This window comes from Pan troglodytes, chromosome 20, assembly GCF_028858775.2.
Source record: "Pan troglodytes isolate AG18354 chromosome 20, NHGRI_mPanTro3-v2.0_pri, whole genome shotgun sequence".
NCBI classification, from domain to species: domain Eukaryota; kingdom Metazoa; phylum Chordata; class Mammalia; order Primates; family Hominidae; genus Pan; species Pan troglodytes.
Window position 1 is genome coordinate 52507825 of NC_072418.2, and position 103176 is coordinate 52611000.

The 103176-nt window shown below is 54.3% G+C and overlaps 5 protein-coding genes across 15 annotated transcripts; 3 read left to right on the forward strand and 2 right to left on the reverse strand.

The window, feature by feature from the left end:
- Positions 1-720: 720 nt before the first annotated feature.
- NOSIP (nitric oxide synthase interacting protein) lies at positions 721-24959 on the reverse strand. 5 transcript variants are annotated; one of them, XM_063802099.1, is made up of 10 exons: positions 24860-24939; positions 21113-21231; positions 5647-5717; positions 4959-5064; positions 3919-4000; positions 2121-2280; positions 1906-2024; positions 1580-1767; positions 1348-1456; positions 721-832 (listed from the first exon to the last, which is right to left on the reverse strand). In XM_063802099.1, exons 3-10 carry the CDS (start codon positions 5714-5716, stop codon positions 761-763), a joined length of 906 nt encoding a protein of 301 aa, XP_063658169.1. In that variant the 5' UTR covers position 5717; positions 21113-21231; positions 24860-24939; the 3' UTR covers positions 721-760. The 5 variants fall into 5 exon arrangements, with proteins under 5 accessions (XP_063658169.1, XP_054528772.1, XP_016792042.1 ...); XM_054672797.1 differs by having other exon boundaries at positions 2112-2280; XM_016936553.3 differs by lacking the exon at positions 21113-21231 and having other exon boundaries at positions 24860-24959.
- A 17-nt stretch (positions 24960-24976) lies between these two features.
- On the forward strand, positions 24977-35358 carry PRRG2 (proline rich and Gla domain 2). The gene is made up of 8 exons (XM_003953565.6): positions 24977-25050; positions 25761-25826; positions 27560-27657; positions 27895-28070; positions 28266-28305; positions 32827-32962; positions 34245-34397; positions 34716-35358. The coding sequence occupies exons 3-8, from the start codon at positions 27573-27575 to the stop codon at positions 34732-34734; spliced, it is 609 nt and encodes a 202-aa protein (XP_003953614.2). The 5' UTR covers positions 24977-25050; positions 25761-25826; positions 27560-27572; the 3' UTR covers positions 34735-35358.
- A 163-nt stretch (positions 35359-35521) lies between these two features.
- Positions 35522-70493, forward strand: PRR12 (proline rich 12). 2 transcript variants are annotated; one of them, XM_016936548.4, is made up of 14 exons: positions 35522-36079; positions 37659-37771; positions 38782-38943; positions 39025-42341; positions 43600-44266; positions 45831-46255; positions 58615-58731; positions 58958-59091; positions 59878-60350; positions 64502-64627; positions 65494-65591; positions 68896-69042; positions 69157-69252; positions 69513-70493. In XM_016936548.4, the coding sequence occupies exons 1-14, from the start codon at positions 35994-35996 to the stop codon at positions 69657-69659; spliced, it is 6108 nt and encodes a 2035-aa protein (XP_016792037.1). In that variant the 5' UTR covers positions 35522-35993; the 3' UTR covers positions 69660-70493. The 2 variants fall into 2 exon arrangements, with proteins under 2 accessions (XP_016792037.1, XP_016792038.1); XM_016936549.4 differs by having other exon boundaries at positions 35835-36079; positions 43621-44266.
- Positions 70494-79327: 8834 nt separating this feature from the next.
- On the reverse strand, positions 79328-84174 carry RRAS (RAS related). The gene is made up of 6 exons (XM_524339.8): positions 83974-84174; positions 81075-81162; positions 80860-80962; positions 80655-80763; positions 79770-79888; positions 79328-79696 (listed from the first exon to the last, which is right to left on the reverse strand). The coding sequence occupies exons 1-6, from the start codon at positions 84124-84126 to the stop codon at positions 79612-79614; spliced, it is 657 nt and encodes a 218-aa protein (XP_524339.2). The 5' UTR covers positions 84127-84174; the 3' UTR covers positions 79328-79611.
- Positions 84175-84526: 352 nt separating this feature from the next.
- SCAF1 (SR-related CTD associated factor 1) lies at positions 84527-102660 on the forward strand. Of its 6 annotated transcripts, none has more exons than XM_063802079.1 (11): positions 84527-84551; positions 89043-89156; positions 89376-89433; positions 90079-90224; positions 90548-90648; positions 90737-90852; positions 94894-97713; positions 98366-98448; positions 98669-98887; positions 101779-101907; positions 102226-102660. In XM_063802079.1, exons 1-11 carry the CDS (start codon positions 84549-84551, stop codon positions 102415-102417), a joined length of 3981 nt encoding a protein of 1326 aa, XP_063658149.1. In that variant the 5' UTR covers positions 84527-84548; the 3' UTR covers positions 102418-102660. The 6 variants fall into 6 exon arrangements, with proteins under 6 accessions (XP_063658149.1, XP_054528764.1, XP_024207335.2 ...); XM_054672789.2 differs by having other exon boundaries at positions 90130-90224; XM_024351567.3 differs by lacking the exon at positions 84527-84551 and adding an exon at positions 86140-86268 and having other exon boundaries at positions 90130-90224.
- The last annotated feature ends 516 nt before the right edge of the window (positions 102661-103176 follow it).

The following is a 103176-nucleotide window of genomic DNA, read 5'->3' on the forward strand; positions in this document are numbered from 1 at the left end:
GATGCTCCTGACCGCCTTTCCTAGTCCGGGTGCTGCGCACTTTTTCACAGAACTGCACTTCCTTTGTGGGTCTAATCACACTGCAGCCCGGAAGACACGTTCCTGGGCATTTCCTGTTCTTCAAACCTGGCAAAAATCCGGGAACCCTAACAAAGAACTCGAGGAATTTCTATGTAGCTCATTAAAGTGGCGCACTCACACGGTCTTGGCTTAGACTTGGACTTCCGGCCACTCAACCAATTTTAATGCTGTGCATTTGCGTTCTATTCAGGTTTTTTTCTTCTTTGAGATGGAGTCTCGCTCTGTTGCCCAGGCTGAAGTGCAATGGTGCGATCTTGGCTCACTGCAACCTCCGCCTCCTGGGTTCAAGCGATTCTCCTGCCTCAGCCTCTGGAGTAGCTGGGATTACAGGTGCGCACCACCATGCCCGGCTAATTTTTATATTTTTAGTACAGACAAGGTTTCACCATGTTGGCCAGGCTGGTCTCGAACTCCTGACCTCAAGTGATACGCTAGCCTCGGCCTCCGAAAGTGCTGGGATTACAGGCGTGAGCCACCGTGCCTGGCCAGATTTTGTTCTTAATGTGAGACCACATTCAATATGCTTAGCCCGCTCTTTCAAACTCCAGCGTGCACTGTAGGAGCGCTGTTTGCACGGCCCGGCATCCTCGCCTGCCCTGTCCCCGGGGCGCCCACGCCGCGAATGAAAGCGCCACGTCGTTGCGCACCCAAGCCGGTTTATTTGGTCTCCCGCACACACTCAGGCCTGCATCACCGGCCGTGATTTCTCCGCTTGCAGCTTCACTCCGGAGCCCGCGAAGCCGGTACCGCCCTGGGGGAGGTAGGGAGAAGGACGAGGTGGAGGCCGGCCCGGGGGTGACCAGTGGGGCTCCAGGTGGTAGTGGGGATTCCTAAGCGGGTCAAGGTGAAGCGGGTTGCTGGCTAAGGAGTAGGAGTTGGGGAGGGGGCGAGGCGACCGCAGTGGGTACGGATGGACAGGGCGCAGGGCGCAGAGAAGAGGGTAGAGAGTGGCAGGGGAGGAGCCTTGGGAGGGAGCGTGTGGAGGGGGTGGAGCCGTGGAGGGCTGGAGGCAGGGAAGGGGCGGGGCCTTAAAAATAGGGCAGGGGCAGGGCCTTGAAAAGGAAGGAGGAGGCGGGGCCTAGGAGAGCAGGGGGAAAGGGCGGGGCCTTGCAGGAGAAAGCGGGGGTGGGGGGGGCGGCCTTACAGAGCAGAGAAGAAGGCGGGGCCTTGGAGAGTTGGGGGAAGGGGAGGAGACGAAGCCTTGGAGGGGGTGGAGAGGGGCGGGGCCTTGGAGTGCTGGGGGAAGGGGAGGGGTGGGACTCTTACCCGCTGCAGCACGATGATGTCGCGGTCTGTGAGTTTGTCTCCAGTCACAGGGTCCACCATGTCCTTCCGAATCAGCTTCTCCACGCATTCGAGGGTGACCACAGCCCCACTACGGTGAGGCCGAAGGCGGGAGACTCTGATCAGAGGCCTTCCTGGGGACCTACTGGCCCCAAAGCCGGACCGCTCCGCAGGTTCCCGGGTGGTCCCTTCCCTCCCCTCCCAGGTGACTCACGAGGGCCGCAGCACAGCGCAGGGGGTGGCGTTGCTCAGGCTGTCGCGGGTCACGGCGCACACGTAGCGCTCGCTGCGCGTGATGAGCCCCACGCGGTCCACGGAGCTGTCTAGCGGTGTGAAGTGCACGGGCGTCAGGTCCGACATGCGCAGGGGCTTCCCTGACATGGGGCAGGTCACCGTGCGGGACTGCAAGGGGCAGAGAGAGGCGGGCTCAGTAGGCAGGGCTGGCGCAGGTGGAGAGCGCGTGGTCCCTGTGCGTGAGGAGGACGGTGGGGAACCCTGGCGCCCTGGCACCGTGCGTACCGGGGCGCTGTGGGGGCTCACCGGCTTCTCCAGCTTGGTGGCCTTGGCTTCGGGCGTCAGCGACGGGATCCAGAAGCTGGGCAGCACTTTGTCCTTGTCCTTAGTTGGAGGACCCACACTGGGCCCAGGTTGGACATCATCTGTGGGGGAAGGAAGGGACTCAGATGCCGCCCCCTGGGCCCGCCCAGCCCGCGGCGCCCCGCCCGCCAACCCACAACAAGCCCAACCTGAGTCACCTGGGCTGGTGCCGGAGAGGGCCTTGGCTGTGAAAGGGTTGAGGGGCCGGCTCACGATAGCCGACTCCTTCTCCAGGAAGCCCCGCACATGGTCCTGCGAGGCCGCCCGCTGAAGCTCCTTCTGCTCCTCGCGCCGGGTGCCCCGCTGCTTCTCGTAGGCCTGCGTCGGGGAAAGTGGGCTGAGCATCTGCCCGTGGGGCTGGGGGTATCTTCCTCCCATTTCACAGGTAGGTAAACTGCGGCCCACAAAGGGGACCCTCTGATGGAGGCACTATGTGGCAGAGGGTGGTAACTGCCACCCTGGGTGGGTGTGAACCTTACTGCGTTGTATAGCCAGAGTGCCAGGGCTCAAAGCCCATCTCTGTCACTCTGTGGCCTAAGTGAGCACGATGACCTCTCCTGGCCTCAGTTTCTTCATCTGTAAAACAGGCTAACAATGGTTACCCACCTCAGTGGCTCACTGAAGGGTTACATAAGGTGAGTGTTTACAGCATGGAGAGCCTCACCTGGCACTCAGCTAAGCATTTCATTAATGTCACCTGCTGGCCAATTAAGTTTTCTATACAGTGCATGCCCCAGCCCGTGTTTGGGACAGGGGACGTAGACTTCAGATCTAAGGGAATGCTGAGGAGCCCATGTCTATGGACGGACAGTGAGTGAGGACGGGAGAAGTGAAGCCACGACCTGAGCTCAGCCCTGCCTGGCGCACAGCAGTTGCCCGGGCGGTGCTGCAGTTCCAGACCACCCTGGGCCACCCAGCTGAGTGAGGAGGTAACAGTGACAGTGATGGATGCTCATGAGGGCCTCCGACATGACCACCAGGCTGTGTGGAGGACATGGGCACAGGGGGAGCCACATGCTTGGGACAAAAAGCCCAATAAGCATGTGACCTGTAGTGTTTCCTGAGCGCCAGCAACCAGGCAGGGGAAGAGGGAGACAGACCCACTGTGCCTCAAACAGGGCCCCTCCTACCCATCAAATGGCTTTGTCCATGGAAGGCCAGGCCGGGTTCCCAGTAACACGCCTTGAGAATGCTCATCTGCGTGTACCTCCCAGGTGCCCTGCTGTGTCCTCTGATTTGGCCGTCAGCCCGTTTTACAGACGATGAAACTGAGGCCCAGAAAAAATGAGGTGATGTCAATTCACGTAGCACATCTTTTTTTTTTTTTTTTTTTTGAAACAGAATCTCGCTCGGTTACCCAGGCTGAAGTGCAGCGGTGCCATCTCAGCTCACTGCGACCTCTACCTCATGGGTTCAAGCGATTCTCCTGCCTCAGCTTCCTGAGTAGCTGGGATTACAGGCGCCCGCCATGCCCAGCTCAATTTATTTTTTTATTTTTAGTACAGACAGGGTTTCACCATGTTGGCCAGGCTGGCCTCTAACTGTTGACCTCAAGTGATCCGCCTGCCTCGGCCTCCCAAAGTCCTGGGATTACAGGTGTGAGCCACCACCCCCGACCCATTTAGCACATCTTTACTAAGGACCTAAGCCACAGGGTGGGAAAACTCGAAGTCCATAAGGGAAAGTGGGCATGTGTCAGACAGCCACATGTACAGCTACAACTATGCTAAGTGCTAAGAGAAGAGGTGACTGGGGCAGATCCTGGGGACTGGCAGGAGCTCAGAGGAGGCAGCATCTGGGCTGAAATCGGTGAGAAGGATTTGGCCGGAAGCAGGGGAGGGGAATGGTGTACCAGGCAGAGGGAACTGAGATCGGAGGGCTCTGAGTGGCTCTGCCTGTGAGCTCAGACTCAAAAGCTCCTGCCTCCGTGTGCCGCCTTCTCCCCATCCCCATCACCTTCATCTGCCGGGCAATCTCCTTCTTCTGGTGCAGAATGTACTCCAGGATGGCCTCACGCTCATACAGGTAGCCATCTGGGCTGCAAAGACAGGGTTCAATGAGAAAGAAAGAAAGTGATCCTCCCGCCTCGGCCTCCCGAAGTGCTGGGATTACAGGCAGAAGTCATCATGATCAGTCCCAAGTTCAATTATTTGCTAGAATTCACAGAACTCAGCAAAGCTGTTATACTCATGGTGATAGTTTACTGCAGTGAAAGGATGCAGATTAAAATCAGCAAAGGAAAAAGGCACATGGGGTAGAATCTAGTAGAGACTAGATTTGAGCTTCCAGCTCTCCTCTCCCAATAGAGCTGCAGGGAAAGTGCTTCATTCTCTCAGCAACAATGTGTGCCACATATTGTTGCAGCCACGAGTTCGAGACCAGCCTGGGCAACAAAGTGAGATCCCCTCTCTACAAAAAACAAACAAACAAAAACGCCAGGTGTGGTAGTGCACACCCGTGGTTCCAGCTACTCGTGGGGGCTGAGGCAGGAGGATCACCTGAGCCTGGGAGATCAGTGAGCCAAGATGTCCCCATTGCACTCCAGCCTGGGCAACAAAGCGAAGACTCTGTCTCAAAAAAAAAAAGAAACCTGAAGGTGGCCTTGGGGGCCCTGATCATTAATTACTGTCTTCTACAAAATATACCACTAATTGAGCACGTATTTAGTGCCTGGACTCAGCACCTGTTAAGCCTTTGCCCTACCATCAGAGGTAGGTCATGGGAAGTGTCCAAAGGTGAGCTGCTCCGATGGCCTCGGCAATGCTCTGAGAGCCCTACACCCCATTAGAAGTATGTTCTTTTCCATATGTTCCACACTGTGAAACAGATGCTAGGATCATGCCCACGTCCCAGGTGAGAATACAGAGGCTCTGAGGATAAACTGCTCATCCAGGGTTCCCTGGCTGTGCAGGTGGCCAGACCCACACACACAGCCTCCTCCTGGCGGTTCCCTTGCTCTCCCCACCCAGACCTACCCATCCCTGTTCCCAGCTCACGTGACAACAGGATCGTGGCAAGGCTGCAGGGAGAGACAACAGCAGTCGAAGTCCTTCACGGCATCCCGGCTCAGTCGAATGTTCTGGGTCCCGTAGCCCGAGGCCGCTGGGGACAGAGATGGGCAGAGTGATGGAGGGGCGGAGCAACAGGAGACATGTCTGTCTCCAAAGCCCCAGAGAGAGGCACAGAGACAACGCGGTGGTGGGGGTGGGGGACTCAGAGAGAAACAGGCAGTCGGGAGCCGCTGCCTGTGTGCTGGGGCCACGGGCTGAACCCACAGGGAGTTGTCAACCCTGGAGGGTGAGAGGCAGACAGGCCTGGTCACTGAGTGGCAGCTTGGTGGAGGGGTTGACGGCTGACTCCCCTCCACCCTTCTGACTGTGACCAAGCTCAAGTGCCTGTCCCTCTTTGGGCCTCAGTTTCTTCCTCTGGAACATGGGGTAACAAGAGCGCCCTCCCGGACACTCTGTTGGGAGGAGTGAGTTCATGCGCAGAAGGCAGAGAACACAGTGCCGGGCCACATGGGGTCATGGGATCACCCAGCTGTTGTTTACATGGTCATGGCCATCAGTGTATATCGGGGGCGGGAGAGAGACAGGGACAGAGGAAGCAAAACCTGGGGCACGAGGGGAGAGGGTGACTCCAAGACACAGCCATGTCCCGCCTCGTCCCACCCCAGCCCTGCACCTGTGTCCTTCTTCTTCTCGTGGTAGGTGTAGACGGCCCCTGCGGTGCAGTTCTTGCCATGCCGCGTCATCCTAGGGAGGAAGGGACAGTGGCAGGACTGTGGTTACTGGAGGCAGGCAGCACAGGGAAGACCTCTGCAGCCCTCAGAGCTGATCTGCCCCCCTTGATGGGAAAGCGGAGGCGGAGAAGGGGGGTGAGGTGGAAGAGAGGGAGGGCATGTGGTCGCCAGGCCTCCTCCAGGAAGTCCTCCTTCCAGACTCACCTAGACTCATACGAAAATAGCACCTTTAACAACAAAACTCTTTGTTTGGAGGTAAGAGGGTGAGAGACCAGAGTTCAAATTCTAGCCACTACTTCAGATTAGCTAGGGTGGTGGCTGTGCCATTTAATGGAGGGGGAAAAAAAACACACCAAGGGGGCCACTATTGTTGATGAATCCACTCCACCTTCCCTTCCCCTCTCATATCTGTAAGCTCTGACTGAGGCCAAGGCGTGGACCAGCCCAGTGATTGGCTCAAGGCTGGGCACTTAGCTAAGGCTTGACACTTAGCTAAGGCTTGACCCAATCGCTGCCTGCCAGTCCACTAGCGACTGGATCTAGCAGCTGTGATTATGTCTCAGATCGACCGATCAGAGGGCAGGTCAGAGTAGGGCTCTGTGTCTAGGGGAAGAGCTACCTCCACTCCCACTGCAGGTAAAGGAGGAAGAGAAGACCCCAGAACCCTGGAGCTCAATTCAAAAAGCAAAGCTTTTTTTATTCTGTAAGTTTTCAAACACATACAAAACCAGAATAGTATAAGGAACCCCCATGATGTACCCATGTCCTGCAGTCCAGCAGCTGTCAACATTTTGCCACCTTACTTTGATACCTTTGATCATTCCCCATACTTAAGGGCAACCCCCACCCTTTTAAATGACTTTATTGAGACACAATTCACATACCATAAAATTAACCCTTTTAAAGTGGTTTCAGACCAGGTGTAGTGGCTCACGCCTGTAATCTCAGCACTTTGGGAGGCTGAGTCAGGTGGATCACTTGAGTTCAGGAGTTCCAGATCAGCCTGGCCAACATGGTGAAACCCCGTCTCTACTAAAAATACAAAAATTAGCTGGTCGTGGTGGCACACGCCAGTAATCCCAACTACTCAGGAGGCTGAGGCACTGAGAATCACTTGAGCCCAGGAGGCAGGGGTTGCAGTGAGCCGACATCGTGCCACTGCACTCCAACCTAGACAGAGCAAGGCTCTGTCACAATTAAAAAAAAAAAAAAAAGACATTGCCTAAGCCAAGATAATGCACATTTATTCCTATGTTTTCTTCTAGGGGTTTGATCATTTTAACTTTTACTTTTTGAGTTAATTTTTGTGTATGGTGTGAGGAAGGGAGCCCCCTACTTTTTTGGAGTTCATTTGTAAAAGGAGAAGCCCTGAACCCACAGAGGCTGGGCAGCTTTCACCAAGACTGCTTGGCCAGTAAACAGCCTGCACGCCTGTTTGTTTGTTTGTTTTTTGAGACGGAGTTTCACTCTTGTTGCCCAGACTGGAATGCAATGGCATGATCTTGGCTCACTGAAACCTCTGCCTCCCAAGTTAAAGCGATTCTCCTGCCTCAGCCTCCCAAATAGCAGGGATTACAGGTGCCTGCCACCACACCTGGCTAATTTTTTTGTATTTTTAGTAGAGACGGGGTTTCACCGTGTTGGCCAGGCTGGTCTTGAGCTCCTGACCTCAGGTGATCCACCTGCCTCAGCCTCCCAAAGTGCTGGGATTACAGGCGTGAGTCACTGTGCCTGGCCCCTGCAGGCTTTTTTATCCCTTAAAATGATTTAGAGCCAGGCTCAGGGCTCACACCTGTAATCCCAAAACTTTGGGAGGCTGAAGCAAGAGGACTGCTTGAGCCCAGGAGATGGAGATGAGCCTAGGCAACACAGCAAGATCCATCTCTATTAAATTTAAAAACAAAGAAGTTGATGGCCAGGTGCAGTGGCTGATGCCTGTAATCCCAGCACTTTGGGAAGCCGAGGCGGGGGCGGATCACGAAATCAAGAGATCGAGACCATCCTGGCCAACATGGTGAAACCCTGTCTCTACTAAAAATACAAAAATTAGCTGGGTGTGATGGCACATGCCTGTAGTCCCAGCTACTCGGGAGGCTGAAACAGGAGACTCATTGAACCTGGGAGGTGCAGGTTGCAGGGAGTGGAGATTGCACCACTACACTCCAGCCTGGTGACAGACAGAGACTCTGTGAAAAGAAGAAGAAGAGAAGAGAGAAGATCTAGTAACATTATATACTAGTCTCACTCATCTCTAAGTTGCCACCTAAAAATTCTCCCAAGCTTAAACAGTTGCAAAGGATACAATTTCCAGCAATGTAAATGTGTAGCTGATGGAATCTAAATACTGTAATAATTTGAGACCATTTGAAAAATGCAAGAAAAAGCTGTTTCAACAGCAGAAAATTATACATGTCCTGTTTTTCTCTTTGAACTTGTATTTCCATTCCACTTCCCTCTCTGCCACCCATTTTTAATCTAACATCGTTTTTTCTTTTTGTTTTTTTTTTTTTTGAGACAGGGACTCACTCTGTTGTCCAGGCTGGAGTGCAGTGGTACAATCACAGCTCACTGCAGCCTTGACCTCCTGGGCTCAAGTGATTCTCCTGCCTCAGCCTCCCGAGTAGCTGGGACTACAGGCACGTGCCACCACGCCCAGCTAATTTTTATATTTTTAGTAGAGATGGGGTTTTGCCATGTTGCCCAGGTTGGCCTTGAACTCCTGGACTCAAGTGAACTCCTGGCCTCCCAAAGTGCTGGGATTACAGGTGTGAGCCACTGTGCCCAGCCTGAAAATACTTGCTTTAGTGATCACCCTGTTATATGTCTCTGCAAGAAATAAAAAATATGGATAGGAAATCCTTTTAAACATTTCCCATTGTTCCTAGGCTATAAGAGTCCAATACTCTTCTAGATCAGTGGTTCTCAAAGTGTGGGTCCTAGGACCCTGTGGTCCCCCAACACATTTCTAGACAGTCTGCAAGGTCAAAACTGTTGTCTTAATAATACTAAGATATTATTTGCCTTTCTGATTCTCATTCTCTCACAGGTACACCAGAGGCTCCATGAGGTGTGACACTGCAACACTAAATTAGTAGTAATTTGTTACAACAATGATAGGAAACTAATATAGTCACCAGGGAAACGCACATTAAAACTTCACTGAAGGCCGAGCACAGTGGCTTACACCTGTAATCCCAGCACTTTGGAGGCTGAAGCGGGCAGATCACTTGAGGTCAGGAGTTTGAGTCCAGCCTGGCCAACATGGCAAAACCCCATCTGTACTAAAAATACAAAAAGTTAGCTGGTCGTGGTGGTGTGCGCCTGTAATCCCAGCTACTGGGGAGGCTGAGGCATGAGAATCGCTTGAACCTGGGAGGCGGAGGTTGCAGTGAGCCGAGATCACGCCACGGCACTCTAGCCTGGGGGACAGAGCGAGACTCCATCTCAAAAAAAAAAAAAAAAAACAAAATAAAACTTCATTGAGATACCTCCCCACACGCACCACAAGGGTTGCAATTAGACAGAGGGGTGCAGGCGAGGACATGGAGCTACTAGAACCCTCGTGCACTGCTCAGGGGAGTGCAGACCAGCACAACCACTTTGGAAAGCAACTGTCAGTATCTACTGAAGCCAGGCATATGCCAGTCCTATGAGCCAGCAATTCGTCTCCCACGTATACACCTAACAGAAGGGTATACCTGTTTACAAGACACATACACTGCCCTATTCACAATGGCTCATAAACTGGAAACTACCCCATGCCTGTCAGCACAGAGTAGATAAAGAAACTGGGCCATAGTCACATAATGGAAACACCCAGCAATGAGACACAACAGCCTACTGTCATACCCATAGTATAGCTGAATCTCACAGACACCACGCAGGCGAGACACCAGACACGCAAAAGAAAACTTACTGTATGATCCCATTCATGTGACGTTCAAAAACTCACAAAGTAATTACTACACCAGAAGTTATGTGTGGGTGGGTGTGGTGGCTCACACCTGTAATATGAACACTTGGGGAGGCCAAGGCAGGAGGATTGTTTGAGCCCAGGAGTTTGAGACCAACCTGAGCAACATAGCAAAACCTTGTCACTACAAAACATAGAAAAATTAGCTGGGCATGGTGGTGCATGCCTGTAGTCGCAGCTACTTGGGAGTCTGAGATGGATCACCTGAGCCCAGGGAGGTCAAGGCTGCAGTGAGCCATGACTGGGCCATTGCACTCCAGCCTGGGAGTCAGAGTGAGACCCTGTCTCAAAAAAAAAAAGTCAGGTGCCTTTGGGAGGCAGAAGGTGGGGGTGACTAGGAGGGGCACAGGTAGCATCTGGGAGGCTGGGAATGTTGTTTCTTGATCTGGGTGCTGGTTACATGGGTGTGTTTGCTCTGAAACTCGCTGGGTTAGACAGTTATGCTTTCTGTACTTCTCTGTACATGTTATAAAAAGAAATTGGCTGGGTGCCGTGGTGCACGCTTGTAATCTCAGCACTTCGGGAGGCTGAAGCTGGAAGATCACTTTAGCTCAGGAGTTTGAGACTAGTCTGGGCAACATATTGAGACCCCCATCTCTACAGAAAAAAAAATATATATATATAAATTTGCTGGGTGTGGTGGCACACGCCTGTAATCCCAGCTACTCAGGAGGCTGAAGCAGGAGGACTGCTTGAGCCTGGGAGGTGAAGGCTGCAGTGAGCCAAGATGGAGCCACTGCTCTCCAGCCTGGGCAATAGAGTGAGAACCTGTCTCAAAAAAAAAAAAAAAGAAAGAAAGACAGAAAGAAAGAAATTAATGGCGGGGGAACCCCCACTCCATCTTGGACATCATTCCCCATCAGCCCACCAGGCACGTCCTTGGTCTTTATGTGGCTACAGATTCATCCCTGAATGAACACAACTCTTGGATTTGACACCTGTGGACAGACATCCTTGTCCACTATGACAAAGCAGTTTGGTACCCAATGTCTAGCACGTGTCCAAGGATGTTTTTCAGATAAATTCTTTCTTTCTTTCTTTTCTTCTTCTTTTTTTTTTTTTTTTTTGAGACACTCTCGCTCTGTCGTCCAGGCTGGAGTGCAGTGGTGCAATCTCTGCTCAGTGCAACCTCTGCCACCCGGGTTCACGCCATTCTCCTGCCTCAGCCTCCCAAGTAGCTGGGACTACAGGCGCTCGCCACCACGCCTGGCTAATTTTTTGTATTTTTTAGTGAAAACGGGGTTTCACCGTGTTAGCCAGGATGGTCTCGATCTCCTGACCTCGTGATCCGCCCACCTCGGCTTCCCAAAGTGCTGGGATTACAGGCGTGAGCCACTGCGCCTGGCCTTTTCTTTAAGACAGGGTCTCACTCTGTCATCTAGGCTGAATACAGTGGTACAATCATAGCTCGCTGCAGCCTCAAACTCCTGGGCTCAAGTGATCCTCCCACCATAGCTTCCCAAGTAGCTGGGAATACAGGCATGCACCACCATGCCCAGCTAATTTTTTATCCAGACGGGGTCTTGCTATGTTGTCCAGGTTGGTCTTGAACTCCTGGGCTCAAGTGGTCCTCCTGCTTTGGCCTCCCAAAGTGCTAGGATGAAGGGTACGAGCCACTGCACCCAACCCTGCTTTTAAGATAAATTTTAAAAGTGGAATAACTGGTTCAAAGGGTGTGTGCATTTAAAATGTGGTTAGAGGCTGGGCTGAGTGCAGCAATGTTTACAACTAATTGATCACAACCAGTTACAGATTTCTTTGTTCCTTTCCACTTCCACTCCTTCACTTGACCAGCCTTAAAAATATAAATACATATACATACACATACATATATATATATATATATATATATATACTTTTTTTTTTTTTTGAGACAGAGTCTCGCTGTCGCCCAGGCTGGAGTGCAGCGGCATTATCTTGGCTCACTGCAACCTCTGCCTCCCAGGTTCAAGCAAATTCTCCTGCCTCAGCCTCCTGAGTAGCTGGGATTACAGGCGCGTACCACCATGCCCAGCTAATTGTTGTATTTTTAGTAGAGATGGGGTTTCGCCATGTTGGCCAGGCTGGTCTTGAACTCCTGACCTCAGGTGGTCCACCTGCCTCGGCCTCCCAAAGTGCTGGGATTATAGGCATGAGCCACCGTGCCCAGCCAAAAAACTTTTTTTTTTTTTGAGACGGAGTCTTTCTCTGTTGCCCAGGCTGGAGTGCAGTGGCGCGATCTCGGCTCACTGCAAGCTCCACCTCCTGGGTTCACGCCATTCTCCTGCCTCAGCCTCCCGAGTAGCTGGGACTACAGGCACCCGCCACCACACCGTATAATTTTTTGTATTTTTAGTGGAAACGGGGTTTCACCGTGTTAGCCAGGATGGTCTCGATCTCCTGACCTCATGATCCGCCCGCCTCGGCCTCCCAAAGTGCTGGGATTACAGGCGTGAGCCACCGTGCCCGGCCCCAAAAATTTTTTTGTTAGAATTTACTAGTTGCTCTCCATACAGACTGCACAGGTCTATATACCTCCAACAACATGAGAGAGCCACTCCTCACAACTTTGCCCCAGGGCTTCCTGGGACTGGCTCTGAGCTGTGCCTGGGTCAGCAAGGAACCTCCTGCACTGTGCTGTGGAAAATGTGCCATCAGTGAGAGACTGGGAGAAGATACTTGTAATGCCTACAATCAACAAGGGACTAATATCATTTTCATTTTTATTTTATTTATTTTGAGACAGAATCTTGCTCTGTTGCCCAGGTTGGAGTGTAGTAGCATGATCTCGGCTCACTGCAACCTCTCTGCCTCCTGGGTTCAAGCGATTCTCCTGCCTCAGCCTCCCCAGCAGCTGAGATGATAGGTGTCTGCCACCAGGCCCGGCTAATTTTTTTGCATTTTTTTTTAGTAGAGACAGGGTTCACCACGTTGGCCAGGCTGATCTCGAACTCCTGACCTCAGGTAATCTGGCCACCTTGGCTTCCCAAAGTGCTGGGATTACAGGCATGAGCCACCACACCCAACCAACAAGGGACTAATATGTAGAATAGTCAGTTCTACTATAAGGTATGCATTCATAGAAATCACAGCAATATGCAAAATCCTGCAGTCAAAAACCACAAGGCTTACAGAGAAAACAGGATTGTGTCACAATCCTCGTAAACTTTGTCGGTGATGCTTAAAGAAAAAGATAAGAACAGAATACAAAAGGAGAGAACAGTTTCACACGGGCTAGGTGGTTAAGACATACCAACATACTCCAAAAATATGGCAGTTGACCTTTACAAAGACTTGAAGTTTGTTGTGGCAATGGGTGTGGGGTGGAGGGAGCGCCTTGTGAATTACTGTGATGTGGTGGAAAGAGGGTTATTTGAGATCTGATGGAAAGTCCTAGTACCAGATGTGGATGGGTGTGGCTCCTAACACCCGGGGAACTGCGGTGGTGGTATTTGTTTGAAGTGCCGTGTATGTGTGCTTTGTGTATTCCTACACACACACTTATAGCAGAGTGCAGTTTCCTGGATTCACCTTGGATGCACATAAGCAAATGTGAAATTGGTGTTATGCTCAAATTGTTCCCTGATATATCAACTGCATTGGAATAAATTCACATTTTCAAAATAAGCATTATAGCAGAACTGATGGTACATGAAACTCCAGCAAATCAAGAAGAAAATAACAGCCACTCCAATAGAAAGATGAGTAAAAGAGGCTGGGTGCCGTGACTCATGCCTGTAATCCCAACACTTTGGGAAGCCAAGGCAGGAAGATTGCTTAACGCCAGGAGTTCAAGACCAGCCTGGGCAATATAGCTAGACCCCATCTCTAAAAAAAAAAAAAAAAATTGTTTTTTTTTTTTTTTGAGACAGAGTCTTGCTCTGTCACCAGGCTGGAGTGCAGTGGCGCAATCTCGGCTCACTGCAACCTCCGCCTCCCAGGTTCAAGCAATTCTCCTGCCTCAGCCTCCTGAGTAGCTGGGACTACAGGCGTGCGCCACCACGCCTGGCTAATTTTTGTATTTTTAGCAGAGATGGGCTTTCACCACATTGGTCACGATGGTCTCGAACTCCTGACCTCGTGATCTGCCCGCCTCGGCCTTCCAAAGTGCTGGGATTACAGGTGTGAGCCACCGTGCCTGGCCTACAATGATACATTTTAAAGAACATTTGGCCGGGCACGGTGGCTCACACCTGTAATCCCAGCACTTTAGGAGGCCGAGGTGGGCGGATCACTTGAGGTCAGGAGTTTGAGACCAGCCTGGCCAACATGGTGAAACCCCGTCTCTACTAAAAATACAAAAATTAGCCGGGCGTGGTGGCAGGCGCCTGTAATCTCAGCTACTCAGGAGGCTGAGGCAAGAGAATTGCTTGAACCCGGGAGGTGGAGGTTGCAGTGAGCCAAGATCATGCCATCGCACTCCAGCCTGGGGGACAAGAGTGAGACTTCGTCTCAAAAAACAAAAACAACAACAACAACAAAAAAGAACACCTGCAGGCGGGGCGAGGTGGCTCATGCCTGAGGTGAGCAGATCACCTGAGGTCAGGAGTTCAAGACCAGCCTGGTCAACATGGTAAAACCCTGTCTCTACCAAAAATACAAAAATTAGCCGGTCGTGGTGGGCACCTGTAATCCCAGCTACTTGGGAGGCTGAGGCACAAGAATCGCTTGAACCCAGGAGGCGGAGGTTGCAGTAAGCCGAGACTGTGCCAATGCACTCCAGCCTGGGTGACAGACACTCGTCTCAAAAAATAAAGAAAGAAAGAATAAAATATAAAGAACGCTTGCAGACAAAAGGCTCCACATGACACATATTAGTTGCATTCAGGAAAGATTGTCTCCTGCTCTCAAGTAGCCTGCAAGCAGGATCCAGAAGTTGGGGTTGGGAGCACAACCAAGGGTCCCACCGATGTAAAAAGCAACTTCATCTCTATCGCCCCCTTCTGGTTGCTTTGAAAAACTTGCCTTTCCCATTCAAAACTTGAAACACAAACCTCTGGGAGCTATGGAGCTCTCTCTCCCCCTACTGGCGTCTTCTCAGAAGCCACTCTTTGGGTTTTAGGTATATTTACACAGAATCAAAGCAAAGACCTTTACAGTTGGATGCGATCTGACAAATGTATACACCCTTGTGACCATGACCCTATGGAGATACAGAACCTTCCTATCACGCTAAATACCCCCTCACGCCCCTTCCCGATCAATGTGCCCCCTGAGGCAGCCAGGGCTGCTTGCAGAAGGGCGACCTTGATCAAACACCCCAACTTGACCCAGGGTCCCCTCCACACGCCAGGCTCCTCCTCCGACTTCCCCCTGACCCCCAAGCTTCTCAGTGAATGTCCAACACCTGTTGCCTCCCCTCACTCACCTGCCATCCGCTCCCCAGCCCCCACAACTGCCACTCATGAAGGTCACGGTGACCTTTTCATGGACACATTCCCCACTCTATTCTTAGTTGTCAACTCCCTTGACCCTCTGCAGTATTTGGCTCTGGGCACCTCGGCTTTCCCAGAGATGGGCTTGCTTGCTGTTTTCTGGCCAAGAACTGAGGTTTCTACATAGATGCGGACATTTTCCCTCCAAAAATAGGAGGAACACCTATAGAGGGAGCATTTAAACTTTTTTTAATTTAATTTTTTTTTTTTGAGATGGAGTCTTGCTCTGTTGCCCAGGCTGGAGTGCAGTGGTGTGATCTCGGCTCACTGCAACCTCCACCTCCTGGGTTCAAGCAATTCTCCTGCCTCAGACTCCCAAGTAGCTGAGATAACAGGCGCCCACGCCCAGCTAATTTTTTTTTTTTTTTTTGTATTTTTTAGTAGAGACAGGGTTTCACCATGTTGGCCAGGCTAGTTCTGAACTCCTGATCTCAAGTGATCCACCCACCTCAGCCTCCCAAAGTGCTAGGATTACGGGCGTGAACCACTGCGCCCGGCAAACTCTTTGATTTTTAAAACTCAGTGATTTTTAAGATCCTGAGACCAGAAAGCACGAGCGCCTCCAACCAAGGGTTGAAGAATAGCCAGTTTCAGGATTTACAAACTCTGAAAGCTGAGCTCTCCTGCCCCACACTATATTGTCTCTTTGGTAGGTCCAATTTCAAACTACAAAGCAGACTGCTGCCATCTGCTGTCACCAGCATTTCAGAGAGGAAACAGGCAAAGAGCAGGAGCGACCGATGTCAGCATAATCCCTACCTCACAGCACAGGAAACAGGCTCACAGCATGTCCCAGCTGGGAAATGGCAGAGCTGGGACTCAGACCCAGGCAGCCAGGCTCTGGAGCCATTCCTTTTAACTAGGTGACAACTGTCAGTTTTCCTAGGAAAGTCACAATCTCAGAAAAAAGGCCAATCAGGCTGGCCACGGTGGCTTAAACCTGTAATGCCAGCACTCTGGGAGGCTGAGACGGGCGGATCACAAGGTCAAGATGTTGAGACCATCCAGGCCGACATGGTGAAACCCCATCTCTACTAAAAATACAAAAATTAGCTGGGTGTGTTGGTGCGCGCCTGTAGTCCCAGCTGCTCGGGAGGCTGAGGCAGGAGAATCGCTTGAACCCAGGAGGTGGAGGTTGCAGTGAGCCCAGATCGCACCACTGCACTTCAGCCTGGCGACAGAGTGAGACTCTGTCTCAAAAAAAAAAAAAAAAAAAAAAAGCCAATCCGTTCCTTTATTTGTAGCCTTTGAAATCCAGAATGTATTTTAACTCTTTCAGCACATCTCAGTAATTTCAGTAATTCAGATGCTAAATTTTCTTTTTTTTTTTCTTTTTTTTTTGAGATGGAGTTTCACTTTTATCACCTAGGGTGGAGTGCAGTGGTGTGATCTCGGCTCACTGCAACCTTCACCTCCCCGATTCAAGTGATTCTCCTGCCTCAGCCTTCTGGGTAGCTGGGATTATAGGCACCCGCCACCATGCCTGGCTAATTTTTTGTATTTTTAGTAGAGATGGGGTTTCGCCATGTTGGGCAGGCTGGTCTCAAACTCCTGACCTCAGGTGATCCACCTGCCTCAGCCTCCCAAAGTGCTAGGATTACAAGCGTGAGTCACTGCACCCAGCCTTTTTTTTTTTTTTTTTTTTGAGACAGAGTCTCGCTCTGTTGCCCAGTCTGGAGTGCAAAATAGTGCAATCTTGGCTCACTGCAACCTCCACCTCCAGGGCTCAAGCCATTCTCCTGCCTCAGCCTCCCAAGTAGCTGGAATTCCAGGCGTGTGCCACCATGCCCAGCTCATTTTTGTATTTTTATATTTGTATTTTTAGCACAGATGGGGTTTCACCACATTGGCCCGGCCATCAGATGCTAAATTTTCATTGGAGATACTTTAAAATATATATATATATGGCTGGGAGCAGTGGCTCACACCTGTAATCCCAGCACTTTGGGAGCCCAAGGCGGGCAGATCACCTGAGGTCAGGAGTTCAAGACCAGCCTGGCCAATGTGGCGAAACCCTGTCTCTACTAAAAATGCAAAAATTGGCTGGGTGTGGTGGCAGGTGCCTGTAGTCCCAGCTACTCGGGAGCCTGAGGCAGGAGAATCGCTTGAACCTGGGGGCAGAGGTTGCAGTGAGCCAAGATAGGGCCACTGCACTCCAGCCTGGCCAACAGATCAAGACTGTGTCTCAAAAAAAAAAAAAAAAAAAAAAAAAAAAAAAAAGCCCGGCTCTGAAGCAGACCCTGGCTCTAAGCATTTTACTGAATATCGTAACACCTCAAACGGTTGAATATCACAACACTCCACTGAATATCACAGCACCTCAAATAGTTGCTATAAATGAAGAGAGGCACAGAGGCGGTGCCCTAGGTTATGCAGCTAGTGAGTCCTACAGCTGAGTTTGATCCAAGCACCTGTGGCTTTGACCATCCACTGTGCCAGCTGGCTGCAGGCGGCCTCAGGCACTGTGCTGAACTCTGGGAGTGGATCAGACAGCTAGTGTGTGTCTTGTCCTCCCCTGAAATCCTGTCTCCTTTCTCCTCCAGAGCACTGCCAAGGTTTGCCTCCTCCGAGAAGCCTGCCTCTCCGGGATCAGTTAGGTTCTCCTTGCACTTGACCGTGCCCTGAGCTACCTCCGTTACAGCCCGTCCCTCGGTATTTCGGCTCCAGAGTAGGGGCCCTGGTTGGTGGGGCCTGGGTTGAACTTCAGTCTGGGTCCCAGCATTGCCTGGCACCTGGGAGGTCTCAGAGATGTCATGATAGAATCAATGAACCACCTCCAATCCTAGGGCCAGGGGAGGTGGGTTAGCAATGAACTAACCATGCAGCCATGACATCATGCCATTAATACACTAATAATTCATTAGTAACACGTGAATCACAGAAGCACTGGAAGAACAGAAGTAATCATCACATCCTTCAACCCCTTAAGAATCAGACCTTGTGGGAAGCACTTTCCACATGTGAACACATTCGGTCCTCATGACAACCTCCCCACGTTCTGCCCATTTATTTTATTTTATTTTATTTTATTTTATTTTATTTTATTTTATTTTATGTATGTATGTATGTATGTATGTATGTATGTATTTTGGAGACAGTCTCACTGTCACCAGGACTGAAGTTTTTTTTTTTTTTTTTTTTTTTGGAGACGGAGTCTCACTCTGTCACCCGGACTGGAGTGCAGTGGCACGATCTTGACTCACTGCAACCTCCACCTCCCAGGTTCAAGTGATTCTCCTGCCTCAGCCTCCCAAGTAGCTGGGATTACAAGCACACACCACCATGCCTAGATACTTTTTTTGTATTTTTAGTAGAGACGGGGTTTCACCATGTTGGCCAGGCTGGGTCTTGAACTCCTGACCTCAGGTGATCTACCACCTCGGCCTCCCAAAGTGCTGGGATTACAGGCATGAGCTGCCGCGCCCAGCCTTGCTCATTTAATAGGTAGGAAAATTGAAGCTTGGAGAAATTGGCCTCTTCCTCAGTCTATTCCTTGACAAACCAGCCTCAGGGGGGCTTTTCAGAATGGAAGTTTGATTAAGTCACTCTCTTCAACTGCTTCTTGGACATGACTCAAGACAAAAACCAAACTATTCAGACTAAGTGTAAGAGAAATGGGAGAATAGGAAAACTGCCATTTTGCAACCTCTGGTGAAATAGTTGACTCAGGCAATGATTGTTGATGGATGGCATTAAAGGAGAGGCTGATGGGGCCTGGATAGTCACAGGATGCTAATTCTTGCTACTGGAAAATACACAGTTGTAGCTTTACAATGTGGTTTTCGATGGCTGCCACCTGTCTCAGTCTGCTCCAGCTGCCATAACAAAACACCACTCTGGGTGGCTTAAACAACAGACCTATTTTCTCCAGTTCCTGAGGCTGGAAGTCTAAGTTCAGGCTACCAGCATTGTGGGGTTCTGGTGACACCCTCTTCCTGGTTTGCAGATGGCTATCTTCAGTGGCAGAGAGAAAGCTCTCTGGTGTCTCCTTCTGTTTTTTGGGAGGAGTCTCACTTTGTCACCTAGGTTGGAGTGCAGCGGCGGATCTCACCTCCCAGGCCCAAGTGATTCTCCTGCTTCAGCCTCCTAAGTAGCTGGGATTACAGGCGTCCACCACCATGCCTGGCTAATTTTTTTTTTTTTTTTTGAGACGGAGTTTCGCTCTGTCACCCAGGCTGGAGTGCAGTGGCGTGATCTCGGCTCACTGCAAGCTCTGCCTCCCGGGTTCATGCCATTCTCCTGCCTCAGCCTCCTGAGTAGCTGGGACTACAGGCGCCCGCCACCACGCCAAGCTAATTTTTTTGTATTTTTAGTAGAGAGGGGGTTTCACCATGTTAGCCAGGATGGTCTCTATCTCCTGACTTCGTGATCTGCCCACCTCGGCCTCCCAAAGTGCTGGGATTACAGGCGTGAGCCACTGCGCCCGGCCTCATTTTTGTATTTTTAGTAGAGACAGAGTTTCACCATGTTGGCCAGGCTGGTCTTGAACTCCTGATCTCACGTGATCCACCTGCCTTGGCCTCCCACAGTGCTGGGATTATAGGCATAAGCAACCATGCGCAGCCTCCTCCTATTATAAGGACACCAATCCATCAGATTGGGGCCCCACTCTTTCACCTTAATTATCTCCACAAAGGCCCTACCTCCAAATATAATCACCTTGGGGAATTAGGGCTTCAAAATACGAATCTGGGGGGGACATTCAGTCTATAATGCTGCCTGAGCCTGAATGAATTTCACTACCCCTGAAAGTGGGGCACCCAGGCTGTATGCAACATGAAGCAACCAGCTCTGAAGTAATCACCTGACAGCTGAATGGAAATTTAATCAAATATTTACATTCAATTTCCTGATTCTAGGAAGTCAGAGGATATAGCAGGGAATAACAAAAAAGGGCCAGAGAGTAAATGTTTTGAACTTTGCAGGCCAAACAGCCCCTGTAAGTACTCCACTCAGCCCCTGTATCATAAAAGCAGCCACAGACACACAAACGGGCATGGCTGTGTTCCAATAAAACTTTATTTTTAGACTCTGACATGGAATCACATATAATTGTCATAGGTCACCAAATTCATTCTTTTGGTTTTTTCCAGTTATGTAAAAACGTTAAAAACCAGGCCAGGTGCAGTGGCTCACACCTGTAATCCCAGCACTTTGGGAGGCCGAGGTGGGCGGATCATGAGGTCAGGAGATTGAGACCATCCTGACTAACACGGTGAAACCCCGTCTCTACTAATAATACAAAAACAAAATTAGCCGGGCGTGGTGGCGGGCGCCTGTAGTCCCAGCTACTCCGGAAGCTGAGGCAGGAGAATGGCATGAACCCGGGAGGTGGAGCTTGCAGTGAGCGGAGATCACGCCACTGCACTCCAGCCTGAGCGACAGCGAGACTCCATCTTATAAAAAAAAATGTTAAAAACCATTTTTAGTTTGCAGGCTGAACAAAAACAGGTAGCAGTTACAAAAGTCAGATATCTCCTGGCTGTTGTGGCTCGTACCTGGATAGGGCGCTTTGGGAGGCCAAGGCAGGAGGATCACTTGAACTCACGAGTTCAAGACCAGCCTGAGCAACATGCCAAAACCCTGTCTCTACCAAAAAAAAGCAGCAGCAGCATGGTTTTTGAGACCAGACTTGAACTTGCTATGGGCAACATAGCAAGACTCCATCTCCACAAAACAAAATTTAAAAAATTAGCCGGGCATAGTGGCATGCGCCTGTGGTCCCAGCTACTTGGGAGGCTGAGGCAGGAGGATCACTTGATCCCAGGAGGTTGAGGCTGCAGTGAGTTATGATCGTGCCACTGCACCACTGCACTCCAGACTGAGTGACAGAGTGAGACCTTGTCTCTGGGAAAAAAAAAAAAATGCCGGGTGAGGTGGCTCACACCTGTAATCCCAGCACTTTGGGAGGCCAAGGTGGGCGGATCACCTGAGGTTGGGAATTTGAGACCAGCCTGACCAACATGGAGAAACCCCATCTCTACTAAAAATACAAAATTAGCTGGGCGTGGTGGTCCATACCTGTAATCCCAGCTACTCGGGAGGCTGAAACGGGACAATCACTTGAACCCGGGAGGCGAAGGTCGTGATGAGCCAAGATCGCACCATTGCACTCCAGCCTAGGCAACAAGAGTGAAACTCTGTCTCAAAAAAAAAAAAAAAAAAAAAAATCAGGATATCTGATAAGGGAATTGCAGTGAGAATATATTAAAAACTTACAACTCAATAATGAAAGGACACCTAACACAATTTGAAAATGGGTAAAGGATTGGAATAGACAGTTCTTCAAAGATCTACAAATGGCCAATAAGCATGTTAAAAGACACCAGTTCACACCCCCTAGAATGACTATAATCAAAAAGATAAATAATAAGTGCTGGTGTGGATATGGAGAAACTGGAACCCTTATACATTGGTGGTAGAAATGTAAAATGGTACAGCCATTCTGGAAAAGTCACAGTTTCTCAAAAGGTTAAATAGTCACCTTTTGACCCAGCAATTCCACTGCCAATAGAAATAAAAACATACATCCACGCAGGCCGGGCGCGGTGGCTCATGCCTGTAATCCCAGCACTTTGGGAGGCCAAAGCGGGCGGATCATGAGGTCAAGAAATTGAGACCATCCTGGCCAACATGGCGAAACCCCATCTCTACTAAAAATACAAAAATTAGCTAGGCGTGGTAGCGCATGCCTGTAGCCCCAGCTAGTCGGGAGGCTGAGGCAGGAGAGTCGCTCAAACCTGGGAGCCGAGATCACGCCACTGCACTCCAGCCTGGGTGACAGAGCAAGACTCTGTCTCAAAAAAACAAAAAAAAAGAAAAGAAGTATATCTTGGGTAAAGGAATATTATCCAGCCATAAAAAGAATAAAGTAGCTGGCTGGGCGCCGATGGCTCACACCTGTAATCCCAGTACTTTGGGAGGCCAAGGCAGGAGGATCACTTGAGCCCAGGAGGTTGAGGCTGCAGTGAGCCATGATCGAACCACTGCACTCCAGCCTGGGTAACAGAGCAAGGCCGTGTCTCGGGAAAAAAAAAAAAAAAAGAAGTATTGATACATGCCACAACATAGGTGAACCTTGAAAACATGCTAAATGAAAGAAGGAAGGCAGTCACAATAATATTTTATGGTTTCATTTGTGCAAAATACCCAGATTAGGCAAATCCATAGATATAGCAGAGTAGTGGCTGCCAAAGACTGGGGTGGGGAGGATTGGGAGGAAATAGGGAATGACTGCTAATGAGTACCAGGGTTTCTTTTTGGGTGATGAAAATATTCTTAAAATGATAGTGTTGATGGTTGCACAACTCTGTCAACGTACTAAACACCACTGAATTGTATATTTTCAATGGGTGAACTATATGTTAGGTAAATTATATCCCACTAATGCTTTTTTTTTTTTTGAGAGGGAGTTATGCTCTTTTGCCCAGGCTGGAGTGAAGTGGCATGATCTCAGCTCACTGCAACCTCTGTCCCTAGGGTTCAAGCAATTCTCCTGCCTCAGCCTCCTGAGTAGCTGGGATTATAGGTGCCAGCCACCATGACCAGCCAATTTTTGTATTTTTAGTAGAGATGAGGTTTTACGATGTTGGCCAGGCTGGTTTCAAACTCCTGACCTCAGATGATCCACCTGCCTTCACCTCCCAAAGTGCTAGGATTACAGGCATGAGCCACTGTGCCTGCCCAATGGGGATTTTTAAAACAGGTAGCAGGATTTGAGTTTGGTCTGTAGAACATAATTAGCTGATCCCTGACATGAGGAAACAAGTAAAATGAGGCCGGGCTCAATGGCTCACACCTGTAATCTTAGCACAGCACTTTGGGAGGCCAAGGCAGGAGGATCGCTTAAGCCCGGAAGTTTGAGACCAGCCTGGGCAACATAGCGACACCTTGTCTCTATCTATTTTTTCTTTTTTTTTTTTTTGAGACAGAGTCTCACTCTGTCGCCCAGGCTAGAGTGCAGTGGCGTGATCTCGGCTCACTGCAAGCTCTGCCTCCCGGGTTCACGCAATTCTCCTGCCTCAGCCTCCTGAGTAGCTGGGACTACAGGTGCCTGCCATCATGCCCGGCTAAGGGGTTTCACCGTGTTAGCCAGGATGGTCTTGATCTCCTGATCTCATGATCCGCCCGCCTTGGCCTCCCAAAGTGCTGGGATTACAGGTGTGAGCCACTGTGTCTGGCCTATTTTTAAATACTTAAAAAAAAAGAAAGAAAACAGAAGCAGGTAAAATGAGACCACAAAAAAGCAAACGGGACAAATTCAGATGGTGGGATGATCAACTGAACTAGAATTAGTTTCTTCAATGAATCGATTACACCAAGAAACAACCAAAGTGGAGTGGAAGGGGGAACAGTTCTAAATTAAGAGAGATGTAAAAGACGATAGCAATTACTTAACTATATCCTGATTCCAACAAACCCACAGTTACACTGGACTTGACTCTGCACCATGTAATGGATAGTAGTCTAGCATTACGGTTGTTCTTTTAAAGTGTGATGATGGTATTGTGGTCATATCAGCAATGTTTCTGGTTTTTACACACGCACCCTGTTAGATAAAATTTATAGAAGGTCATTGGTTTGGATTGAGCTCCTGCACTAGGTTCAACAGACCAAACCAAAATGGAGACACTCATGCTAAAGTTCCATGCTTCCAAGCCAAAACTAAGTTGATATCTGATCTTCTGAGATATCAGGAGAGAGATAATAGCCAAATCCCCAAACAACCCAGTTTTAGCCCACCTGATAAAGGAAGTCCCCTCTACTTTAACCTTTAACTTAGAAATTTAATCAAGTTAATCAATTTAATCAACTAGCTTTTTGTTTTCCGTTTCTGATTTTCTCAGCCCTTTGTCTCTGAAAACAACCTCTGCTCAGCTCATTGGAACACTCACGCTATTTTCCATAATTAGATGTTGATTGTAGATTCACGAATAAATGCCAATTAAGATCTTCTCACTAAATGTGTTGCAATTTTGTCTTTTGACAATCCTTAAGTGTCATGATGCCTACGATTTGTTTTAATCTCTTTAAGTTTAAAAAAATACAGCAAGTATGGCAAAAATAATCATTGGTGATTTGGGTGACAGGAATTCCTGTATTCTTCTCTCACTTTTATATAAGTTTGAACATTTTCATAAGAAAACATTAACATCAAACTGCCTCAAGGACCGTTCAAGCCCCAAGTTCACAGAATTAGCAGCACAATCAGAATGGGAATCCATGACTGCCTGACCCCGAAGCTCCACACAAGAAAACGTGAATCCCTGCACCAACCCCGAGAGGGAAGGGGCTGTCAAAAAGGTGAAGAGAAGGTGGCGATGGATGACTGCACAATCTAGTATCGCCCGCCGTCCCACCATAGTCTGAGAAACTGAGGCCAGGAAAGGAGTTCTCTTTCCTCAACTCCCACTCCTCAGACCCCCAGCAATCCCAGTCCACTCCTTCCCTTGGGACCACCAGCAAATAGCCATCATCTACAGCAGAACTGTAACTCTCAGGAGAACTGGCCGATGCTAGCTACCACTTGACTGAGTTTATAGTGAGAGAGAGAGACAAAGAGAGAGAGAACTGCCCGATGGACGGTTGGCCACCTCCAGCAGAGTGTAGTTCAGCTTCAAACTTGGGGCGCCCGGACAGCTGTATTAATAATGATTGACAGGGAATCGGGAATCCAAAATCTTGCCCCAGTCTCCCTCAAGACCCCAGGCCTCTAGCCCGCAGGAAAGCGATCCCAGCAACACTCTTCCTGCACCGCCTCGAACTCACCTCACTAACGACTCCCAGTCCCTCGGTCGCTTCTTCAACTGTGCCCCGATACCGGAAAGGAGCACTATTTTCCCCCTCCGCTCCGCCCACTTCCGCCCAGCAGAAGGCACCGGAAGTAGAGCTGCCCCTAGTTGCGGAAGTGCCTCGCCTGGCTTGCTCAAGTCCTCTCTTCTCTTTCTCTCTCCGGAAACGTGAGTAGCTAATCGAAAGTTCCGGATACTGAAACTGGTGGGAATATGGGGAACGCTTACTATGTACTAGGCATTTCCCAGGGAGATCGTTTTTTCCTGCATGGTTCCCAGGTTTTGAGTCTCTCCAAGCCCAAATTTAAGGACTAGTCACTTCCCCTAGAGATCGGGAAGCCCACTTTCCCAAATATATCATCCACTTTTCTTGCTGCATCTTTAAACAATTGAGAAGAGACAACTACGCTCCCATTTTACAGACAGAGCCATTGGGAAATTGAAAATCAAAGCCGTTCAAGTCGCTCTCAGGAAACAGGGATTTACTGCGGCACTGCCCAGCTGTCCCAGGGACTAAGGCATATCGTTCCCGCTAGTTTCTAGATACCTAGAGACCTAGGCATTAATTTTTCTAGCTCGGACAGACGAACTCCCAGGGGAGAGCCAGAGCGGGTAGGGGTCGGGAGGGAGGAGGAGGGTCGAATCTAATCCCCCAAGTACCCCATGGTATTCGACACCTTGGCTTCCTCATGGAGCTCTGGCCTTTAAGTCCTTTATCCCAAGGTCCCTTTAAATACTTTGTCCCTTACCTGAGTCCCGCCCAGGGCAGGTAATGGCAAGTTCCGCCCACCTGCCAGAAACCGGGATCAGGCCTGGTTACCGGGAGTGGGGCGCCCCTCCTCCTTATCCCCTCCCCTCTTCCCTGTCCCCCTTCACAGCTGGCTGTAGCTGGCCAAGGAGTTCTCGATTAAAGAGGAAGGGGCAGTGCTCACATTTCTGGGCAGGTAAGTGAATGTCCCTGGAGGAAGAGCCTGGCTTGGGGACCCAGGCATCCTGGCTCCCCGCCCCTCCGAGACCCAGAAGTTTGGGGCTCCTAGGCCCAGGAGTCCAGGGCCCCTGCCCACTTAGGTCCCTAGACTCAATAACATAACTAATCCCCTGCCTCTGCCTCTCTCGTAATCTTTGTTGTCTGTGGGTGGATGTGACAATGAGCACAGAAAGAGGCACAAGTGGAAATTACCAGGAAGGGAAGACTCCAGATCACCAGTGGACATGTTTATAAGCATCTGTGTCAGGTGCTGTAGACACAGTGGGGAAAGAAAGATAAGCTGCCTGCTCCTTGCTTTCTTCTCTGGCGGACACTGCCTTCACTGAAATCCTGGCTCTCACACTTGCACACTGTGTGACCTTCGGCAAGCTATATTACCTCTCTGTGCCTCAGTTTCCTGTTCTCTATACTGGGGATAATAATAGGACTCCTGGTCGGGCGCAGTGGCTCACACCTGTAATCCCAGCACTTTGGGAGGCCGAGGCAGGTGGATCACTTGAGGTCAGGAGTTTGAGACCAGCCTGGCCAACATGGTGAACCCCCATCTCTACTAAAAATACAAAAAATTAGCCAGGCGTGGTGGTGCGCACCTGTAATCTCAACTACCTGGGAGGCTGAGTCAGGAGAATCGCTTGAACCCAGGAGGCAGAGGTCACAGTGAGCTGAGATAGCGCCACTGCACTCCAGCCTGGGTGACAGAGCGAGACTCTGTCTAAAAAACAAAACAAAACAAAACAAAAAAAAAACTCCTGTGAAAAGTTTTGTTTTGTTTTGTTTTTGACATGGAATCTCGCTCTGTCACCCAGGCTGGAGTGCAGTGGCACAGTCTCGGCTCACTGCAACCTCTGCCTCCCCTTTCAAGTGATTATTCTGGCTCAGCCTCCCAAGTAGTTGGGATTACAGGCGCCCACAACCACGCTTGGCTAATTTTTGTATGACTCCTGTGAAAAGTAAAATGAGTTGAGGCCGGGCACAGTGGCTCACGCCTGTAATCCCAGCACTAGCACTTTGGGAGGCTGAGGCAGGCAGATCACTTGAGGTCAGGAGTTCAAGACCAGCCTGGCCAACATGGTGAAACCCCATCTCTACTAAAAATATGAAAATTCACTTTGGGAGGCTGAGGCGGGCGGATCACGAGGTCAGGAGATCGAGACCATCCTGACTAACACAGTGAAACCCCATCTCTACTAAAAATACAAAAAAATTAGCCGGGCATGGTGGCCGGCACCTGTAGTCCCAGCTACTCGGGAGGCTGAGGCAGGAGAATGGCATGAACCTGGGGGGTGGAGTGTGCAGTGAGCGGAGATCGCACCACTGCACTCTAGCCTGGGTGACAGAGCGAGACTCTGTCTCAAAAAAAAAAGATTAGCGGGTGTGGTGGCGCATGCCTGTAATCCCAGCTACTTGGTAGGCTGAGGCACGAGAATCGCTTGAACCCAGGACACAGAGGTTGCAGTTAGCTGAGACTGTGCCACTGCACTCCAGCCTGGCTGACAGAGCGAGACTCCATGTCAAAAAAAAAAAAAAGTAAAATGAGTTTATATAGGTAAACAGTATCTGGCACAGAATACAGGCTGTGTAAGTGGCTGCTATTATTGCCATTCGTGGACCACAGAGGCCAGTCAGAGAGGCACTGCCTCATTACCCAGGGACTAAGGCCCTTGTCAGCTGTAACAAACCTGGTTCTAGGCGTCTGGAAAATATGAGGGGCCACCCCTCTCTGCTGCTGCTATACATGGCATTAACCACCTGCCTGGATACTTCACCCAGTGGGGAGACAGACCAAGGTGAGTGTTTGGGGGAAGTGGTATCCAGACACTTGGCGTTGGCCTCCCCCTGACTCAGGAATGTCTCTAGTCCCTCCTCTTCCAGGAGTCCAGGACCCAGCCCCTTCCTCCTTCAGACCCAGGAGTCTGGATTCCCAGCCCCTGCTCCTTCCTCCAGGACCCCACTGCTTTCCATCCCCCTATGACTCCAGCCCTAGGGACCCTCCATTTTTCTGTCCCTCATGTCTTTGGGTCCAGAAGTCTTCCTGGGTCCCCCAGAGGCCCAGAGCTTCCTGAGTAGCCATACCCGGATTCCAAGAGCCAACCACTGGGACCTGGAGCTGCTCACACCAGGGAACCTGGAACGGGAGTGTCTGGAAGAGAGGTGTTCCTGGGAAGAGGCCAGGGAGTATTTTGAGGACAACACTCTCACGGTGAGGGCCTCGAGACCCTGGAGTTTCGGGCCCTCTCTCTTCTCTATACCTGTGGGGAGGTTGCAGGGGTAGGTTCTGGCCTTCAGCTCCCTCCTCCTTGGTGTCTCAGAAATCAGGATGGGCTAGTTTGGGGGTGTGAACCTCCCAGCTGAATTCCTGCTTTTTCCCCTTCTTTTCCACTCCTTCCCCCTCAAGGAGCGTTTTTGGGAGAGCTACATCTACAATGGCAAAGGAGGTGAGTGAGGGGCTGAAGCCATCTTGTTCTGTGCAGCTAAGGTAGTCCCTTCCCAGGGAGGCCAAACCAACGTCCTCCACCCCAAATTAGGTACAAGAATCGTCTGCCCCCCAATTCTGTGCTCTCTGAAGCTGGCTGCTAAAGGAGTTCCCTCCCTTAAGACCCCAGCTTGCCTGAGGAGCCCCCCACACCTTATTTTATTTTTAAATATTTATTTTTGCTGTTTTTTTTTTTTTTTTGAGACAGAGTCTCGCTCTGTTGCCCAGGCCGGAGTGCAATGGTGCGATCTCGGCTCACTGCAAGCTCCGCCTCCCGGGTTCACGCCATTCTCCTGCCTCAGCCTCCCGAGTAGCTGGGACTACAGGCACCCACCACCACACCCGGCTAATTTTTTGTATTTTTAGTAGAGACGGGGTTTCACCGTGTTAGCCAGGATGGTGTTGATCTCCTGGCATCGTGATCTGCCCGCCTCGGCCTCCCAAAGTGCTGGGATTACAGGCGTGAGCCACCGCGCCAGGCCTTTAATTATTTATTTTTGAGACAGGGTCTCGCTGTGTCACCCAGGCTGGAGTGCTGTGGTACAATCTTGGCTCACTGCAGCCTCAACCTCCCGGGCTCAAGCGATCTTCCCACCTCAGCCTCCTGAGTAATTGGGACTCCAGGCACACACTACCATGGTAATTTTTGTAGTTTTTGTACAGACGGGGTCTCACTATGTGGCCCAGGCTGGTCTTGAATGCCTGGCCTCAAGCAATCCTTCTGCTTCACTGTCCCAGACTGCTGAGATTATAGGTGCCAGGCCCCACCACATCTTACTGGACGCAGGTCCTGTGTCCCTAGGAAGGGAAAAGTGTCAGTGGAGGGAAAGGTTAGAGCTGTGGGGCCCGTCAGGCCTTAGGCTCAGAGGGGCAGGCCCACCTGAACCCTTCCCTGGTGTCCAGAGTAAGTGAAAAGACGAGCCCCTCCGGCAGCTTGATTGCTGGGGACACAGCCCTCTAGCAACACGACCAAGGGAGGAAGCCTGCCCATCCTCACCTGCCCATTTTGCCCCCAAGAACCCCTTCTCTGAGGGGTTGCCATCTTGTTCCCATCTTGTTGCCAGCCTTGTTGCTAAGGGGGGCTGCTCCTTAGCAACGGGGCCTGGCCAGGCCAGACCAGACGAAGAAGCCTGAAGCAGTACCTGGCTGATTTCCCCTCCCCCACAGCCCCATCCCAGCAGCTGCCTGGTTGCTAAGGAGGCCTTCTCCCTAGCAACCACACCTAGCCAGGCTCCAGGACCCAAGGCCTTCTGCCCACTGGAGGACCACCCTCCGGGCCTCCGATGCCCCACCCCCTTGTGGCCCGGTTGCTAGGGGTAGCTGCACCTTAGCAACAGGCCCTAGGTCTGGGCTGGAGTCTCACATTGGAGCCTGGTTGCTAGGGGAGATAACTCTTTCCTGACAGGCCTAGCGAGGCGTAGTGGCTCCTTGAATCTACCTGAAGGTGCCCAAATCAGGAGGACCTGCCTTCTGAAGCTGCACTTGCGCCTTTTGCTAAAGGGGCTCAAAAGTCTGGGGGTTTACTGTGGTCAGATGTGGTGGCTATGCCTGTAATCTCAGCACTTTGGGAGGCCAAGGCAGGCGGATCACCTGAGGTTCAGGAGTTCGAGATCAGCCTGGCCAACATGGTGAAACCCCATCTCTACTAAAAATACAAAAATTAGCCAGGTGTGGTGATGTGTGCCTGTAATTCCAGCTACTCAGGAGGCTGAGGCACAAGAATCGCTGCAGCTGGGAGGCAGAGGTTGCTGTGAGCAGAGATTGCACCATTGCACTCCAGCCTGGGAGATGTCTCAAAAACAAACAAATGGCTGGGCGCGGTGGCTCACACCTGTAATCCAAGCACTTTGGGAGGCCGAGGCGAGCAGATCACCTGAGTTCAGGAGTTTGAGACCAGTCTGGTCAACATGGTGAAACCCCATCTCTACTAAAGATACAGAAATTAGCTGGGCATGGTGGCACGTGGCTGTAATCCCAGCTATTGGGGAGGCTGAGGCAGGAGAATCGTTTGAACCCAGGAGCTGGAGGTTGCAGTGAGCCAAGATCACACCACTGCTCTCCAGCCTGGGCAACAGAGTGTCTCCAAAAAAAAAAAACAAAAAAAAACAAGGAAATGGGGTCATTGTGTCACCCAAGCTGGAGTGCAGTGGCACGATCACGACTCACTGCAGCCTCGACCTCCTAGGCTCAAGCGATCCTCCCACCTAAGCCTCCTGAGTAGCTGGGATTACAGGCATGCACCACCACGCCCAGATACTTAAAATTTTTTTTGTAGAGATGGGGGTCTCACTGTGCTGTGTTGTCTACGCTGCTCTCGACCTCCTAGGCTCCAGTGATCCTCCTGCCTTGGCCTTCAAAGTGCTGGAATTACAAGTGTGAGCCACCAAGCCCGGCCATTTTTTTTTTTTTTTAGAGACAGGGTCCAGTCACCCAGGCTGGAGTATAGTGGAGTGATCCTGGCTCACTGTAGCCTTGACCTCCTTGGGTCAAGTGACTCTTCTTCCTCAGCCTCCCAAGTAGCTGGGACTACAGGTACCTGTAGCACCACACCCAGCTATTAAAAACATTTTTTTCCAGCTGGGTGAGGTGGCTCATGCCTGTAATCCCAGCACTTTGGGAGGCCAAGGCGGGTGGATCACGAGGTCAAGAGATCGAGACCATCCTGGCCAACATAGTGAAACCCCGTCTCTACTAAAAATATAAAAATTAGCTGGATGTGGTGGTGCACACCTGTAGTCCCAGCTACTTGGGAGGCTGAGGCAGGAGAATTGCTTGAACCTGGGAGGCGGAGGTTGCAGTGAGCCGAGATTGTGCCACTGCACGCCAGCCTGGTGACAGAGCAAGACTCCGTCTCAAAACAAAACAAAAAACCAACATTTTTTCCCCAGGCTCAGTGGTGGCTCATGCCTGTAATCCCAGAACTTTGGGAGGTAGAGATTGGTGGATTGCTTGAGCCTAGGAGTTTGAGGCCAACCTGGGCAAAAAATACAAAAAATTACAAAAACACAAAAATTAGCCAGGCATGGTGGCACACACCTGTGGTCCCAGCTACTCAGGAGGCAGAGGTGGGAGGATCGCCTGAACCCTGGAGACCAAGTGTCAGTAAGCCGCGATTATGCTACTGCACTCCATACAGAGTCAGACCCTGTCTCAAAAAAAAAAAATTTCTTTTTTTTTTTGGTAGAGCCTCCCTATGTTGCCCAGGCTGGGCTCAAGTGATCTTCCTGCCTTAGCCTCCCAAAGTTCTGAAATTACAGGTGTGAGCCACTGTGCCTAGCTACAATGAATAATTTTAAAAACGTATTCCAAGTAGTACATGTGACATCCTTTTTTTTTTTTTTTTTTGAGGGGGACAGAGTCTCTCTCTGTCATCCAGCCTGGAGGGCAGTGAGTGGCACAATCTCCCTGGCTCAAGCGATCCTCCTGCCTCATCTTTCCGAGTAGCTGGGACTACAGGCAAGAACCACCAAGCCTGGTTAATTTTTTTTTTTTTTTTTTTTTTTTGAGACAGAGTTTCGCTCTTGTTGCCCAGGCTGGAGTGCAATAGCGCAATCTCGGCTCACTAAAACATCCGCCTCCTGGGTTCAAGTCATTCGCCTGCCTCAGCCTCCCAAGTAGCTGGAAATATAGGCATGCGCCACCATGCCTGGCTAATTTTGTATTTTTAGTAGAGACAGGGTTTCTCCATGTTGGCCAGGCTGGTCTCGAACTCCTGACCTCAGGTGACCCACCCACCTCGGCCTCCCAAAGTGCTGGGATTACAGGCGTGAGCCACCACGCCTGGCTAATTTTGTAATTTTTGTAGAGATGGGGTTTCACCACATTGGCCGGGCTGGTCTCAAACTCCTGACCTCAAGTGATCTGCCTGCCTCAGCCTCCCAATGTTCTGGGATTATAGGCATGAGCTACCACACCTGGCCAGGACATAGTTTTGTTTTTTTGGTTTTTTTTTTTTTTTTAATTTTGAGATGAAGTCTCACTCTTGTTGCCCTGGCTGGAGAGCAATGGCTCAATCTCGGCTCACTAAAACATCCACCTCCTGAGTTCAAGCGATTCTCCTGTGTCAGCCTCCCAGATAACTGGGATTACAGGCATATACCACCATGCCTGGCTAATTTTTTTGTATTTTTAGTAGAGACAGGGTTTCACCATGTTGGCCAGGCTGGTCTTGAGCTCCTGACCTCAAACGATCCACCTGCCTCGGCCTCCCAAGTGCTGGGATTACACGCATGAGCCACTGCATCCAGCCTAATCTCATTAGGTTTTTACAGTGGGGTAGGGGTTATGGTTCCCATTTTACAGAACTGGCAGTGGAGGGTCAGAGAAAGGAATGAGGTGAATTTCCTGAGGTCACAGGGCTAGGAAGGGACCCCAGCTCTGCCTGCTTCCGGGTCCATTCTCTTCCCTCAGTGGGAAGGAATTTTGATGTTGGGGTGGGTGGCAGTCCCCGAGACAGTGTCTCCCCTTCCCTACTTTCCTGCAGGGCGTGGACGAGTGGATGTGGCCGGCCTGGCTGTGGGGCTGACATGTGGCATCCTGCTCATTGTCCTGGCCGGCCTGGGAGCCTTTTGGTATCTGCGCTGGCGACGGCACCGAGGCCAGCAGCCCTGTCCCCAAGAGTAAGGGGGCTTCAGCGAGGAGGGGGTGGTGGTGGAGAGCAGGGGAGGGAGGAAGCATTGACCTAAAGGGATGTGCTAAGGATTGGGGGCAGGCGGGCACTGATGAAAGACCTAAGGACACAGTCATTTGGAGAGTGAGTCTGTGAGCTGGCTTGTGTCTGGTTTTGGCGACTGTCGCTCTGTCTGGATCCTCAGTACCTGGCCCGCAGTAGGAGCTCTGACCACTTTTGCTGCCAGCCTGTCTTTGCGGTACTGAGATTACCAGTATCCGTGGGATTACCACTCTGGATATTGTATCTGGTGAGGCTGCGACGGTGCAGCCTGTGGTGTCTTGGTGTCTGTGGTATGTCAGTTTCAGTGGTGACAGGTGCAGCACCTGAGTGGGTGTGGGAAATTGGTGAGGAGTGCGTCTGTGTTGTGTTCCTGTCTATATGGATGGGCTGAGTTCTGTCTGTCTGGTGTGTGTTGGCCTGCCTCTCTGCAGGGCTGTCTTATTTTTTTTTTATTTTTTATTTTTTTGAGATGGAGTTTCACTCTCATTGCCCAGGCTGGAGTGCAATGGCATGATCTTGGCTCACTGCAACCTCTGCCTCCCGGGTTCAAGTGATTCTCCTGCCTCAGCCTCCAGTGTAGCTGGGATTATAGGCGCACTCCACCACGCCCAGCTAATTTTGTATTTTTAGTAGAGATGGGTTTCTCTATGTTGGTCAGGCTGGTTTTGAACTCCTGACCTCAGGTGATCTGCCCGCCTTGGCCTCCCAAAGTGCTGGGATTACAGGTGTGAGCCACCACGCCTGGCCCTTTTTTTTTTTTTTTTTTTAAAAAAAAAAAAAAAAGACAAAGTCTCACTCTGTTGCCCAGGCTGGAGTGCAGTGGCCGGTTCACAGTTCACTGCAGCCTCAATTTCCTGGGCTCAAGAAATCCTCCCACCTCAGCCTCCTGAGGAACTAGAGCTACAGGTGTGCGCCATGCACCCGGCAGGGCTGTCTTTTTCTCTATTGCTCTGCCTGTATCTGGTGCACATGAGTGTGTCTGAATAAGAGTGTGTCTCTGTGGTTGCTGATTTCTGTGTCTGCCTGTCTGTGTGCAGCTGCCTGTCATTTGAGGCGCTTTTCTGTGTGTAAGGCTAGGCTGAAGGTGACCCTCCTTTTCTGAAGTCCACCTCCCTTCCAGCTCTGTCCCAGTGTCACCCTGAGTCTCCGTCTCCTAGATCCCCTCTCTTCCTCCCTAGTCTAGGTATCCTGTAAGTTGCCTCTGCTAACTGTACCTTTGCTGTCCCCAGGGCCGGGCTCATTAGCCCTCTGAGTCCTTTGAACCCTCTGGGCCCACCGACGCCCCTGCTTCCACCCCCACCCCCACCCCCAGGCCTCCCCACCTATGAGCAGGCGCTGGCAGCCTCTGGGGTACACGACGCACCTCCACCCCCCTACACCAGGTATGGGGCGTGGCTTCTGCCCGGGGGCGGGGCGCAGAGGGGTGGGCACGTTGGAGGAGGAACCTGGGCTCAGGGGCGGGACTTGGAATTTGGGCCTTCTTACCTAGGGCGGGGCTTGGAGTGCGGGGGCGGGGCCCCATGCAATGGTCTAGGGGCGGGGCCCAGCGTTGTATGTGTGGAGCCGTATAGGAGGGTGGGGCCTGTGCCCAGAGGGTCCTGGATTGGCTGAGACGCCAAGGGCGGTCGGAGTGGTCCTGGTTGAGGGGGGGAGAAAAACAGCCAGATCTTTGACTCCCTAGTGTGCCTTTCCTCTTGCAGCCTCAGGAGGCCTCACTGAAGAGCTGCTTTCGAGACCCGGCTCTCCGAACCGTGCCCCTGATTCATACCGGATTCCGGAAGCCCCTAGGCCTCATAGACGCCGAAGCTGGACTTGGAGTGGGGAATGGTGGGAGTACGGGTCATCCGGCCCGAGGCCTGCCCTGGCACACGCGTTTCCGCCGCGTATGGATATACACATGTTTTCGGCAACGTGTTCCCGTGTCCTGGCCCCTCACGGGCCCCCACACTCTCCTGACCGTGAGGGCACTGGCCAGTTCCGCCCCCGTGGTAGGCAGACGCGCGGGGAAATTCGGACCCAGGAGCCCAGCCCCGGCTGTGCCATCTTGTGTATGGGCAGATATGACCTGACAGCCCCCTCCAGTGCCACAGGGTACGCACACACAGAGCCCTGCCTGTGCACACGCGTGTCTTCGTGCACTCCCCGTGCGGTACAGGGGCACTTCGTAACCCAGGGAAAGGGCGGGGGGCATATTTGCAAGCGTGCTCGGTGCGGGCAGGCTCGCATTGCACCCAGGGAGCTGGAGTTGAGCTGTTCCCCTAAATAAAAACCCTTCGGAAAGGAGACCAAAAAAAGCAGAAATAATGCAAAAAATAATAATGAAATGAACTGCGATCCCGGGCGCATCGGAACTGGTTTTCTGTGCAAACGCGCCCTACACCCCCAGGCCCTGCTCGCGCTCAGTCTCTCTCTCACTCTCTTTTTTTTTTTTTTTTGCATTTGCACGGGATTGTGGGAGGAAGCGGAGCGCAGCCAGACACCCCGCCGCCCGCCCCCCCTTCCCCTCCCCCCTCCCCCAGCCGCCTTGTGCAAAGATGGCTGCACCGTGAGCGCAGAGGAGGAGGAGGCGGCGGCGGCGGCGGCGAGAGAGCGAGCACCCAGCGCCTGCACCCACCCCGGGGCCGCCCGGGACGCCCCCTCCCGAGCGCGCGCCCCCCCTTTTCTCTCGCAAGCGCCGGGGCAAAGGCGGAGACAGCGGGGTCCCTCCTCCCCCCTTTCCCTCCTCTAGGGGGAACCCCCCTTCCCCCTTCCTTGGCTCAGCGACTGCACCCCCTCCCTTGCCCGCCCCTCCGCCCCTGCCCCCTCCCTCCCCCGCCCGGGGCCTTCCCGGGCCTTCGGCGGCTGCAAAGAAAAAAAGAGAGAGAAAAGGGGGGAAAAAAAAGCAGCAGCGGAGGGAGCGGCGGCGGAGGAGAGCGCGCGCGCGCCCCCTCCCTCCCTCCCTCCCTCCCCCTCCCCCCAATTTCCACCGCGGCCAATTCATGGACAGGAACTACCCCAGCGCCGGCTTCGGGGACCCGCTCGGCGCCGGGGCGGGATGGAGTTACGAGAGGTCAGCGAAAGCTAGGTAAGGAGCTGAGGGTGGCCTAGAGAAGGGGGCCAAGGGGTGGGAGCCCAGCCGGGCCGGGCCGGGCCGGGCCCGCCCGGCGACGCGTGCATCGCAAACTCCCCTCCGGCTTGCAAGGGAGCGGCCTTCCTCGGTTTGTAACAACGCCGCCGCCCCAGTTTGCAAATTGCAAACTCCGCCAAAGCCAGCTCCGGCATGCAAAGGGAGAATTGCAGCGGGAAAATGGGGGTGCAAAACAATTTCGGACGGGAAGGCCTTGGGAAGGTGGGAGGGACTGGCGAAGCAAGGCCTGGACTTCCCCCCATCCTTGGATTCCCGGCTTGGTGACCCCTCCCCCCGCGCCCCAGGCACTGCTCTTGCAAAGGTGGGAAGAAGAGAAGAATTAGAACGCAGATCTGGGGGGCGCGAACCCCCTCTCAGGTCCTATTGTTCCGGGACTGTGCGAGGCCGCGCCACTAGGCGCCCCCCCAAGAATTCCGCGCGCAGAGTGGGCACGGGGCCCCGCCCCCTTCCTAAGCTGGGGTTCTGTGTGTGTAAGGGAGGGGGTCAGGCGTCTGGGACACGCCCCCTTTAATGCCCCCACCCCCAAAGGCAGAGAATCCTAGTTGATCGCAAGGAGTGGAGCGTTTGCCCTCTTGAGTCTGGCCACGGACTGGGGCCGTTGCATGGGAAGAGTCGGATGTTTCCCGGGTGTGTGTTTGTGTGTCTGAGCGTGGGCCCTGTGCGTGCGTGGCTGACAGCGTGTTCACCTGTGAATCTGCCCCTTTCCTGTTGCTTATTGGTGTGGCGCCCTCACACTTCACCTATCCCCAGCACCTCCCCCCCAACACACCTGGATTTCCCAGCAGGGCATAACCCCAAGTGTGTCAGGATTTTCCGTGTGGGATTCCTCCGTCTGTATCTTTTCTTCCCCACGGGTGAGTTGGATACCCGTTTGCGCACACACCTGGCATTGCACGGGCCCATGCATTTGAACCTCAACCCCCGGGGATGGTCGGTGTTCTTGTTCACACTTGTACCTGGTACTTTCCCCAGGTCTTATTCCCTCTTCTCTCCACCCCCCAAACCGTTGCCGCTTGGGAACCGATCTTCCTCCTGCTCCCAACTTGTTCTGCACCACCCCATGAAGTTCAGGGCCTATGTGTTCCCGTGTGTCTACGGAAGAGGAGGCGTCCATGTGGACCTCTGGCGTTGGCCCCATAGCCTGTGTCGCCGGAACGGGGGCTGGGGGGGTTGGTGGGGTCGACGGGGGAGGGCTCTCATTTGCAAATCAAGACGCTTGCTCTGCCTTGGACCCTCTTCTGTGTGTTAGTCTCGTCTCTGAGCATGCCTGTTTGTAAACGTGAGACTATCCGGGCTCTCTTTATTCGGGCTCTGGAGTGGGGGCCATTTCTGTGGCTCTTTAGTTGGGCACCCCGATTCCCTTGTGTTCTCCCCTTTAGGGCCTACGGTTCCTTAGCTTAACACCCCCCACCCCAGTCAGCTGGAAGGGTCCCCCCAACTCCCCGGGGGGTTTCCTGAGCTTCCTTCTCAGAAGGCAGCTTGGAAGAACCCCCTGACGTCTCCCCTTTCCCCGCAGCTTGGTTTATGGCAGCTCCAGGACCTCGCACCCCGAGACGGACATCTTACACCGCCAGGCCTACGCGGCCCCCCACCCACTGCAAAGCTATGCCACCAACCACCACCCGGCAGGTACGGCCCCCATCCCGCCCCGCTTTGGGCTGGCCCTCCCCCTCCCCCCGAGGCAGCTGATTGGCTGTTGAAAGTTCCGCCCCTCCTAATTGGCCGTGGCCCGTGCCGTGGCCCGCCCCGTGCTGTGTCTCCTCTGATTGGTTGCCTTTGAGGCTGCTGGTCCCTGCTTCATTTCTCGCCGGATTCGTCCGCCCCTGCCTCGCCCCTCCCCTTTCGCTCCAATTGGCCCTGTTACCATCAGCCCCCAAATCCCACCTTCTCTTCCAGGCTTTTCCGCCTCTCCCCAACCCACCCCAATTCTTTCCCTCTGGGTTTGCCCTATTCTTTTGGCTCTTTGGAACTCTGAATTCTTTCTTCCTGATTCCCTTTCTTCCTGATTGGCTCTAATTCTCTGGCCCGCCCTGTTTTATCTTATTTTGCCCCATTGCCTTATTCTACCCCCCTTGCCTTTGCCTCCAAGGTTTCTGATTGGTTCCCTCTTCCTAGGGGTACTGGTAATGACATGATGCTGTCCAGTTTGACCCTTGACCCTCCTGATTGGCTCCTTCCCTTTTTCCCTCCCCATCTTTTTTTCTGAACCCTCCCACTTAGCTCAATCCTTTCTGACACGTTCTCTGGTCTTAGACTTCATTGTCCCATCCTTTCCTCTTCCTTGCTGGAAATATCCAAATTTGGTCTCCCTCCCAGCCTTACTGAGGACTCTGTTCTTTTGCCCCTGGCCCTTTCGCTTCTAGATTTTTCTACGCTTTTGTCTACCATTTCCTACCTGGGCCCCCTGTCCTTATGACTGGATTGCCCCTTGTCTTGCTTTACTGTCTCACCTTTCCCCCTTCCCTCCCCTCATTCGTGTCTCATTAGCTTGGTTCTATCCATCTTGTTTTTGAATTTGCCCTTTTCTCTCCCATCCCCTCCTTTTCCTGATCCAACTTGCTTTTGGCCTCTTCCCTTTCTCTCTTGACTGTATCCTACCCACCCCCACCTGGCTGACTATAACCCCTGTCCCCGGCCAGGCCTCTCTGGACTCTTTGACACTGGCCTCCACCACACGGGCTCAGCAGGGCCCGACGCCTCCGTCATGAACCTCATCTCGGCCCTGGAATCCCGGGGCCCCCAGCCTGGCCCCTCCGCCTCCTCTCTCCTCTCCCAGTTCCGCAGTCCTTCCTGGCAAACAGGTAAGCCCAGCCCCGGCCCTGCAGGGCCAGGGTGGGACTGGCTTGCTGTCCTCTCTGACCCGCGGTCTTCCTCATCTCCAGCCATGCACACGCCAGGCCCCACGGAGCTCTTCATCTCGGGTGCGCTGCCGGGTTCCAGTACCTTTCCGTCCTCATCTGCCCTGTCGGCTTACCAACACCCGGCTTCCTTCGGCAGCCGCCCCTTCCCAGTGCCCTCGTCCCTCAGCCTCCAGGACCCCCCATTCAGCCCTCCAGCTAACGGGCTCCTGTCCCCTCATGACGTGCTGCACCTGAAGCCCTCGCAGGCACCCACGGTGCCCTCTTCACTGGGCTTCGAGCGCCTGGCAGGGGGCGGTGTCTTGGGGCCAGCTGGTCTCGGTCCAGCCCAGACCCCCCCTTACCGCCCTGGCCCCCCAGACCCACCACCACCTCCTCGCCACCTCCCAACTCAGTTCAACCTGCTGGCTTCCTCTTCCGCTGCTGCCGCTGCTGCCGAGCAGTCCTCCCCACAGCTCTATAACTTCTCGGGTGCTGCCCCGGGCCCACCGCCGCCTGAGCGGGCCCTGCCACGCCAGGACACGGTCATCAAGCACTACCAGCGGCCAGCCAGTGCCCAGCCCCCACCACCCCCGCCACCAGCCCATGCGCTCCAGCACTATCTGAGCTGTGGAGGCAGCTACCCCTCCATGGGCCACCGGGCCAACCTGGCCTGCAGCCCCCTGGGTGGTGGGGAGCCCTCCCCGGGTGCTGGGGAGCCTAGCAAGGCTGGTCCCAGCGGAGCCACGGCGGGGGCATCTGGCCGGGCCACGGGCCCTGAGGCAGCAGGGGGCGGTGGGGCTGGGGGTGGTGGTGGAGGTTACCGCCCCATCATTCAGTCGCCTGGGTACAAGACGGGCAAAGGTGGTTATGGAGCAGCTGCCGGGGGTGCCACCAGGCCCCCCCCACCCCGTTCGACCGCCACCCCCAAATGTCAGAGCCTGGGTGGGCCAGCAGCCGCCTATGCCACTGGGAAGGCCTCTGGGGCTGGAGGGGCAGGGGGCCAGGCTTATTCCCCCGGTCAGCCTCAAGGGCTTCTGGGACCCCAGGCCTACGGGCAAGGGTTTGGAGGGGGGCAGGCACAGGACTTGAGCAAAGCCCCCAGCTACTCAGGGGGCCCCCCACAGCCCCCCAGCGGCCCCCCTCCTCCTGGCCTGGCCACATGTCAGAGCTACTCCCCGGACCAGCTGCAGGGGCAGCTGTATGGGGTGCAGGGCGAGCCATACCCAGGGCCAGCCGCCCACTCCCAGGGGCTGCCCACAGCCAGCCCCTCGCTCAGCTACAGTACCGGCCATTCCCCAGCGCTCTCGGGCCATGGGGGTGGCTGGGGACCCAGCTCCCTGGGAGGCGGCGGTGAGGCCAGCCCATCTCACATCATTCGTCCGCTCCAGTCACCGCCTGCCACCGGCCGCCCACCTGGAGTTGGCTCTCCAGGAGCCCCTGGCAAATACCTGAGCTCAGTCTTGGCCTCAGCGCCTTTCCTGGCACCTCCGGGAGCTGGCAGCTATGCAGCCGGAGCAGGTGGCTACAAGGGCAAGGGGGATGGCTCAGAGCTGCTGGCGGGCCCAGGTGGGCCTCCTGCGGAGCGCACAGAGGATGAGGAGTTCCTTATCCAGCACCTCTTGCAGGCGCCCAGCCCTCCTCGGACCTCAGGGGCGGACGGCTTGGTGGGCGAGGACGGGGCAGCAGATGCCTCTAAGGGACTTGGGGGGAGTGGCGGGGCCGGGGGACCGCCGGGTACACCCTACGAGTTGGCCAAGGAAGACCCCCAGAGGTACCACCTGCAGAGTGTCATCCGCACCAGTGCCAGCCTGGATGAGGGTGCCACTGCGGCACTGGAGCTGGGCCTGGGGAGGCTGAAGGAGAAGAAGAAAGGGCCAGAGCGGGGTGGCGAGACCCCCGAGGGGCTGGCCACCTCTGTTGTCCACTACGGGGCAGGCGCCAAGGAGCTGGGGGCCTTCTTGCAAAAGAGCCCTCCGCCCCCACCTCCCACGGCCCAGTCTACCCAGCCCACTCCCCATGGCCTCCTTCTGGAGGCCGGGGGCCCTGACCTCCCACTGGTGCTGCCTCCGCCTCCCCCCCAGCTGCTCCCCTCGGTCCTCAGCCATGCCCCCAGTCCCTCTCCCAGCGCCTCCAAAGTCGGCGTCCACCTCCTTGAGCCAGCCACCCGCGATGGGGCACCCCAGCCACCTCCACCGCCACCCCCGCCTCCACCACCCATGCCCCTGCAGCTCGAGGCCCACCTCCGCAGCCATGGCCTGGAGCCCGCGGCCCCCAGCCCCCGCCTGCGACCCGAGGAGAGCCTGGATCCGCCAGGCGCCATGCAGGAATTGCTCGGGGCTCTGGAGCCGCTGCCCCCGGCGCCTGGGGACACCGGCGTAGGCCCGCCAAACTCGGAGGGCAAGGATCCCGCAGGCGCCTACCGCAGCCCCAGCCCGCAAGGCACCAAGGCGCCGCGTTTCGTGCCGCTCACCTCCATCTGCTTCCCTGACTCCTTGCTCCAAGACGAGGAGCGCAGCTTCTTCCCCACCATGGAGGAGATGTTCGGTGGAGGGGCCGCGGACGACTACGGCAAGGCCGGGCCACCTGAGGACGAGGGGGACCCCAAGGCTGGCGCTGGGCCACCCCCCGGCCCCCCTGCTTATGATCCCTATGGGCCCTACTGTCCTGGCCGGGCGTCGGGAGCCGGGCCCGAGACACCGGGCCTGGGCCTGGACCCGAACAAACCGCCTGAACTGCCCTCCACGGTCAACGCCGAGCCGCTGGGCCTGATCCAGAGTGGCCCCCACCAGGCGGCGCCACCACCCCCGCCTCCGCCACCGCCGCCTCCCGCGCCGGCCTCCGAACCCAAGGGTGGCCTCACCTCGCCCATCTTCTGCTCTACCAAGCCAAAGAAGCTGCTCAAGACATCCTCCTTCCACCTGCTGCGGCGCCGCGACCCACCCTTCCAGACCCCCAAGAAGCTGTACGCCCAGGAGTACGAGTTCGAGGCGGACGAGGACAAGGCCGATGTTCCCGCCGACATCCGCCTCAACCCCCGGCGCTTGCCTGACCTGGTCTCCAGCTGCCGCTCCCGTCCGGCCCTCTCGCCACTGGGGGACATCGACTTCTGCCCACCCAACCCAGGACCCGATGGCCCCCGGCGCCGTGGCCGCAAGCCCACGAAGGCGAAACGTGATGGGCCACCCCGGCCACGGGGGAGGCCCCGGATCCGCCCGCTGGAGGTCCCGACCACTGCGGGGCCCGCCTCGGCCTCCACGCCCACCGATGGCGCCAAGAAACCCCGGGGCCGGGGCCGAGGCCGGGGTCGAAAGGCTGAGGAGGCAGGGGGCACCCGGTTGGAGCCCCTGAAGCCACTTAAGGTGAGGGGGATGGGGTCTTGTAGGGGATAGGGGAGGAGGAGCTGTGTCCGATGTTTGAGTCTTTTTTTTTTTTTTTTTTTGAGACAGAGTCTCTCTCTGTCGTCCAGGCTGGAGTGCAGTGGCACAATCTCGGCTCACTGCAAGCTCCGCCTCCCGGGTTCACGCCATTCTCCTGCCTCAGCCTCCCGAGTAGCTGGGACTGCAGTTGCCCGCCACCACGCCCGGCTAGTTTTTTGTATTTTTAGTAGAGACGGGGTTTCACCGTATTAGTCAGGATGGTCTCGATCTCCTGGCCTCGTGATCCACCCGCCTCGGCCTCCCAAAGTGCTGGGATTACAGACCTGAGCCACCGCGCCCGGCCTCCCGATGTTTTGAGTCTTAAAGGACGGGTTTATGGCCGCACCTTGGCATTTTTGGGGCAGGGGGATAATAAGGTTTACATTCCTAAAATCTGTGAGGAAGTTAGCGTGAGGAATTTCAGGGTCCCACTGACAGAAAGACCTAAGAATTGAAATTCTGAATCTAGGCTGGGCAGTGTGGTTCATGCCTGTAATCCCAGCGCTTTGGGAGACTGAGGCGGGAGGATCTCTTGAACCCAGATGTTCGAGACCAGCCTGGTCAGCGTAGTGAGACCCTGGTCTCTATTAAAAACACAAAAATTTAGCCAGGTGTGGCTGCGTGTACCTATAGTCCCAGCTACTCAAGAGGCTGAGGTGGGAGGATCTCTTGAGCCCAGGAGTTCAAGGCTGCAGTGAGCTATGATTGCATCACTGTGGCCTGGGCCACAGAGTGAGACCCTGTCTCAAGAGATAAAGGAAATTCTGGGTTTAGGGAGAGAGGCAGGAGGTTGGAGCTTACGTTGGTTTGAAACTCCTGACCTCAAGTGATCTGCCTGCCTCAGCCTCCCAAGGTGCTGGGATTACAGGCGCGAGCCACCTCACCCGGTCTGCTTGCTTTTAGTTTCTGTATCCCAAAGGATAGGCATTCAGGGATCCTACATTCCTGGGTCTCATGGGAAGCGGGTCTAGGGACCTGAACTGGGCTGTAAGTGAAGAGCTCAGTGAGTCCAAGTTCCTGGTCTTCTGAGGGAGGAACTCCAGTCTTGTCCTCCTAGAATCTAAGACAAGGGGTCTGCAGGTTTGAATTCTATAAATTCACAGGCTGAGCACCTGTAAATTTGGATTTTTGGGGGCTGAGGGAGGATGGGACTGGGGGCCCAGGCTACTGGGCCCTCACGGCCCGCCACTCCCATGTCTAGATCAAGCTGTCTGTGCCCAAGGCTGGCGAGGGTCTGGGAACCTCATCGGGTGATGCCGTATCAGGCAGTGACCACAACAGCCTGGACTCGAGCCTGACTCGGGAGAAGATCGAGGCCAAGATCAAGGAGGTGGAGGAGAAGCAGCCGGAGATGAAGTCGGGTTTCATGGCCTCCTTCTTGGACTTCCTCAAGTCAGGCAAGCGCCACCCACCACTCTACCAGGCGGGCCTGACGCCTCCGCTCAGCCCTCCCAAGAGTGTGCCACCCTCTGTGCCAGCCCGAGGCCTGCAGCCCCAGCCCCCTGCCACCCCTGCTGTGCCACATCCCCCACCTTCCGGAGCCTTTGGGCTTGGGGGCGCCCTGGAGGCTGCAGAGAGTGAGGGTCTGGGGCTCGGCTGCCCTTCACCCTGCAAGCGGCTGGATGAGGAGCTGAAGCGGAACCTCGAGACACTGCCCTCCTTCTCCTCGGACGAGGAAGACTCTGTCGCCAAGAACCGAGACCTGCAGGAGAGCATCTCCTCCGCCATCTCTGCCCTCGATGACCCACCCCTTGCTGGGCCAAAAGACACTTCCACCCCAGATGGGCCGCCCTTGGCCCCCGCGGCTGCAGTTCCAGGGCCACCCCCTCTTCCGGGGCTCCCCAGTGCCAACAGCAATGGCACTCCCGGTGAGCTCTGGGCAGGTGGTCTGGGAGTAGAGCTTAAAGGTTATTATGATCACTAGATAACAGTTGTGCAGGTTACGCACTGTTTAAGAGACACCATTCACATACATGGTGTAAGCTTGCGTGTTTATGAAGGGACTTTCCTGATTACACAAGCATTTTGAGGAAGGTCTGTCTTTTTCTAATTCACCCAGAGGTGCTAAGTGGACTAGGAGGGGCCCCAAGTCAGACACTGGAGAATGCAGGGAGACAGGGCAGGTGATAAGTTACAGGGACAGGACAGGGGCTACTCAGGTTCTGAATGGTGGGAGGTGTGGGGACTGAGGAGGGCTCTGAGTCAGCTGTGTGTGAAGGTACAGAAAGATGTCTGGGGGCAGAGAAAGACTTGGGGAGGGTGATGGTCTTGGGGGTGGGCGGTGGAAGGGAAGGCTAGGGGCATAGGAAGGGTTTAGGTTGTGCTCTGGTTTTGGACACAGTTTAAGGAGTGTAATGGCAGAAACAGAGGCATTGGGAAATGAGAGGTGGGAGCTTACAGGAGGGCATAGAGGGGAGTGTTAAAAAAAAAAAAAAAGCCATGACAGGCCGGGCATGGTGGACCACACCTGTAATCCTAGCACACTTTGGGAGGCTGAGACAGGAGGATCGCTTGAGCCCAGGAGGTTGAGGCTGCAGTGAGCCATGATTGAGCCACTGTACTCCAGCCTGGGTGACAGAGCAAGACCCTGTCTTAAACAAAAAACCCCAAAAACAAAACAAAAAGACCCTATAACGTTCTTTTTTTTTTTTTTCTTGAGACAGAGTCTCTCTCTCACCCAGGCTGGAGTGTGGAGTGCAGTGGTGCGATCTTGGCGCACCGCAGCCTCTGCCTTCCGCTCACTGCAACCTCTGCCTTCCAGGTTCAAGTGATTCTTCTGCCTCAGCCTGCCGAGTAGCTGGGACTACAGGCGCGCACCACCATGCCCAGCTAATTTTTGTATTTTTAGTAGAGACGGGGTTTCACCATGTTGGCCAGACTGGTCTCGAACTCCTGACCTCAAGTGATCCGCCCACCTCAGCCTCCCAAAGTGCTGGGATTACAGGCATGAGCCACCATGCCTGCCCTCTGTGAGGTTCTTAAAAAGCCTGAAGAAGGGAGCTGGCAGACAGGGGAGAGGTTAGCAGTCTGCATACTGGTGAGCAGGCCAAGGAAAGGACAAAGATGGTCCTGGAGGGAGGAGGATGAGGCCTTGGAGGAAGAGGAGGTGAGGAAGTAGAGTTAGGGAGGTGATGATTTAGGAGTTGGGAGGGTCATTCAGGAAGAGGAGTTAAGAACCAGACAAGGGCTTTAAGACCACAAAGAGACATTCCAGGACTGAGAAGGGGATTAGGGATAGGAGACAGGTCTCCTTTGCAGCCGCAGGAGCCAGAGTAGGTCTCTGGAGAGACTCTGATAGGGTAGAAGGGACACTGGGAGCTGAGTGGTAGTTACAGAGGGGCTTTTGGTATAGAAAGCAGTGTTTAAAGGACAAGAGGAAGGGTGCCAGGAATGATGAATAACATCCAGGCCTGATGTCCCTGTCTCCCCCAGAGCCCCCGCTGCTGGAGGAGAAACCCCCACCCACTCCACCTCCTGCCCCGACTCCTCAGCCTCAGCCTCAGCCTCCGCCACCCCCTCCGCCGCCACAGCCAGCCCTGCCCTCACCACCCCCGCTGGTGGCCCCCACGCCCAGCTCACCGCCGCTGCCGCCGCCACCTCCACCAGCCATGCCCTCGCCTCCACCACCACCCCCACCAGCCGCTGCCCCACTGGCTGCTCCTCCTGAGGAGCCCGCCGCCCCGTCCCCCGAAGACCCCGAGCTGCCGGACACCCGGCCCCTGCATCTGGCCAAAAAGCAGGAGACGGCGGCAGTGTGTGGGGAGACGGACGAGGAGGCCGGCGAGAGTGGCGGAGAGGGCATCTTCCGGGAACGGGACGAGTTCGTCATCCGTGCTGAGGACATCCCTTCCCTCAAGGTGAGTCCCAGCCTTCTCCAGAAACTGGGCCTGATGGGTTTGGTCACCTGTTTGTTGAGTGCCTGCTGGATGACAGGCTTGTGCTGAGACCTGCAGATCCAGTCGTGGCCGGGCCGCCCTGGAATTTGCAGTCCTTTGGGGCTGATAGAGGTGTCGAGGACCTGCGGGCCTCGGAGGTGTTATTTGCGTTTGTGTCTGTACATGCGTTACCTGTGTATAAGGTAAAGCGATTGTTAACGCGTATGTGTCTATACGTGCATTACCTGTGTATAAGGTAAAGCGATTGTTAACGCGTATGTGTCTATACGTGCGTTACCTGTGTATAAGGTGAACCGCTTGTTAATGTTTATGCAGATACCCTGCTGTGGGTGGTAGAGGACCAGTACTGTACAAGCAGATGAGGCTCTGGCCCTAGGGAGCTTCTAGTTTAATGGAACGAGCCAGAGAGGCGGGCTGCTTTGCCATTTATGGCACAATGGTGGAAATGTGTCATTGACATAGACTACCTGCAGATACACACTTATGTAACCCGTAAATATAATCATGAATTGGGCCGGACGCGGCAGCTTACACCTGTAATCTCAGCACTTTGGGAGTTTGAGACCAGCCTAGGCAACATAATGAAACCTTTTCTCTCAAACAAACAAAAAAAGTGAATCATTTAGGAATGGTTATTGTGTGTCAGGCCATATCTTTTTTTTTTTTTTGAGATGGAGTTTCGCTCTTGTCCAGGCTGGAGTGCGATGGCTCAATCTCGGCTCACTGCAGCCTCTGCCTCCCAGGTTCAAGCGATTCTCTTGACTTGGCCTCCCAACTATCTGGGACTACAGGCACACGCCACCACACCCGGCTGATTTTTGTGTTTTTAGTAGAAATGGGGTTTCACTGTGTTGGCCAGGCTGGTCTCGAACTCCTGACCTCAGGTGACCCACCTGCCTTGGCCTCCCAAAGTGCTGGGATTACAGGTGTGAGCCACTGTGCCTGGCTGGCCATAGCTTCAATATTTACCTTAAATACTTAAATACGTAAATGCAGACCAACAGCCTGTTCACTGCTTCCAGTTTGTCTACCGCAGGAGCTTGAAAACTATGGCCCCTAGGCCAAATCCAGCCCACTGCTTGTTTTTGCAAATAAAGTTTTATTGGCACACAACCATGCCCATTCATTTACATGTTGTCTATGGCTGTTTTTCCCATATGGCAGAGAGCTGGGTAGTTAGCTGGCCCTCAATGGCAAAACATATCTCTGGCTCATCATGAATAAAGTTTGCTGGCCTCTACTGTACTGGGTTCACTGGACAAATAGAGTTGGATCAGAGGATTAATGTGCAAGGCACTTGACAGGGGTAGGTGTTACCAGGTGCCCATGGAGTGCTCTGCACAGGGCATGCGGCCGAGCAGGTGCTCAGGAGGTCAGCCCATTCTCACCCTGATGGTGGCATGGACGCCAAGGCCATTCTCCATGTCAATCATTGTCATTGATTGTACTGATTATGATACAGGATTATTGTTTGGCCCTTCGTGTACAGTGTGACATTTAATCTTGGCGGGGCATGGCGGTTCATGCCTGCAATCCCAGCACTTCAGGAGGCCAAGGCAGGTGGATCACTTGAAGTCAGGAGTTTGAGACCAGCCTGGCCAACATGGCGAAACCCCGTCTTTACTAAAAATACAAAAAATTAGCTGGGTGTGGTAGGGCGCACCTGTGATCCCATCTACTTGGGAGGCTGAGGAAGGAGGATCACTTGAACTCTGGGGTGGAGGGGGGAGGTTGCAGTGAGCTGAGATTGTGCCACTGCACTCCAACCTGGGCACCAGAGCAAGACTCCATCTCGAAAAAATAATAATAATAATAATTTAGTCCTGGATGTTGTTTTAATTTAATCTTCGATGTGACATGGAGAAATTATGGGAAGAATTAATTATTAATTATAAGGATAATAACTATCATTACACTTTTTTCTTTTCTTTTCTTTTCTTTTTTTGAGACGGAGTCGCCCAGGCTGGAGTGCAGTGACGCAATCTCGGCTTACTGCAACCTCTGCTGCCCGGGTTCAAGCGATTCTCCTGCCTCAGCCTCCTGAGTAGCTGGGATTACCAGCAAGTGCCACCACACCTGGCTAATTTTTGTATTTTTAGTAGAGAAGGGGTTTCAGCATCTTGGCCAGGCTGCTCTTGAACTCCTTACCTTGTGATCCACCCATCTCAGCCTCCCAAAGTGCTGGGATTACAGGCATGAACCACCGCGCCCGGCCTTACACTTTCTTCTTAAGTGTGTTTTTTGAGGCAAACTCAAATGTATTTTTTCCTGTGTTATTTCAATCTATTTCATTGTGGGAAAAGTAAATAATAGAGCAGGCCGGGAGTGGTGGCTCACACCTGTGATCCCAGAACTTTGAGAGACTGAGGTGAGAGGCTCACTTGAGGCCAGGAGTTTGAGACCAGCTAGGCAAATAGCAAGACCTCACATCTACCAAAAACAAGGGAGCGAGACTGTCTCAAAAAAAAAAAAAAGGATATTGACATCGTAGGCCAGGTGCGGTAGCTCACACCTGTAATTGCAGCACTTTGGGAGGCCAAGACGGGCAGATCACCTGAGGTCAAGAGTTCGAGACCAGCCTGGCCAACATGATGAAACCCCATCTCTACTAAAAATACAATTAGCCGGGCATGGTGGCAGGCGCCTGTAGTCCCAGCTACTCAGGAGGTTGAGGCAGGAGAATTGCTTGAACCTGGGAGGCGGAAGTTGCAGAGAGCCAACATCACGCCACTGCACTCCAGCCTGGGCTAAAAGAACAAAACTCTGTCTCAAAAAAATAAAGAAAAAAAGAATACTGACATTGTTAAATGACCGTCACCACCATCCAAGTTTTATCTTTTTATATAAAATAAACTTGATTATAGAGACTACTAGTAGCGTTTTACGGGGATGGAAACTGAGGCTCACACAGGTTAAAAAGTCCTTCTGACTGGGGATTTCTATGCCCGTTTTTTCTGAGACAGGGTCTCCCTTGTTGTCCAGGCTGGAATGCAGTGACGTGATCTCAGCTCACTGCAACTTCTACCTCCCTGGTTCAAGCAATTCTCATAACTCAGCCTCTCGAGTAGCTGGGACTACAGAGGATCCCACCATGGTTGGCTAAATTTTGTATTTTTAGTAGAGATGGGGTTTCACCATGTTGGCCAGGCTGGTCTCAAACTCCTGACCTCGGGTGATCCACCCGCCTCGGCCTCCCAAAGTGCTGGGATTACAGGAATGAGCCACTGTGCCTGGCCTATTCTCATTTCATAGAGAAAGAAACCAAGGCACAGAGAGATAAAGTAGCCTTCCCAGGCTTTTGTAGCTTGGGATCCACACCCAGTCCTGCTGGCCCTAGGAATCCGTATTCTTTTTTTGTTTGTTTGAGATAGTGTTTCGCTCTTGTTGCCCAGGCTGGAGTACAATGGTGCGATCTCGGCTCACCGCAACCTCCACCTCCCGGGTTCAAACGATTCTCCTGCCTCAGCCTCCCAAGTAGCAGGGATTACAGGCATGTGCCACCATGCCTGGCTAATTTTGTATTTTTAGTAGAGATGGGATTTCTCCATGTTAGCCAGGCTGCTCTCGAACTCCTGACCTCAGGTGATGTGCCTGCCTCAGCCTCCCAAAGTGCTGGGATTATAGGCATGAGCCACTGCGCCCGGCCAGGAACCCATATTCTTATCCCCGACTCAGCCATGCACCATGTACGTTCTAGTCAAACGCAGCTGAGCCAGCATTGGGTCAAATGAACAGGGCCCTGGGGCAGGGACCTTGACCACCCCCATTTTACAGATGGGGAAGTTCACGTTCAGAGAAAGGGAGTCAGTCGGCTGGCCAGTGCCAACCTGGGATTGGAGCCAGGGCCACCTGACACCACCTCCCAGCTGGCACGGGGCAGGGGAGGGGGCCAGGCGAGGACTCAGATGCTTAAAATACAACTTGAGTGTGCATTATAATGGGGGCAAAGCCCCACGCCTTTGCCAAATGTACAGACCTTGGGGACTCATTTGTGGGCCTAGAGATGGGGCAGGCTGCTGGCATAGTTAAGAGCCCAGCTTTGGTTTAACCTGACTGACTCAAATCTCTGCCACTTATTATTATTTTTTTGTGTGTGTTTTTGAGACAGGGCCTCACTCTATCACCCAGGCTGGTGTACAGTGGCATGATCATGGCTCACTGAGGCCTCAAACTCCTGGGCTCAAGCGATCCTCCCACCTCAGCCTCCCAAGTAACTAGGACTACAAGCATACAACACCATGCCTGGCAAATTTTTTTATTCCTTAAGTAGAGACTGGGGTCTCACTCTGTTGTCCTGGCTGGTCTTGAACTCTTGGGCTCAAGCAATCCTCCCGTCTCAGCCTCCCAAAGTGCTGAGATTGCCGGTGTGAGCCACTGTGTCTGGACTTTTTTTTTTCTTTTTTTTTTTTTTTTGAGACGGAGTCTCAGTCTGTCTCCCAGGGTGGAGTGCAGTGGCGCAATCTTGGCTCACTGCAACCCTCGCCTCCCAGATTCAAGCGATTCTTCTGCCTCAGCCTCCTGAGTAGCTGGGATTACAGGCGCGTGCCACCACGTCAGGCTAATTTTTGTATTTTTAGGGGTTTCACTGTGTTGGTCAGGCTGGTCTCGAACTCCTGACCTCGTGATTTGCGCCGCCCCCCCCCCGCCCCCCAACCTTGGCCTCCCAAAGTGCTGGGATTACAGGCATGAGCCACTGTGCCCAGCCCATTTTTTTCTTTTATACCATCTCTTTTTTTTTTTTTTTTTTTTTTTTTTTGAGATGGAGTTTCGCTTTGTCTCCCAGGCTGGAGTGCAGTGGCACAATCTCAGCTCACTGCAACCTCCACCTCCTGGGTTCAAGTGATTCTCCTGCCTCACCCTCCTGAGTAGCTGGGATTACAGGCACCTGCCACCATGCCTGGCTAATTTTTGTATTTTTAGTAGAGATGGGGTTTCACCATGTTGGTCAGGCTGGTAGAAACCACTCTTAAAGCCCCTACAAAAACAAGCCATAGACCATTGTTTATTCCAGAAAAACAGCAATCCAATATAAATATCACCTGAGCCATATATGTGATTTTAAATGTTTTCATTCCTGGTTTATAAAGATAAAAAAGATAGGTGAAATTAGCCATAAGTGGCCAAAGTGCTGTAATCTCAGCACTTTGGGAGGACGAGGCGGGATTGTTTGAGCCCAGGAGTTGCAGACCAGGCTGGGCAACATTGTGAGCCCCCGCCTTTAAGAAAAAAAAAAGAAAGAAAGAAATTAGCCATAGGAATGCATTTTATTTAACCTAACATATTGAAAGTATTATTTCGGCTACATGCGGTGGCTCACACCTGTAATCCCAGCAGTTTGGGATGTTGAGGTGGGAGGATCACTTGAGCCCGGAGGTCGAGGCTGCAGTGAGCTATGATTGCACCACTGCACTCCAGCCTGGGCAACAGAGTGAGCCTCTGTCATGTGCGTGTGCACACACACACACACACACACACAGAGTTTCAGCTTGTAATTAATAAAAACTATTAATGATGTTTTTGCCAGGCGTGGTGGATCATGCCTGTAATCTCAGCACTTTGGGAGTCCAAGGTGGGTGGATTGCTTGAGGTCAGGAGTTCAAGACCAGCTTGGGCAACATGGCAAAACCCCCCCCCCCACAAAAAAATAAGAAAAATTAGCCAGATATAGTGGCATGTGCTTGTTGTCCCAGCTACTTGAGAGGCTCAGGTGGGAGAATCGCTTCAGCCTGGGAAGTGGAGGTTGCAGTGAGCCGAGATCGTACCACTGCACTCCAATCTGGGTGACAGAGCGAGACCCTGTCTCAAAAAGAAAAAAAAAAAAGAAAAGCTGTTGGCCAAGCGTGGTGGCTCACGCCTGTAATCGCAGCACTTTGGGAGGCTAAAGCAGGTGAGTCACCTGAGGTCCGGAGTTCAAGACCAGCCTGGTCAACATAGTGAAACACCATCTCTACTAGAAATATAAAAATTAGCCAGGCGTGGTGGTGGGCACCTGTAATCCCAACTACTCAGGAGGCTGAGACAGGAGAATCGCTTGAACCTTGGAGGCGGAGGTTGCAGTGAGCCGAAATGACGCCATTGCACTCAAGCCTGGGCAACAAGCGTGAAACTGAGGCTCAAAAAAAGTAAAAGAAAAACTGTTAATGATGTTTTAATATTATTAAATGGGGTATTACTAAAATGAAAAGTTAAGAGGTTTTACATTCTTTTTTGCATACCAAGACTTCAAAATCCTGTGAATACTTTGTACTCGTTGAACACATCCATTGGACCAGCCACATTTGAAGTGCTCTAGCCGACATGTCACCCTAGTCATGGTGGCTCAAACCTGCAATCCCAGCACTTCGGGAGGCTGAGGCCGGCAGATCACTTGAGCCCAGGAGTTTGAGACCAGCCTGGGCAACATAGTGAGACCCTGTCTCTACACAAAATTCTTTTTTTTTTTAATTTTTTATTTTTTGAGATGGAGTCTCGCTCTGTCACCAGGCTGGAGTGCAATGGCGCGATCTCTGCTCACTGCACCTCCACCTCCCGGGTTCAAGTGATTCTTCTCCTTAGCCTCCCGAGTAGCTGGGACTCCTGCCTCAGCCTCCCGAGTAGCGCAGGACTACAGGCAAGTGCCACCACACCCAGCTAATTTCTGTATTTTTAGTAGAGACGGGGTTTCACCATGTTGGCCAGGGTGGTCTTGATCTCTTGACCTCGTGATCCGCCCGACTTAGCCTCCCAAAGTACTGGGATTACAGGCGTGAGTCACAGCGCCCGGCCTCTACACAAAATTCAAAAAAACTTAACCAGACATGGTGGTGCCCACCTGTAGTCCCGGCTACTGGAGAGGCTGACGTGGGAGAATCACCTGAGCCCAGGAAGTTGATGTTGTAGTGAGCCATGATTACACCACTGCACTCCAGCCTGGGTGACAGTGAATGTGACCCTGTCTCAAAAAAAAACAAACAAAAAAATCAATCTCAAAAGCTCAAGAACCACTTGTGGGAACGACCTGCTGAATTGACAGGGCCAGGCTAGCCCATTCTCCTTCCCCCGTCTGTAAACTGGGACTGTTGTTGGGGTTGTCATAAGGGCTGGGCAGCGTGTATACTCCAAGCATGTAAGAGTTCACTGGGTGGAGACTGGGCACAGTGGCTCCTGCCTGGAATCCCAGCACTTTGGGAGGCTGAGGTGGGTGAATCGCTTGCGCTCAGGAGTTCAACACCAGCCTGGTCAACATGGCGAAATCCTGTCTGTACTAAAAATACAAAAAATTAGCCAGGTGTGGTGGCACATGCCTATATTCCCAGCTACCCTAGAGGCTGATCACCGGAGTTTGAGAGGTCAAGGCTGCAGTGAGCCAAGATTGCTCGATTGCACTCCCACCTGGGCAACCGGAGTGAGACCCTGTCTCAAAAAAGAAAAAGTTGGCTGGGCATGGTGGTTCGCATCTGTAATCCCAGCACTTTCGGAGGTCAAGGTGGGTGGATCACTTGAAGTCAGGAGGTTAAGATCAGCCTGGACAACATGGTGCAATCCCGTCTCTACTAAGAATACAAAAATTAGCCGGACATGGTGGCGAGTCCCTGTAATCCCAGCTACTCAGGAGGCTGAGGTAGGAGAATCACTTGAATTCAGGAGGCGGAGGTTTCAGTGAGCCGAGATCGTGCTGTTGCACTCCAGCCTGGGCCACAGAGTGAGACTGTCTCAAAAAAAAAAAAAAAATTTGCTGGATGGAGAAGAGTATGGTGTTGGGGTTGTCCAGGCAGAGGAAACAGCTGTGCAAAGGCCCTGTGGTGAGGGAAAGCACGCTGTGTTTGAGGTGTACAGGGATGCAAGGTGTTGAATGGCTGGACAGTGAATGCTGAGGCTGGGCTGGTGGGCTGGGCCCAGCCATGTTGGACTTGGGTGCAGGGGTGAGTTCCATGGGTGCTGATGAAGACATTAGGCTCTGTGCCGTTTAGAGCCCCTGGCCAGTAGGGAAGTGACTGGGGAGTTGTTCAAGCCTGGATAGTACTCTGTCCACAGCCTCTGTCCTGGGACGGACTCCCCTGTCAATGGGACCCTGCAGTTTTCTTTTTCTTCCTTTTTTTTTTTTGAGACGAAGTCTCGCTCTTGTCCCCCAGACTGGAGTGCGATGGCGCGATCTCGGCTCACTGCAACTTCTGCCTCCCAGGTTCGAGCGATTCTCCTGCCTCAGCCTCCTGAGTAGCTGGGATTACAGGCGCCTGCCACCACACCTGGCTAATTTTTGTATTTTTAGTAGAGACAAGGTTTCACCATGTTGGCCAGGCTGGTCTCGAACTCCCGACCTCAGGTGATCCGCCTTCCTCGGCCTCCCAAAGTGCTGGGATTACAGATGCGAGCCACCCCGCACCCAGCCTGGGACCCTGCAGTTTTCTCATTAATATCGAGTCTGAGTGTCTGTAGCTCAGTGGCTTACATCCGCACTGCTTACACCACATGTCTTAGCTCGTCGCAGTTCAGTTTCTCAGAAGAAAATCTGATTGGTTCTGCTCAGCCTATAGGGCCAAGATGAGGTCAGTGGCTGAGTGCAGTGGCCCACGCCTGTAATCCCAACACATTGAGGCCTGAAGTGGGAGGTTTGCACGAACCTGGGAGTTGGGCATGCCATGGTAAAACCCTGTTCCTATTTTTTTTTTTTTTTTTGAGATGGAGTCTCGCTCTGTTGCCCAAGCTGGAGTGCTGTGGCGCTATCTTAGCTCACTATAAGCTCCGCCTCTGGGTTCACGCCATTCTCCTGCCTCAGCCTCTCAAGTAGCTAGGACCACAGGCGCCCGCCACCACGTCCGTCTAATTTTTTGTGTATTTTTAGTAGAGACGGGGTTTCACCATGTTAGCCAGGATGATCTCGATCTGCTGACCTCGTGATCCACCCGCCTTGGCCTCCCAAAGTGCTGGGATTACAGATGTGAGCCACTGCGCCCGGCCTTTTTTTTGTTTTGTTTTTTGAGACGGAGTTTCACTCTGTCGCCCAGGCTGGAGTGCAGTGGCACAATCTTGGCTCGCTGCAACCTCTGCCTCCCAGGTTCAAGTGATTGTCCCCTCAGCCTCCCGAGTAGCTGGGACTACAGGCATGCACCATCATGCCCGGCTAATTTTTGTATTTTTGTAGAGACGGGGTTTCACCATGTTGGCCAAGCTGGTCTTGAACTACTGACCTCAGGTGATCCATCTGCCTCGGCCTTCCAAAGCGTTGGGATTACAGGCATGAGCCACTGCGCCTGGCCATGAAACCCCATTGCCACAAAAAATACAAAAATTATCCAGGAGTGGTGGCGCATACCTGTAGTCCCAGCTACTTGGTGGGTAGGTGGCTGAGGCAGGAGGATCACTTGAGCCTAGGAGGCCATAGGTAAGCTATGGTCATGGTTGTGCCACTGCACTCCAGCCTGGGTAACGGACTGAGAGGGTCTCACAAAAACAAAGAACAAAACAAAAAAGGCCAGGCACAGTGGCTCACGCCTGTAATCTCAGCACTTTGGGAGGCCGAGGCAGGTGGATCACCTGAGGTCAGCGGTTTGAGACCAGCCTTGCCAACCTGGTAAAACCCTGCCTCTACTAAAACTACAAAAGATTAGCTGGCCCTAGTGGCAGGTGCCTGTAATCCCAGCTACTTGGGAGGTTGAGGCAGGACAATCGCTTGAACCCAGGAGGCAGAGATTTCAGTGAGCTGAAATCACGTCACTGTACTCCACCCTAGGCGAAACTCTATCTAAAAAAAAAAAAAAAAAAAACAGGCCGGGCACAGTGGCTCACCCCTGTAATCCCAGCACTTTGGGAGGCCGAGGCGGGCGGATCATGAGGTCAAGAGATCGAGACCATCCTGGCCAACATGGTGAAACCCCGTCTCCACTAAAAATACAAAAATTAGCTGAGCGTGGTGGTGTGTGCCTCTAGTCCCAGCTATTCGGGAGGCTGAGGCAGGAAATCACTTGAACTCAGGAGATGGAGGTTGCAGTGAGCCGAGATTGCGCCACTGCACTCCAGCCTGGCGACAGAGCAAGACTGTGTCTCAAAAAAAAAAGCTTGCTAGTGAGCTCCCCAGGTCAAGTCTCCAATCAGCTGTGGGTATGGAACCATTGAGTAGGAGGCTGTGGGCCAGGCCACTTTTCTAGTAATCGGCAGTTGGCATGGTCAGTGATATGAGTGACATGATGAGAGGCAGGATGGGTGGGGCTTGGGGATTGACTGGCCCTGTTTGGGGAACGGGCAAGGCTGAAGTCAGGGTGAGGCCTGATGACTGGGTGTGGGGTGGGGATGCTGGGAGGAAAAGTGGTTTGAGGGAAGGTACCAAGCCCAGTGAGAATGTGCTAGCCAGAGGGTCTGATCCTAGCTACAGTGTCAACAGCTTCCTGAGAGGTCGCCGACACCGGGAGTGGGAGGGAGCAGAGGTAGGGGTGGTCTCCCTGGGCTGACAAGATGCTCCAATGGCTTCCTCAAGCTGCTGCTTTTTCTTTTTGAGACAGGGTCTTGCTCTGTTGCCCAGGCCAGAGTGCAGTGCTGTGATCTCAGCTCACTGCAACCTCCACCTCCCGGGTTCAAGTGATTCTCCTTCCTTAGCCTCCCAAGTAGCTGGGAGTACAGGCACGCACTACCACACCTGGCTAATTTTTGTATTTTAGTAGAGGTGGGGTTTCACCATGTAGGCTGGGCTGGTCTCAAACTCCCGACCTCAAGTGATCCCACCTCGGCCTCCCAAAATGTTGGGATTACAGGTGTGAGCCACTGCACTCAGCCTGGCCCCCCTTTTAAAGACATGTTCCTTCCAGGGACTCTTTTTGGCATCCGTCACCTATTCCAGGAAGCATTCTTGGATTCAGTTTAAATTTGAGGCCAAGCGCGGTGGCTCATGCCTATAATCCCAGCACTTTGGGAGGCCGAGGCAGGTGGATCACCTGAGGTCAGGAGTTCAAGACCAGCCCGGCCAACATGGCAAAAACCCCTTCTCTACTAAAAATACAAAAATTAGCCTGGTATCGTAGGTGCCTATAATCCCAGCTACTAAGGAGGCTGAGGCAGGAGAGTCATTTGAACCCAGGAGGTGCAGGTTGCAGTGAGCCGAGATTGCGCCCCTGCACTCTAGCCTGGGTAACTGAGGCTCCATCTCAAAAAAAAAAAAAAAAAAAAAAAATCTGAGGCCCCTCCTCTAGGCTTCTGTAGTGTCCAGGGAATTGGCATTAGGACATTTATGACTTGTACTATTATTTCTTGTGTCCATATTTGGCGCCTCTGCTGCCCTTTTAGTCCTCAAGGTCACATGCTCAGTGTGACTCACGTCCATCAGTTGCCATCGCCCAGCTGGGGCACACACAAACTGCAGGGTGGTGGTGGTTGGTGTTCAGGTGTTTGTGGGGCAGGGGGAGCAGAGATAGGGAGCCTTCCTGTTGCTCTGTCTTCCCTGCTGTGGACATGCTGGTGAAATGGTCTCAGGTAACCTCACCTGCCTGTTCTTGGCACAGGCCACAAACTCACCCTGTTTTGTTTATTTGCTTGTCTGTCTCATTACCTCTGTTATTACCTGAGAAGGCTTTTTCAGTGTCTTAGACTCCTCAGGTTGCTATACCAGAATACCATAGACTGGGTGGCTTATAAGCAACAGAGATTTGGCTGGGCTTGGTGGATCACGCCTCTAATCCTAGCACTTTGGGAGGCCGAGGCGGGTGGATCACCTGAGGTCGGGAGTTCAAGACCAGCCCGACCAACATGGAGAAACCCCGTCTCTACTAAAAATACAAAATTAGTCGGGTGTGGTGGCGCATGCCTGTAATTCCAGTGTCTCAGGAGGCTGAGGCAGAAGAATCGGCTTGAACCCGGGAGGCGGAGGTCGCGGTGAGCTGAGATTGCGCCACTGCACTCTAACCTGGGCAACAAGAGCAAAACTCCGTCTCAAAAAAAGAAAAAGTAAAAAGAGAATTATGTGGGGGGACAGTCAGACCACAACAGGACGTCTTGCTCACAACCATACTCTCCTGTCCAGCACAGTAAATAGCAGGCGGTGTTCAAAGATTGTCATTACTCTGAGTCACACAGGAAGTTTTGGGCTTTCACCCCGTAAAGCAATAGTGACTCAAACTCTACAGCCTGAGAACGAGCAGCCCAATCCAGGGTACTGGGTGGGCAGGAGGCGACAGGGTCAAGTTCAAGCTGTACACAGAGCTGAACACATCATGGGGGTAGAAGATATTTGTTGTTGACGTGTCTGCCTTTTCTCTAAGGGGATGGTGAGGGAAGCCAGTGGGCCAGGGCGTAGGGGCAGTAGGTCTAGGAATGAGGGCTGACCCTGCTGGCCTCACCACACCCCTCCTCCTCAGCTGGCATTGCAGACGGGGCGTGAACCCCCACCCATCTGGCGAGTCCAGAAGGCCCTTCTGCAGAAATTCACTCCGGAGATCAAGGATGGCCAGAGGCAGTTTTGTGCCACCAGTAATGTAAGCCTGCAAAGGGGACCAAGGACTTGGGGGCCCCGGGGCGTGGTATCTAGGAGCTGGGGTTCCCCTTAGTGTGGCTGTGACTCACTCCACAGTGTATCTGGAAGGGGGCCCCCTGCTGCCAGCAGGCTCCAAGCAGCTGCCATGGTGGTCCAGGGCACGGGGGTTTTGGCCATCTGGCTGGGCAGTGTGAAGAATTTCCTCATGTGCCTCTTTCTCCCCATAGTATTTGGGGTATTTTGGGGATGCAAAAAATCGGTACCAGCGCCTCTATGTAAAGTTCCTGGAAAATGTCAATAAGAAGGACTACGTGAGGGTCTGTGCTCGGAAACCCTGGCATCGGCCCCCAGTGCCAGTCAGGTACCAACCATGGGGGACACAGGGGCAGGTAGTATGTAGCGCCGACAGGCATGGGGATGCGGCATGCAAGAGAGAAGGCTGGAGAGTGGGGGGTGGGGACAGAGAGAGGAGACAGAGCCCAGAGAGAGAGGGGGACAGAGACCCAGAGAGAAATAGGGACAGAGACCCAGAGAAGGGGGGATAGAGACCCAGAGACAGGAGGGGAACAGAGACCCAGAGGTGGGGGAACAGAGACCCAGAGACGGGAGAACAGAGAACCAGACGCATGAGGGAGACGGAGACTCAGAAGGAGACAGAGACCCAGAGAAAAAGAGGGACAGAGATGGGGGAGGACAAAGATCCAGAGAAAGGGAGACAGAGACCCAGAGACGGGAGGGGACAGAGACTCACAGAAGGCTACAGAGACCTGGGGTGGACAGAGACCCAGAAAGAGGGGGATAGAGACCCAGAGAGGGAGGGGAATAGAGACCCAGAGAGGGAGGGGGTCAGAGACCCAGAGAGGGAGGGGGTCAGAGACCCAGAGAGGGAGGGGGTCAGAGACCCAGAGAGGGAGGGGAACAGAGACCCAGAGAGGGAGGGGGTCAGAGACCCAGAGAGGGAGGGGGGTCAGAGTCCCAGAGAGGGAGGGGATCAGAGTCCCAGAGAGGGAGGGGAACAGAGACCAGAGAGAGGAGGGGACAGTATGAGAGAAGCTATTCCTGTGCCTAGGGCACTGAGCAGGGGCCCTGAGGAGAATTTGGATTCTTGGGGGCTGCTGACTACAGTCCCTTCTCTGTTCCCTTCTAGACGCTCTGGGCAGGCCAAGAACCCCGCATCTGCTGGGGGTAGCTCTGCACCTCCCCCTAAGGCCCCAGCACCACCTCCCAAGCCTGAGACCCCTGAAAAGACGACATCTGAGAAGCCCCCAGAGCAGACTCCTGAGACGGCCATGCCTGAGCCCCCTGCCCCTGAGAAGCCCTCCCTCCTGCGGCCTGTTGAGAAGGAAAAGGAGAAGGAGAAGGTGACGCGTGGAGAGCGGCCATTGCGGGGTGAGCGGGCCACCAGCGGACGGCAGACACGGCCAGAGCGGAGTCTCGCCACGGGACAACCTGCCACATCTCGGCTGCCCAAAGCCCGGCCTACCAAGGTGAAGGCTGAACCGCCCCCTAAGAAGAGGAAGAAATGGCTGAAGGAGGCAGGCAGCAATGCTGCAGCAGGCGGGGGCCCACCAGGCAGCTCCTCGGACTCGGAGTCCTCCCCTGGAGCCCCCAGCGAGGACGGTGAGGCCCTAGGCAGCCTCAGGGCTGCAGGGGTGGGTGGGAAAGGGACACAGGTGAGGGCTGTCCAGAGGGCTCCAGGTAGCCTCGGCAGGACAGTAAGAACCAGTATGTTACAGATAATGGCAGTAGCTCACAGTCACGGGGCATCTCACTACACGACAGGCTGCCTTCTAAGAAGCTGATGGATGTTAACTTGTGTAATTTTCACCCATCCTAGTAGGTAGATACTGTTATCCTTATCTACAGATGAGGAAGCTGAGGCTCCAAGAGAGGGCAGCACAGTCTGTGTTGGGTGCCCAGCAGAGTTGCAACTGAGCCCAGGGTCCCTCGAACTCTGTTCTTCAGTGTTGTGTTCTGCCTCATAATAGGCAAGATTTGAGGGCTGAGGAAGATGTGGGACTAGGCGGCTGTCCTGGAGGCTCTGTGATGGTGGGGTTTCCTGTGAGGCCCTGGGTGACCCTGAGAAAGAGGCATAACCTCTTGTGCCTTAGTGACCTCACCTGTAAAATGGGTTCATAATAGACAAAGCTCATAGGAGAGTGCCAATCTTTAGTAGACACTACCTGTCTACTCCATGTCTGCCCAGCACACTGCCACATCCTCAGTGCTTATGATGATGTCTGGTTAGGCCGGGCACAGTGGCTCGCGCCTGTAATCCCAACACTTTGGGAGGCCAAGGTGGGCGGATCAGCTGAGGTCATGAGTTCAAGACCAGCCTGACCAACATGGTGAAATCCCGGCTTTACTAAAAAATACAAAAATTAGCCCAGCATGGTGGCGCGTGCCTGTAATCCCAGCTACTCAACGAGGCTGAGGCAGGAGAATCACTTGAACCCGGGAGGCAGAGGTTACAGTGAGCTGAGATCAGGCCACTGCACTCCAGCCTAGATGACAGAACAAGACTCCGTCTCAAAAAAAAAAAGTCTGGTTAGTGATGACAATAACAACAACAAAAATAAATATATATTCACATATGTACAGTAAGGGTAACAGCTGATTTTTGTTGAGTGCTTACTATGTACCAGAAATCATTTTAAACATTTGCACACAGGCTTACTTGACCTTTACCTAATAAACCCCGTGAGATAGCTTGGTAGAATTATCCTCATTTTAAAGATGGGGGCTGGGTGTGGTGGCTCGCACCTGTAATCCCTCCACTTTGGGAGGCTGAGGTGGTAGACTCACTTGAGCTCAAGAGTTCGAGATGAGCCTGGGCAACATAGTGAGACCCCGTCTCTACAAACAAATTTTAAAAAATTAACTGGGCTTGGTGGCGAATGCCTGTAGTCCCAGCTACTCAGGAGGCTGAGGCAGAAGGATCACTTGAGCCCATGAGTTCAAGGCTATGGTGAGGTATGATTACACCACTGCTTTCCAGCCAGGGTGACAGAATTAGACCCTGTCTCTAAGGATAACTTCTTAAATAAATAAAAGATGAAGAAACTGAGGCACCAAGAGGTGATGATACCTGGTCAGGGCCACACAGTACAGGGGTAGCTGTTTTAACAGAGATTAGAATTAGCGAGTCAAATGAGGAAGGCGGAATTCTCTTTCCATCAAAGCCCTGATATAGCAGGGAGATGTATAGAAAATAAAAGCGGCCGGGCACAGTGGCTGATGCCTGTAATCCCAGCACTTTGAGAGGCCGAGGCGGGCAAATCACCTTAGGTCAGGAGCTCGAGACCAGCCTGGTCAACATGGAGAAACCCCGTCTCTACTAAAAATAAAAAAATTAGCCGGGTGTGGTGGTGCATGCCTATAATCACAGCGACTCGGGAGGCGGAGCCAGGAGAATCACTTGAACCTGGGAGGCAGAGGTTGCAGTGAGCTGAGATTGCGCCGTTGCATTCCAGCCTGGGCAACAGAGGGAAACTCCGTCTCAATAAATGAATGAACAAACGAATGAATGAATGGCTCTTTTTCAGGGTTGTCCAGGGTCCCAGTTTCCTTCTCTCTTGTTGACCAGCTGTTCGCCTTGTTGCTGGGGTCATGACCCCTTTCAGTGAGCCCAAGCCCTGTTTCTGCCCCTGGCCACCCCACAGACCTTCCCCAACACCCCCAAATCCCATCAAGCTCCGTGTCCTGGCTTCCCCATCTTAGGGACCGGACTCTGGTTACACAGTCACCTGACCAGACTTCCCAGGAGCCATCCTCACCTCTTTTCCTTTTCTTTTTCTTTTCTTTTCTTTTCTTTCCTTTTTTTTTTTTTTTTTTTGAGACAGAGCCTCACTCTGTCACCCAGGTTGAAGTGCAAAGTGGTGTAATTTCAGTTCACTGAAACCTCCACCTCCTGGGTTCAAGTGATCCTCCTTCTTCAGCCTCCCAAGTAGCTGGGACTAGATGTGTGCCACCATGCCCGGCTAATTTGTGTATTTTTAGTAGAGATGAGGTTTCACCATGTTGGCCCAGGATGGTCTCGAACTCCTGACCTCAGGCGATCCACTCGCCTCAATCTCACAAAGTGCTGGGATCACAGGCATGAGCCACTGCACCCGGCCTTCCTCTTTTCTTTTTCTACCTGTCGCCCCCACAGCTGGGCAGCTCCCAGCCCTGTCCGCCCCCATCCCCTCCACCCTTTCCCAGGCCTGCCCAGCTCAGCCTCGTCCTCTGCTTCCATCCCTGCCCCACCTCCATTCGTTCCTACCTGGTCCATCAGCCTGGACTTCAGCCTCACTCCTCCAGTCTGTCCCCTGCTTGGCTTAGAAGAGATCTTTCTATGCTTACACTCACCCTTTCCCTGCTCTCAGCTCTCTCATGGCTCCCTAGTACCCACCAGAAAAAGCCCTTGCCCTTTCTGCCTGGTGTTGGAGGCCCAGTGTGGTCTGGCCTGCACTGACCTGTGCAATGCCAGCTCCCATCTCGTCCCTCAGCCTTGCCCCTTTATGATCTGACCTCCCTGGATACCCTCTTCTGGAAACCAACAATGCTGCTGCTTTAGACTTACGTGAAGCCACAATTAAGTGCTCTGAGCTATCACTCAAGGCTCAGCCTTTGTTTGATCTTGAACAAGGGTGAGTCTGATGCCTCCTGTGAGTTTTTTTTTTTTTTTTTTTTTTTGAGACAGTCTTGCTCTCGTTGCCCAGGCTTGTTGCCAGTGCAGTTGTGCGATCTCAGCTCACCGCAACCTCTGCCTCCTGGGTTCAAGCAATTCTCCTGCCTCAGCCTCCCGAGTCGCTGTGATTACAGGCATGCACCACCACACCCGGCTAATTTTGTATTTTTAGTAGAGACAGGGTTTCTCCATGTTGGTCAGGCTGGTCTCGAACTCCCGACCTCAGGTGATCCACTTGCCTTGGCCTCCCAAAGTGCTGGGATTACAGGTGTGAGCCACCATGCCCAGCCCTTTTTTTTTTTTTTTTTTTTGAGACGGAGTTTCGCTCTTGTTGTCCAGGCTGGGGTACAATTGTGCGATCTTGGCTCACCGCAACCTCCGCCTCCCAGGTTCAAGGGATTCTCCTGCCTCAGCCTCCCGAGTGGCTGGGATTACAGGCATGCACCACCATGCCCGGCTAATTTTGTATTTCTTAGTAGAGATGGGGTTTCTCCATGTTGGTCAGGCTGGTCTCCAATTCCCGACCTCAGGTGATCTGCCTGCCTCGGCCTCTCAAAGTGCTGGGATTGCAGGCCACAGCACTTTATGGGCTACAATGCCTGGCTTTTTTTTTTTTTTTTTGGAGACGAGTTTCACTCTGTCACCCAGGCTGTGCAATGGCACAATCTTGGCTCACTGCAACCTCCGCCTCCTGGGTTCAAGCCGTCCTCCTACCTCAGCCTTCCGAGTAGCTGGGATTACAGGCGTGTGCCACCACACCTGGCTAATTTTTGTATTTTTAGTAGAGACAGGGTTTTGCCACGTTGGCCAGGCTGGTATCAAACTCCTGACCTTAGGTGATCTGCCTCGGCCTCCCAAAGTGCTGGGATGACAGCCGTGAGCCACTGTGCCTGGCCTTCTCTGAGCTTCTTGCAGTCCCTGTGATTCTGCCACAAGAGCACATGGCACTGGCGCTTGCCTGTCAATCTTCCCTAGCGGACTTGGACCTCCCAAAAGCAGGGATTTCTCTTCCGGTCCCCAGTGTTGAGAACAGTGTCTGCCACACAGGTGGTCTCAGAGGAAGTTGGGATAACGAGCCTGTGTCCTGTCTTTTCTGCAGAGCGGGCAGTACCTGGGCGTCTGCTCAAAACCAGGGCGATGCGGGAGATGTACCGGAGCTACGTGGAGATGTTGGTGAGCACAGCACTTGACCCAGACATGATCCAGGCCCTGGAGGACACGCATGGTGAGCTGAGGCCTGGGGAGGAGGGGTGGGGGCTGACTCGGTCTGAGGGAGCAGGTGCTGAGGGCTTGGACCTGATGTGAGAGAGGAGAGGTTTGGGGTCTGGACTCCTGAGTCTGAGGGAAGAGGAGCTGAGGTCTGGACCTGGGTCTGAGAGAGGAGGGGCTGGGGCCTGGAGTCCTGGGTCTGAGGGAGGAGGTCCCTGGGTCCTAGGGAGAAGAGGCTGGGGGCCTGGACTCCTGGGTCTGAGGGAGGAAGGGCTGGGGGCCTGGACTCCTGGGTCTGAGGGAGGAGGGACTGGGGGCCTGGACTCCTGGGTTTGAGGGAGGAGGCGCTGGGGGCCTAGACTCCTGGTTCTGAGGGAGGAGGGGCTGGACCTGGACTCCCGGGTCTGAGGAAGGAGGGACTGGACTCCCGGGTCTGAGGGAGGAGGGGGCTAGGGGTCTGGACTCCTGGGTCTGAGGAAGGAGGGACTGGGGCCTGGACTCCTGGGTCTGAGGGAGGAGGGACTGGGGCCTGGACTCCTGGGTCTGAGGGAGGAGGGGCTGGGGGTCAAGGGGCTAGGGGTCTGGACTCCTGGGTCTGAGGGAGGAGGGGCTGGGGCCTGGACTCCTGGGTCTGAGGGAGGAGGGGCTGGGGGTCTGGACTCCTGGGTCTGAGGGAGGAGCGGCTGGGGGTCTGGACTCCTGGGTCTGAGGGAGGAGGGAGCTGGGGCCTGGACTCCTGGGTCCGAAGGAGGAGGGGGCTGGGGCCTGTACTTTTGTCTCTGAGTGGGAAGGGGATTTGGGGACCCAGACTCCATGACCCCACCTTGGCCCCAGTGCTTTGTGAGGCTGTGGCCTTCCTGATACCATGTCCTTGTCCATCAGACGAGCTGTACCTGCCCCCCATGCGGAAGATAGACGGCCTGCTGAATGAGCACAAGAAGAAAGTCCTGAAGCGGCTGTCGCTAAGCCCAGCCCTGCAGGTGCCTGGGGGTCTGGGCAGGGGGTGTCTGGGGCCCAGGGTCCACATGGAGAAGACATGTACGTGTCGGCCGCTGTTGGCGGGGGTGATCCTGGAAGGAGATCGTCCTTCTGGGCTCAGATGGGAGAAGAGTTGAGGGCAGGACTGTCAGGAGATCTCTGGGTTCTCAACAGCCATGAAGCCCATGTGGGGAGGAGCTGTGGGCCTTGGGGCAGCAGAGGGGTGGTTGTGAAAGGCTGGGCTGTTGTTGCGGAGAACAAGTGTGGAGCCAAACATAGACTAGGCCTGCACCCAAAGCGGGCACTGGACCGATGGCTTCTTTGTGAGTCCAATGCAGGCTATTAGGATCCCAGGCTTCAGTGTTAAGTCATCTGTATGATTTCCCTTCTGGGATATTCTGGGATGGAATATCAGGGCTCTGAAATCCAGTGTTAAACTGGCTCTGAGGATTCTGGTTGGGATGTTAGTGTGGCACTGAGAATTCCGGGATAGAATGTTAGGGTAACTGAGACTTCTGGAATCGAATGTTATTCTGGCTTTGAGAATTCTGGAAGACTTGCAGTGATTCTGAGAATTCTGGGATGGATTCTAGGCTGGTACTAAGAATTCTGGGATAGGCTATTAGGCTGGTGCTGAGATGGCTGGTGGGAAGTTAGTCTTAGAAAATACGCAGGAAGGCCGGGCACAGTGGCTCACGCCTGTGATCCTAGCACTTTGGGAAGCCAAGGCCGGTAGATGGCCTGAGGTCAAGAGTTCGAGACCACCCTGGCTCTCTCAAAATAAAAAAAAGTGAAACCCCGTCTCTACTCAAAATAAAAAATTAGCTGGGCGTGGTGGTGGGCACCTGTAGTCTTAGCTTCCCTGGAGGCTGAGGCAGGAGAATCAGTTGAACCCAGGAGGTGGAGCTTGCAGTGAGCCAAGATGGTACCACTGCACTCCAGCCTGGGCGACAGAGCAAGACTGTCTCCAAAAAAGAAAAAAAAGAAAACAGGCCGGGCGCGGTGGCTCACGCCTGTAATCCCAGCAGTTTGGGAGGCCAAGACGGATGGATCACGAGGTCAGGAGATCGAGACCATCCTGACTAACACAGTGAAACCCCGTCTCTACTGAAAATACAAAAAAATTAGCTGGGTGTGGTGGCGGGCGCCTGTAGTCCCAGCTACTCAGGAGGCTGAGGCAGGAGAAAGGCGTGAACCCGGGAGGCGGAGCTTGCAGTGAGCCGAGATCGTGCCACTGCACTCCAGCCTGGGCGACAGAGCGAGACTCTGTCTCAAAAAAAAAAAAAAACACACACACACATATATATATATATAGAGAGAGAGAGAGAGAGAGAGATATTAATATGACTCAGAGAATTTTGAGTGAGATAGTAGTTTTCTCAGAATGATGGGTGGGACGTTGGGATGACCGAGAATTCTGGAATGGATTCTTAGACTGGTGTGGAGAAATCTAAGCTGGAATGTTATGCGACTCTGAAAATTCGTGGGTAGAGTGCTGGGTGGGTTGGAAAATTCTGGGTAGCATTAGGTTATAAAAACTCTGGAGGATATGAATCTAGTCTACAAATTCTGAGATGGATTGTTAGGCTGGCACTGAGGATTGTGGGTGAGATGTTACACTAGGGTAGATAATCCCAGTGTAGGATATTAGAGTAGGTCTGAGAAGTATGTGTTATTAGTCGGGAGTTAGAATTCTGGGGTAGATGGCTGGGCGCGGAGGCTCATGTTGGTAATCCCAGCACTCTGGGAGGCTAAGGGAGGTGGATCACGAGGTCAGGAGATCAACAACAACCCATCCTGGCTAACATGGTGAAACCCCGTTTCTACTAAAAATACACAAAAAATTAGCCGGGTGTGGTGGTGGGTACCTGTAGTCCCAGCTACTCGCGAGGCTGAGGCAGAATAATGGTGTGAACCTGGGAGGCGGAGCTTGCAGTGAGCCAAGGTCGCGCCACTGCACTCCAGCCTGGGCGACAGAGCGAGACTTTGTCTTAAAAAAAAAAAAAAAAAAAAAGAATTCTGGGGTAGATGGGATGGTTAGGATAGGGCTGAGAATTCTGGGATAGATGGTTAGGATGGAGCCAAGAATTCTGGGATAGATGGTTAGGATGGGGCCGAGAATTCTGGGGTAGGTGGTTAGGATGGGGCTGGGAATTCTGGGGTGGGTGGTTAGGATGGGGCCAGGAATTCTGGGGTAGGTGGTTAGGATGGGGCTGGGAATTCTGGGGTGGGTGGTTAGGATGGGGCCGGGAATTCTGGGGTAGGTGGTTAGGATGGGGCTGGGAATTCTGGGGTGGGTGGTTAGGATGGGGCCAGGAATTCTGGGGTAGGTGGTTAGGATGAGACCGAGAATTCTGGGGTAGGTGGTTAGGATGGGACTGAGAATTCTGGGGTAGGTGGTTAGGATGGGGCCAAGAATTCTGGGGCAGGTGGTTAGGATGGGGCCGAGAATTCTGGGGTAGGTGGTTAGGATGGGACCGAGAATTCTGGGGGTAGGTGGTTACGATGGGGCTGAGAATTCTGGGATAGGATAGGTGATTAGGATGAGACTGAGAATTCTGGGGTAGGTGGTTAGGATGGGGCCGAGCATTCAGGGATAGGTGGTTAGGATGGTGCTGAGAATTCTGGGATAGATAGTTAGGATGGGGCTGAGAATTCTGGGGTAGGTAGTTAGGATGGTGCTGAGAATTCTGGGATAGGTGGTTAGGATGGGACTGAGAATTCTGGGATAGATAGGATGGGGCTGAGAATTCTGGGGTAGGTGGTTAGGATGGGGCTGGGAATTCTGGGGTAGGTGGTTAGGATGGTGCTGAGAATTCTGGGATAGGTGGTTAGAATGGGGCTGAGAATTCTGGGATACATAGTTAGGATGGGGCTGAGAATTCTGGGGTAGGTGGTTAGGATGGTGCTGAAAATTCTGGGGTAGGTGGTTAGGATGGGGCTGGGAATTCTGGGGTAGGTGGTTAGGATGGGGCTGAGAATTCTGGGATAGATGGTTAGGATGGGGCTGGGAATTCTGGGATAGATGGTTAGGATGGGGCTGGGAATTCTGGGGTAGATGGTTAGGATGGGGCTGGGAATTCTGGGGTAGAATTTTGGGTGACATTGAGAATCTGAGCCAGGCCAGAAGGCACAGTGGAAGCATCACTGGTCAGGCCCAGCCTCCTCTGTCCTTTGAGGAGACTCTAGTTGTCTCTCCTGATCTGCAGCCTGGGGGAAACTGAGGCACGGATCTGAGACCTGGCTGTTGGGTTTGGGGTTTATGGATCCAGGGCGGCATCCAGCTGACCCATTGGCTTCCCACAGGATGCTCTGCACACGTTCCCACAGCTGCAAGTGGAGCAGAGTGGGGAGGGCTCTCCGGAAGAGGGGGCTGTGCGGCTGCGGCCCGCCGGGGAACCCTACAACCGCAAGACGCTCAGCAAGCTCAAGAGGAGTGTGGTCAGAGCCCAGGTGGGCACTGGGGCTGGGGCTGGGAGTGGGGAGTGCCGGCGGTATGTGGGAAGGGAGGAGAGGGGCTGCCAAGTGCCGGGCTGGAGGGGCTGAGGTATCTCCACTCCTACCCAGGAGTTCAAGGTTGAGCTGGAAAAGTCGGGATACTATACACTCTACCATTCGCTCCACCACTATAAATACCACACCTTCCTGCGCTGCCGGGACCAGGTGAGCCCCACCCACAGCACCCATCGCCCTGGGATTCCAACCTTTCTGACTTCCTCTTGGGATCCGAGGGTCCAAGCCCAGCCCCGTCCTGCCTCAGACCCAAGAGTTCAGGTCCTTCTGTCTTGGACTTAAGAATGCAGCCCCCAGCCCTGGTCTCCCTGGGACACTGACATCTGACACCCCAGGCCCCATGCCCCAGCCCCTTCCCTCCCCAGAGGCCGGTGTGCCACCTTCCCCAGTGCCATGTTTGACCCCTGCAGACCCTGGCCATCGAGGGCGGCGCCGAGGACCTGGGCCAGGAGGAGGTGGTCCAGCAGTGCATGCGGAACCAGCCATGGCTGGAACAGCTCTTTGACTCCTTCAGTGACCTGCTGGCCCAAGCACAGGCCCACAGCCGCTGCGGGTGACCCCGCCCCAGCTTGTGAGGGGGGCGCCTCCTCCATGAACCGAGAATTGGGACAGAACCGTGTCCTCAGGAGCTAACACCTGGGCTCCGTCGCCGGGGAAAGGGGGTCATGGGTCAGGGTGTGTCTGTGCTGCCCCCTCCAGGGCAGGGTTCAAAGTCCGACTCCCCCCCTCTCCCAAGCCCCCTCCACTCCCTCCCCATTCCTCCCACTGTTCGGTGTACAGAGAAATTATTTATATATATGTATAAATGTCTATTTAGTAACGGTTTCCCTCTCCCCTTGCCCCGACCCCCCCTCCACAGCCACAGCCCCCTCCCCCTCCACCTTGTACATAATGTATAGGAAAAGTCTATGTATGGCTGGGGGGGGGGTGGGGTGGCTTCAGAGAGCTGGGGGACCCCTTCCCCCCAAGTCCCCCCTGCAGGCCAAGATCTTTGCTAAAGGCCATTCCCTCCCCAGGGCATTTGGCGTCGGGTGGGAGGGGAAAACGCATCTTGTTAATTATTTTTAATCTTATTTATTGTACATACCTGGGGCAGGGGCTTGGGGAGGTGGAGGGGGGAGAAGGGTCCCCTCTCTCTGCCCCTCCCACTCCTTTTCTACAGCGATTTGTCTGTGTCTGGCCCCCACCCGCTGCCCACCCCCCATTGTTGTCTGGATGTGGTTCTATTTTTTATCGGTCTCCTTTCCCCTCCTCCCTGTTCTCGCCCCCGCCCCACCCCCTGCTCCCACCACCCTTTGTCTCTTGCTCTTTCTTGGGCTTCTGTACAACTCAACTTGTATACACTGTGTACACACAACCAGCCAAACGAAAACCCAACGGCAAACACTTTACCGGCAGGCTGGAGTGCCTCTGTCCTGCGGCGCTGGGGTGGGTGGCGGTGGTGGCAGGGGCAGAGGTTCTGGAACGGGACTTTCCCAGAGCCCTGGGCAGTGGGGGGCCTGAGGCTGGCATATGTTCTGTGTCCCCGCACAGCAGAGTATCCCACCCTGAAATTTAATGACTTCAGACAACAAATATTTATCACTGGGGGGTTTCTTTTGTTTTTTAGCTAAAGACAGGGTCTCGCTCTGCCACCTAGGCTGGAGTGCAGTGGCATGATCATAGCTCACTGCAGCCTCCAACTCCCTGGCTCAAGCGATCCTCCTGCCTCAGCCTCCCAAAGTGACGGGATTACAGGCAAGTGCCACTGTGCCTGGCCCTGTGTTCTTTATGTTACCCAGGCTGGCCTTGAACTTCTGGGCTTAAAAGATCCTCCTGCCCCAGTCTCAAGTAGTTGGCATTACTGGTGCATGCCACTACACCCAGCTCAAATCCTGTAGTGTTTTGTTTTGGTTTTTTTTTTTTGAGACAGAGTCTCGCTCTGTCACCCAGCCTGGAGTGCAGTGGTTCGATCTTGGCTCATGCAACCTCAGCTTCCCCGGTTCAAGCGATTCTCCTGCCTCAGCCTCCCAAGTAGCTGGGATTACAGGGGCCTACCACTACATCCAGCAAATTTTTGTATTTTTAGTAGAAACCAGGTTTCACCATGTCGGCCAGGCTGGTCTCGAACTCCTGACCTCAAGTGATCCGCCAGCCTCAGCCTTCCAAAGAGATTACAGGTGTGAGCCACTGCGCCCGGCCTCAAGTCCTGTATTCTTGAATCCAAGTGAGTGGTCCATGGTACAGCACTCTTGGAGTTCCCCAAGCGCTTGTATAAATGTAGAATCGGCACAGGCAGCAGACGAGGAGAGGGCAGGTTGAATAGGGCTGTTTCCCCTCCTCCCACCCTTAAAGGAAAAGATGTAGAATCTCAGGCTGTTGCTCTGGTCTACTTGATCAGAACCCACTTTTTAGTAAAATGCCGAGAGGATTCTCAAGCACATTCAAGTCTGAAGAACCGTGTTCTAGAACAAGAATGTTAAAAATGTGCAGGTTGGCTGGGCACGGTGGCTCACGGCTATAATCCCAGCACTGTGGGAGGCCGGGGTGGGGGGGATCACTTGAGGTCAGGAGTTCGAGACCGGCCTGACCAACATGGTGAAACCCCGTCTCTACTAAAAATACAAAAATCAGCCAGGCGTGGTGGCGTGCGTCTATAATCCCAGCTACATGGGAGGCTGAGGCTGAGGCAGGAGAATCGCTTGAATCCGGGGGGCGGAGGTTGCAGTGAGTTGAGATCGTGCCATTGTACCACTCCAGCCTGGCTGACAGAGCGAGACTCCATCTCAAAAAATAAAAAATGTGGAGGTCAACTGGCAATATTTTAGAACCCAGTCTGTGAAGCAGTGAACAGGCTGTTGTCATTCTAGAGCCTGGATGGATGGACCACTGGTGTTCCAGAACCCTGGCTTAGTCCGTGGGTAGGGACCCAGTGTGAGATTTGAGGGTGGAACATCAGCATTCCAGATGCCCTTTTAGGTGAGATTCAGGGAGAACCCTCATCGTTCTAGAACCTTGAGTATTGTTCCAGGGGTGTCCAAGGAGAGAATACAGTCATGGGTTCTTAGTTTCTGTTGTACCAGTAAAGCCCCTTCCTCATCCCTCTTTTTTGTTTATTACTAGAGACAGAAACTAAAAACCATGGCTTCAGGCTGCTAAAAGCCTAAAACAAAACAGAACAACAACAAAATAAGGTGGGTTGGACAAATCTGGACTCTAGACCATCACGTTACAGATTTTTTTTTTTTTTTTGGACGGAATCTCGATCTGTTGCCCAGGCTGGAGTGCAGTGGCGCAATCTCGGCTCACTGCAAGCTCCACGTCCTGGGTTCCTGCCATTCTCCTGCCTCAGCCTCCCAAGTAGCTGGGACTACAGGTGCCCACCACCACGCCCGACTAATTTTTTTTTTTTGTATTTTTAGTAGAGACAGGGTTTCACTGTGTTAGCCAGGATGGTCTCGATCTCCTGACCTCGTGATCCGCCTGCCTCGGCCTCCCAAAGTGCTGGGATTACAGGCAAGAGCCATCGTGCCTGGCCACATGTTACAGATTTTAGATCCTGGTTTCAGACTAGAGGATGGATAGTAGCATTTGAGAACCATAATGGGTGAGTCAACAATATACCATGAAGCCAGGCGTGGTGGCTCACGGTTGTAATCCCAGCACTTTGGGAGGTGGAGATGAGCGGATCACCTGAGGTCAGGAGTTTGAGACCAGCGAGACCAGCCTGGCCAGCATGGTAAAAACCCTCTTCTTTTTTTTTTTTTGAGACGGAGTCTCCCTCTGTTTCCCAGGCTGGAGTGCAGTGGCACTATCTTGACTCACTGCAACCTCCGCCTCCCAAGTTCAAGCGATTGTCCTGCCTCTGCCTTGTGAGTAGCTGGGATAACAGGTGCATGCCACCACTCCCGGCTAATTTTTGTATTTTTAGTAGAGACAGGGTTTCACCATGTTGATCAGGCTGGTCTCGAACTCCTGACCTCATGATCTGCCCTTCTTGGCCTCCCAAAGTGCTTGGATTACAGGCATGAGCCACTGTGCCCAGCCAACCCTATCTCTCTTAAAATTACAGAAATTAGCCAGGCATAGTGGCTTGTGCCTGCTACTCAGGAGGCTGAGGCAGGAGACTCGCTTGAACCCAGGAGGCTGAGGTTGCAGTGAGCCCAGATCGCGCCACTGCACTCCAGCCTGGGCAACAGAGTGAGACTCCATCTCAAAAAATTTAAAAAAGGATCATGAACTTTCTAGAATCATTGAGTTAAGAGGGCTGAGTACAAACCATTATTGTGCTTGAACTGTGGCCTATAGCATGTGGGGGTGCAGCCTTTGATGGAAAGCCATACACTCAAGGTCCTGGACTAGGCTGTCAAACTGAGGCCAAATGCCAGGTGACAGTGGCTCATGCCTATAATCCCAGCACTCTGGGAGGCCAAGGCAGGAGGATTGCTTGAGTCCAGCCTGGGCAACATGGCGAGATCCTCATGTCTCCAAAAAAAAAAAGCTAAAATTGAGGCCAAAGGATTGGCATTGTCCCAGGTCAGAGTTCCAGGATGGAAAACGGGTGGAGTATTCTTTTTCTTTTTTCTTTTTGAGACAGAGTCTCGCTTTGTTACCCAAGCTTGGGTGCAGTGGCACGATCTTGGCTCACTGCAACCTCCGCCTCCTGGGTTCAAGCCATTCTTCTGCCTCAAGCTTCCTGAGTAACTGGGACTACAGGCACGTGCCACCAGGTCCAATTAATTTTTGTGTTTTTAGTAGAGACGGGGTTTCACCATGTTGGCCAGGATGGTCTCTAACTCCTGATCTCAGGTACTCCACCCGCCCTGGCCTCCCAAAGTGCTGGGATTGATTAGAGGTATGAGCCACCACGCTCGGCCGGGAGTGGAGTGTTGTGAGCGTGGACAGTGAGGTCAGGAATCATCCCTTTAGGGACAGAATCACCTTGTGTTTGGCCTTTGGCATCCAGCTGCCCAGATTAGAATCCCAGCTGCAGCACTAACCAGGCAGATTGGGTAACAGACCCCATCTTCACCTTTGCCATCCATTAAATGGGCTTTTGTCAAAATGAAGGAAGACAACCGGTTTGGAGCACCTGGCCTGCAGCTCCTGTGACCTGTAGCAGGAGATCTAGAGAAGCTTAACAGAGGTCCACAACATGACAGAAAACAAAGAGACACAGAGAAAGATAAAGATGGGGACATTGGCCGGGCGTGGTGGCTCACACCTGTAATCCCAGCACTTTGGGAGGCCAACGTGGGTGGATCACCTGAGGTCAGGATTTCGAGACCAGCCTGGCCAGCATGGTGAAACCCTGCCTCTACTAAAAATACAAAAATTTGTCGGGTATGGCCGGGCACAGTGGCTCATGCCTGTAATCCCAGCAAATTGGGAGGCCAAGGTGGGACAATCACCTGAGGTCGGAAGTTCAAGACCAGCCTGACCAACATGGAGAAACCCCGTCTCTACTGAAAATACAAAATCAGCCGGGGTGGTGGCACATGCCTGTAATCCCAGCTACTCAGGAGGCTGAGGCAGGAGAATCGCTTGAACCCGGGAAGCGGAGGTTGCGGTGAGCCAAGATCGCGCCATTGCACTGCAGCCTGGGCAACAAGAGTGAAATACTGTCTAAAAAAAAAAAATTTAGTCGGGCATGCTTGCCGGTGCCTGTCATCCCAGCTACTTGGGAGGCTGAGGCAGAATAATTGCTTGAGTCTGGGAGATGGAAGTTGCAGTGAGCCAAGATCATGCCACTGCACTCCAGCCTGAGCGGCAGAGTGAGACTCCGTCTTGGAAAAAAAAAAAAAAAAAGATGGGGACATCAAAACCTGGAAAGCTTTAGAATCGTTGCTAGGGCCTGCCAGAGCTCAGGGGAGGGGAGGAACCGAATACATAATTTCTGGCACTAACAGTACCTAGGGAGATGCCAGCCTTTTTGCCGTTGTGTGTTGATCTTTGGGACACTAGTGGCTGTAAACCTTCCAAAAATGGTCTGCCAGTTGTCTTGAGCATTTGGGGGCAAGCGGTAACTTTAATCACCTTCTCAAAGTGCATCTTGGTCCTACTAGAAGCAGGGTGCCCCAGCCAAGAAGTTGGCCCCATCGGGCAGTGCAGGAAAGCCTCTGATCCTCTGCAGGGGGCATGTGGATGGTGAGATCTGGGAAGAGAGATGTTGGCACAGGACTCCTTCCTGTTGGGGGCTCAGTACCCGCAGCTGGGGCTTAGGTGGAAGTGTCAGAGCTTGTTTGGAAACTGATCAAAACATTGCCCACCCTCTTGCCCCACCACTCCCCATCCAGCAGGGGTGGACCCCTGGTGTGCAGAGTTCCTAGCAGGGAAGAGAGCCAACATGTGACACAGTACATCCGAGCTGTACTTTTTCCCAGGGCAGAAGGTTGAGAACAGGCCAAAGATTCTGTGATAATAGAACCCGGAAAGGGATATTTAGCTAATCAGTTTTTTTTTTTTTTTTTTTTTTTGAGACAGAGTGTCGCTCTTGTTGCCCAGGCTGGAGTGCAACGGCACGATCTCAGCTCACTGCAACCTCCGCCTCCCGGGTTCAAGCGATTCTCCTGCCTCACCCTCCCAAGTAGCTGGGATTACAGGCGCCCGCCACCACACCCAGCTAATTTTTGTAGTTTTAGTAGAGAGGGGGGTTTCACCATGTTGGCCAGGCTGCTCTCGAATTCCTGACCTTAGGTGATTCGCCCGCCTTGCCCTACCAAAGTGCTGGGATTACAGGCGTGAGCCACTGTGCCCAGCCTGCTAATCCGTGTTCTAATCCGGGATACAGAGGGACATTCATGGTTCTGGGGCAGAATGGAGACATGTCAGCCACAGTCATTGATGGTGAGCACTTAGTATGCGCCGGGCTCATTCCTCCTCTGCAATCGTCTCCTTTAGTCTCGTGCTCACCCTGTGAAGTAGCTTTGTACTTGCCCCCATTTTACAGATGAGACTGAGGTGGCAGAGCTGGATTTGAATTCAGGCAGCCCGGTCATGCAAAGGCCATGCTCCACCCTAGGACTAGGAAGCAGGTTCCAGGGTGGGTGCGAGTAGAGCATTCAGGGATCAGGGGCCTGGGTATAGGGAGCAGATGTTTGACTGCTGATAGGTGTCAGGTGGAGCCTCAAGTTCAGGGCATGGGGACATCTCGGTTGAGGTGTTTTGTTTTGTTTTTGTTTTTTTTGAGATGGACTCTCGCTCTGTCGTCCAGGCTAGAGTGCAGTGGCGCAGTCTCGGCTCACTGCAACTCCACCTCCTGGGTTCACACCATTCTCCTGCCTCAGTCTCCTAAGTAGCTGGGACTACAGGCGCCTGCCACCAGGCCCAGCTAATTTTTTGTATTTTTAGTAGAGACGGGGTTTCACTGTGTTAGCCAGGATGGTCTCGATCTCCTGACCTTGTGATCCACCCGCCTCAGCCTCCCAAAGTGCTGGGATTACAAGCATGAGCCACCGCGCCCGGCCGGTTGAGGTTTTTAGCCTGGTGTGGTGGGTAGATTTGGGGCTTTAAAGATGGCCGGTCACACAGGCTTGGGAGGTGGGTGGACAGTGGTCTCCAGTTGGCTTCAGCCTTCCAGGGTAGCAAACAGTGGGCAGGACTGCTCCTCCCCCCACCAGAGCTTAGGTTGGATGTGGGAGAGTCCTAAGTGTCCCCAGGCTGGGCATGGTGGATCATGCCTGTAATCCCAGAGCTTTGGGAGGCCGAGGCAGGAGGATTGCTTAAAGGGAGGAGTTCAAGACCAGCCTGGGCCACATAGCGAGACCCCATCTCTACAACAAAATGAAAAATTAGCCAAGTGTGCACTCGTAGTCCCAGCTACTTGGGAGGCTGAGGCAGGAGGATTGCTTGAGCCCAGGAGGTTGAGGCTACAGAGTTGTGATCACGCGACTGCACTCCAGCCTGGGCAACACAGTGACACCCTGTCTCAAATAAATAAATAAAATGTAAAAAACGAAGTGTTCCTAGGACACAGATGGGCTTTGGGTATCCAGACTGAAGTGTGTCATCCATTTACCCACTGTGGCCTTAAGACACCCAACACTTCTGCTTCTCCCAGGACAGAATAGGGGGTTGGATGGGGGATGTCCACACTGACCCCAAATTGGATTAAGTGTTTAGATTCAGATGTCAGTGCTACTGGGAACTTTCTGAAAATGAGGACTTGCCAGACAGCTGCTTGGACACCATTCCACCCACCTGTCCCTTCTCGATATACATTGAAGGTGAGAGTGGGACAGGCAGGGTTTGTAGCAGTTGCTCCCTGTCTCTATTTTTGTAGACAGAGTCTAGCTCTTGCCCAGGCTGGTCTCAAACTCCTGGCCTCAAGTGATCCACCCATTTCGGTCTCCCAAAGTACTGGGCTTACAAGCGTGAGCTACCACACCCAGCTGAGTTGCTGCCTGTCTCCAATGTCCTAGAATGTTCTATTGGAATGTTCTAGAAAGCATTATCCAATAGCCCACTCAGCAATGATAGGAATGTTGTCTATTTGCCCTATCTATTAAGATAGCCACTAGAGGCTGGGTGCGGTGGCTCACGCCTGTAATCCCAGCCCTTTGGGAGGCCGAGGTGGGCAGATCACTTGAGGCCAGGAGTTCCAGACCAGTCTGGCCAACGTGGCGAAACCCCGTCTCTACCAAAAATACAAAAATTAGCCGGGCATGGTGGCATGCGCCTGTAGTCCCAGGTACTCAGGAGGTTGAGGCAGGAGAATCACTTAAGCCCAGGAAACAGAGGTTGCAGCAACTGGAGATCCTGCCACTGCACTCCAGCCTGGGTGACAGAGCGAGACTCTTGTCTAAAAAAAAAAAAAGTAGCCACATGTGACAACTGAGGTCTTGAAATGTTGATTTGACTGAGGAACTAAGTTTTATTAAAATATTTTTTATTTTGTTGTTGTTGTTGTATTTGAGACGGAGTCTCGCTCTGTTGCACAGGCTAGAGTGCAATGGCACAATCTCGGCTCACTGCAACCTCCGCCTCCCGAGTTCAAGCTATTCTCATGTCTCAGCCTCCTGAGAAGCTGGGATTACAGGCGCCCACCAATGCGCCCGGCTAATTTTTGTATTTTTAATAGAGACAGGGTTTCACCATGTTGGTCAGGTTGGTCTTGAACTCCCGACCTCAGGTGATCCATCCGCGTGGGCCTCCCAAAGTGCTGGGATTACAGGTGTGAGCCACCGCGCCTGGCCTTTATTTTAATTTTTTTATTATTTATTTATTTATTTTTTGAGACAGTCTTGCTGTCGCCCAGGCTGGAGTACAGTGGCATCACCTTGGCTCACTGCAATTTCTGTCTCCCAGGCTCAAGCGATCCTCCTACCTCAGCCTCCTGAGTAGCTGGGACTACAGGCATGTGCCACCACACCCAGCTAATTTTTGTATTTTGGGTAGAGATGGGGGCGGGGCGGGGGTCTCACTTTATTGCCCAGGCTGGTCTCAAACTCCTGAGATTAAGCGATCTGCCCACCTCAGCCTCCCAAAATGCTGGGATTACAGGCATAACCCACTGCATCCAGCCAAATTTTATTTAATTTTAATTTAAATAGCCACATGTAGCTTCTGCCTACCATATTGAAGAGCGCATTCTATAACTTTCTAGGAAAAAAAAATTCCTTCATCAGATGTTCAAAGTTTATCCCAAGAAAATACCCATAAGGTCAAGAGATTGAGACCATCCTGGCTAACATGGTAAAACCCCGCCTCTACTAAAAATACAAAAAAAAATTAGCTGGGGGCGTGGTGGCATGCGCCTGTAGTCCCAGCTACTTGGGAGGCTGAGGCAAGAGAATGGCATGAACCCAAGAGGCGGAGGTTGCAGTGAGCTGAGATCACACCACTGCACTCTAGCCTGGCTACAGAGTGAGACTCCATCTCAGAAAAAAAAACACACACACACAAAAACAGAAAAGGGTAGAATCGCCCTGTTGAAGGGAAAGTGGGGGGTCTAGGCACTTGGTTGTGCTTTATAAACTTCTTCTGCTCCTCCCCAAGCAATAGGTTCTAGATGCGAGGGTTCTAGGTGGAGGGAGGCCTTAGAACATGTGTGCCCTGAATTCGTTCACCTTCCCTGAGTTCATTCCCCCACACTTTTTTTTAAGAGATGGGGGTCTCGCTATGCTGCCCAGGCTGGTCAAAAACTCCTGGACTCAAGTGATCCTCCCGCATTGGCCTCCCAAAATGCTGCGATTACAGGAGTGAGCCACAGTGCCCGACCCTCATTACCTTTTTAGAAAGCACCTCCTGACGTTGGCAGTGACATTTATTTTTCTGGGGGAGGGGAGTTATATACAGCAGTGACCCGGAGCCCCTCACCCCCACCAGGCTTAGGTGGGGACAGGAGGCATTGGCAGAAGGCACACAGTGGCAGTAGCCCAGAAGAGGCCAGGAAGTAAGGGTGGGTATGTGATGTGTCCTGGGAGACCCAGATGAGGAAACTGAGGCTCAGTGAGGGCCTCAGGTCACACAGCAAGGTGCGAAGGAAGCTAGTCCCGAGAGCTTGTGGTGGTTGCTTCTCTCTTGCCTGGGCTACAGGAGGACGCAGGGGCAGCCCCCGCCCTTCTTCCTGGGGGCACTGGGAGGGCTCGGTGGGAGCTCTTGTTCCTGGTATTTCCTGTGGGAAAACGCCAGTGAGTTTGGAGTGGAAGGGCTGGGGACAAGGACGACAGGAAGGGGACTTGGCTCACCGGACGGCCCGCACCAGCTGCTCAAAAGCCTCGTCCACGTTGAGACGCAGTTTGGCCGAGGCCTCAAAGTAGGCCACGTGGTGGGAGGCGCCGAAGGCAGAGGCTTCTGATCGGGGGACCTGGGGGTACGGGGGACACGGGGGAGTCAGGTCCCTGCACTCAGGGTGACCGCAGCCAGAGAGACAGACAGGCAGGCTGGATACTCTAGGAGAGGTGACCCACTGTGAGAACTCAAAGAGGAAGAGCTCCTGAGAGATTATGGAGGGAGATGCCGCAGGGGCTTGGTGTCTTCTAAGTAAGGGATGGCAGGCTTCGTGGGCACTTGCCCTGCTATGCCTTAGATAACCAGGAGTGGGCAGGCAGGGAAGTCAGGGTGTTCCCGGCAGAGGCCGGCGGAACCCCAAAGCCTGGAAATCCCCAAAGCCTTCGCCAGATGGATGAGTTCTGTGTGGAAATCATTGTTGTGGGGGAAGTGATGGGAGCAGGGAAAGGAGGGGCCCAACTGTGCGGGGCATCTGGCACCTGGGGAGGAACTGGGGAGCCATGGAGGGGGCCGGCCATGAGCAGGGGAGGTGCTGGGGCTGGTGGGAGGTTGGCTGGAAGGGAGGAACGCGAGGAAGGGGCAAAGAGAGCTGGCAGACGGGGGGTGAATGTCCTTTGTTCCGTCCAGCAGCCTCTCCTGAGGACACTTGCATGCTAGGCCCTCTGCTCGGTGATGCCGGGGACCCTGAAGGTCCAGTTTGGGGGTAACCCATCTAGGTGAGCTGTGTGACAGTGGCAGTCGCAGCACTGCAGGAACAGAGGAGGATGCTGATGGGGGACAGGTGTGCTGGAAGGAGCCTCCCAGACTGAGATGGGGTCCCCAGAAAGAGGGGTGTCCCGAACCTGGCGCTGTGACTCCAGATCTGCCTTGTTCCCGACCAACACAACGGGGAAGTCGTCGCGGTCCTTGACCCGCAGAATCTGCGTGAAGAGCTTGCCCACCTCGTTGAAACTGCGAGTGAAGCCAGAGGCATGAGGTCCAGCCAGCTGCAGAGCCCAGGTCCTCCCCACACCCACCCACTGCTCCGCCACCAGCAACCCCTGTCACCTCTGCCGGTCGTTAATGGCGAACACCAGCAGGAAGCCGTGGCCAGCACGCATGTACTGCTCTCTCATGGCCCCGAACTCTTCCTGGCCCGCGGTGTCCAGGACTGCAGAGACAGAGGGGCCATCGTGGGGACCAGGCTCCCCCCAGTCACCCCCAAGAGCCCTCAGCCCCCACTGACACCACCCCCATCCATCATCCATCCTTGCCGCCCTCACTGTCCAGCCGGGCTGGGATGCCATCCACACTGCAGATCTTCGTGTAGGAGTCCTCAATAGTGGGGTCGTAGTCAGACACGAAGTAGGACTGGCGGGGTGGGGAGAGGATAGTTACTGCAGTGCCCCGGCAGACAGGACAAAGCCCTGCCCTTGGGATGCCTCTCTCAGTCTCTGTCCCTCTCTCTCTAAATGTCTGTCCCTGTTGCTGGGTCTCTGCCCCCTTTTCTCTGGGTCTCTGTCCCCTCTGTCTCTCTGAATCTTTTTTTTTTTTTTTTTTGAGACGGAGTTTCGCTCTTGTTGCACAGGCTGGAGTGCAATGGCGAGATCTCGGCTCACTGCAACCTCCGCCTCCTGGGTTCAAGAGATTCTCCTGCCTCAGCCTCCCAAGTAGCTGGGATTACAGGCATGCGCCACCACACCTGGCTAATTTTGTATTTTTAGTAGAGATGTGTTGGTCAGGCTGTGTTGGTCAGGCTGGTCTCGAACTCCTGACCTCAGGTGATCCGCCCGCCTGGGTCTCCCAAAGTGCTGGGATTACAGGTGTGAGCCACTGCGCCCTGCCCTGTCCTTCTCTCTCTCTCCAGATGTCTGTCCTTGTTGCTGGGTCTCTGCCCCCTTTTCTCTGGGTCTCTGTCCCCTCTGTCTCTCTGAGTCTCTATTACTCTCTCTCTCTGGGTCTCTGTCCCCTTCTCTTTGGGTAGCTGCTCCCCTGCCCCCCTTTCCCTGCCCCCCACCCCTCCTACCAGTCTTCTTCTCTCTGAGTCACTCCTGGTCCTCTCTTTCTGGTATAAGGTACATGTCCCACATCGTGATTACATCCTAGCTGTGTGACACTGAACAAATCACTTCCCCTCTCTGAGCCTCAGTTTCCTCATTTGAAAAAGGAGGCTAAGAACAGCACTACACTCCATCCAGCACTGGCAAGATTCGGAGCAAATCCCCATTGAATATTGAATGTATCAGTTATCGGAGGCGTTGTTGTCCAGACTGCCTGTTTATATCTCTCCCTCCTCTTCTGCTTCCTCCCTCTCTTCCTCCTCCCCCGTCTCCTCCTCCCCCGTCTCCTCCTCCTGCTCAGGCGGCCTCCAGCGTCTCCTCCCAGGGGAAGGTCCCGGTTCCAATCCGGCTGCGGAGAGGCTGCCCCACCCTCGGGCCCCGGCCCCTCCCTTCCTGCCTGGGTCCTGCCCGCTGCCAGCCAGGCCTTTGGCCAGCTCTGGGACTGCCTCTGGGTGCAAGGGGCCCAGGGCTGGGGCCTTTCTCTACACAAGCAGGGCTCCCTCCCAGGCCCTTGAAGGGGTCTCTTGGTGGGGGTGAGGGGGGTGTCCTGGGGCCCCGGGGCCTCTGGCGGTAGCATGTCAGGCCAAGACACTTTTCTAGGATTTCTTTGAAGCTGGGAGGACCTCCCTCAGGAATGGGGAGGACGTTTCCCGGGCTGGGGTGGAATTTCAGGAAAGGGGGTGATGTGGAGGCTAGGGGTCTGAAGGCTGCATCTGTCGGTTAGAGGGGTGCTTGGTGAGGGGCTTGTCCTGGAGGGAGGCTGTAAGGACCAAGCCCTGGGAGGGATTGTGGTTCTGGGGCTAGTTAGGGGCGTGACCTCAGAGCACAGCGTGAGAAGCTCAGGGCTGAGAACTGGGAGCCAGCCCGGAGGTGGCTCAGGGGTTTTGGGAGGTTATAGTATATACAGTCTTAGAAACATTGAGTTCATTTATGGGGTCAGAGAAACTCCCAAGGAGTAGATCTTTCTGGGGGTGCCAAGAATCTGGGGGCTTCTTCCATGGAGATGATTTGAGAGCTATTCAGGGTTTCTGAGAGGGGCTCAGGGAGTTGCAGTGGAGAAAGCGTGGGATGCAGGAGGGGCTGGTTTTCCTTGGGGGTGGGGTGGGAGAGTGGAGGTTTGGGCCTCCGGGAATGGGGGATTGTCAGGACTTGGGGTCTTGGAGATTTCTGGAATGGCCAAGGGGCAGGATCTCTTTTTAAATCTCGGGTGGGAGAGCAGGACTCTCTTAGGACTGGGTAGTCCCAGAAGAGTCTCAGGGCCAGGGTCTGGGTAGAATTTCTAGATTCTGGGGGCGGTCATGGAAGGGGCTAAGAATCAAACGTGGGGCCGGGCACAGTGGCTCATGCCTGTAATCCCAGCGCTTTGGGAGTCCAAGGCAGGCCGATCACGAGGTCAGGAGTTCAAGACCAGTCCAATATGGTGAAACCCCGTCTCTACTAAAAAATACAAAAATTAGCCAGGCATGGTGGCACTCGCCTGTAGTCTCAGCTACTCGGGAGGCTGAGGCAGGAGAATTGCTTGAATCCAGGAGGCAGAGGTTGCAGTGAGCCAAGATCGCACCACTGCACTCCACCACACTCCAGCCTGGGCGACAGAGTGAGTGAGACTCTGTCTCAAAAAAAAAAAAAAAAAAAAAAAGAATCGAACGTGGTGGAATCTCAAAGGTGCTGGGCACTGGCATTCTTCCAGGAAGGCTCTCAATGGCTTAGAGGGGAAGTTGGGGACTGGGATTTGGGGGAGATAGGGCTCAGGGTGGTGGAAGGTGGCACCGAGGGCGTGGTGGGGGTCCTGGGAGTGCTTAGGGTCCGAATGGGGTGAGTATTTTGTATTTAGCATGCTCCCAGGAGGTGCTCAAAGCCAGGTCAGCAGGTAAGCGGGGTCTTAGGCACTGGGAGAGGGAATGGTGGGTCTCGGGATGCGAGTGCAGAAGGAAAGGTCCCCCGTGCAGGGGATGGAGGCTCTCCAAGAGTTTAGGTTACAATCCGTGGGGATCTTTTAAGATTAGAGGGCCTTATAGGAGGGTCTCAGTGATGGGTCAAGGAGGAAAAGGGGTCTCGGGGATCCCCCCAAGGGCTCAGTTCTGGGTCCCGGGGGACACCCTCCCGGGTGAGGGCCCACTACCTGGATGAACTGGATGGTCAGCGCGCTCTTGCCCACGCCGCCGCCGCCCACGACCACCAGCTTGTGTGTCTCGCTGGGCGGGGGGTCCCCGGGCCCAGGTCCCCCGCCCCGGGGCCGCCCCCGCCCTGTCCCGGACGCCGCCCCGCTGCTCATGTCGCCACCGCTGCTGCTGCCTTCGCTACCGCCTGCGGGGGAGCCGGGCGGGACCCGGGAGGCGGGCTACGCTAATGAGGCTACTGCATAAACATGAGCTCTGGCAAGGAGGGCTCGCGTCTCCGGACACTTAAGGAGGGGGACGGGCCAAAGAAAGGGAGGAGCTATGTTAATAAGGGAAAGGGAACGGCGTTCGCTGCGAAGGGGAATTCCGAATGAGGCGGGGCTATGCTAATGAGAAACCTGTGCTTGCCCTGAGCGGCGCCACGCGCTCTCAGCGGGAGGGCGGTCTGTGGGCGTGGCTATGCTAATAAGAATTTATTCTTTCAGCAGACGGGGCGGAAAGTTCCTCAGGGGAGGGGCTATGCAAATAAGGACCCCTGTGACACTGCTGCTTGGGGCATCGTCTCCGAGGCCTTAGTATGGTAGGCGGAGCTCGTCGACTCGCGCGCGCGGCCGTATATAGGGCGCTCCGAGGAAGCAGCAGGTTTTGAGGAGTAGCTCCACCTCCCTCCTGGGATCCTAGCCAAGCTTTCGACCCGGGCGTCTGGGTTAGAAGCTAGAGTCTCCGCCCGCTAAGGGACCCAGGCTTCCGGTTCCCGCTGTCCCAGCCAAGCGGAAGACAGACTGGGAGGAGAGTGGGGCCCTAGAGGGGGACAGCAGGGTAACGGGGCAGGGAGGGGCCGTGAGATCACTGCATTCCTAATCCATGAGCCAGCTCGCCCAAGTAGGGATGCCTGGGTCATGAAGAGCCTGGGGCCAGGATTTCTGGGTCTTGAAGGAGAAGGAAGCAGAGGGCCCAGACTCCTGGGTCCTTAGGAGAAAATGGGGCTGGAGATGTGGACTCCTGGGTCCTGGGGAGGAGGGTGTCAGGGAGGAAGGTAGACAGGTTCCTTAGTACTAGGTTCGGTAAAGGAGGGAGCCGGGGGCCTGGACTCTTAGGTCCAGGGATTGGAGAGGCTGGGGACCCAGGATTCTGGATCCGAGCGAGGGCACTGGCTTGGGGGGACCCGAATTCGTATGTGAGAGCTTGAGACCAGGACTAGTCTGGGAGACCGACTCTTGGATCCGAGGAAGGAAGAATCAGACTCCTGAGTCGGAGGGAGGAGGGAAATAGGAGTCTGGACACTGCTCTGAGTGAGAGGATTCGGAATTCAGACCTCCCTGTACTGAATGAGGCGGCTATGGGGTCGGGCTTCTAGGTTCTAAGTTTATTTTTATTTGTTTATTTTTGAAACGGAGTTTCCGTCTTGTAGCCCATGCTGGAGTGCAATGGCGCGATCTTGGCCCACTGCAACCTCCGCTTCCCGGGTTCAAGCGATTCTCCTACCTCAGCCTCCCGAGTAGCTGGGATTACAGGCGTTAGCCACCACGCCCGGCTAATTTTTGTATTTTTAGTAGAGACTGGGTTTCACCATGTTGGTCAGGCTGGTCTTGAACTCCTGATATCAGATGATCCGCCTGCTTCGGCCTCCCAAAGTGCTGGGATTACAGACGTGAGCCACCGCGCCTGGCCTATTTTTATTTTTTTAGAGGCGGGGCCTCCCTATATTGCCTAGGCTGGCTTCTAACTTCTAGGCTCAACCGATCCTTCCGCCTCAGTCTCCCGAGTGGGACTACGGTGTGCGCCACTGCATCCCGTCTGGTTCTAAATTTAGGGGGGCCTAGAGGATCTGGATTCTGAGAGCCCCAGAATGTGGGCAGCACAACATCCAGCAAGTCGTGCTCACTCCGCCGGACTACAATTCCCTTGCGTCTGTTCTGCCTGGCGCCTCTTACGTCACCTCCTGTTCCGCCACCCTTTCCGCGCGCGCGCAGGGCACTGTGGGGCGTCATCGCGGGCTACCGCGGCCCCGCCCACTTCACCTCTCACCCCATTAGCTGTCCCCGCGCGACAGAGGCGGTGCGCGGACTACACCTCCCGGCGTGCATCGCGCGGACCCCGCCCCCATGTGTCCCATTGGCTTCTGGGAAACCGAGTCCGGTTGCCTTCCCGCCGGCCTTCACGTCGCCGTGCTCGGTACTTGAAATCCCGGCAAGCTCGGCGGCGCTTTAGCTCCGCCTCTCTCCTCCTTTGCTCACGACCCCGCCCCAGCCCGCCCCGCCCCGCGCCGGGGCCGGAGCCGCAGCCCGAGCGGCGGGGTAAGATGGCGGCGGCAGTCCGGGCCGCGGGGCTCGGGCCTATTGGGGTGGGCGGGGCGGAGTTGGGTCGCTAGTTGTCCCGGGGTCCTCCCCACAAGCCACGGGTCCTGGAGGGCTTCTCGGGGCGGTCTCGGGCCCGGCAGCTGCGGCGAAACCTGGCGCCGAGAGGGGGGCCTTCTCAGGGCCCCGGGACGCATCCGTGGGTTCCTGGGGGCGTCTATGGGGCGTCTCCGAGAGGACTTGGGGCGTCTCTGGGCCTACACCGAGCCTAAGGCCTGCCCTCCATCACACAGCTGGCCTGGATCGTGTCTGTAGACACTGTAGATTGTGTTTATGGGCTGACCGGAGGCTAGGGTCTGGTTAGAGGGTTCTGGGGCCATCTTGAGATCTTGAGATATGTCCCAGGGGTGAAGGAGGGTCTGCAAGACCTGAAGAGTATCTTCAGAGCCATCTAGAGCGCCTGGGGTATGTCTTTTAGGGCTGGAAAGTGTCTGCATGGGCTGGCCTGAGGATGCAACTGGTCTGCATAAGTCTGGGGCCATTTATCAGGCCTAGAAGAAGCGTTCAAGGGCTAAGAAGTCATTTAGGGCCCCCTAGGGGGTTGGGTTATGCCCACCAGGGAAGGGCGCCAAATATTGAGATGTACTGAGGGTCTGGGGTCTCCAAGGTATGGGTAGTGTCTAATAATGGGTGACAGGAGGCTGGGGGCAGTTAGAAGGACCTGGAACCATCTAGATGGCTTTAATGTGACTGCAGGAATGCAGTTTTGATGCCTGGAGCAAATGCCTTTGTGGTCAGAGCAGCTTGTGGCGAATAATAATACGGAAAGAGAATGAGGAAATTTTGCCCAGCTTAGATATACTTGCCCTTCAGACAGTAATTCAAATGAAAAATGTTTTAAGATTCTGCATTACCCTGGGGGTTATTGAGAGAGTTAGAATTAATCTACATTAGTCTGGAAGAGTCTGGAGGGTCATCTAGACCCACTGTTACAGTGCTTTTCAAGGGGAAACCTGGGCCATGTTGACCGTGATCTGCATTAAGATACATTTTTTCACTGAGACCTGGTACAGACAGTCATAATGTATTTAACATTATATAACATAATGTATTAACATTAACTCACCTTCCACGAATTGATATTTCCACTTACTACTTGTGCTGTGTTGCGAAGAACTATTTTGTTCTATTTACTTTTTAAAACAAGCTATTTGTGAAGCACTAAACTGGTATATGACCCTGTTGTTGGGGAAACCACTGATCCAGACAGGACCTAGCAGTATCTGCAGAGCATTCTTCTGTTCAGAAGATCTCAGTAGCTGAGGGTGTGTCTGCGAAGCCTGGTGCTTTCTAAATGAGCAAGCAAGCATCTTTGTATACTGCAGAGGGTTTGGGGATCCCTCAGCCTGTAGTTAGCAGATGTTGATTAAGCTTCTGATATGTGACAGTCACTGTTGTAGGTAGCATGTGCTTCCCCGGGAGGTGCTGGAGAGCAGTTCCAGGGCCAGGAACTGGGGCTGAGCTTATTGAGTATTGGTGAAAGAGGCTGGGATGTAATAGACTATCAGGGTTGGGTGTGTCTTAGGAAGTTAGGAATTAGGTGGAGCTGGGAGGCTGAATATGGAGGCTTGGCATGGTTTGAAAATCTATATGGGATCTAGAACAGGACCAGGGTCTTGTCTTTGCAGGCATGCTGTGGGGGAAGCGAGGAGACAGATGTAGGGGAAACCTGGGCGTTAAGGGCTAATAGTGTCATTCCTGTTCATCCGTATTGAGCACTTGAGGTGCTCTAAATGTGTGGCAGAAGTCAGGCTTTGAATATTCACAGCCGTTCTCTGAGATAGATGCTCCTATTTCGTGCATTTACAATTAAGCATACTGAGTTGTGGGTTAGGGATTTTGAAGCTTTCTAGGAATTTTGAGATTGGATATTGTCTTATGAGTAGCAGATTTGACAGTCATGGGGAAGCTTACAGCTGAAATATTCATATTTTTCTGAAGCCCTAATCAAGACATCCACCTGTTTGATGGATGATCTTTCAACTGCCTGACTGGGGAATCATATCAAAGAATTTCCATGACATTGCAAAGGCTTTGTGCAGATGGCGATAGGTAAATGCCTCCTGTGAAGTTTTCCTTCGGCATGTCTTTCTGAAGTTTAGCGTTTTCATTTTAAAAATGGCATACTGGTTTTGCAGATCACTCAATGAAGTTTCCAACTTAGGTGTATAAATACAATTTGGGGGTGGTCCTCACCATCGAGGACAGTTGATGCTCTAGGAAGCTGTGTGGTGTTTAAGGCATGGTGTTGAATATTGCCCAGCACATTGGCCTTGGGAAAGGTGGGTTTATAGGACTGTGGAACACACCCTTTGAAATCACAGTGCAGCACACACAAAAAACCTTGGTGTTGGCTTTGCCTCTTAGGAGGCCAGGGAATGAGGTCTTGAAGTTTGGATAGGTTGTTGGGGAAGCTGCGGGAATTGAGGAGTGAGATGTTAAAAGCGGAGGCCAGGGAGGCCTCCCTTTGACATAAGAGGCACCTGAAACCCAGAAAAAAAGGAAGAGAATTGGTCCTAGTCCCTGGGGTGTCTGTGCTGGGTCCAGTGCACACCCAAGCACAGGGTGGAGTGGGAGGAGGTGGTGGAGAGGAGGGGTGCCAGAGGGGATGCTGAGGGAGATAGTGTGGGGCCCTTGAGGTCTTCATGTCTATCCTCTACTTCCATCCTTTCTCCCGGGACCTCCACTCCAAACTCTCCCCCCTGGACCCCCAGGTGACCATGGAGGAAGAAGATGAGTCTCGAGGGAAGACAGAGGAGTCGGGCGAGGATCGGGGCGATGGTCCGCCAGACAGAGACCCCACGCTTTCTCCTTCTGCCTTTATCCTGGTGAGGCTGCTGGGCTCCTGGCACTGAGGGATGGAGGAGCTGGGCATCCACACTCCAGGGGCCTGACTCCGGGGCCTGAGGCAGGGGCGCTGGACTCTTGGCTCCCATGAAGCACTTGAGTCTGGCTGTCAGTGTCTGGGATGTCTGTCTCCCAAGGGGCAGAGGTTGCAAAGCATCTGCCTGGGTCCTCTGACGGTTGGTTCTTCCCCCCTTCCCCAGCGAGCCATCCAGCAGGCTGTGGGAAGCTCCCTGCAGGGGGACCTGCCCAATGATAAAGGTATGGCGGCTTCCGGTTCCTTTTAGCCCCTGCCCCCTCTCTGCATTCTTTATCCTAATGTCATTCATACAAGCTTTTCTGAAGCCTCCTGGGTGCCACCCTTGTGCTGGCATGGGGAGCCAAAAGTGGGCAGACACCCTGTAGCTGCCTTGGAAGGGCCTAGTGTGCAGTGGAAGGGAGACAGGCACAGTGCTGGGAGAGGGCAGGAGGCCCACTTGAGCTAGCATGGTGGGAGACGCGTCAGGGCACCTTCCCAGAGCAGGGACAGTGAACGGCTCTCTAAGGACCTAGAAGAGTCTAAGGACCTAGGATTAGAGGGAAGCCTGATCAGCTGCAGCAGGCCTACAGCACGGGTGCAGCGGCGAGGGGCTGCGCTGGGCTTCCTTGGGGCTGGCATGCAGGAGGGTGTGAGTGGGGTGGGGGGAGGCAGGAGAGGTCTGTGGGGACTGGATCCCAGCAAGGCCTGAATGCCAGGTTGAGGTGTCTGAGGGCAGACAGGAGGACGAATGGCTGAGCGTCGGAGCCTCTGAAGTGGGTGCTGGGAAGTCCTCCTGGGAGGCGGCGCATGGAGGCCTGGAGAGCATGCGGGAGGCTGGTTCCGCTGTCAGGAACTAGATCAAGCTCCTCTTTCCTCTACCCCGCAAGTCTCTGCAGCAAGTCCCCTGTGTCCAATCCCCCATGCAAATCTCTCATCAGATGGCTCTCGGTGTCATGGCCTTCGATGGCGGCGCTGCCGGAGTCCACGGTCAGAGCCCCGTTCCCAGGAATCAGGGGGCACTGACACGGCTACTGTGAGTAAGAAGAGGGGGCTGGGGGCCTGACTCACGGGTATCAGGGAGGAAGGGATGGGGGCCTGAGTCTGGGGGAATGGGGTTTGGGGACCTGGACTCCTGGCTCTGCGATGCTGACCAGGGGCAATGTTGGAGAGTCTGGGGGCCTGATCTGTGGGCCTGAGCTTTGAGTGTTGATGGCAGTCAGGCTATAGGAATTAGATCCTCAGTTTTCTTGGGGATCTTAGATGTCTGGGTTCCTGAGAGGTTAGGGAGTGGGGAAGCAGGATTTGCCAGTCTTCATGTGACCAGGGACGGCGTAGAGCCTCTCTGGCCTCTTCCAGGTGTTGGACATGGCCACGGACAGCTTCCTCGCAGGGCTGGTGAGTGTCCTGGATCCCCCGGATACCTGGGTTCCCAGCCGCCTGGACCTGCGGCCTGGCGAGTGAGTAGCTGGGCAGCTGGAGTGGGAGAGGCCTCAGCGTGAGAACCAGAAGCACCCCTGAGGCTCACCCACCCCTTCCGCCTTGCAGAAGTGAGGACATGCTGGAGCTGGTGGCTGAGGTCCGAATCGGGGACAGAGATCCCATCCCTCTGCCTGTGCCCAGCCTGCTGCCCCGTCTCAGGGCCTGGAGGATGGGCAAAACGGGTATGTGGGGCCAGGGCGGAGCTGGGCAGGTGGTCGTGGAGTTGTGTGGGGATCGGCTGTTTTTGGTAGTGATGGTAGCGGTGATCATGTTATTTAGACAAAACCTTTCCCTTCTCTTCGTATTAGACGTGATTAAGGCTGTAGGCGCATACAGATGTACATAAAGTAAAAACTGATGTGCTGGGGCTATGTGGGAGTGGTCAGCGTGTGTGACAACTGGTTTCGGCACGCTAAGTATTAGTGTCACTGCACTGGGCGTTCATCTCCCCAGGAGGGGGACTCTTCGAATCTCTATCTTCAGAGAAGCAGACAGCCTGAAAAAGGGCAGGCACTTGCCCAAGGGCGCACAGCCAGATGCTCCGTGGGGTGCCTGGGTCTTGAGCCCTGGTGTGTCTGAGTCTGAAGCCCAAGTTTTTGATGTCCGAGATGTGCGCTGCCCAAGGAGGAATCTCTTCCTCCAACCCCACACACAACGGTAACCCTGTGAGCCCTTTAGACCAAACGCGAACGCACATCTCAGTTGCAAGGAGGACTTGTTACTATGCACATCACTGGGCCCACTCCCAGGAGTTCTGATTCTGCAGGTCTGGGGTGGGACCTGGGAATTTTCATTTTAAACAATACATGCTGCTGAGCCCTGGACTCTGTTGAGAACCCTGGGTTTAGGCCTTCCTTCTACGTGAACATCTGTATTTGGAGGAGGGGTTGGAGGGAGAGGAGAAGAAGGTGCAGTCAGCTATGGGCACCAGCTGTGAGCCGTGAGCACCAGTTCTGTGGTAGAGCAGGCACACCACTCTGTGCCAGGTCATGTTTACCTTGTTTACCTTGTTTCGCTGTGTCGCCCAGGCTGGAGTGCAGTGGCATAATCTCAGCTCACTGCAACCTCCACTTCCCGAGTACAAGCGATTCTCCTGCCTCAGCCTCCTGAGTAGCTGGGACTACAAGGTGCGTGCCACCACACCCAGCTAATTTTCGTAGTTTTAGTAGAGATGGGGTTTCACCATGCTGGCCAGGATGGCCTTGATCTCTTGACCTCAAGTGATCCACCCGCCTCAGCCTCCCACAGTGCTGGGATTACAGGCGTGAGCCACTGTGCCCTGCTACCTTGTTTTTTTTGAGACAGGGTCTCACTGCGTCCCCCAGGCTAGAGTGCAGTGGCACAGTCACAGCTCACTGCAGCCTCAAATTCCCGGGCTCAAGTTATCCTGTTGTCTCAGTCTCTGGAGTAGCTGGGACTACAGGTGCATGCCACCATGCCTGGCTAGTTTTTTTTTTTTTCTTTTTTTGAGATGGAGTCTTGCTGTGTCACCTAGGCCGGAGTGCAGTAGTGGGGTCTAGTCTCTCTGCAACCTCCGTCTCCCGGGTTCAAGTGATTCTCTCCTGCCTCAGCCTCCTGAGTAGCAGGGATTATAGGTGCGCGTGCTACCACATTGAGCTAATTTTTGTATTTTTAGTAGAGGTGGGGTTTCACTGTGTTGGCCAGGCTGGTCTCAAACTCCTGACCTGAAGTGATCCGCCTGCCTCAACCTCCCAAACTGCTGGGATTATGGGCGTCAGCCACCACGCCCAGCCTTTATTTTTTATTTTTTTAAAAATTTTAATAGAGATGAGGTCTTGATATGTTGCCCAGGCTGGTCTTAAACTCCAGAGCTCAAGCAGTCCTCCTGCCTTGGCCTCTCAAACTGCTGAGATCACAGGCATGAGCCACCATGCCTGCCACACACACCCCCCTTTTTTTTTTAACAGCTGGAAATGATTTATCCATTAAGTACAGCGATATGGTACCTAGGACTTATGACATTCTTAGGGGCCCACAAAAGTGTTTCAATTTCTTTAAAATCAGAAGCTGTAGGGCTGGGCATGGTGGCTCACGCCTGTAATCCCAGCACTTTGGGAGGCCAATGTGAGCGGATCATGAGGTCAAGAGATTGAGACCATCCTGGCCAACATGGTGAAACCCTGTCTCCATTAAAAATACAAAAATTAGCTGGGCATGGTGGCACACGCCTCTAGTCCCAGCTACTCGGGAGGCTGAGGCAGGAGAATCGCTTGAACTCAGGAGATGGAGGTTGCAGTGAGCTGAGATCGTGCCACTGCACTCCAGCCTGGGTAACAGAGTGAGACTCCCTCTCAAAAAAAAAAAAAAAAAAAAAAAAAAAAAAATCAGAAGCTGCAGAGGATAAGTAAACAAATGGGTCAGGCAACGTTCCCCTAAAACTTGATTTAGGAAAACAGGTGGTATGCTGGATTTGACCCCTGGGCCTTAAGAGTGATAAGGGTGTATCCGGAAGCTAATAGTAGTTGTTTTCAGGGGAACTCTGAGGTTATGTTTTCTTTGCTTATTCCAGGTAGCTTTAAAAAGAAAAGAAAGTTCACCCATAATCCTATCCCATACAGAAATTTATATAAATCTGTGGATCTCGCGTATTTGCAGAGCGCTCTAGTCTGTGGAGAGTATTTTGTGCTTAAGGTGCTGGGAATAGCAATGAGGCTAGGAAAAGCTGAGGCTCAGACTGTCCTCACCCAGCAGCAGGTGCAGCCTGGCTCTTTCTGCGCACTCATCTATTCCTCCGCTTATCCTGGGAAGTAAATGCTGTCATCATCACCCCTGCTTCATCTTCCCCTAAGCCCTTGGCAGCTGAGGGACCGTACACTCCACTCATTGATATTTTTCTTGTTTGTTTTTGAGATGAAGTTTTGCTCTTGTTGCCCAGGTTGGAGTGCAGTGGTGCGATCTCGGCTCACTGCAACCTCTGCCTCCCGGTTTCGAGTGATTCTCCTGCCTCAGCCTCCCGAGTAGTTGGGATTACAGGCATGTGCCACCACACCCGGCTAATTTGGTATTTTTAGTAGAGATGGGCTTTCTCCATGTTGGTCAGGCTGGTCTCGAACTCCCAACCTCAGGTGATCCATCCACCTCGGCCTCCCAAAGTTCTGGGATTACAGGCATGAGCCACCCCACCCGGCCATAAAGGGTGTTGGATGAATGAACATACCCCCATTTTATAGATGAGGAAACTGAAGTAAGACACATTGATCCACTTGCCTGTGGTCACGTGGCTGGTGAGGGCCAGCCCCTGGATCAAGGGGTGGCTCTGGTGCTGCCCTCTTGACCCCTCTCCTTCCCTGGCACTGTCCTCACACCACTCTGCTGGCATCCTTGCCTGTGGTGTGGCCTCTGTCAGCCATCTCCATCGTGTGACTGTGGCATCATGACTGTAGTACTTAGCACAGTGCAGCGGGCTCTTCGGGGGTGAATGAGGTGACATACGAAGCACCATGCCTGGTTTGGAGGAAGAGGCAAACCTTTGTCATTGCCACTGTCACTGATCAGTGGTGTCTCTGAGTCCTGAGCAGATGTAATTCCTTGGGTGGGGACTCAGCACAGAGTGAAGAGCTTGAGGTGAAGACCAGCCTTCCTGGGCTCCCCAGCTCTGCCATTTCCTGGCTCTGCACTGGAATCTCACCCTCTACCAAACGGGAGAAACTCCCACAAGAGGCAGCTGGCGCAGCAGGCCGGAGCTTGTTTTTGTCTTGGAGGGGGACTTAGGTTTGAATCCCAGCTCTCCCCCTGCAGCCTGTTTTCCTGTTTCTTCTCCACCCAGGATGGAGTGTGGTGTTGTGGTCATAGCTCACTGCAGCCTCCACCTCCTCCTGGGATGGGTCGCCAGCACTGGTCAAGATAGTTCCTAGTTTCAAGGCCAGGGTACATTGCCCAGGGTCAGGCCAGTGCTGTCTCAGGATATGGGAGTGCAGGTTCGGGGCCGCACTGACTGAGTTTACACCCTGACTGCTGCCTCCTCTCTGTGTGCCCTTGGGGAGGATACTGCAGCCCTCTGCCTCAGTTTCCTCCTGTGACCTTTGGGTTAAGAACCATGGTGTGCAGTTGTTGGGAGCATCCTACGGCTGGCTCCTGTGAAGCACTTGGGGCTTCCTGGGCAGGACCTGGTGGCCCAGGGAGTGTCCACGGCTGGGCCAGCAAGCAGGCACCAGGAGGGAGGCAAAGGCCCTGACCGCCTCTCTCTCCCTGTTCCTTTGCAGTTTCTCCACAGTCGAACTCCTCTAGGCCCACCTGTGCCCGTCACCTCACCTTGGGCACGGGAGACGGGGGCCCTGCCCCACCCCCTGCCCCCTCCTCTGCATCCTCCTCCCCTTCCCCTTCTCCCTCATCTTCCTCCCCTTCCCCTCCCCCACCCCCACCGCCCCCTGCACCCCCAGCCCCACCTGCCCCCCGATTCGATATCTATGACCCCTTCCACCCCACCGACGAGGCCTACTCTCCACCGCCTGCTCCGGAGCAAAAGTACGACCCTTTCGAGCCCACCGGCTCCAACCCCAGCTCATCAGCCGGGACCCCCTCACCTGAGGAGGAAGAGGAGGAGGAAGAGGAAGAAGAAGAGGAAGACGAGGAGGAGGAGGAAGGCCTGTCCCAGAGCATCAGCCGCATCTCGGAGACCCTGGCTGGCATCTACGATGACAACAGCCTGAGCCAGGACTTCCCAGGTGACGAGAGCCCCCGCCCGGACCCGCAGCCCGCACAGCCGACTCCGGCCCCTGGAACGCCGCCCCAGGTGGACTCCACCCGGGCTGATGGAGCCATGCGCCGGCGGGTCTTCGTGGTGGGGACCGAGGCAGAGGCCTGTCGGGAAGGCAAGGTCTCGGTGGAGGTGGTGACCGCTGGTGGAGCCGCCCTCCCGCCGCCCCTGCTGCCGCCCGGCGACTCGGAGATCGAGGAAGGGGAGATCGTCCAGCCGGAGGAGGAGCCCAGGCTGGCGCTGTCCCTCTTCCGCCCCGGCGGCCGGGCCGCCCGGCCTCCACCGGCCGCCTCGGCCACCCCCACGGCCCAGCCCCTTCCCCAGCCTCCCGCTCCCCGGGCCCCCGAGGGGGACGACTTCTTGTCCCTGCATGCGGAGTCGGACGGCGAGGGCGCCCTGCAGGTGGACCTGGGGGAGCCGGCTCCCGCGCCGCCCGCCGCCGACTCGCGCTGGGGCGGCCTGGACCTGCGTCGCAAGATCCTGACCCAGCGGCGGGAGCGCTACCGCCAGCGCTCGCCCTCCCCGGCGCCCGCGCCCGCCCCGGCCGCCGCTGCTGGTCCGCCCACGCGCAAGAAGTCCAGGCGGGAACGCAAGCGCAGCGGCGAGGCCAAGGAGGCCGCCTCGTCCTCGTCGGGCACCCAGCCCGCGCCGCCCGCCCCGGCCTCGCCCTGGGACTCCAAGAAACACCGCTCGCGGGACCGCAAGCCCGGCTCCCACGCCTCGTCGTCCGCCCGCCGCCGCTCCCGCTCCCGCTCCACCCGCCGCCGCTCGCGCAGCACCGACCGCCGCCGCGGGGGCAGCCGCAGGTCGCGGTCCCGGGAGAAGCGGCGACGGCGGCGGCGCTCCGCCTCCCCGCCCCCGGCCACCTCCTCATCGTCGTCCTCGAGGCGCGAGCGGCACCGCGGGAAACACCGGGACGGTGGCGGCAGCAAGAAGAAGAAGAAGCGGTCGCGGTCCCGGGGTGAGAAGCGGTCTGGGGATGGCAGCGAGAAGGCCCCGGCGCCCGCCCCGCCGCCCTCCGGCTCCACCTCGTGTGGTGACCGCGACAGCCGTCGCCGGGGGGCCGTGCCACCCTCCATCCAGGACCTCACGGACCACGACCTCTTCGCCATCAAGCGGACCATCACGGTGGGCCGGCTTGACAAGTCCGACCCCCGAGGACCCTCTCCTGCTCCGGCCTCCTCACCTAAGCGGGAGGTCCTGTACGACTCCGAGGGACTGAGCGGCGAGGAGCGGGGCGGCAAGAGCAGCCAGAAGGATCGGCGCCGCTCGGGGGCCGCCTCCTCCTCCTCCTCTTCCCGGGAGAAGGGGTCTCGTCGGAAGGCGCTGGACGGGGGTGACCGGGATCGGGACAGGGACAGAGATAGGGACAGGGACAGGTCATCCAAGAAGGCCCGGCCCCCCAAGGAGTCGGCGCCTTCCTCAGGGCCCCCGCCAAAGCCACCAGTCAGCAGCGGCTCAGGCTCTTCATCCTCGTCGTCCTCCTGTTCTTCCCGGAAGGTGAAGCTGCAGTCCAAGGTGGCGGTGCTGATCCGCGAGGGTGTCAGCAGCACCACCCCGGCCAAGGATGCCGCGTCAGCCGGCCTGGGCTCCATTGGCGTCAAATTCAGCCGTGACCGCGAGAGTCGCTCCCCCTTCCTCAAACCTGACGAGCGGGCCCCCACTGAGATGGCCAAAGCAGCTCCGGGCAGCACCAAGCCCAAAAAGACCAAGGTCAAGGCCAAGGCAGGGGCCAAGAAAACCAAGGGGACCAAGGGAAAGACCAAGCCATCCAAGACCAGGAAAAAGGTCCGCAGCGGAGGTGGCAGCGGGGGCAGTGGTGGCCAGGTGTCGCTGAAGAAGTCCAAGGCGGATAGCTGCAGCCAGGCGGCAGGCACCAAAGGGGCGGAGGAGACTTCCTGGTCCGGGGAGGAGCGGGCAGCCAAGGTTCCTAGCACCCCGCCCCCGAAGGCAGCCCCGCCACCCCCTGCCCTCACTCCGGACTCGCAGACTGTGGACAGCAGCTGCAAGACACCTGAGGTCTCCTTCCTGCCCGAGGAGGCCACTGAGGAGGCTGGGGTCCGAGGTGGGGCGGAGGAGGAGGAGGAGGAAGAGGAGGAGGAGGAGGAAGAGGAAGAGGAGGAGGAGCAGCAGCCTGCTACCACCACGGCCACCAGCACTGCTGCAGCCGCCCCAAGCACTGCCCCCAGCGCGGGGTCCACAGCCGGTGACTCGGGGGCGGAGGACGGGCCAGCTTCCCGTGTCTCCCAGCTGCCCACGCTGCCCCCGCCCATGCCCTGGAATCTGCCAGCTGGTGTGGACTGCACCACCAGCGGCGTCCTGGCCTGTGAGTGTCCCCTGGGGGAGGGTGGTGCTGGGGCAGGTGAGACAGGATGGGGACTGGAGGGTACAGACTTAGAGGCAGTGGGGTGCCCTGGCAGGGAGAGGTTTATAGGGACATAGACTGGGAGGGTGGGGGTGAGTAAAGGCCAGCCAGGCTCTAGGTGCTCTAGGTGCCTGGGTGTACTGGGAGAGAGGGGCCGGTGAGAGCAGGTGGTGGCCAGCACAGACTGGAGTGGTGGGCTGGGTTCTGGGATTCCCCTAGACGGGGAGTAGGAGAGAGGGACCAGAAAGAATGGCTTGAGCAGGGCATCGTATTCCTTACGGATGGCGGTTGCCTCTACCAGACTGCAGAGGTGGGGAGAGAGGTTGGGACTGGCCACAGCGGGTCAGGAGGCAGAATCTCACTCCTGCCACTGTCTCATCACTGCGTGACCCTGGCCAACCCCGCACCCACACACCTGGAGTCCCAAGAACATTCGTGGTATGGGCTGTCCTCTCATTGGCCAAGGCCCCCTTTTCCCAGTTCTGAGCGTGAGACTTTGTGGCTGTTCTGGGGCCAAGGGCAGGAGATGACAGCAGGTGTCCAGGTGAGGTTCACCAGCTCCTGTCTTGTCACCTCTCCCATCTTCATGTTGTCACCTCTCCGCCTCCTGCAGTGACTGCACTTCTCTTCAAGATGGAAGAAGCCAACCTGGCAAGCCGAGCGAAGGCCCAGGAGCTGATCCAGGCCACCAACCAGGTGGGCTCCCCTGGGGGAGAGTCCCTGCCACCCCTTCTTTTTTCCATTGCCTCGGGTTAGGAGAGGAACCGCAGGCCTGGCAGCTCTGGGGCAAGGTATCGGCCTGAAGAGGAGCCTGTTGCCTCAGCTGTGGGGAAGTCAGCGTGGGAACAGTGGGGTGCACGCCCCCTCTTCCCCTCCACCTCCCTTTACTCATCACCCCTCTGTCCTCTTCCCACAGATCCTCAGCCACAGAAAGCCACCCTCAAGTCTGGGGGTGACCCCAGCTCCTGTGCCCACCTCTTTGGGTCTGCCCCCTGGCCCCTCCAGCTACCTGCTTCCTGGCAGCCTCCCTCTGGGGGGCTGCGGTTCGACCCCCCCCACCCCCACCGGGCTGGCTGCCACGTCTGACAAGAGAGAGGGCAGCAGCAGCTCTGAGGGCCGTGGGGACACAGATAAGGTGAGCTGGCCTGGGGAGAGGTGGGGCGGTGCTGACAGTTCTGTAGAGAATATGGACAGGAACTGAGACACGGGGGCCCAAGGAGAAAGGGAGACTGAGGCAGGGAGACAGGGCCGTAGAGACCAAAGTCATGGAACCATAAGGAACTCCACTTTGCTGGAATGGGTGAGCAGGAAATGCGTTGGGCGTGTCCAAAGGAAAATCGCCTCTGTGCGTGTGTGGGGCTGTGTGCGTACACACCACATATACACACCCTGGAAGAGACGCCCCACGCTGCAGCCCACCCCTTGATTATCTGTTGCTCGCGCTGTCTCCGTCTCTGTGAGTGGGGGAGGGTGGTTTCCGAATGAAAACTCAAGAACCTGTTTGTAGATGAAGCGGGGGAGAATGGGTGCCAGGCAGACAGTAATGTAGGTTCTTACTCAGCTGCTCTGGCCGGCTCCTACTCCTGGGCTCTGGGGCTGTTTCTCTCTTGGTCAGGTCTAGATGTGGGTTTTTGTTTTTGTTTTTCTTTGAGATGGAGTCTTGCTCTGTCACCCGGTCTGGAGTGCAGTGGTGCCATCTCGTCTCACTGCAGCCTCCGCCTCCAGGGTTCGAGTGATTCTCCTACCTCAGCCTCCCGAGTAGCTGGGATGACAGGCACCCGCCACCACACCCAGCTAATTTTTGTATTTTTAGTAGAGACGGGATTTCACCACGTTGGCCAGGCCGGTCTTGACTCCTGACCTCAGGTGATCTGCCAGCCTCGGCCTCCCAAAGTGCTGGGATTACAGGTGTGAGCCACCGTGCCCGGCCTTGGTTGGTTTGTTTTTGAGACAGGGTCTTGCTTTGTCACCCAAGCTGGCATGCAGTGGCACAGTCACAGCTCACTGTAGCCTCAGCCTTGATCTCTCGGGCTCAAGGGATCCTCCTACGTCAGCATCCTGTGTAGCTAGGACTACAGGCACGCGCCACCATGCCCAGCTCATTTCTTAATTTTTTGTAGAGTTGGGGTCTCACTATGTTGCCCAGGCTGGTCTCAAACTCCTGAGCTCAGGTGATTCTCCCACCTCAGCCTCCCAAAGTGCTGGGATTATAGGCATGAGCCACTGCACCCAGCCTAGATGTGTTTTCTTACAGTCTAGTAGCCCATAGCCAGACGGTGACGTTGGCCACCCTTACACAGCTGCGTACCGTGCCAGATAAAGCTGTATAAACCCCATTAAACATTCCGTGTGAGCCGCAGAGGCGGGGCTGCAGTTTAGTCGGTCACTTGTCCGTAGCTTGTGCCTTGCGCTGCAGGACTCGGACGGTGAGGACCCCCTGGTCTACAGTGGCCCTTGCTCTGCCCTGGTCTGTGCTCTGCCCTTTGCCCCGCTTTGCCCATCCGAGATGGGTGTTGGGGAGCAGCGTCTCTCTAGAGACCCACATCCTGTGGGGCCAGGCAAGCCTGAGAAGTCCCTCCAGGGCAGCCTGTGTCTCTTCTGGCCACAGAGTTGCCCTAACAGCTCAGTAGCTCGTCAGACAGTGTCACTGATGTTGCTCCTGGAGTCGGCTAGCCATGGTGCCCTGCCCTTCCCAGGACTCAGTTTACCTGCCCCTACTTTGATAGTCACCTGGCTTGGGAGGGCAGCCTCTCCAAGGGTGGTGCCAAGGGACTGTCCCTTGTGCCTGCAGAAGGCCTGTTCTTCTCTGGTCCCACGAGGCTCTCTGGCTAGAGGTTTCCTGTCTGCTTTTGCAAGGATTCTGCCTGAGGCCAGGGCTGCAGCTGCTGCCCCGAGCCTGCGGCTGCGGGATCTCCTAGCTTGCTGGCCACAGGCGGGAAGAGCCTTGCCTCGGAGGCTCTCTGCCCTGTCCCTGTTGCGTCCTCCCCTTTTCATCCCATGGCCATCCCCCTTGGAACAGGCACAGCTCCCCTGGATTGAGTCTTTGCTCTGTACCCAGCCTGTGCCATGTCCTCCATGTGTGTCGCTGTAGTCCTGCCCATAGGTGCTGTCCCCGTTTTACAAATGAGCCACAAAGGTGGCCAGGCACGGTGACTCATGCCTGTAATTCCAACACTTCGCAAGGCCGAGGCGGGTGAATCGCTTGAGCCCAGGAGTTCAAGATCAGCTTGGGCAACATAGTGAGACCCAGTCGCCACAAAAAGTACAAGAATTAGCCAGGCGTGGGGGTGGCACATCTAGTCCCAGCTATTCAGGAGGCTGAGGTGGGAAGATCGCTTTAGCCCAGGAGACCAGGGGTACAGTGAGCAGTGATTGTGCCACTGCACTCCAGCCTGCATGACAGTGAGAGACCCTGTCTCAAAAACAAAGAAACAAAAAAGGAGCCACAAAAAGGTTTGGCTGAGCATCCCAGGGGTCAGAGACAGGGAGTGGCAGACCAGGCTTCTGATACAAATGGGCTCAAGGTCAGTCCCCACCCCCACTCCCCAGTGCCCCTCACCCCTAGCCACCCCCTCCATCCCCTGGGTGACCAGAGCAGTACTGTAAAAACCTAAACTGAGTCCTCCCCGCTCCCGCGGTGAAAAGCCCTGTGCAATTTTCTACAGCCCCGCCTCTAGAGTCTGATTCAAAACCAGCTGCAATTTCTTGGCCAATGCCTGTCTTCTCATCAGACTGAACTTTGTGAGGGCAGGCGACACACATGTCCTGGTCCCGGCCAGGCCTGGAGCAGCCCAGGGTTCGGCCTGGAGGAGATGTTCAGTGACATGCAGAGGCCCAGGCCTGGCCTTTGGTCCCGGGCACCTGCAGCAGAGGGCGCATGGGACAGACCCTCAGCAGGACTCCCAGCCTGAGAGCAGCCGGACGGCCAGAGAGGTTAGGCTGGCAGCAGAGGCGAGTGGAGGTGGAGGTTCCGCAGGTACTCACTGGCCCTTGCTGTGTCTTCCCCCGCTGTCGCCACCCCACCAGTATCTGAAGAAGCTGCACACGCAGGAGCGGGCGGTGGAGGAGGTGAAGCTGGCCATCAAGCCGTACTATCAGAAGAAGGACATCACCAAGGAGGAGTACAAGGACATCCTGAGGAAGGCCGTCCACAAGGTGGGCACCCGGAGAGAGGGGCAGACACAGGCTGGGGAGAGAACGAGCTGGAGGGACAGATGTGTGCAGACAGGTGGACGCGGATGGGAGACGGGGAGGAGGTCAGTCTGGGAGGTGAGGAGGGTGACAGGATTTTCTCAAGGCCACCTGGGCCTGTTCCGCAGGCCCTGGGGCACCCATCATCTAGGGGGACAGAGGGACTTTGGCCTGGTTATTGGGGAAGCTCCTCCTACCGCAGTTCCAAGCTGCGCCCAACAGTCCTGGGTGGATGGGGCCCCGGGAGCCTGGTGGTGACTCCAACTGTCCCCGGCCCCCCAGATCTGCCACAGCAAAAGTGGGGAAATCAACCCAGTGAAGGTGAGCAACCTGGTGCGGGCCTACGTCCAGCGCTACCGCTACTTCCGCAAGCACGGTCGCAAGCCAGGGGACCCCCCAGGGCCCCCACGGCCGCCCAAGGAGCCAGGGCCCCCGGACAAGGGTGGCCCGGGCCTGCCCCTGCCCCCTCTCTGAGAGCCCTGGCCAGCTCTTCGCCCCTCACCTCTTTGAAACTCTGGACGTATTTATGGCTCCACCTCCCCACCTCCCTCCCCCGTCAGTGGGATGACTGGGGGAGGGTTGCTGCAGGGGAGAGGAGAGCCCCCTGCCCTGCCCTGCCCCGTGCCCACCTCCCTTGCCCCCAAGCCTGTCCCCAGTGCCCCTCCCTTCTGTTTGTGCCCCTCTCCCCAATTTCATTAAAGATTTCATGAAACATTACCCCTGAGCCCCATGGTTCTAACCCTTTGTTTTCGGAGACAAATTTGCCAGAGGGTTGGGGAGGGACCCCCAGGAGGCTGAGGATGGGAGACAGAGACCAGACTGTGACTTGGGGAAGCTGCCTCCCCTGGGCCTCAGTTTTCTTATCTGTGTAGTGGGTGTTGTGATGATTGAACAAGACACAGGTGGAGCACTTAGCACAGTCTCTGGCTGGGAGTGAGCTGCTCACAGGGAGGCAGGGGCCGGACCCCACCTGATCAGCATCTTCCCAGCTCGGCTCCTGGGTGCCATGTGTCTGCCTTGGAATTGCTCCCAGAGCAGGATCTGTGTTCCCCATTGAGTTGGCTTCTCTTTTCAGCAGCCCCGTGAAGCTGGGGTGATCTCATCCACTGTCCTGAGAGGGAAACTGAGGCACAGAGCAGCAAGGGCCGAAGGGTGAGTCAGGGCTGCGCTGGCTTCTGCCAGTTTCATCACCCAGAACTGCGGCCCAATCAGGAGAGGTGACAGTGCCCAGGG

What these genes read in the sequence shown, in the direction of transcription:
- NOSIP (XM_016936552.3), bottom strand. Translation starts at nt 5,716, where the DNA reads ATGACGCGGCATGGCAAGAACTGCACCGCAGGGGCCGTCTACACCTAC. An exon ending in AGATTGCCCGGCAGATGAAG is followed by an intron (nt 2,281 to 3,918) that starts GTGATGGGGATG and finishes TCCCCGACGCAG; the next exon opens with GCCTACGAGAAGCAGCGGGG. An exon ending in CACCAGCCCAGGTGACTCAG is followed by an intron (nt 2,025 to 2,111) that starts GTTGGGCTTGTT and finishes CTTCCCCCACAG; the next exon opens with ATGATGTCCAACCTGGGCCC.
- PRRG2 (XM_003953565.6), top strand. Translation starts at nt 27,573, where the DNA reads ATGAGGGGCCACCCCTCTCTGCTGCTGCTATACATGGCATTAACCACC. An exon ending in CAGTGGGGAGACAGACCAAG is followed by an intron (nt 27,658 to 27,894) that starts GTGAGTGTTTGG and finishes CTTTGGGTCCAG; the next exon opens with AAGTCTTCCTGGGTCCCCCA. An exon ending in CAGCAGCCCTGTCCCCAAGA is followed by an intron (nt 32,963 to 34,244) that starts GTAAGGGGGCTT and finishes TGCTGTCCCCAG; the next exon opens with GGCCGGGCTCATTAGCCCTC.
- PRR12 (XM_016936548.4), top strand. Translation starts at nt 35,994, where the DNA reads ATGGACAGGAACTACCCCAGCGCCGGCTTCGGGGACCCGCTCGGCGCC. An exon ending in CACCAACCACCACCCGGCAG is followed by an intron (nt 37,772 to 38,781) that starts GTACGGCCCCCA and finishes GTCCCCGGCCAG; the next exon opens with GCCTCTCTGGACTCTTTGAC. An exon ending in CAGTCCTTCCTGGCAAACAG is followed by an intron (nt 38,944 to 39,024) that starts GTAAGCCCAGCC and finishes CCTCATCTCCAG; the next exon opens with CCATGCACACGCCAGGCCCC.
- RRAS (XM_524339.8), bottom strand. Translation starts at nt 84,126, where the DNA reads ATGAGCAGCGGGGCGGCGTCCGGGACAGGGCGGGGGCGGCCCCGGGGC. An exon ending in CATCCCAGCCCGGCTGGACA is followed by an intron (nt 80,963 to 81,074) that starts GTGAGGGCGGCA and finishes CTGTCTCTGCAG; the next exon opens with TCCTGGACACCGCGGGCCAG. An exon ending in GCCATTAACGACCGGCAGAG is followed by an intron (nt 80,764 to 80,859) that starts GTGACAGGGGTT and finishes CTTCACTCGCAG; the next exon opens with TTTCAACGAGGTGGGCAAGC.
- SCAF1 (XM_063802079.1), top strand. An exon ending in TGATCCAGGCCACCAACCAG is followed by an intron (nt 98,449 to 98,668) that starts GTGGGCTCCCCT and finishes CTCTTCCCACAG; the next exon opens with ATCCTCAGCCACAGAAAGCC. An exon ending in GCCGTGGGGACACAGATAAG is followed by an intron (nt 98,888 to 101,778) that starts GTGAGCTGGCCT and finishes CCACCCCACCAG; the next exon opens with TATCTGAAGAAGCTGCACAC.